The following is a 121704-nucleotide window of genomic DNA, read 5'->3' on the forward strand; positions in this document are numbered from 1 at the left end:
CGATTTCGACAGCACTGAATGCACCACTGAGAGACCTTAAAGGCCAAGTTGAAGACAGATCATCTTGGAGAGAATCTATCAATGAGGTTGCTAAGAGTTGGCATCAACTTGATGACACTTAATCAATCAATCAATTAGACTCTTTGGTGTGTAATGAATTCATACCAGCGTGGTGTAGTGGTTAGAGTGCTGGACTAGGATCGGGGAGACTCAAGTTCAAATCCCCATTCAGCCATGACACTAGCTGGGTGGCTCTGGGCCAGTCACTTCTCTCTCAGCCTAACCTACTTCACAGTGTTGTTGTGAAAGAGAAACTCAAGTATGTAGTACACCGCTCTGGGCTCCTTGGAGGAAGAGTGGGATATATATGTAATAATAATAATAATAATAATAATAATAATAATAATAATAATGGTGCCCTGGGTGCAGTTCCAAAAGACCTTGAAGAGCACCTCAACACCATAGGGGCCACAGAAATCACCATCAGCCAATTACAAAAAGCAACTTTATTGGGAACAGCCTATATTCTGCGATGATATCTATAACAACAGCAACAACACTGACAATAAAATTCAGCCATCCCAGGTCCTTGGGAAGGACCCGATGTCTGGATAAAACAAACCAGTCAATAACACTTGTCTGACTGTGTAAATAAATAATGGGACCATAAAACTGAAAAAGTTGTAGAACATGAAGATGCAAAACTATTATGGGACTTCTGACTACAAACAGACAAACATCTGCCACACAATACACCAGATATCACTGTAGTCGAGAAGAAAGAAAAACAAGTCAAAATAATCGACATAGCAATACCAGGGGATAGCAGAATAGAAGAAAAAGAAATAGAAAAAATCACCAAATACAAAGATCTACAAATTGAAATTGAAAGGCTGTGGCAGAAAAAGACCAAAATCATCCCAGTGGTCATTGGCGCCCTGGGTGCAGTTCCAAAAGACCTTGAAGAGCACCTCAACACCATAGGGGGCGGGGCCACAGAAATCACCATCGGCCAATTACAAAAAGCAGCTTTACTGGGAACAGCCTATATTCTGCGACAATATCTATAATAACAGCAACAACATTGACAATAAAATTCAGCCATCCCAGGTCCTTGGGAAGGACTCAATGTCTGGATAAAACAAACCAGTCAATAACACCTGTCTGACTGTGTAAATAAATAATGAATATATAATGAATTCATAGTTATAATGAATTCATTATAGGGATTCATTATGAGAAAAGTCATCACATACCAGAGTCTAAATACCCCCCAAATTTCTAAAATATAAACTGGCTTGTGGGTTGGGGGGCAGTTGGCACATGAAGTGCCATTAATTCCTTGTCCACCCACAAGGCAGTGGTGTACTCAGTTCATTTTTTAGGCATTTTTGAAGTTTTTAGACTATTCAGTGTGTAATGAATGCTCATAGGGATTCATTATGAGGAAAAGTAATTACACGCCAAAGAGTCTAAACACTTCAAAAATAGTGACCGCACATTTTGCTCTATAACTCCACTTCTACAAGGGCTAGAGCTTAGCTTTTAAAAAAAATTAATGAAAGCTGGGAATCGGGAATGAATAAGGGAAACTCAAATATCGAATTGAGAGCTTTTCTGATGGGTAAATGTTTTCTGATGGACATTTTCAGTACATATTCCAGTACCAAGGAAAGCTTTTCTGATGGCTAATGTTTTATGATGAACTAGGCTGAAATTTTTCCGCACCCATACACCCATGTACATACTAGGGTAAGCTTTTCTGATGGGTAATGTTTCTTGATGGACTGGATCATAATTTTTCATTACTCTGACAGATTTCAGTTTTTTCCAGTGCCCATTCACATTGCAATATTTGGGCATGCTTTTCTGATGGGAAATGCTTTATGATAGAAAAGACTGAAATTTTTCATTAAGCTGCCAGATTTCATTACTGAGTTAAGCTTTTCTGGTGGGCGGTGTTTTAGGATGGACTCTACCATAACTTTTCATTACCCTGTCAGATATCAGTACTGGGATAATCTTTTCTGATGGATAATGTGTTCTAACAGACTGGACCATAATTGTTCATTACTCTACCAGATTCCATTATTTTCCAGTAATGTTTTTCTGATCAGGCCATCTATATCTATAATTCTCTAAGGCATACCTGTGGCTAATCCCGTGTGTGGCAGCTCTCGTGAGAGTTCACGAGCAGAGGCACCTGATTGGTCAGTGGGGATTCCATATACAGATGGGGGGAAGAGCCTGTGGCACCATGGTGATTGGGCAGTGGGGATTCCATATGCAGTTAGGGAGGAGGAGCCTGTGATGCTTTAGGTCAGTTGGAATGCAACTGTTACTGATCAGAAGATGTTCTTGATTGTAGAGGAGAAGAACCTACTGTATACATGTATAAGGATAGTGGGCAGGGGTCTGCGAAGAGAGGGGTTGTGAGAGAGGAAAGGGCCCCTTCAGGAGAAGTAGGCTGCCGTTGTGTGAATTAGATGAGGAAATAAGATTTATTACCTCAGGAATGGGGGAGAGAGAGAGAGAGGCAGGGGGAGAGAGAAAGAGAGAAAAAGAAGAGAGAAAAAGAGAGAAAGAAGGGAGGGTGAGGGACAGACCCAAGCCTGTCAGCAGCCTGAGGGGAACGAGTGGCCATGGCGGCACCTATTGGCGGCAAGGAAGGGCCCAGTCAATCACTGCTGCTGTTTGGAGCTACCAAAGTTATTGACGGAGGGAGGGGACGACCTGTCAGCGACTAGAGGGGAACAAGCGGCCATGGTGGTGGCGGCAGCAAGGAAGGGCCTGGTCAACTGCTGCTGCTGCTGCTGCTCCTGTGGGGGAGTAGCAGGAGCAGGGCTCAGGTGAGGAGGTCTCTGGGGATAAGGGGCTGCAGCTTGGCCAATAGGCGCCAAGGACGCTAGGCTGAATCTGTTGGAAGTTAAAGGACTTTGCGCTGTCTCTTTGCCTCAGACAGTGGAGGACAGACTAGTAAGTCAGAGGGCTAGAGGGTCAAGACATTTGTCATCCCTTCTCCACTGCTCTGACACTATCCCTTTGAAATGTAGATTGCTACTCTTAGGGACTAACTTCCTTTCTCTCTCTCTCTCTCTTCCTACCTGCCCGCCTACCTTGCAACATGGCAAGTCTCTCTCCCTGCACCATATGTGCAGAGAGGATGCAGAATCCATCTGCATCCAGCTAGATAGATAGATTAGAGATCCTAACTCCTCACTTTCCTATCTAGAATGGAGTTCCTTAATAAATGCCTTTTATATTGATTTGAAACTATGAATTGGCTCCAAGTTACTTTACTCTCAGCATACACGCATGCTTAACTAATCTGCTGTGTTGTGCCTCTGTGCACTCTGCTATAATGAGAAAGGAATTCTCTCACCACAGAGAATTTCCAACAGAACCAAGGGGGGTGAGGGGGATGGAGTAAAGGGATGGAGGAGTGACCAAGAGGAGTGAGGAGGATGGAAGCAACTGGATGGAGGAGGAGGAGGAGCAGGACTGTGGCTCAGGTGAGGATGGAGAGATCTCTGAGGTGAGGGGGATTGTGGCAAGGGGGTAAGGGGAGCAATCATGTACTAGCTCGCAGATGCTCTGCGTGGGTTAAGTTAGTATGTTTTAATTGCTATGTCAGAGTAAGGGCATTGGCTAAAAATGGAGAGACTGAGCATGCTATTTTCTTGCCAGCTCTCTGGGCATTTCACAGCACTTCAAATTTTCTTTAAGAAACTCCACTGTAGTCTACCTCCCTCTGTATCTCTGAGTTATTTGGGTGACAAATAACACAAGCAACAAAATCTGATGCTTTTCTGTAGAATTTGGATTTGTTTGGTTCCCATTTTGAAGAAGGTAATAATCTGACAGGAATCGTGGGCAGAAAAAAGACAGTTGTTTCCTTTAATCATACTGAGCATGCTATACTGCAGTTGAGCATGCTCAGTTCCATAGGGTATGAAAATCTGACAGGCTAAGAAATCTTTTTGCTGTTCCGGCCTTGCATCAGCCACCTCCATGACCTCTTCCAGAAACGAAGTGCAGCAGTGGAGGCACCTGCACAGGGTCACCTAGCTCTCTGCTGCTTCTGCCTTCATAGGTGCTGTATGAATTGGAGACCTTTAAAACCATATGTAATTCTTCTTGGGGGCATATAATTGAGTTTAATATGAAAGGGAGGTTGTGGGTCCTGGCCCCAAATATTTTAAATACCTAATCCCATTCTGAGCTGCAACAATAACTCCTTTGGCAAAGTGATATCTGAAACATGTCAAAGGAAGGGTTCAGCTATTAAAAAACACACCCCTCATACAGGATTATATAGATGAGCAATTTCATTTCCTAGACACAATTGGTTCAGCTCAAAGAGTATCCCAAATGATTTTTGTTTAGGCTGTGCGCTTTTCACGCAGGGCTTTTAGCTCATCTCCTCCGGAATGGAGGGTGTGCATTCACATATTTTTAACCAAACAAGTTCTAAAAGTAGTTTACATTAGAGATGCACCTAGGTAATTTTGGAGCCTGGACCTAAAGGCCTTGGAGCCCTCCCCCCCACACTGCAAGTTAAACATTGTCATGCTCAGCCAGGTGACCATAGCACCTGGGACAGACTAAAGACAATTTGGGGGCCCCCAAGGGCTGTGGAGGCCCTGGACTTTGGCCCCAAAGTCCAGGGATAAGAGCGCCTCTAGTTCACACAGAGAAAGATAAAATATGGTTCTTTGAAAATGTCCATACATGTGTGTTTAATTAATTCTTTTAAACATCTGTTCTCCATGTAACTGATAAAATAAAGGTTGTAATGCAAGCAATCAACGAAACATCATCCTGGGTCTGCTTTTCTTTCTGCAAAGGAAGACAATGGGGAAGGGAGTCATATCATTCAAATCAATGATATGACTGCAGTTTTCTTCAGTGAGTAATAGTATCACACCGCCCACAGCATATTTGAGATGGTGATAATAAAGGGATAATTAAATGACCACTCCTCTTTATATAGTTCCATTGAAATCCACTGATTGACTTGTTAATGTTTACCTTGTTTTGCCAATTCATCACCAGTTGGGGGTAAGTTGCAGCCACTCTGCGTGAATCTAAAACCACAAAAGAACCTTGTGGTATCTTTAAAGACTAATAAATTCATTGTAGCTTTTGTGGACTACTCTCCACTTCATCAAGTGTTATTCCCAGTTGGTAGATACATTTTACACACACACACACACACACACACACACACACACACACACACACACACGATATTGTAGACATTGGGGCCAAATGCCCATCCTCTATAATAAAGTGGTAAGGTGTGCGCCCATGTCCTTTTGTGGCCCGTGTCTTTCACGGCCGCCCAGACATGGGCGGCCATGTTGAGGAGGGCAAAGGCGGCCGCAGCGGGGAGACTGGGCCTGCTGGCGGCAGTGGCCATGGGCGGGGGAACTGAGTCCGCTGGCGGCCTCCGGCGAGGAGACTGGGCCCGCTGGCGGCGGAGGCCGCGGCGGGCCAACTGGGGCCGATGGTGGCGGCAGCGAGAGGACTGGGCCCGGCCCGCTGGCGGCCATGTTGAGGAGGGCAAAGGCGGCCGTGGCGGGGAGACTGGGCCCGCTGGTGGCGGAGGCCGCGGGTGGGTAAACAGAGCCCACCGGCGGCTGGCGGCGAAGAGACTGGGCCCGCTGGCGGCAGAGGCCGCAGAGGCCCGACTGGGGCCGATGGCGGCAGTGGCCGCCACGGCGAGAGGACTGGGCCTGGCCCGCTGGCGGCCGCACTCGGCCCCGCCATGGACGGAGGAGGCCGGCTACCCTTCTCAGGGTCCCGGCCGCAGAGCAGGTGGCGGCCTTAGCAAGGGTGTTGGCGGCCGCCTCAACAGCTTCTCGGCGGCCTGGTAAGTAAAACTTTCAAAAAGGAGGGGGAGGGGGAAGAGCAAGAGGGAGTGGGGCAGGGGGGAGGGCTAGAGGGGCAGGGGGAGGGGGAAGGGCAAGAGGGAGTAGGGCAGGGGGGAGGGGCAAGAGGGAGTAGGGCAGGGGGAGGGGCAAGGGCAAGAGGGAGTAGGGCAGGGGGAGGGGCAAGGGCAAGAGGGAGTGGGGCAGGGGGAGGGGCAAGGGCAAGAGGGAGTGGGGCAGGGGGAGGGGCAAGGGCAAGAGGGAGTGGGGCAGGGGGAGGGGCAAGGGCAAGAGGCAGTGGGGCAGAGGGGAGGAGCAAGTGCAAGAGGGAATGGGGCAGGGGGGAGGGACAAGAGGGATTGGGGAGGGGGAAAGGCAAGTGGGAGTGGGGCAGGGGAAAGGGGCAAGAGGGACTGGGACAGGAGGGTGAGAGGGAGGGGAGAGAGAGGGGTGGGAGGGGGAGAGAGGGCAAGAGATTGGGGTGGGAGGGAGGAGAAGAGAGGCAAGAGTGTGGGGCCAGAGGTGGCGGTGGGCCCAGACGGGTGGAGGAGAGGGGGAAAACGTAACCCAACTAGCGCCCGTTATTTTAACTGGCTAAAAAATACTAGTGGAATATAAGAGGCAAAGTCTCTGCCAGTTATTTGTAAAGGTTACTCTACCAGAACTGCCCCAAATTCAAGAATGTGTATTGTTTTAATGTTTTTTTTTCACTAGCTGGATTACTACATTCATGGTAAGTTTTGGGGTTTCCCCACTTTTTAGCCAACTTTCCTGTAGGCTTATGAGATCACTTGGCATTCTGTGGACGGACCAATATGAACCAAGTTGGGTACGGTTGTAGGGACAAATAAGGACACTTCAACGAAATAGTTTGATTATGCCATCTACCCCAGCTCAAGATGGCGAATGCATAAACCTTTGAGGTGCAAGTGGGCTAACGTGAACCACCTAACCAATTTGAACAAAATTTGCTACAGCTGTAGGGACACATAGGGATGCCTCAATGGTGTAGTTTGTGATTATGTCATCCATGCTGATTCAAGATGGTGGACACGTGAATGCTTGAGGCAGAAATGGGCTAACGTATGGACTGCCTAACCAATTTAGATTAAACTTGGTGCAGCTGTAGGGATAGTGAAAGAAAAGTAGGCAGATTAGTTCTTACTAGAACAACTTAATTTTGTTTGGACTTTGTTTTATCTGCCACCATAGGCTAAGGTTTGTTACCTTGCCCTTAGTGAATATATCCTCTTAGGGTCATAGCCTTGTGAGCACAGGATAGGGACAAATGTTCAGTACATGTGAACAAACAAAGTATGAATTGTAAAACACCTAAGAACAAGTTTATTATTGGTTTCAAATGATAACAGAATCTCTGCTAAACAGGGCACATACACGACGTTACAATGTTGCTATTTTGTTCAGTTATGAAGCACAATGCTGAGTGTGCTCAGTATATTGTCACATATAATCCTTAAGTTTGCTAAATGGTCTCGGACACGTGTATAGGAACATAGGAAGCTGCCATATACTGAGTCAGACCACAGGTCCATCACACTCAGTATTGTCTACACAGACTGGCAGCGGCTTCTCCAAGGTTGTAGGCAGAAATCTTTCTCAGCCCTATCTTGGGGAAGCCAGAGAGGGAACTTGAAACCCTCTGCTCTTCCCAAAGTGGCTCCATCCCCTGAGGGGAATAACTTACAGTACTCACACTTCTAGTCTCCCTTTCATATGCAACCAGGGCAGACCCTGCTTAGCTAAGGGGACAAGTCCTGCTTGCTACCACAAGACCAGCTCTCATGCTGAACCCCAGACATTCCAAACCCAGAGTACTACCCCATTTAACCACTGGTCTCCTACAGTCCCTGATCAACAAATCCCCAAGATGCCCTACAAAACACCCTGAACAACTCCTTTGCTAAGTCTTCTACAGGAGCTTTCCCATTGAGCTCTTTCTTCTTTCCCTACCAGTCTCTGAGGCGATTCTCACGATCGCCCAAAAGTGGGCTAAGGGAGTGCGGCTCCTGGCAGCAAACTTTGCTAAATACCCCTCCCCTTAGATGAGGTTAACAAAGCAAGCGCTCCGTTAACCTCATTTTTTTTGCTCATGTATTGCTGCGGTGTGTGGTGACACACGAGTAGACCACCGACCGGGAGACTCCTCCCATGCTCAGGGGTCTCTCCAGGATGCCACTCATGCAGGCATCCGGAAACTTCCGAGGACCGCGTGGCCCCTGATCCCCACAGCCCCTGCCGGCTCCATGACGGAGCCAGCGGACATTTGGGCGGCCAATCCAGCTACCCAGGGCTGCCTTTGGATCATCCCCACAAATCCCCTTACGGCTCTTCACACTGATCGTGTGAAGAGCCTCTCTGTCTAGCCAACACTCCCTCTTCCCAACTGTCACCACTTGTCATTCATTTTTTAAAAGACAGTTCGGAACATTTCATACATTGTTTCTATGACAAACTTTGCTCTCCTACTCTCTAAAGCCCTCTGTTTGTGGACATCTTCTTACAAGGTTAAGTGTAAGATAAGCAGAGTGACAACAGCAATAACTGGTAATAACAAAATCCTCCCCTAGGGTAAGTTATTTAGACATGGCACTAGCTGACATTCAGAGCTGGAAGTGCCAGTGCAGTGAGAGAGCAGCCTAACAGAACTTCTCAAATTACTGCACCAGTGCAGCAGAGAAGCAGCAGTTTTTGACACCCAGGAAGCCCTCTCTGCCACCCAAGAATCTGTTTCGGAGGGCTGTGCCACCCCCATGTTTGGGTGGCTCAGAGGGCTTTCTGGGGAAGGTGCCGTTAGTTTGGAAGATCAGCGTTTTATAACTGCTTCCCTTGTAGTAAACATTAAGAAATCTTATGCTGATCTAGGTAACACATTATTCAGAAGCAATTCCATTTTTCTCCTCCTCCTTTCCCTCCTTTTCCTTCTGACTCCAACACCCACACTCTCTGTCTACAGGATCCCCTCTGGGACAAACTCCAAAGAACAAAACACAAAAGATTACTAGATAGAACACAACATTTCAGTTAGGCTGCTCTTTCTGAATGTCAATCATTGTCTCCAGTCAATTCTGAATTAGTAGGATTAAACATCTTGATAAATTCTACTGCTTGCTGAAGTCTCCCTTTGAAGTCATCTTAAAAGAATGGTGACCTTTGAGTCACCAACAAAGTGGATCTGGTTGATTATTTTCCTCTTTCGACTAGATCTCTTTTTCATTTGTGCTTTGTACAGTTTATTTTAGCCTCATTTTGTAAAAACAAGGTATATCATACTCAGTATGATGTGTGAGTTCCATGACTGGCACTCTTGTAGGGATGGGCCCGGACCGGTCCGGAGGCCATTGAAAAGGCCTCCGGACCGGTCGGACCTGGGTGGTTCAGTTCGGGGTGGGGGGTACCTTTAAGAGCGGTGGGAGGGTTTACTTACCCCTCCCGCCGCTTTCCTGCTTGGCGCTGTAAACTCACGAGTAATTGGGGCGGCAGGATACCTCCCTGCCGTCCCTTCCCCGACATTGCCTGCAAAACCTCCCAGGAGTGCTTTGTACACGTGCGCGCACATCACAGAGACGTGAAGCGCGCGCTCGTCTCTGTGACGTGTGCGCGCGCAAAGCACTCCTGGGAGGTTTTGCAGGCAACGTTGGGGAAGGGACGGCAGGGAGGTATCCTGCTGCCCCAATTACTCGTGAGTTTACGGCACCAAGCAGGAAAGCGGTGGGAGGGGTAAGTAAACCCTCCCACCGCTCTTAAAGGTACCCCCCACCCCAGTGCGGGACCGCATTTGGCGGTTCCGTGCACACCCCTACACTCTTGTGTCTTTTTCTGTTACAAAACAGAGAAACAGGGCTGATTTGGATCAGGGCTTCAGCAGTAGGGCCTCTAATCCTTTTCCTCTTGCACCATGGCCCCAATCCATAGCATCCCCCAGCTGTTAGGGATGTGCACAGAACCGGTGGGGTCTGCTTTGATGGCGGGTGGGGGAAGATGCACTCCCCCCCCACGTTTCCCCCACCGGTGCTCATTTCCCAAAAAGCCCGTTGGGGAGGCAGCGTACCATAAGCAGTGCCCCGTTGTCCAGATGTACCCAGAAGTAGCGGATGTGGCGTGTGCGCAGGTGCAGCAGCTACTTCCGGGTGCATCCAGACAATGGGGCAAACGGGGTGGCAGGGAGATACACTGCCACCCTGATAGGCTTTTTGGAAACCGAGCGCTGGCGGGGGAAACACGGCGGGGGTAAGTGCATCCTCCCCTGCCCTTAGGGCGAACACCCCACCCCCCCACACCCTGTTGGACTTTCGAGCCAGTCAGGGTTTGAACCTGTTCGGAGGCCCATAAAAGGGCCTCTGAACAGGTTAATGCACATGCTATTAGCCTACCAACTGCTATTAGCCATGGAGGAAATAAAATGTGGGTACAAAGAAACCCATGTCTGTAAATTCCCCCATCTCCAGTTTGTGAGGAGGGGTTAAGTTGGTGAATCCACAGAGGCAAAGGATTCATGCCATCATGCCATCCAAACAAGGGCAGCTCAGGGGTGGGGGGGGGGGGCTACAAGCGCCCCCTGGACAAGCAGTTTGCCCCTCCTCATGTGCAAACTCCATATGTGGGACACAGTTTGCCCACCCATGAATGCACTTTGCCCCTGGTGCCACCACTGCATCCATATTGCCCCTGCCTGCTTTTTGAAAAAGGAAACGATGTTGGGAGGTCCACTCACAGAATCTCGATGTCATGTCAAGTTTGATCTTGAGCTGACCATGTATCTAAAGGACTCTGGTCCCCCAAAGCTTAGGCCACAATAAATGTGTTAAACGGCGCCCTGGTTCAGTTTAAGTTCTGTTTCTCTGAGGTATCATGGTCCTACATCGTTTGGCTGTTGTGAGGAGGAAAAAGCTGAAGATTGAGAGCATACGGTATGTTAAAAGACGCAACGTTGGAGGGATACCTAGATGCAAATCCTGGCTCAGTTATGACTCTTACTGGACGACCTTGGGGCAGTTACTGCATAAGCTGTGGGGAGGATAAAAGAGCAATTCACGTGGAGGAAGGGCGGGATACATAAATCACCCAACTCTCCCGTGATAAATAAAAGTGTTACTCCATGATTCAGAACTGTACTAACAACACTAATCTTCTGAAGCCATTACGGCAGCCGTAAGACACACGGGGGCTGGGGGGGGGGGTCAATCCAGACGACCTCATGGCATAGCAGAGTCGGGCTGAAAGGAATTCGAGCCAAAACCCCGTTTCGAGGGAGCTTCCAAAGACCGCGGTCGCAAAACAATAACATCTGCGCCCGCTTTGTCCTGGGGCGCTGCTGGAGCCAAAGGAAGGCAGACGGAGTGCAGCAGATCCTCCCCCGACTGAACGCTGAGGAGCACCAGCCCGACCTTGCCCATGACGTGATGCAACAAAGGGAAGCCCCGCCCCCGCTCCCCGGCCCACGTGCGCGCTCCCCCCGCCCAGCCGCCGGTTCTCCGGGAGGGACTCCTCCGCCCTTCCTGGTCAGAATCCGGAGCCGGCTGGAGAGGGAGGCAGGTGGGAGTGGAAGCCTTCGCCGTCGGGCCCCCCTGGTCGCTATGGGAAGCCGGGCGCTCTTCCTCCCGCTGTGCCCAGCCCTGCTCCCTCGCCGCTTGGTTCCTGCCCGCCAGGAGCCAAAAGGCTGGACCCGGAGCCCCGGGCGGCGGCCAGGAACAGTCTCTCGCGCCCAGGCGGATCGTGCCTGCTGCTGAGCCTTCCTCCAGCCTTCCTTCCCTGCCCTCCGGCCGCCCGCCCGCGCGCTCCTCTGCCGCCCTCGCCTGCCCGGCCATGGGGCAGCGGGGCTGCTAGATGGGCAGCTCTTTCCGCGGCGGGCACGGCGCGCCCCTCTCCGCTCCCGGCTTCCATGGCTCTGTAGCCGCCACCATCTCCTTCTCCTCCCATGACCCCGCAGCCAGTCTGTGCCCCACGGCTCCCGGCACCAGCCATGGGGGCTTGTGCGGCCAACGGAGCTGCCGCCGCCGCCGCCGCCTTCTTCCCCAGGGCCACTCGGGGAGCCGCGTTCGTCTCTAGCCTTCTCATGGTGAGTTGCCGCCTTCTGGGTTGGCGGGGAGGGGAAAGGCGCGCTGCTGAACCGGAGGGCTCTGGGCCTCTCCTTTCCCCGCTCGGTGGGAGGGCTTGTCAGTGGGGATGCGAGTCCCTCCCGTGTGCGAAGGGCCTGGCGGGCGCGCTGCTTCGGTGGAAGGATCGGGGTGCGGTGGCTCCTCTCCAGACCGGAGCGACTCTGCTTGCTGTAGGCGGAGGAGGTCTGGAGATCGGGGCGAGCGGTGGGGTGGCCGGGGGACGGGCTCTGCAGTGCTGCTGGCTGCGAAGCGGCGCTTTGCCTTGCCAACCGCCTTTTAATTCAGTGGCGATGCTTGCCTGTTTAAAATGAAAAACATGTCCGTCCTCTGGGGTCTCTCGAAGCCCCCGCTGCCTTGCGCGGCGCCTGCCTTCCAGGGTTTGGCGCTTAGCTGCACACAAAGGCATGCTTCTTAATTAACGGATTTTAATTAATTGCTTCGCATACGTATGGGCAGAGCTGGTCTTCGGGCACAAGTTCTGGGGCCGCTGCCCCCAGGTGAGCCGTTGCTCAGTAGAGCTGCTCAAAGCAGTCCGTTGGCCGCACACGTCAGGCGGGAGCGAGGGGGCCGCGGCAGCAGAGGGCTGCCCCTTCTTCCAGCCCCCTAGGCTGGTGGGAGAAGATACTTCCGATGAGCGACCACCGCGTCTGGCGGAGACACGTTCTGCCACGTTGGTGAAATGGGTTTTTGTTCAAGATGCCAAGTCATGGACCGGTGCCTCTGCAGCAAATCGTGTGCATCGCTCGGTTCCCCATCTGCAGCAGATAGCACACCCACCTCTCTGATGAGGGTGCATCCTCTTACCTCTGCTTCAGAAGACCAGTCTGAGAGTAGAGTTCCCCCTTGTCTTGGAGTACAAGGATGTGTTTCGATTATGGCCCCTTCTTCAATTCAGTTCTGCTATGTGAATGTACTCTTGTGCATGGATGCCACCCATATTGTGGGGCAAAGGGACTTTTAGACTAGGGATAGGCAACTGGAGGATGAGGGGGAGGTTGAACCTGACCCTAAAAGGCTCCTCTAAGGAACCCAGAGCGTTGTACTACATACTTAAATTTCTCCTCACAACAACCCTGTGAAGTAGGTTAGGCTGGCCCAGAGTCACCCAGCAAGTATCATGGCTGAATGGAGATTTGAACTCAGGTCTCCCTGGTCTTAGTCCAGCACTCTAACCACTACACCACACTGGCCCATGTGTCCCTGACCACAGAGGTGCCCTTACTCCTGGACTCCGGGGCTGAAGTCCAGGGCCTCCACACACCCTGGGGGCCCCTTCAAATCACCTTTCATCTGTCCTGGGTGGTGTGGTTTGTGCCCTCAAGAACCAATGTGTTTTAAAAAAAAAGATGCTTAACTTGCAGTGGTGGAGCCATTTCTGTCAAGATGTGCTGGCTTCCTAATCTCCCCCCTAATATGAATAGGAACAGAGGTTCAGTTAATATTTCCCCCATTTGCACCTCAGCTGTTAACTTCTGTGCATAAGCTAACACTTGCAGGCAAATGGTACTGAGCAGCTGAGGTACCTAAAGGGAAGCCTCTGCCAAAGCTTTGTTGCTATTTACAGTGGGAGAAAGGAAGGGAGAATGTTTTTGCTTGTGTAGGAGGGAGTCTGTGGGCAGAGCCAGTGTTGTTCCTTTGGACCTTCATCAGTTCAATTAGGGTCTCTTAAAAATTGGCTGCTGCATAACATGAAATCTCTGTACCCTGAAAAGCCCCTGTTGTATCATGAAAAGCCCCCATATCAGGCACTTGGATTTTCAGAAAGATAGTTTTACTCCCTATGTGCTGAATTTAGTGTGGTGACTTTTTTTCAGGTGATAAAGGTATTTTGTGTGTGTGTGAGGTTTTATATACAAATAACATCATTTGTAATTGAATGCTGCATTCACTTTGTATGATCAGGGATATGCATTGATTGTATATATTTTAATGGTATACAAATGATAAAAGTCGAGCTAGAAGAACTAGTAACATTAGTGATGTATATTGCTACTGTGTGTCAATACAGTTAACTCTTCTTTGGGCAGGCTTCTTAGGCTCCTCCTGATCAGTGGCCAAAGCCAGCCTCAATCTCAGGTTTTTCTCTGCCTGATACTCCGCACTAAGACAGAATATCATGCAAACAATAGCAAGATATCCATTCCATATAGACCAGATCAGGCAATCATGTTCACTGTTTTTCAAGCAGGGGCCACTTTGGCAAAAACCTGCAATGTGAGAGCTATTTCCCACTGTGCTGAACTCCACATAGTGAACTGTGCTTTTCTCAGTGCTCAGAGATGGAGCCCTCTCTTAAAGGTGGATGCTGGTGGTGGTGGTGGTGGTGGGGGAGTGCTGGGAAGGGTTACACTTCCCAGCACTTGGTGCACACCTTCCAAGATGGTACAGGCTCCTGATCAATATTCAATATTCCCCAAAGGAGCCTTCCTGCCCCCCAACACTGGTGAACCCTCCCACCCCCCCAGTACATGGTGAGAATGGTCATCTCTGCATGGTGCCACAGGGACTATACAGAGTATTTAGCTTGGGCTGGGGCTCTGCACAGGCCCAATAAACGATTATTGTGGGGGCGAAGGAGTGCACTTCGGGTTTATGGCCACCACTGGCTTACAGAGAAAAATCCTGAAGGAATGGCTTTACTGTGAAGGATTGGGACACAGCAATGCTTCTGCTTCTCTTCCCCTTAAAACAAAACAAAAAGACTGCATAGGTGCTTCGATATGAAAGAAGCCCGTAAACATGGGAAACTAAAATGGAACAAGAGCAAACCCCTAAGAGTGTTTGCAAAAAGTACTGACGAGGAAGAGGCAAGAGTAGCCTATCTGCTCTTTGCCATTTGAAGAGCAAAATATTCCTGAATGCACCAGTATCAGAAGGTTGCTTGGGAAGGGCATGGCACAGCCTTTGAAGAATGAAATGTATACTTCATAAAGGAACAAATGGATGACATTTGATACTCATGCAGGCACATTTCAGATGGCAAGCACAATTTATGTTATTAAATTACATGTGTGTCCCTCACTAAATAACTCAAAGTGGTGTTCTCTATGAATTAATTAAGTTTAGTGTGTGTGTGGGGGGGTAGGGATGTGCACAGAACTCACAGGGTGGTTCAAAGGGGGAGGGGTCATACCTTTTAAGGGGGGGGGAGGATGCCCTTATCACTCCCACTGCACTTCCCCCGCTGGTGCTCTATTTAAAATGTCTCTGCTGGGGTGGCAGCGTACATCCCAGCACACTTAACTCTGGTCCTTGGCCAGAAGTAAAAGGAAGTTCCTGGCATACGTGCATGCACGCTGGGTACTTCCTTTTACTTATGCCCAAGGAGGACACTGGGGTGGCATAGAGGTATGCTGCTGCCCCGATGGAGACTTCTTAAATGGAGCATCGGCGGGGGAAACACAGTGGGAGGGGTAAGGGCACCCCTACCCTTAAAGGCGTGCCCCTGTCTTTGAACCAGCAGAACCGCTGGTCATTCAAACGGGTTTGGAGGCCCATAAAGGTTCCATGCACATCCCTAGTGGGCGGGTGGGCAAGTGATGACTGAGCAGGATTTTGAACGTGGGTCTTGCTTGTCCACGTGCAGCAATCATGTTGAGTCTCATACACTGTGGTGGCTAAGAGATACAGAGTCCCCTATTTATTTATTTATTTGCATTTTTCTATCCCGCTCTTCCTTTAAGGTTAGGCTGAGAGAGAAGTGACTGGCTCAGAGTCACCCAGCAAGTATCATGGCCAAATAGGGATTTGAAATCATGTCTCCCTGGTCCTAGTCCAGCACTCTAACCGCTACACCATGCTGGCTCTCTAATTCAAATCTCACATCTGCCATCATTATTACTGTGCAGAATACACACACACACACACACACACACACACAGAGAGCCTTTCAACAAAAAGTTGATAAAGTGGCATAAGTAGCAAAAGGAATGAGAAAATAGTTCTCTGTCTTAAAGAGGCTCACAATAATAATAATAATAATAAAACCACACCAGAGGGAACACACCAGCAACAGCCACTGTGAGAATCTCTGTGATAGTTGAACTGGGACAGTTGCTTTCCCCCTTGATAAATATGAGAACCTTTAAAAAGTGCCTCCATGCTAAGGTAGCACAGGTAATTCAGTAGAGCTGCAATCCTATGCATACTAGCCTGAGTGTTGGCTCCATGGAGTACAGTGGGACTGACTTCTGAATAAATGAGCGTAGGATTACACTGATGTATGGATTCCTCTCCTGTATGGATTTTCCCCTCTCACTTTCCTTGTCAGCATTAACTGTGGTGCAACATTACGTCTTCACCAGCATTAACTAAGGTTCATGTTGGCAAGGATGTGCGTGGGGCTAACTCTGAGAACCATGGTTAGAAGGAAGCAGAATCTCATCTAAATCAGGCTTCTGTGATAAAACACCCAAATGACGCTTCTCCTTTTGAGTTCATGTGGGAATTATACTATTGAATCTCCAGATACCCAGAGGTTGGTACGGTTGTGTAGCTGCTTGAATCTGAACTGTATGGTTGCTATGGTGCTGTGTATTCAGCATTTTGCAAGGAAAACTTGTTTGTTTCACTGCAGATCTAGTGAACTCGCCTAAATATGGCTGGTTGTGGCAATTCAGTGTAGTGTGCAGAGTTGGCTTCTGAAGTAATTTGTATGTTTAAGTGGTCCTTGCATATTGGCAACAGAAAACATAATGGTTTACTTTTCCAAGAAATCATAGTTTTGAGTGTGCACAAATCACCTGTTTGTGCAAGTAATTCATGAAAAAGGAACCACTTGCTTGTACAGACAAATTACAGGTTCCAACAGGAGCAGCCTCTGTGTAAACATGCAGGGCACAATCTTGAAGGTAGCTTAATTTCCAGTTAGAACTATGTAGTTTGTATTAACTAAAGAATATAAAGAGATGGTTTGGATGTAATGCTGTATCCTGTTTTGCAAGGCATGTGCAAACTACAGTTTGCCCATACAGACAAATATGTCAAACTATGGTCTTGGATCATGATTTGAGGAAAGGAATTGCTGCGCACAAGGGGAAGAGGGAGCACCTGGACCAGTGGTCCCTCTAATTTTTCTCATCTGTGTGCAGAATGAGTTTTGTTCTGGGTGGCAGTGTGTGTGCATGTGCATTCAGAGTGGGGCCTTCCTAATTCAATCTGAGAGAACATAAAAAAACTTTTGAGTGCACGCACATGTGCACACCTTAGAGGGAACACTGACATGGACTACAGATATGCAAACAGGTTTGACGTTGATGGAGACTTTGGGAGGCTATAAAAGGTGCAGAAGATTCTGGGTCCACCTGGCTATCTGCCCTGAGATAGGACAATTGTTAGGAATCCTGAAAGACCTCTGGGAGCTGAGGGAAACCAAGAATTGTTTGCTTTTATTCCCTGAGGCCATTATCCTCCTCTCTGCAGTTTCCAGGGGATTGGTTTGGGTTTAGACTGCTGCCATATCACTCATGGAGGGTAAGTAGGCAGTGACACCTGTAAGGCTCCTCCTGTTGTTCCTCAGCTCCTCCTTCCTTTACTGTGAAGTTGTGATCACATGTTTTCATGTGGCCAGTCGTCTGGCATTGTTACTGCCTGGATTTTTTTTGTTTGTTTGTTTGTTATGGTTGATGGCTTAAATCTTATTCTGATGTGAGAGGGCAGGGACACCTCATCTGAATAAACTATTGCAAAAATCCTGCTCCTGCCCTTCTGTTCCAGGAGAAGGTTCTGTCCTGAAGGGTCTAGAATATCTTCTGGGAATTGTAGGACAGGATGGCTTTTTTTAAAATGTGAAACTAAGATATTGTACAGAGTTGCCATGGGGAAATGTTCATTGTGTTACTGCAGGATCACAACTCCTACCTCCTTTCTACCTCGGGAGTAAACCTGCCTTGAGAACCTGGCTTTAATTGGGGTCCTCAGAATGAATGAGGCATTAGGGTTGGAGACATGGAACTAAACCTTTGTGATAGTAGAGGTTTGCAGATGGGTGCATGTACTGTAATCCTGGCACCTATTCCTGATTCCTAAACCCCTGTTGACTGACTGCCTACCACTATGTTAAATACAATGAACATTCCTTTATGCTAAGTAATCTGAATAGATAGTACATTGAGGGCTCTACTTTTCACTTAATTCACATATGGCCTTGTTGGATTATAATTAAGATGTGTTTCGTTAGGGATTAATCTACAGTCTAGTGTAGTGATCAGAACAGTCTTCATCCCCAACAGAAAAATAAGATGTCAGTTGTATCTTCATGCCTCTGGTTTTGACTAACAGACCTAATTATTGGTTCCACCCAGTCTTGTCCTTCGTGTTTTCTCCATACTAGCTAATATATTTCAACTCTCAACTTTTGGAGTCAACAACTCGTGCATCCTCTTGAAAATCCAATAATCCAATCTGAGCACATAAGAGGATATAGCAGCATTAAACTTTGATACCTATGCAGTTTACAAAGCTACCTAGCTGGACTGAAAAGATTTGTTTGATTATTTTTATTCAATTTATATACCACCCTTCCTGTTTGACCTTGGGGAGCAGTGCCAACCACCCATGGAACCTCACCTTGCTCCTCTGTAATGCCAGGTTACATCAGAAACCATCCATGATTTGATTCTGGATGAAGGTGCCAACCTGGTATGTATTACAGGAACCTGGTTGGGGGAGGCTGGGGGCCCAGTGTGGCCCCAGGTTCTTCCTCCAGGGTACTCTGTTGAGGAGCAGGTGAGGGACCGGGGGCGGGGAGGTGGAGTGGCTGTGGACTACAAGAATAATATCTCCCTTACCATGATCCCTGTTAGAGTGTCAGACCATATCGAATGTGTGTACTTAAGTTTGGGGACCAGGGATAGAATGGGACTTCTGTTGGTGTACCGATTGCCCTGCTGCTCAACAGAGTCCCTAACTGAGCTGGCGGATTCGGTCTCTGGTTTGGTGTTGGAGTCGCCTAGGCTTGTGGTGCTGGGCAACTTGAATGTTCATTTCGGGACCAATTTGTCCAGGGCGGCTCAGGAGTTCATAGTGGCCATGACGATGATGGGCCTATCTCAGGTGGTCTCGGGACCGATGCACATTGCAGGTCACGTGTTTGATTTGGTCTTTCACTCTGATCAGGGTGGTGTTCCGTTGGTGGGGAATCCTGTGATTTTCCCATTGTCATGGACGGACCACCATCTGGTTAAGGTTGGACTCACAGTCACACCCCACCTTCGCAGGGGCGAGGGACCTATTAGGATGGTCCGCCCGAGAAGGTTATTGGATCCAACAGGATTTCAAGAAGGCTTGGAGGGATTCAGTGTTGGCTCTGCCGGCGATCCTGTTGATATCCTGGTGGAGAACTAGAACAGCAAACTCACTGGGGCAGTAGACATGATCACTCCTAAGCGTCCTCTCTGACCCGCTTCAAAACTGGCCCCTTGGTTTACGGAAGAACTGCGGAGGCTGAAGCAGTGAGATAGATGACTAGAGCGCAGGTGGAGAAAGACTTGGCTTGAATCCTACAGATTGCAGTATAGAGCTCATTTGAAGACCTATGCTCAGGCGATACGTGGGGCAAAGAAGCGATTCTTTTCTGCCCGTATTGCATCTGCAAGTTTACATCCGACGGAGTTGTTCAGGGTTGTGAGAGGGCTAGTATGTGCCTCTCCTCCCTTTAATCAGAATCTGGAACCATTGATTACCCGCTGTGATGTGTTTAATGAATTTTTGTGGAAAAAATCTCTCATATTCAGGCCGACTTGGATTTCGTCTCCACACTTACTTCAGTATCAGATGTGGAGGTGTCCAGCGACTCCTCCTATGTGATTAGGTTGGATCAGTTACAGTTTGTGACTCCTGAGGATGTGGACAAGCTGATTGGAACGGTGCGGCCCACCACCTGTCCTCTTGACCCTTGCCAGTCATGGCTTATACTATCTGATGGGGGTTGTTGTAGAAGGCCTGGTAGAGATCATAAATGTGTCTCTGAGGGAAGTGTAGGATGCCTCCTAGTCTTAAGGAGGCAATTATTAGACGGCTTCTGAAGAAGCCTACCTTGGATCCCTCAGAGCTGAGTAACTATAGGCCTGTCTCCAACCTTCCGTGGCTGGGCAAGGTAATTTAGAGGGTGGTGGCCTCCCAGCTCCAGACAGTCTTGGAGGAAATGGATTATCTAGACCCATTTCAAACTGGCTTCCGGGCTGGTTATGGGGTAGAGACTGCTGGATGATCTCCAACTGGGAATTGACAGAGGAAGTGTGACTCTGTTGGTCCTTTTGGACCTCTCGGTGGCTTTCGATACTATTGAACATAGTATCCTTCTGGATTGTCTGAGGTGGTTGGGGGTGGGAGGCACTGTTTTACGGTGGTTCCGCTCCTACCTCTCTGGCAGGTTCCAGATGGTGTCCCTTGGAGACTGTTGTTCTTCAAAATCTGAACTTTTGTATGATGTCCCTCAGGGCTCCGTATTGTCTCCGATGTTGTTTAACACCTACACGAAACCGCTGGGAGAGATCATCAGGAGATTTGATGCAGGGTGCTATCAGTATGCTGATGACACCCAAATCTATTTCTCCATGTCAGCATCATCGGGAGAAGGCATAACCTCCCTAAATGCCTGCCTGGAGTTGGTAATGGGCTGGATGAGGGATAACAAACTGAGACTGAATCCAGATAAGAGGAAGGTACTCATTGTGCGGAGTCAGAACTAGGGAGACTATTTTGATCTGCCTGTTCTAGATGGGGTCACATTTCCCCAGAAGGAACAGGTATGCAGTCTAGGGGTGCTTCTGGATCCAAGTCTCTCCTTGGTGTCCCAGGTTGAGGTAGTGGCCAGAAGTGCCTTCTATCAGCTGTGGCTGATATGCCAGCTACGCCCGTTTTTTGCGAGAGATGACCTCAAAACAGTGGTACATCTGCTGGTAACCTCCAGACTAGGTTACTGCAATGCACTCTATGTGGGGCTGCCCTTGTACGTAGTCCGGAAACTACAGTTGGTCCAGAATGCGGTAGCCATGCTGGTCTCTGGGTCATCTAGGAGAGACCATATTACTCCTGTATTGAAGGAGTTACACTGGCTGCTGATATGTTTCCGGGCAAAATACAAGGTGTTGGTCATAACCTATAAAGCCCTAAACAGCTTGGGCCCTGGGTATTTAAGAGAACGTCTTCTTTGTCATGAACCCCACTGCCCATTGAGATCATCAGGAGAGGTCCTTCTGCATTTGTCACTGGCTCGTCTGGTGGCTACTCAATTCTCCGTTGCTGTCCCAAGGCTTTGGAATGCACTCCCTAGTGAAATAAGAGCCTCCCCATCTCTGACAACTTTAAAAAAGTCTTTAAAGATGCATCTCTTCACCCAGGCTTTTAATTAATATTGTTTTAATGGTTTTAATGTTGTTTTTAGAATATTGTTTTAAAAATTTAAATTGTCTTTTAAATTTTTTGTTTTTAATTAATGTTTTACTTTTTTAATCTTGTTGTAAAATGCCCAGAGACGTAAATTTGGGTGGTATAAAAATATTCTAAATAAATAAATAAATAAATAAAGTTGCTCAGGGTGGTTTACATTAAAATCAAAAACAGAATAAAACAAATAAAATCAAGATATATTTAAACCAGATTAAAACTCATTAAAATTCAAACTAGATATCATTAAAAGCCAAGCTAAAAACCTAGATCTTTAAGGTTCTTCTGAAGGCCTCCGATGAAGTTAATTCTCTCATATCCATGAGGAGTGTGTTCTACAACCTGGGGTGACAACTGAGCAGACCTGATCCCAGGTTGCCACCAGATGAGCTGGTGGCATCCAAAGACAGTTCCCTCTTAATGAGTGGCAGGGATCTTGTAGAGAAAGGCGCTCTCTCGGGTAATTGGACCTAATCCATTCAGGATGTTATAGGTAATAACTAGCACTTTGTATTTTGCCTGAAAACGTATTGGCAGCCAGTGCAGATGTTTAAGAACAGGCATGATGTGATGTCTCCTTCAAGATTGTGCCCGTGCTCCTGGCCACAGCCTCTGAGGCACCAGGGTGAAACCTGGGTCCAAGAGGACTCCCAAGTTACACTCCCCCAGAAATAATAGGGTTGTAATCTCGCCCAGGACAGGAAGTTGTATTCTGTCTTCCGGATTATCACTCCCAACAATTAGCAGCCTCAGTCTTTCTTGGATTCAGCTTCAATTTGTTATTCCCTCATCCAGCTCATTACTGCCTGTAGGTAGGCATTTAAGGGGATAATACCATTTCCTGATTGATGACCAGGAGAAATAGATTGTCTGCATATTGATAACACTCAGCATCAAATCCCCTGATGACCTCACCCTGCGGTTTCATGCAGATGTTAAAAAGCATTGATGACAGAATGGAGCTCTGAGGGACTCCATATAGTAACTCCTGTTTTTGTAGATCAACTGTTGCCAAGCGCTGATATCTGAAATCTACCCAAGACATAGGAGTGGAACCACTGTAAAACAGTGCCTCTTATCCCCAAATCCCTCAGGTGATCCAGAAGGATACCATGGTTGATGGTATCGAAAGCCACTGAGAGATCCAAAATAGAAGGGGTTTAATCACTGCCTTGTTCAAACAAGGTGGCATCCTGCCCTCCTTCAGTGAGGTATTAATGATATCAACTAGGCCAGCTCCAACAATCTCCCTGCAAGATGAAATCAGCCATGTTGGACAAGGTGGTAGGCCGTACCACTCCAAGCAGCTTGTTCAGATCCTCAGGAGTCACAAACTGAAATGGATCCAATCTAATCTCGCAAGAGGGATTGCTGGCCACTTTCCTAACTGGCCCTGCAGAAATGTTGGAGTCCAGATTAGCCCAAATGCAAGAGATTTTATCTGCAAAGAACTCATTGAATGCTGCACAGTGAGTCATTGTTCTCGGAAACAGATTTGAAAGAGAAGTGGCTTGAGTTCTAACAAGAAAAAGTGGCTCTGCTGGATAAGAACCTGCAGATGCAATACACACAGAATAAAATCACTTCTTTGCTGCATGTTTTGCCAAGAAATACGTGTTGGACTCTAGAGGCTGACTGAGCAGATGAGGGGAAGGGGGGGGGAGTGGAGGACTCATCTTGAATTTGGTAACATAGCATAGAGCCCTTTAGAAAGCCTATGCTGTGGCAATACTTGCAGCAAGGAAGCAATTTTATTCTGTGCCTATTATGTTCTCAAAGTTCCATACTTGGTTCCCTTTTGAAGCCCATTAGGAAAAACTGTTCTGTTGTGTCATTAAATTTAGTGGGCAGCATCCAGACTAGTTGGTCGTGGCTAAGCAGCTTTGAAATTGATTAGATGAGTCAAGACTAACATAAGTCCCATTAATTTCAGTGGGCTATTTCAACCACCACATGAAACCACTGTTGAATCTTGGTTCTGCATAACGTCCACAGGTCTTTAAGTGTGTGCTCGCCTCCCTGCCTGCTTGTGCCTTGGAAGAATTCTAATTCTGATTGTGGTTAAAAACTGAGATTGGTTGTGACATTCAAATTGACCAAGTGTGGTTTAGCCTAGCTAGGTTCCTGGTTAGGATAAACCAGGAAACCCTCGTCAAACCTTGTTTTCAGAGATGGGTGGGTTAGTTTAATGTCCATCCAATGCCTTAATGTCTATGGTCAGGCAGTCCTGCTGTCTTTTGTCCACCCCCACATTCTAAAGCACATGCTGGAAAGCCACCTACTCACTTTCAGCAAGATTTTTCTTGTCGGATGGATGGATGGCCATTGTGTGGGTTGTTTTGCCCTTGATACAGCTAGCTGCAAAATTTGCTGGTCTTTGTGAGTTAGGGTTGGAACTGGATTTGCTTCTCTCGCTCTGCCCCCGGCAACACAAATCATGACTTTGGAAAGGGAGATCATGTGAACTCTGGGTTGGTGCTTCAGAAATTGGTTATGCAGCAAAGTATGCTTTAAGGACCACTGAACTCTGTGGGTCTTCTTTATGAGTAAATATGAATAGGATCATACTGTCAATAACACTTGCCTGAATATATTTAGGTAAGGATGAAAGCTGGAGACAAAGACTGAGGGGAAAACCTCCAAAAGACATTAAACTGTGCTAGTCTGTTGTGGCAAAAACATCAAAGAGGTGCCACTTTGAAGATGAACACTTATTTAGCATAATTTTTTATGAACTAGAGATTTTTCCCCATCAGGGGCACCTGATAAAGCCCACTTTATCAGATGAGCTCTAGATAGAGAGAGGAGAGCTGGTCTTGTGGTAGCAAGCATGACCTGTCCCCCTAGGTAATCAGGGTCCACCATGGTTGCATTTGAATTGGAGACCACATGTGAGCACTGTAAGATATTCCCCTCAGGGGATGGAGCCACTCTGGAAAGAGCAGAAGGTTCCAAGTTCCCTCCCTGGCAGCATCTCCAAGATAGAGCTGAGAGAGATTCCTGCCTGCAACCTTGGAGAAGCCACTGCCAGTCCGTGAAGACGATACTGAGCTAGATAGACCAATCGTCTAACTCAGTATATAGCAGCTTCCTATATTCCTATCATGGAAGTTTCTGAATCAAATTTGTCATCAGGAAAATGGATGTATTGCTCAAATTATGTGAAGGTTTGGACTTCTGAAATTATCCTTTATACAGTGTATCTACAGAATTAGATTACTCCTTGTGTTGAAATGACAACTATGGCCCTCTTCCTTCTTTTTAGATTTTGAGCCCTTTGGGGACAGGGAGCCATTTTAGTTATCTATTTATGTCTATGCAAACTGCTTGGGAACTTCTTGTGAAAAGCAGTATGTAAATATTCATCGTATTCATATTCCCTATTGGCAGGAGTGTTTGTAAGTAGTCGTTACTATATATTGGCTTAAATAATGCACAAGGGGATGTGGGTGGCTTGAACACTGCCTGCTTCCATATGCACATGTAAATGGTGATAAGGGGGTTGTGCTGCAGGGCAGTGGTGCTTGTCGGTAAGGGCTCCATGCATATAGCTGCACCTTGCATTGTCCATTATTTCCAATGGGTGTCACACTGCGTAGTTCATAGGAAACGGCCTTGTACATATTCAGACCATTGGTCCATCTAGCTCAGTATTGTCTACCCAGGCTGGAAGTGGCTTCTCCAAGGTTGCAGGCAGGAATCTCTCCCAGCCCTATCATGAAGATGCCAGGAAGGGAACATGGAACCTTCTGCATGCAAGCATGCAGGTGCTCTTCCCAGAGCAGCCCCATCTCGAGGGAAATTTCTTACAGGGCTCACACATGTAGTCTCACTCAAATGCAAGTCAGGGTGGACCCTGCTTAGCAAAGGGGGCAATTCAAGCTTGCTAGTGCTACCACAGGACTAGCTCTCCTGACACAGAGCTCTTAAAGCTGAGCACTACTGTCCTTGGGCATAATAAAACCTCACAGCTGCACAAGGTCTTTAAAATATTTTGAATAAAGGTATCTGCTTAAAAGGGAGAAAGGAAATCTGCTGTATTTAAGTTAACACTTAATAACACTCATCTGTTCCTGACTACAAACTTGACTACTTATGGTGTTCTCCCAAGTTTGCAATTCTATACATGTTTCCAGGAGCTTCATGGACCTTACTTCTGAGTAAGCATAGATAGGATCAGGCTATAAAATGTAGCAGGGTGGATTTGATTTAAATCAAACTGATTTAAATCGTGATTTAAATCACGATTTAAATCACTAGCAGGGTGGATTAAAAAAAAAAATCTGATTTAAATAAAAAAAATCCGATTTAAATAAAAAAATCAGATTTTTTAAATTTAAATTGGATTTTTTATTTAAATCGGATTTTTTTTATTTTTATCCACCCTGCTAGTGATTTAAATCGTGATTTAAATCGTGATTTAAATCAGTTTGATTTAAATCAAATCTACCCTGAAATGTAGTGAGTACTTGCTAAACAAAGGCTCTTCTACAATGCAACTTTGCATTCTGAGAAGTTCAGTAATAGCTTGCTTGTTCTAACTGCGTCTGAGCTAAGGAGCTTTGACAGAGGAATTGCCCTGCCCTGTGTGATTCTTTCCTCCTCCCCTGGTTTGCAAGCTTTCAGACAACATGCTGCCTTCCTCTTGCTTCTTTATCTGGGCTTCTGGCTAGCTTTGGTTAACAAAGAACAAGAGTGGTTTCATCCTCCTCAAAACTCTCTGGAGTAACTTGTCAGCTTCCTGTATCATTAAAATTTGTACTAAGGATCCAAACAAACGATCAACTTGAAAGCCCTGCCTGAGCTGCTTCAGCAGTTCCTTCTCTTGGCTCTCCTGAGCTGGGAGGGGCAGTTGCCATGGCAAGTGTTTCTGTTGAATTCTGAAATTGGGCGCAGTGAACTGTCCATTGTACTGAGCTGCAAAGAATGCCATTCTTCAGGTTTCAGTCCCTCTCTCTCAGGTACCTGGAAGTAAAACCCCTCTGGGTAGATGGATGCATCCATCCATCTGTGCATAAATAGTTGCCTCAGAACTGGATTATGTAATACACTCTGTGTGGGGCTACCCTTGAAGATGCTCGGGGAAAATTCAGCTGGTACAAAATGGAGCTATTCAGGGCTTGGCAATCTCTGTGATCATGTTACACGAATATTGTTACAACTCACTGGTTGCCAGTGTGTTTGGGGGTCATTCAAGGTGTTGGTCATTGCCTTGAGGCTTGCCTCTTCCCACATGAATCTGCCCATGCCATAAGATCTACTAGAGGCCCTTCTGTGTGCCCCACTGCCCTGTGAGGTTTGGTTGGTGTTCATGCACAAGAGGGTATACTCAGTGGCTGCTCTCACTCTGTGGAATTTCCTGCTGTGTGTGGTTAATTTCTCTGTCAATCTTCTGGCATAAGCTGAAGACTGCCCTTTTTCAGCAGGCCTCCTCAGATGTGTTTAAAACTTTATTACTGTGCTTTTCAGGTTTTTACTCTCTCAGTTCGTGAATAAATGCAGGTTTGTATTTTATTGTTTTTATCGTTAGCCACTTGGATCCTTTAGAGCAGGCCTGCTCAACTTCAGCCCTCCTGCAACTTCAGTCGTCCTACAACTCGACCTCAGCTTCGGTCCTCCTACAGCTCGCATGAACTCTGGCTATTGGCCACTAAGGTTGGGCATTATGGGAGTTGTAGTCCAAAAACAGCTGGGTGGGCCAAAGTTGAGCAGGTCTGCTTTAGAGAAAAGTAGGATACAAACTGCTACATAAATATAAAATATGAAGACCTAAACCAGGGCATGGCCTGTCATTTTTGCTTTCTGTAGTTGGTAAGGTTCATTTTGAATGGTCAATGTCCTAGGACAATTATGGATTTTCAAAAAACAAAAACTTCAGGCTTTTGCTTTAAAAGGCTCCTTTTGCTTCAAAATCTGTGCAGGTCAGGCTGTTTCACACTAAATTATTTCAGCAGGTGTCAGTGTTCAAGTGGGGGCAAGGAATGTGGCACTTGAGCAGTGATGTCTTGGAAATTACTTTTATTGGAATACTTGCAAACTTTTTAAGCCATGACTGCTTAATGGCATCTACCCAAGGAAAAATGTGAAAGCACTGAAAACTAGTGATTGGTAAACTCCTGTAGCTGGCATATAGGAGCATCATGGAGAATGTTTGCAAGGGCTGGTGGTTCAGATAGTATCTCCCTGGCTCACAAAATTAAAAAGGGAATGTGCTGAGTATGTACCTACCCGTCAAGTGTCTTCAACAGATGTTCTGATGCATCTTTATCACATGCATGGGAGGAGGGGGAGGCGGCTGCTTATTTGAACCTCGGCTCCACATGCGCTCCAAATACTACTTTAAACCAGTCGTATGCATCAAGATTATGCCCTTGTGAATCTGGTAACGTTGAAACAACTGCTCATGTTCTTCTGTATTGTCATTATTACAGAGACATAAGACGCCAACTAATTGCCCCACTTTTGATTAATTTTCCGGGTTGTGGAGATGATTTTTATTTAAACTATTTGCTCACTAATCTTAATTCGGATGTTATTCATATTGTGGCCAAATATTGTTATATAATATGCCAAATGCGTATAAATGTGGCCTGATTTTATATGATTATCTTGTTATTATCATTACTATTTTCTTATTTGTTTTATATTGTTGTATTGCTGGTCTACGACCGAAATAACGTTTTACTTACTTACTAGTTTAAACCAGGCCTTGACAAATTTTCTTTCGATCATGTGGAGTCCAGACAATGGACACTTAACAAAATTGCTAGACTTCGTAAAGGGCATCGTGAGTGGGAGTGGAATGGGCTTCTGTTTCTCCTTTACATGCAACATACTTAGAATAGAAACAGGGTTCCCTGTGACAAAGATTTTATTAAGTAACTCTGCCTCTGAATATCTTAGTCAAGAGAACTAAAGTGGAAGAAAGAGGAAAGCTCACATTTCTCTGTCCCTTCTTCAAAATAATTGTGTTAAGCGAAAGTTAAACACTACCTTTAGTAAGGATTAGCCCCCGCCCCAAGGCACACTTGGATACCTGCCACTCCTGCCATTGTTGCTGCTGGCCTGGCTTCCCACATCCTGTAACCCATTGGGGATGGTTCTTGGGAGTGGTGGACAAATGGGAAAGTGCCCTGCTGGAGAGATGGTGATGGTAGTGAATGGACCAGTAGGTTTGTGGGCTGGTTGTTGCTGCTCAAGCAGCAGTGGTGCCAGTACCAGTGAGTCACAGATTGCGCAAAACTGGAACAGCCACAGTGGTGGATGTCTGAGTATGACCTGGAAGGAGTAGGCAGGAAGAAAGAAGGGGTGGCAGCCATTTCCTGGTGGGTTGAAGAGCAGCTCAAAACATCCTCCTCTTTGCACAGTAGCAAGCCCGATTTCCCCAAGTGGCTGCCTCCTTGCGCCTTCTTGGCCAGCAAGGGTGTGCTCTCCTCCTACTCCAGAGCCGTGGCAATCAAAACCTGCCCTGCCTACTGCCAACTTCTCCTTCCCTGCATCAAGCAGCAGCTGTCACTCTTGGAAACGGGCTGTTTTTTGCAATATTGCTTTATGTGGGAAGGATTTGCCTACGTGGTGAGGCTGGAGGAGGAGGGCATGCCCAGGAAGTTTCTGAGAAGCCTGGGAGGAGGCAGGGATGGAATTATGTTATGGAATTGCCAGTTATGGAATTGCCATGAAGTAGTATCGTCATTTTCATCCAGGTTCCACTTCTAGGTGCAATGGTGACCTGGTGCCTGTGGTCCGTTGAGCTTTGGTTTAAACGAGAGCTGCCATCTGCGTGAATCACACCCACACACATGCAACAGAGGGGAATTTGGGATGTCTGTGCAAGATGTCATGATGGGCACACACATAGCACATCCCCTTCTAAATTGCATTGGTTTGGAAGTGTTGTCTCATCTAGCCCCTTAAAAAGCGCTTCCCCCTGCAGAGTCGAGAATTTTTGCAACACTCCTTCTCAGACCTCCGTTCTGAGCTGTGGTAGCTGCTGTTCCAGTGAGGAAGGGAGGGCTGCCTGTGTCCGTCCTTCCCTTGAGGTGGGAGGGATGTTGCTGCTGCTTCTCCCCACCCACCACCCACCTCCTGCCCACTCCCAGAATGTGTCTTATTGCCCTGGGAAATCTAGTTGCAGTTGTGTGCTCTAGTACTGGCATCTGGAAAGGGCATCTCTCTGGGCTACTGGCATGCTGCTTAGTAATGTTCTAGCTCTGGAGAAGGGAAGAAGAGACTGATCTTCCTGCTACTGCTAAAAGTGGGTAGGAGGAAGAATAGGTTAGAGCCATAATGCTAGCCTCTTATTGAAAGTGAACAATATGGGTAGCTGAGATGCACATATATTCTGTGATTTATGAACTTCAGCACCATCACTACAGGGAACTATTAACATAAGAACCTTGGCATGCCCTGAGATGTGCATTACACATCTGACCAGACCAGTTTGGTCCAGCATCCTTTAGAACCACCCTGCCCGGTAGGGTTCAGTCCTGGGTGGGGTGCGCAAAGTTTTTTTGGGGGGGATTTTTATACCACTAGGCCGTCCAGGGGGTGTAGTCTGCGAAGGTTCCCCCTTCCCCCGATGACCTCATTCATCACTGCCGCAGACCGTTTTACCCCCTTTTTTGGCCCATTCGGGCCTCCGTATGTTGGTGTGGTGGCCATTTTTGTCGCCGTGCATGCGTAAATGGCCTCTGTGAGGCCTGGCATGACCTAGGGCCTTGCAGAGGCCATTTGCGCATGCCAACATATGGAGGCCTGAATGGGCTGGAAAAGGGGGTAAAATGGGCTGCGGCAGTGATTAACAAGGCTGGCGGGGGGGAGGGGGAACCTTCACGGACCCCCCGTGGCCTAGAGGAAGCCTCCTGAGGGGGCTAAAGGTTAATTTAAAAAAAAAAAACCCACAATTTTTTTAAAAAAAAAATGCAGGCCCCCCCCTTGAACAGTGTGTGTGGGGGGTTGTTTGTCCATGGTCAGTCTAAATGGGGGGGGGGTTTGGTTTGACCCTGGAACTGTCAACGGTTCAACGTAGAACTGAACCCCCCTCGAACATCCCTAGAGTGTAGAAGAATATCTCCCCACCCCCCACAGTGTCAAATCCTTGTGGTGCAGAAAAGCTTCAAGGCTCCTCAGATGAGGAAACGGATGGTATATTGTGGTAGGCTGGGGAACTTGATCGTTTGAGATTTTCTCAGCTGAGGATAGCTTCTGTGCAATGTCAACTTCTTGATATGTAGTAATGGCCATATTTCAACAGGAATCCTTCTTGTATAATTTTTTCTTTAATATATGCAATTTTTGCTCAAACCCCACAACGGGGTATCAAATTGTGCTAAAAGCATTTATCTGATAGCAGCCAAAACACTGCATCAGAAATGATGCAATGCTGTTCAGAGGAGGTGGGGTGGGCTTGGCTGTCTGTGTGGATTTTTCTTTTTTGTGGAGTCATGTTGTGGAGATACTTTATAAAATTAAATATAGAAAATCTTTGGCTGACTTCCCAGAAGAAGTAGCAGGTGACAAATAGAAGTGCACACAGTGCAATATAGCTGTGAATATGTGTTGCTCCTACTAACTATGAATCTGTCTGTGTCCAGGCATTCATCTTGACACTTTTATTTATGCTTTAATGTAATAATAATTGTACCTCTAAGTCTGACAGGTAAAATTTAATTCTCAGTGAGCAGTATAGCAAAAATATAGATATCTACTGTTGGTAGAAATTATTCTTTAAGAGGAAACTTGGTTCTTCTGCCCAGTTGAAATGTTTGCTAATTACAGATCTCTTTAATTCATTGGTTAGATAATGTCACTTCCTATAGGCCCTCTAAAAATCATTACAGCTTTTAAAGGGGGAATAGCCAGTAAAGTGGGTTTTATGGGAAAACTTCTAGAACACTTTCTGATGCCCTAAATTGATTGAGATTGGAATAAACTGTTTGGTACTTTTACTTTTAGTAAGTATGCCATGCTTAATTTAGATATATTTCTATATCTCGTAAGTGTTTCCAATAGCTAAAAGTAGTTGAGCTGAATTACTGTACCAGCAAACTCAAAATTCAGTCTTGTGTTTTATAAAACTAAATAAAAAATTGTGCATATGTGCACAGATGCGCGCGCACACACACACACACACACACACACACACACACCCTTTAGTTCATGCATCAGTGTGGACATTGCATATTAAGGTAGTCACCTTTAATTGTTTTTATGGAAGTGATAAAGTCTTTTGTACAGTCTCCTGTATTATGCTGGTCTTTCAGCTAGACAATCATGCTGGTCTTTCAGCTAGACATTGTGCTGGGGTGGGATATGTCTAGGCAGAAATTAGAGGCACAGCTTCCCAATCACTTGCTAGAGATGCACCTGATGAATTCGTCTAGTGCATCTCACAAGGCACCCTACTACAGACTTTGCAATACAACTCTCACCTTCTGCAAATTAGGGCTTGCTTCTTAGAGCTGTGCGTTGATTGGATACTGTGTTTCTTTCATGATTTATTCTTCTGGCTAACCTGGCTGGGATTGTTATACCTGTCTATAAATAATTGCACTGACTTCTTCTGGGCAAAATATAAACTACTGGTGATTACCTTTTTAAAACTCCGAAAAGCTTAGGTTCAGATTACTTGTAGGGATGTGCCTGGAACTGTTCCGGAGGTGGCGGGGGTGCTCCCTTAAGGGTGTGGTGGGGTGCACTCACCCCTCACGCTGCATTTCCCCCACCGGCCCTCTATTGTCGTAAAGCCCCTCGGCACAGCAGCATACCTCCCTGCCGCCCTGTTGCTTTCCTCTGCTGGAAGTACTGGGAGCACATGTGTGGCAGATGGGTGCGCTCATATGACAGGTGCAAGTGCGCCTGGTACTTCCAGCCACTTCTGGCCAAGGAGGGCAATGGGGCAGCAGGGAGGTATGCTGCCGCCCTGAGGGGCTTTACTACAACGGAGCTTCAGTGGGAGAAATGCAGCGGAAAGGTGTAAGTGCACCCTCCCCTGCCCTTAAGGGCACCCCTGCCGCCTCTGAAAGCCAAAACTGCCCCAGTGGCCGAAATGTTTTGGAGGCTTCTAAAATGGCCTCCGGAACATTTCGGGCCCATCCTTAATTACTTGAGGGAGCACCTTCCTCTACAAGATCTCCATCACTCATTTAAATAATCGGAAGAGGTCTGTCTCCAGGTGCAGCCAGTTTGTCTGGTGACAACTTGGGATCAGTCTTGCACAGTAGCTGCTCCTAGGTGGTGGAATGAGCTTACCATAGAAATAGAAGGCTTATGTTTAGATGCATTTCAAGTCAAGATTCATTTCTTTAGCTTGGCTTGTAACAGTATTTAAATGATTTGTTGTCAGTTCTGTGTTTAAATTTTAAACTTTTATTGTGTTAGTTGTGCTTATGATCCACCCTGAACCATCTTGGATTGGGAGGTATACAAATGAAAAGTCAAATATGGGACTATGAAGTGTAGTAAGAATTTGCAATTGGATGTTTGGGTAACTTCATGGAGGAGAGGTCAATCATCGACTACTAGTTGGAGGGCTGTGGGCCACCTCCAGCCTCAAAGGCAGGATGCCTCTGAGTTCCAGTTGTGGGGGAGTGACAGCAGGAGAGAGGGCATGCCCTCAACTCCTGCTGTAGGCTTCCAGTGGCATCTGGTGGGCCACTGTGTGAAACGGGATGCTGGACTAGATGGGCCTTGGGCCTGATCCAGCAGGGCTGTTCTTATGTGTGTTTCTTAAGAGCACAATAAATGTGCCCATTTTGAAGACTCTATTAACATTGCAAGTCAGGGTATAACCCCCATATGTTGTCAATAGGGCTGCGCTGTTGTCTTGGAGTCAGCATGCCCTTTGTTGTGTGCAGTTGGAGGGAATTTTGTAGTGATGGCAGGGCACCCTTAATAGTCAGAATTGTTGGGAAGATTCATGCTGTCGCTACACAATTCCAACATGTCTGTTAGATTCCCCCTACCCCTGCTCTCTTGTTTCCCCCCACCTTTACCTGGGACCCAGATGGGGGCAAGGGACAGGGTGCTTTGCTTCTTCTTGGCTCTGGAGGGAGCACAGAACTCGCTGCTTTGCCCACGGAAGAACTTTTAAAAAAAGGTGATTCCTCCCCCTTTAACGATCTCCCTAGGTGCCTGAGTGGCCCTGTTACTCGCAAAAGCAGCTGGGCTGCTTGGGCACCTAATAGGACAGCTTTTCTTCTAGGATTCTGAGTAGGACCTTTTGACCTGAATCTGACCATCTTGGGCCATGCTCAGGACTCGTCACATACTTCCCAATTTCTATTCCAAGCATCCTTCTAAACTGCTGTTTCTTCTGAACCTATTCCTATGAGTAAATAAGAAGAGATTGCATACCAGCTAGGATAACTCTTAGGCATGTTCCTTGTATGCCACTGCTTTTTAGTTCTTGCTGTGCAGTGGAGTAGAGATGGTGTGGCTTGCTCTGAGCTGCCTTATATTCTGTATCTGACTCATCTATGTTTGCATCTGTTTCAGGGATTGGTGTTCCTTGGCACCACTGGTGCTCCATCAAAGCTGACCTCTGAACAGAATGCCATAAGCCTCTCTTCTAGCAAATACAGCCACTTTGACCGTGCCACTAACAGAGAGGAGACTTGTGACAAGTGTCCTGCAGGAACCTATGTGTCGAAGCACTGTACAAATACAACTGTAAGAGAGTGTAGCAGCTGTGTCAGCGGGACCTTTACAAAGCACAAAAATGGTATAGAGAGATGCCATCCATGTAGAAAGCCTTGTGAGCTGCCGATGGTTGAGAGAACACGTTGCACTGCTTTGACTGACCGTGAATGCGCCTGTCCACCTGATAAGTTTCTAAGCAAAGACACTTGCGTCACCTACTCAGTGTGCCCTGTGGGATGGGGCGTAAGAAAGAAAGGAACTGATACCGAAGATGTCAGGTGCAAACAGTGCCCTTCTGGCACTTTCTCTGATGTGCCTTCTAGTGCTTTGAGATGCAAAATGTTCACAAACTGTTCACAAAAGAACATGGTGGTGATAAAGCCAGGGACAAAAGAGAGAGATAACACCTGTGGACTTCCATCAACTCCCCTGAATGCAGTTGGGCTTTTGTCCAGTCCAGAAGAGAATGAAAAACATTACCAAGTACCTTCTGCTACTCTTCTTCCCAAAGGTAAATAGAAAGCATTGACTGATGTCTGTATGAGGTCTCACTTGTGTTTGTCTTTTGAGGAATGAGTTCATAAGGTTACAGCTTTGGAATGTACTCTCCAGAGAAGCTTCCATTTGGTGTTGTATTCGACCCCTTTTACACAGGCCTTGAGCAGTGTGCTCATTTGGTGATGAAGTCCAGGTTAATTTATGCTCCTGTGGTTCATCTGGATGCTTGGTATATCATGCAATCAGTGCCTGATGTATCAAAGAATGAACCATGAGAAATAGAAGATCCCAACCGTGAGAAATAGAAGACATCCACACCACTCCATGACTTTGTAAAGGGGGGCAGGGTCTTTGCTAAAGATGTCTTTTCTGTTCTTCCAGATGTTCTAGACTAGTACAAGTCTGTTCATGAGTCTACTATTCTACACTAGATTTATAAGTGCAGACTCTCATTAACTTGAACGATGGCTTGTTCTAACTGGTATTTAAACCCAAATCAGTCTTTCTTGTGTACATTTATACCATGTCGGTACAACTAAAGATTTCTTAACTACATTTCTATTTTTTTAAAAACTCATGTAACCCATGCACTCTCGTTATACATATCCTGGTTTTAAGAATAGTGAGTTGGATAGTAACAAGAACTTCTGGCCATGTGAGGAGGGGTGCAGTTTTCACAGATCCCCTCTTCCCATTGTCTGCAAGGGTTGGGGCCCCCTCTGGAGCAAATTTTCAGGGGACAGCAGAGGGAAGGAGGATTGGTGAAAATCACTCCTCCCTTGCTTTGCTGAAACAGTTCTTCCATTTGCACTACTATTGGCTGTAGGAAAAATAACCCAGTGGCTGTAGAAATGATTTGGATCAAAGTCTGGCTATAAAATCTTCCAAGCTAATTAAAATACAAACAAGGAATGTTTTAAATAAAAAGAGCTGGAAAGTTCATCTGAAATGAAGGAGTAGGAACAACAGTGAGGACCAAATTGGCATTGAAGCTGCTGCTGCAAAACTGTGCCTAGAAGACAGAAACAGTGGGAGGAAGCCAGATTTGTCTAATGATAAAAAAGCACCCCACCGAGTAAGCTCAAGGCAATTGCTCTCTTGAGGCATGCTCAAACACACTCCGAGCCTCTAGGTAAACTTGTCCCAGTGTTGCTCATACTGTTGAAAAGCCTGTTAGGGCTAGCTTGAAGGTTTCTTCAGCTTTCACCAATCAAGACCAACATATACTCTTTGTTTTTGTTACCCATCTAGTGATCTCACAGCTTTTAGTGTTTTTAGCTTCTGCTTTTAAGTATCTTTTATGTTACTATTGGATGAATGTTTAATCAGCCACTTGAGAAAATTATGTATGAAGCAAAACATAATAAAATCCAAACATTTTAAGAGCAATTTTAAGTTTTGCGAGACCAGAACACCAACAAAGGTCAAAATCAACAGGTGGAACCCAGATTTTTGGCAGAGCTATGCTGATGGGAGCCAGGACATGCAAGGATCCTTTGTCTTCAGAAGGGGCCTTTTGTGAGCACAACTCTCCTTCTGCTTGTGGAAAGCACCACATTGGACAGCATGCTGCTCTGCCAGAGGTCTGGAAGCCACCCATGGCTTCTCCATTGTGTTGACAAGCAAAATATGGGATGGACACAGATAGAGAGTTCTCTGATTTTGTAGTCCAAAGAAGTTTTTAAATGCCTTGATAGTTAACTACAAGGAAACAGAAATGAATTAGTATTCTCGACAAGCTATGCTAGATCAGCAGAAGGTCTTTTCTCCAGTCCTGCCCCTGTCAGCCTGCTTAGTCTGCCCCAGACTTACTCTGCCAAGTGTGCAAGCAATGCCTTGCAGAATGCAACACATGAAGATGAACCAGAAACTCTCTTACTTGCCATCCAGTATTCTGAATACTCGAACTGCTTCATCCCTATTTGACACAGCTTCCAAATGCACATAACAGGCTCCTATGTAGATCCATCTGGATATATTTAAAGAGCTCCTGTTAGTGCCTTGTAAAAGGCAACTCATATAATGGCTTCTGGCTTCAAATATCACTGATTATGTTAAATAAGAGACATAACCCACTCATCTTGCAGACAACACTTAAAAAAAAAAAGATACATCCCAGCTTTCTCCATGAAGATTTAATACTTTAAAGCTTGGAGCTATTTGACAATACTAGAAATATCAGGTATACACATCCACATGTATTTTAATTCCTCCCAAAGTTGTGCTTCTATGGGCTTAAGTTGTAAAATTACCCTGCTTATGGATTTTTATAATATGCTTAACATGTTATTAAAAGTTCATACAGGAGAGCTGGTCTTGTAGTAATGATCTTGAATTGTCTCCTTTGCAAAGCAGGGTTTACCTTGGTTCGCATTTGAATGGGTGGCATGCGAGTGCTGTCTGCTACAAGATATCCCCCTTAAGGGATGGGGTTGCAGCTCAGTGGTAGAGCGTCTGCTTGTATGCAAAGGTTCCAGGTTCAATCCCTGGCATCTCCTGGCGGGACTGGGAAAGACTCCTGCCTGAAACCCTGGAGGGCCACTGCCAGTCAATGTAGGCGATAATGAGCTGGATGGAGCAATGGTCTGATTTGGTTTAAGGCAACTATCGATATTCCTGTTTGCAGTAATGATGTTCAGAACCACAAGAAGGGACACTTAGGGTGCACTCAGCTTTTTCTAAGGTGGCTTGCAGCAAATTATTCAAAAGCTACCTAGCAGCACCTTAGTTCTCTGGCCAATGGCAGAGACCAGAGTGTGCATCATTTGGCTTCTCCAGTCCCCAGACAACTGGCTATTTATCCAATTAAATGTTCATCTAGTGCCCTGTGTTTAAAACAAAACATAACAAAACAAAACACTATCTACTCATCAACCAAAATCTTTTGCAGGGACTTGAGGGAGGGGTGTTGATGGCAAAATGGAATTGGGATATCAGTCGGTGCGGTGAACCATCAATTTCTGCTGCAAACCTGCAGAGTCCTAGCTTGGGAGAAGAATGGGTGATCTGACCAGAAGGGGGTGATTGTGCTTTCAGAGTGCAGTGATTATTCTTGTATGTACCCTCTGTAGATACTTAATGCAGCATCACTTTAGGACAAGTCTAGAAGGGGACGAGAGCTGGTCTTGTGGTAAAGGTAAAGTGTGCCATCGAGTCAATGTCGACTCCGGGTGACCACAGAGCCCTGTGGTTGTCTTTGGTAGAATACAGGAGGGGTTTACCATTGCCATCTCCCACGCAGTATGAGATGATGCCTTTCAACATCATCTTATATTGCTGCTGCCCAATATAGGTGTTTCCCTATTTCCCATAGTCTGGGAAACATATCAGCGGGGGTTCGAACCGGCAACCTCTGACTTGCTAATCAAGTCATTTCCCTGCTGTGCCATTGTGGCTGGTCTTGTGGTAGCAAGCATGAATTGTCTTATTTGCTAAGCAGGCCTTGGTTTGTATTTGGATGGGTGACTACATCCCCTTAGGGAATGGGACCATAGCTTAGTAGAAGAGCACCTGTAGACTTGCATGCAGAAGGCCCCAGGTTCATTCCCTGGGATCTCCAGGTGCGGCTGAGAGAGAATCTTGCTTGAAAGCTGTCCTCAGTCCTGTGAGACAATACTGAGCTAGAGGGACTAAGTATCTGACTCTGTATAAGATAGCTTCCTATGTTCCTAATTGAGAAGCTTATTAGATTTAAAAGCCATCTTGGCCAGCATTATATCCCTAACCCACTCATAGGTTTCGTGTTTGCTGCTTCACCTCTGACACTGTTTATTCTGCAGGTGTGAATTCTTCAGCTTCCAACTTGGCTGCCACCTCTACCCAAAACACATCCATTGACAGGATGGGGCCAACAGATGTTTACAATGAAACTTCAAAAAATGAGACAGTAGCTGTTAATGTGACTGCTCTGGAGTATTCTAAGCCTTTGAATCACCAGCAAATCATTTACCACAAAGATGCCCCATCCATTCTGAAAATCCAGCCAGCAGTGGAAATGAGTGGTAGTATAAAATCCAGCATTCCTTACAACCCCCCCAAAAGAGGATCCGCACGACAGGCTGCCCACAGGCACTTTGATATCAATGAACATTTGCCCTGGATGATAGTCCTGCTGCTGCTGCTTGTTCTGGTGGTGATTGTTGTGTGCAGTGTCCGAAAGAGTTCAAGGACTCTGAAGAAAGGACCTAGACAAGATCCCAGTGCCATTGTGGAAAAATCCGTTATGAAAAAATCTCCCACTCCAACCCAGAATAGGGAGAAATGGATCTACTATTGCAATGGGCATGGTGAGTAATGATAAAATCCTGCAAGTGAGATCCAGAGAATTCTGTTTTATCACTGAAATGGGTCTCCGTCTAGCTTAAACAGCCCTGAACCACAATAAAATTCTTAGTCTTTATGGTGTCCCAAGACTCTTTGCTATACCAGACCTCTCTGGAATTCATTATCTTTTCTGTGTATGACAGCTTGAGCTCTTCTTTTATAGTGCTCTTAATATCTGGTTCTCTCTTTACTTTCTTGTAAAACTGCTGGGGATTTTTGTGTCATCTGCTAATCTACAAAAGGATATTAAAATGAATAGGGTCCAGGTATCTCGATTGCCAAGTCAGATTGGTTGGGAAAACTGGAAAATGTGCTGCATTGGTTCTTAAAATTGCTGCCTCATGATTACGAGTGCAGCTAACTCTGGGTTTGCATTCCAAGCATAAAGCAAGCCTTTCCAGAGTCTTGCTATCTGTTGTCAACGCAGCTGTCTCTGAGAGATGGTCTTTTGGCTTGTTCTGTATTTGCTGCTAAATTACTCAGTGCTGTTGTCTTTTTCCCCTCCTCCCTTGTTGAAAATGAATGTGATCTGCTCATACCACAAAATCCTGCCTCAAATTGGCCAAACTGCAAGAGAGTGTTGAAAGCATGAATATTCTACTCCAGATATTTTACAAAGTATAGACAGGTTTACTACTTCAGCTTGTGGAAATGTGCTACACAACATGCTCTAGGGTGGAGGCTTATCTTTGACTAATAGCTTTGTAGAATTACCCCAAATCAAATCCAAGGTGGGTGGGGAGGTCAGGAGCCCAGCCCAGCCCTATTTAAGCCATTGCAAGCATGGGACCATAGAGTTTGCTGTGCAGAGTAGCACATTCACAGCTAGCAGCCCATCAAGCTGCAGCACGCTCTCACAAACATGGCGGCTGGCTGCTGGAACCTGGAAGCACAGGAAAAAGCAGATACACAATCAACAGGGCCCAAATATTCTTCATAAAATGTTCTTAGTATTCATTAAGACTGATGGTTAAAAGCAGGGTTACCCAGATTCAGACGAACAGGGCTTGGGACATTTGCTCTGGTTCACACAAGCATGCAACCCTGGGATAGAGCCAGATAACCTAGGTTTAGACTCCTAAAAGGATCTGCATGATTGAGTGTATACTTATTACCACTACTCCTCACCTCAAACCACCACAGAGTATATTATATAGAATATTTTAATAGTCTGCTTGCCTGCTGTGAGAAAGCAAGAGAATGAACAGAAATTCCCAATCTGCTTTTTTGTTCAGCTAGTTACTAATTGAGGAATGGTCACAGCTGTGCAGTCTTTAAAAACAGCTAAAATGTTGTATGCTAAAGATTGAGTTCATGGTTTGAATTTTACTTTTAAACTTTATGTGAGTGCTACAAGAATTACCTGTTCTTTGATAGTCTCTAGTATTTCTTTAACCACAAATGAGCTGCTTTTTGGATAGTAGAACCATTGTCTGCAAAAGTCCCCTTCCTTCTGTGTTGCACTGATTAGCTGGCTGTGCAGCCTTTTGAGATACGGTACTGATGTATATACCATTGTAATTTAAGAGTATATTGACTCTAAACTGTGCTCAGTTTTAAGAGGTGAAGGTGGGACACGAATCAGACAGTATCTTAGTCCTCTTCAACTTGATGTAAGCATGTCATGCCTTCTGTTATGCAGACTTCATGAGCATAAAAATATCATTGCTCTTGGCTTATCTTTCTGGAGAGAAGTAGGCTTTGAAAGCACAGGCAGAAGACATAAAGCTTGAAGACTTCTATAACACCGAAGGAGTCATTCTGTGGGAGGTATAAGGGGCTTGAATCATAATATTAGCAGGTAGATTTAAATCCAAACAATTTTAAATTGCTGATTTAAGTAAATCTTCTGTTGTAATATCGCACCCTGAAATAGTATGCACACTAGTTAAATAACATTGACCTATTGGTTTGCAACTCAGCTGTGATAGAATCTGGCAGCGCTGTACTTGCAGACAGCATTCTTGAAAGTGTCCGTAAGCCCTGACCCTGCACTGATGTGTCCTGAAGCCCCACCCTCTGCTCTCCGTGGTCACAGCACATAGTAGAGAGGCAAGCTCTGTAACTGTGCACAGTGCGAGGGTAAGTTTCAGAGATGCTGTACCCAAGTGCATGCAGCTCCCCCAGGTTCCATAACTTTGTACTTTCTAGGAACAAATTCTAGAAATGCTTCCTCATGCAGCACATGTGCCTTTTGCACTCAAATATATTTGCTTAGAGAGAGAAGAGGGCAATTGACTTTTTGTTAATGCAAACAAGTTTTACTTGAAGACTGAGTGTGTAGAACTTTTCAGAAGGGACTGATAGTTCCTGGGTAGAACTATCTGGAGAAACTCTGAGTTTCTCCATGGGACCAAAAGTAAATATTATCCAGTTAGTAATCATAACCATTCAGAGCATGAAAACCAAATATTTATTTATATTTGTACACTGCCCCAAACCTGTGTCTCTGGGTGGCTTACAACAATATACAACAAATTAAAAACCAAAAATTTAGTATAAAAGCTTGGGTGAAAAAGTGTGTCTTTGGAGATTTTTAAATAGTTGCTAGAGATGGGGAGGTTTTTATTTCAGATTCTACCTGAGTGGGATCTAAAACTAACTGAGTGGACATTAAAAAACAAACAAAAAAACCCTTGTGTGCATCTGCACACCTTGGAGGGAACACTGGTTGCTGATATTTACCTTCGGTTTCTCTGAGGGTGTGTGCCCCTTTGAGGACTCAAATATGAGGGACTCTTATATGTAAACTGCTTTGAGAACTTTTTAAAAAGTGTGGTATGTATTATATATATTGTCTGTTGTGTTTGGCTGTAAGACTACAGAAAAGAACATCCCATACTGTTGCACCCAGCTGGAGGAGTTCTGAGTAACTGAGAAGGTTAAAAATATTGCTCTGGTTATTTTGGGTTTGTTTTTTTTAAAATGTAGTTTACTCCTACCCATGTTGCTCTTAGTCCTCAAGCTAGGATCTTGCATTATTTTGAAGGAGAAGAGACTCATTAAGATGTTTTCAGTAAACTCTATGAAAACTCATGCCAGAATAAGCCAGATACTGCTTTGGGGCTTTGTTTTAACATTCCTTTTATAAAGCCATAATGAATGCTAGCCCAACTGCTTTTTCTTTTTCTTTTATACACTATTGCTTTTCTGGAAGTAGCCATGCCACTTTGTTGCAACTATACAAAGATGCATCTTTTTCTTTCTTCCCCCCCCACCCCCCGGATCCTGCTTCATGGGAAATGAAGGGAAGCCTTTTCCTCCTGCCCCCCAGACAGGGCTTTATGAAGGGTAGGGCAGGTTGCTGACTAGAAGGGTGTTCATCCAGGGTGCCATGTCGTGACACGGCAGTAGAAACTCTTCTAGTTCCAGCAGGCGAAAACAATACTTATACATCATGACGAGGCCCACAAACAAGCTTGTGCAGGGCCCAGGGCAAAAATAGAGACAAGCTTGGTCTCGGGGACCCCCAGATGTGTTCAGCAGGGATGTGCTGTCATTTACTTTGCTTACTGCAACTGTGGTGCCTGCTCCAGCTCAGAGATCAGCCAATAGCTACCACAGACTTCGGCTGGCTCCCAAGGCTAGCCAAAAACTGTGGGGTCCTGCAAATTTCAATGGCTGCTTTTTTCTTCCATTGGAGTGAGTGGCAGAAGCTTACATAGTAGAAAGTGTAAATGCAGTTAAAGGCACCAAACCTGTTTCAAGTAACCCCAGCTCCTGAAGCATAAGCCTCATTCTCTGTCCATCAGCTTTTGTGGTCCACAGGCGTGATGTTGAAATGTTTGTCCAAAACTCCGGGAGCTGGTTTATATACAGTGGACTACAACTGTGTGGAAGGAAGTTCCTGCCTCACACTAGGTAGTGATGTCCACTTTTGATTCTGAGGAGAGCAGGAAGGGTGGGTCATTCACAATCTATAAAAAAAAATTAGATGGCCATATTGTCTAATACTCTGCTTAAAAAAAACTTATTGGAGCCTTTACTACAAATCTATTACTTTGAGATTACTTGAAATACTTTTGCTAGTTATTCCAAATGTTATTATTATGTTATTCCAAATGTTATTTTGTAAAGTTATTCCAAATGTTATTACCATAATTCCCAAAATACCGCTTGGTAATCTGATAAATATTCTGTGGCTTATTTAAAGAACTCATTGGAGTCATGTATTTCCTATCTCCCACCATGAACTATCTTTCACTTTCTGTGCTGCTGAACCTTTCCATTAGTAGAGCAATCAGACTCGTAGCATGTCCTTGTGTTCTTGCTGCTGTTGCCCAGTAGGCAGGATTTGTGTGTTGTCTGTCCTCCCCCCCCCTCCGAAATGATATACACTATGATGATCAGCACAGTCCTCACAGGACTATGGCTGCATAAAAAGTTTGTAGGTGGTCTTACCAGAACTTGGCTTCATCGTACCTTGGCTTCCCATAACTCTTGAAGAGACGGTAGCAAGGATGGAACTGGGAGAGGTAAGATGCCAGCAAAGGTGATGTACCAGCTGGACCTATTAGCTCATAAAGGGTGCTGCTGTCTCGGTGCACAGATCCAGGATGTGATGGACAGATTAGCCCTCTTTATACTGAGTGTGTGTGTGTGTGTGTACGTACATGTGCATGTATGCAGAATATGGGCTTTCTGGGAAACTTTATCATGCAACCCCCCATGGCATAAACTGCATTATTTCCCTCCAAAACAAATTACTATACAGATGTTCCCTAAACAGACTGTGATCTTATTTGGTATGTCATCTAACCTATTTATATAGTGTTAAAAATATATTCTCCATATTACATTCCCACATGACATCTCAAAAAATGTTCAAAAAGTTGAGCTGAAATGGGTTCGGGGAGAATCAATGAGGACACTGCATGTGCTTTTAGTTGTTCTGAAACACATTGAAAGCTTTTTGGAAATATTTTTTATATCAAAATACTCAAATCAATAAAGCATAGCCTCTCACAACTGTGCCCCTAAATGTTGCTCGATTCTTGAAGGAACATGCACTTTGGGCTTCAGAGGGAAGGGGAGATAAGTAAAAATTGTCCTTTCCCCACTCAAGCGACAGTGCAGTCATGGTAGTCTAGCATTGCGCCTGTGCAGCACTGCAAGTTAGGAACATAGGAATCTGCCATATACTGAGTCAGACCATTGGTCTATCTAGCCCAGTATTGTCTTCACAGACTGGCAGCGGCTTCTCCAAGGTTGCAGGCAAGAATCTCTCTCTCAGCCCTATCTTGGAGAAGCCAGGGAGGGAACTTGAAATCTTGCTTCTGCTTTTCCCAGAGTGGCTCTATCCCCTGAGGGGAATATCTTCCAGAGCTCACACTTCTAGTCTCCCATTCGTATGCAAGCAGGGCAGTCCCTGCTTAGCTATGGGAACAAGTCATGCTTGCTACCACAAGACCAGCTCTCCTCTCCAAGTTCTAGTCTACATTGTTCCATAAGATGTATTAATAATAACAAATTGATGCCAATGCAATATTAGGCAAGTTTGGCAACTTCAAAGTTGTACTGAATTTTTTCAGGCACTTCTCTTTAGAAAGTGTGTGAAAGGGTACATTTTTTTTAAATTGAGTATTCCAATAAAGATATCTTTTCACATGGAGCTTTGAATTTATTTATTTATTTAGTACATTTATATATCGCCCCATACAAAAAGGTCCCTGGGCGGTTCACCATATAAAACCATTAAAACACTAACAGAATTAAAACCATTTAAAATACAATAACTCTGAAATGGAAGCTATAAAACTATAAACTAAAAGCCTGACTAAACAAGTATGTTTTTAGGTCTGTCTTAAAATTTACTTGAGTGTAACATTTAAGCTGTGTTAAGTGGTTTTACACACCCACACCTCAGCAATCAAATCTTTCAACTACAAACCAACTACTTGACTACTTGAAAAACATTGGAGATACAGCATGTGACATAAATATGGTATGGTGTGTTTGACTACATTTATAGGTCAAATAACATGCCAAATCAGATCACAATTGTTGGTAAAATGGGTGGGAGATGCATGATACTGAGAGAGAAACATGAGAGGAAATAGTGTTTGCAGACAGTGACATATGGGAAGACCCCTGGCAGGCCGCTTTGGGATCTCCAGGAGAGCAGAATGATGAGGAATGGTTGGGAGTTGAGTGGAGAGAAAACTGGATGATTCTGCTTGGCAATTCAAAGATTGGTCACGAAGAATGGGTCATGAAAAGAGCAAAGATAAAAAAGAGGGGAGGGGAATTCCAAAGATGCTGAATGTTTACTGATCAATACTTTATTCAGTCATTTCCCAACATGTTTTGAGCATGAAAGTGTTTTTTCTCTAAGGCAATTGTGGACTCCATTATTTTTCTCCCCCACCTTTTCCCTGGTAATGGAAAGAGCCCCTTCAGGTTTTCTCAGAAGCAGATCACTGCCAAGTCTGGGACTGAGCCGTGTCAGTGAACTGGGTCAAGAGTTGGAGGACGCACGTGAAGTCATTTGCTGTGTGTGGAACTAAAATCCCATTAAGTACTAATCAAGGGGAGCCAGCAGATGAAAAGCCTGCAGCTGATGATCTAAGCAAGCCAAGTCCTTTATCCTTAATGAAAAGCAGTATAACCCAGTGTAACATTTATAAAACACACGCTTGCTCTCTCTCTGACTGTGTGGGTGGAAGCATGTGTGTGGTGGTCTGTGCTGTGCATTGCACCTTTGTTTTCAGATTATCTCATGAGTTGTATTGGATCTGATTTCTACTGTTAATCTCATGGAATTGTTTGAAGAATATTTAATGTTTATTTTGCCTTCTTGAGTGATGCAAGAACATTGCATAACCTTAGTAACGCTTGCTGCAATCCAGTAAGGCAGTTTGGAGTTCTCTGCATTGCAGGGGCTGGCTCAAAGAAAAGCAAGATTTCAGCTGTTGGAGATTCCCTGGCCATCATGTACTATGTGATAACCATCACTTCATTCTTCTGTTGTGGTTAGTGGGCAGTGTGATTATTTGAATAAAAATATTCTTCCTGCCTCCACCCCCACCCCCAAAAGCTTTGAAAGACTTTGCCAGGGTTCTGCCTCTGAAGATGAGCAGATCTGGCTGGCTAAGTGGTTTGGATGGGAGAATACTTGGGAAACGTTGTATGATCATAAGCAGCCATGTCGGTCCATTCAAAAACAAACAAACCCACAAGCCAAGGTAGGGCAACACTTTTATTGTGATTAACCAGAGAGTCCAAATAGTAAATGGCAAGCTTTTGAGTTCTCCAGAATTCATCATGAGGCTAGATGTTGAGCAAAAGACCTTGGAGCTGACATTTTAAAAGTGTCCCAACAACCTGCGGTTTGTAGACCCCAATAATGGCGCATAGGGGATTTTCTGCAGACTTGGGATCAGCCTCTGCGAAGTATGAAATAGGTTCATTACACGCCAAGGGCTTCTGGGACAAAGAAACTACAAATGGCTACACCCTTGTATTTTGGAAATACAAAATCCAGGATACCAGTCTGCAGTACTTAATCAGAACACACAGGTTCCTTCCACACAGAAAGCAGGGGGAAAGGCAAACTGTACCTAAGTTGTTCTGAGCTCTTTGGTAGATTCATGGGATATAACTAACTACTTTGGGACTGTATCTGTTTGGCACTGGTAAGGACTGTAGGAAACTAAATAAGACAAGACATCACTGCCCCATACATACTTAAACTGAGCAAGACAATGTTGTTGAATCTGTATACAAACCAATTGAGTGGGAGTACTTAATTAATTAATTAATTAATTAATTAATTAAAATATTTCTATACTGCCCAAAACGTGTGTCTGAGTTGTTTACAATTAAAATAATTTAAAACATTGAATCAATTAACAATTAAAATTATTTACAAGATTAAAAACATTTAAAACCCAGTATTAAAATTATTTAAAACTATCAATCTAATTAAAAACCTGGGTGAATAAATGTGCCTTCTTAAAAGTTGCCAGAGATGGGGAGGCTCTTATTTCAACTGGGAGCACATTCCAATGTCCAGGGGCTGCAACAGAGAAAGCTCATTCCCGAGTAGCCACCAGATGAGTTGGCGGCAGCTGCAGGTGAACTTCTCTAGATGATCTTAGCAGGCAGTGGGGTTCATGCCGAAGAAGACATTCTCTTCTAGGCCCTAGACCCAGGGCATAAGTTGTTTAGGGCTTTATAGGTAATTACCAGCACCTTGTATTTTGCCCAGAAACGTATCGGTAGCCAGTGCAATTCCTTCAAGACAGGAGTAATATGGTCTCTCCTAGATGTCCCAGGCACCAACCTGTATGCCGCGTTCTGAACCAACTGCAGTTTCCAGACTACATACAAAGCAGCCCCACGTAGAGCGTATTACAGTAATCCAGCCTAGAGGTTACCAGCAGATGTACCACCACCATTTTGAGGTCGCTCATCTCAAGAAACAGACACAGCTGCTGTAGCAGCCAAAGGTGATAAAAAGCACCTCTGGTCACCGCCTCAACCTGGGTCACCAGGGAGAGGTTTGGATCTAGAAGCACCCCCAGACTGCACACCCGTTACTTCCGGGAGAGCGTGACCCCATCCAGAACTGGCAGATCAAAATCATCTCCCGAGTTTTGACCCCACGCAATAAGTACCTCTGTCTTGTCTGGATTCAGTCTGTTTGTTATCCCTCATCCAGCATGCGTTTAGGGAGGTTATGCCTTCTCCTGATGATGTTGACATGGAGAAATAGATTTGGGTGTCATCAGCATACTGATAACACCCTGCACCAAATCTCCTGATGATCTCTCCCAGCGATTTCATGTAGATATTAAAGAGCATCGGAGACAATATGGAGCCCTGAGGGGCACCATAGGAAAGTTCAGATTTTGAAGAACAACAGTCTCCAAGAGACACCATCTGGAATCTGCCCATGAGGTAGGAGTGGAACCACTGCAAAGCAGTGCCTCCCACCCCCAATTCCCTCAGACGTTCCAGAAGGAAACTATGGTCAATAGTATCGAAAGCCGCTGAGAAATCCAAAAAGACCAACGGTCACACTCCCTCTGACAATTTCCAGTTGGAGATCATCCATCAGGCTGACCAAAGCAGTCTCCACCCCATAGCCCGCCCAAAAGCCAGTTTGAAATGCATCTATATAATAATACTTCTGGTTATTCCATTTCGTATCTAGTTTTTTCTCTCTTGGCAGTATGGGGTGGTGGTGGTGGAGGAGGAACATAATATCAAGCCAAGACCAATACATATTGGTTATTGGACTGAAGTATATCTGTGTGCGTGTGCATATTCCCATAGCCATAGAAGATGCATGATCTGGCTCATAACAAGATCTTTTTCTCTAAAATATCCTTGTATAATTTGAAATAGCAAATGATGAATATAATTGCCAATAAACTCTTACAGAGGAAGGTTGATGGCTTAAACTAGGTATCATCTGTTTGGCTGGATGACTGCACGGCTCAAGCTTAGATACAGCTGGAAATGTATAGGACTCCTTCCCTCAAATGAAAAGCCTGAGAATCATTAGGCCAAAACAGTGAAAATATTATAGAGATGTCCATAGGAGATTGTATATTTTGTTAAAACTCAAGCACAGTAATTGCCAATTAGTACTGCATTATTTAGTATAAAACAGCTTCTTGTCAGCGTGGTACAGTAAAGTATTGTGCTACTTACTCTGCAATATAAAGTTGAGTATTTTCTTTATGCAAATATGAAACAGAAATGCATGAAAACATGGTTAGCTTTCTCAGCACAGAAAGCCCATTGCTGGCCTCTTGGAGCAATGAAAGCTGTCTAATCTCTCCTACATAGTGGACATAAATAAATTTTGCATATTGATCCATGGTTGCTTAAACATATTGCACTATTTTTATATTTTCCTATCTTTACCCCATCCAGTCACCTAGTGTGTTTCAGGGTTGAGCAGGAATTTGAATAGAGTCATCTAGAACCTGATCCAACCCTACCCACTATACCTGGTATATTCCAGGAACTCAGTATTATTTCAGTTTTGTATATGCAGGAGAACTATGTGAAAAGCCCTTTCCCAGTCAGATGTCTTGATTAAAAACCATGGAAATTCTGCCTCTCAAAATCTTAACAGAAGTACAGGAATTTCAAAATGTGAAAGCACAATTAATGCTTTCCTTGAAAAAACTACTCCCAAGTTAGGGCATCTTTGGGCTACAGTAGATGAAATGGTTGTCAGTTTCTTAGCCAAAGTAGCCCATTCAAGAAGCATTTCCCCTATTGTATGAGGCAGTGGTATCATAGCACAGTGTGGGCAAGGCTACAGATAAGCTTCCTCCAACATAGCTTTTAGAGCAGAGAAGAGAAGACTACTGACAAATGTGCCACTTTCAGTATGCAAGCTTAGATTATTGGTATAAGCCCACTCAAAAACCTTTCCAGTTCAAAGAAATTGCATGGATAGAAAAGTTGCTTTTGAAGCATTCCTGTGGTAAATGAAAGGAAACATGTTTGGTGCAATACAGGGAAACCTCGTTATCTGCAGTCTGGAAAAAGACACCCAGCCTTTGCATATGCTGGCGGGGGGCGGGGGGGGCAGCTGGCTCGTCAACCTTGTGTTGCTGGTGGCTGGAAATGACCTTTGTGGAGGTCATTTCCAGCTGCCATTTTGTTTCTCAGAACCTCAAAATGGCTCCCTTCAAAAAACAAAAACAAAACCCCAGCTATTTTTGGCCAATTTGGGGGCACTCTGGGGCACAGCGCAACTTGGGGGATGGACACAAGGCATGGTGAGGAGCTTCCCCCTGCATCCCCCCAAAAACATTTGTCCAATTTCCCACAATTTTAGATTATTTTTCAGCCAACTGGGAACCTAACCCCTGTGATCTCATAGCCCCCAATGCCTCAATATTCATGGTTTCCATATCCACAGTCACAGCCGGGAATGGAACCGCCGTGAATATCGAGGTCCTCCTGTATACTTGGCAGGCATTCAGCTACTGGGAGCATGTAGAACTGTACCACAAATGCTTGCTTTATTAATCTATAGTTCTTCTCTCAAACAGGCATTGACATTTTGAAGCTGGTGGCAGCCCAAGTTGGAAGTCAGTGGAAGGATATCTATCAATTCCTGTGCAATGCAAGTGAGAGGGAGGTGGCAGCTTTCGCCAATGGCTATTCTGTTGACCATGAAAGAGCCTATGCTGCTTTACAGCATTGGACCATCAGGGGCTCTGAAGCCAGCCTTGCCCACCTGATCAGTGCTCTCCGCCAGCACAGGCGCACCGATGTGGTGGAGAAGATCAGAGGCTTGATGGACGATACGACACAGGTAATACCTAGTCATTGGTTTTTCATTTACTATCATTTTTTGCTGACTTTAAAGCCTGTATGCAAGAATAGCTTTTTGCAGTATATACATGCTGTTATGTCATTCAGTTCCTGGATAAATGTCATGAATCTCTTCATACAACTCCATACGGGATCTGCTCTACTCATTGGTCTTTACTATTATTATTCTCAGATCTTTCCCTCATTTAACCTTTGGATTTTTCCCTTTACTTTTTTGTGCACAATGAATTCATAAACTAGAAGTCACATTTCCTGTTTTGGGAGTTAATATGGATGCTCATCAGTGGTGGTTTGCACTTTGCCAACTCTTGAAACCAAGCTGTGTAGCCTGCATCCCTGCATTTATTGGAGATATCATTTTGGGGTCTTTCTACAAATTGATAAAGCTGGAAAGGGAGGAACAGGTGCTCTCAGTTTCTCCAGTGTTTGGACACTTGCAAAGAGAAGAATTCCTCTTTCCCATTTATTTTTGTTTCCCATCTTGGGCTCCACTCCATAAAGCTTGAAGAAATGGGAAAAGAGCTGAAATGACATATACGCAGTCCCCAATGAAACGTTAATACATAAGGCAGAGCAAGATTGCTTTATTTAAATGAGTGGCTGATGTCAGGTGGGGTTAAGGGGGAGACAGAACTTCAGAATCATCTCTAGCAATTTATATGTTGAGGGGGCATCGACAGCTACTTTTTGTAAATTGGGAGTTCCATGGATCAGTATTGCATGTACAACTCAAAGTCAGCAGCAAGTGTTTCCTGTCCACTTGACTAAATGAGTCTTGCCTCTATTTGCCATTATGCTTGTGCATACACCCTTCCATTACGTTGAATTTTACACACGGCATTCAAAGCTTGTTCGCTGAAAATCGACTGCTCTCTGGAGAAATGTTACTAATGCAGCAGGTAAGCTGTTAGTCTGAATTCCAGAAGCTTCCGTCTTTCTGGCAACATTGTGTGTTTCTGTAGTACGTGTACTTGGATGATATTGCACTTCATCAAATAAGTTTCTGGACAAGCATATGATGAATACTCACAATTTTCTGTGGGAAAGCCGCCTTCTGCAGACTTGGTGCATTAGTGAATTCTTCTCACAGCTGTAGTCTGGGGCTTGAAATGTTCTTTCTTAGAGCTGGTACTAGAGGGTACAGTTTTCAGTGTAACTTTAGCGCAGTCATTTGCACACCAAGCATGGTTTCTGGTTCCTTGTTTTAAATAATGAATAGCTTTGTCTTGCAGTCTTAGGCACAGTAGTTCCTGTTCTCATTTTAAAAAGTAGAAAACTAAGCATTTTCTCCAGCCTTCTCTTGCTCATACGACATACAGCTGGCCTTTTTGCTGACTATGCTTCTTGGATTCTTGCATAAGATGTCTGGGTCGAATGCAAAAGTTTCCTTCCTCCTTTAGAAGGAGCTTGATTTGACAGAAGGGGCTTCCTCAAACAGAGGAAGGTTTTTCCCCATCAAATACTCCTTCTGTTGGAACCAACTCACTTGTCAACAAGCTTCATGCCATATCACTATATCTAAAATTGGGTCTTGATCTGGGCTTTGATGATAAGAGATTCCATGGGAGCACAGAGAAGCCATTGAATGTGGTAGGGGCTTTCTGGAGGAGAAGCACATTTCTAGCTGTTTCAAGAAGTGCTTGAAAATGTACTAACAATGCCTAGTGAAATCTCAGAAGCAAAGGAGTTGCTGAATCAATGGTCAGAGGGTATCACTTCAGTGTCGGTGCTCTTCCTCCTGACTAGCAGAAGTGGGATAAATTATGCCAAACTAGAGTATATGAATTTGCATAGCTTATATTGGTTGCAGAATGTGAACTACCTAGGTCCAGAACTTCTGATTACAGAATGCAGAAACCTGGTTGTGAAGGACATCTGTGTGTGGGATGCTGCTGGTGATAATATGGTAGGAGTGATAACTTCTTTCACTTGAGTATGAGTACTCACTAATTATATGTTTGGGTTGAATATAGTGAACAGCTATCCAAAATGCCTCCAGCAGGGTATCCAAGACATTGGGGCTATTCTCACGATCAGCAAAAATCAGGCTAGGCTCTCCTAGCCCGATTTTTGCTGATCGTGTAAACCACCAGACTTACAAGCGGCTAGCCTGCTTTTGTAGCCCTCCCCAAAGCCCGGGTTTGTGAGTGCTCTGCAAACCCGGGCTTCCCGATCATGAGTAGCTGCGGTGTGGCTCCCTGCCGTGGCTACTCACAAGTAGACCCCCGGAGGGGAGGCGAAAAGCCGCCTCCTGGCTCCAGGCGTCTCCCCAGTATGCCCTGCACGCTCGCGCAGGGCATACTGGAGCTTCCAGGGGCCACGCGGCCCCTGAGCTCCCCAGCCCCTGCCGGCTCCATCACGGAGCCAGCAATCATGTGAGTGGCCGATCCTGCCACCCAGGGCTCCCTCCCTGCTTGTGTGCGGGGAGAGCGGGCTTAGCCCGCTCTCCCCGCGCACTCTCAAGAACCGGGTCTCACTGATCCTGAGGCTCATAGTCTTTTGTTTGGGTATTGTAGTGCTTTGATGACCTATCCAACAATTGTCAGAGAACCACACATTGCATTCAATGAGCACTCACAGCTTGGCATTGTTAAATACAAGCTGATCCCATACCTCATACTCAGTAGCTCCAGGAAGTTTTTACCTGTGGTCATTAAATTCATGTCTGCACTGCTTCTGGAGATTCTGGATCAACTCTTTACCCAAGTTCTAATATAGAACCTCCATTGTTTATTTTATTGCTTACTGGAAGGTGCTGCTGCTGCTACCACACCTTCACACCCACTTTTTTTTAGCCAAAAGAAGCGTTTAACTGGGGTGGGGTAGGGTGTCTCCAGAAAGGTGACCCAAGTTCAAATGGGATAATGAACTGGGCTTTTCATCACCATATCATAGCCTGGTTCTTTGATTATTTTAAAAAATCAATCGTGTTGCATGGGTCATATTTTCCCCCTTGTGTAAATTTCTAAAATAAGTTAGAATCACTATTGCTGTATGAATGCAACATCTGAAGAAAATCAGGCATGTCTTTCAGTGCACCTAGGTGGGTGGTATCAGTTCTTTTCAGGGAAATGTAGCTTAAAATAAAGGTTAATATTGCATCTCAACACTGACAGTGTGCATATCCAAACATTTCCCCCCTTAAATGTTAAAAATGGGGTTTTAACACCCTTTGTGAAAGCTCATAAAATAAGAATGGATTAAGAGCTTTCAAACCTGCTGCTTGTAAGGCAGGCACCACCACAGAAAACAGTGTTGCTGGTCACCAGAAGATTTGGGCACTCTGAGCAGGGCCTTCCTGGGACATTGTGGGAATAGATGATGAATAGATGTTCCTTGAAAACTCAAGCCTTAAAACATTAGGGTCCTTTGTAGTAAGATTCAACACTTTGAATTGTGCCAGGATACTAACTAGAAAATGAGAAAGAAACATTGGACTTACTGTGAAGGGTTCTTTCTCCTCTGAAGTAGGAGGTCACAGCTCACATAGGGTTAACTTCCTCCCCTTGGTTCCCAATAGACAGGAAATGTAGGAATTTCAGGTAGTCTCAGGTGCTGATATCTGCCCCCTTCTTCCAGAATGCTCTGACCTAGATCCCTAGTTCCTTCCTGTCTGTGCTTCTAGTAGGACAGATTCTCTGGGGCTCTAGCCCCATTTTTTACTTACTACTAATCCTAGGTGAGACTTTTTCCTTACTAACAGCATGGACTTGATACAGGCAGGGGTCACCTTAAGTGGTTCCCTTTCTGAGGGCCGCGGGGAAGAGCTCAAACGGTGGTGGTGTTGGTTGTTTAAAAACATACTTACACACCCTTGGGTGGGTCACCTGAGTGTCCAGAAACCACTACTTTATTTTTGGCTGGCCCCATTTCATATTCATTCATCTAAGTTGGGTATTAGAAGGGAGCAAGTGGGGACCAACTTGTGCAACTGAAATAATGGCACATTTTTCTCCTGTTGAGCCCTGCCTCCATTTCCCTTCCTTTGTCTCACTGGGACTGTAAGCCCCTTGAGGACGTGACCTGTCCGATAATTATTTGTAAAGCATCAAGTACATGAATGGTTCTGAACTGATAATCATAACATTGCTCCTCCAGCTGAAATCTTTCATTGAGGAATGCTTTAACTATTTTAGTCATTGTTAGCAAGCAGTGAAGGAGATGTGTTAGCAAAATATAAGTCTGTTCTCTACCAGGATGGTTTTGAAGATGAATGATCAAGGCTGCCTATAATTGACACATGTATCTGGTCTTGATCTTGGTTACTGCTTGGCACTTCTGAAATGGTACCCTAAAACTGTTTTGTAGATGGAGGTCCCAGCAAAGCTAATGGGACTCTTTGTGATCAAGCAAAGCATTTGTGTGGCAGACTAGTTTTGTCTGTAAGGCTTAGGGCAAGAGTGGGCAAACTTTGCTTCCAGCTGTTGTTGAACTACAACTCGCATCATCCCCAGCCACCCCCGGCTTAGAGCATAGTCCTGTTGATCTCAGTGACAGAGCTAACCATATTGCTTAAATCTTCCCCACTAAAATGAATAGAAATTCCATGTATTTAATTCTTGCTGGGTTATGACCTTTGTGCATCCTACATCAGTTTGTAAGGTAGTTAAAAAGGAGAAGGTCAACTTGCACGGCTGCATTATTCTAAGAAGTTGATTTCTCGAACAGCAGCAGATAACTAGATGTCCTCTAAACTTCAGTGCTTGCGTGCTTTTTCTCAGGCGTCTGTGACATTTGGAGAGTTGTAATTTTTTTCCAGTCGTACAGTCATCCCTTACCAGCAGAGCAAATTGAGGATTGTGCTAGAAAGTAATGGAATTAGGTCACTAATCTCTTCAAGCAAGCTGTCTTCTGTGCTCATCTTAATAGCTTCAGCCGAGGCTGGAGAGCTCTATCCTGTGGCTCCATTGTCTCCAGCTCAACAAAAAATTTAAACCTTGGAAGATGAGTGGACCTCCTTGCATTTCTCTTCCAGTGTTCAAGTAAAGATATTACTTGTCACAGCCTTGCACACTGCAGGGCTGCCAACCCATCTTTTCGCCCAAGCTTTCTCAGCTTTTAAAAATTGTCGGTTTTAATTTTATGGTTGTTATTAAACTGTTGATTTGTTTTAACTTTTATGTGTGTTAATTGTTTTATGTTAACCATCCAGAGATGAAAGTTTGGGTGGTATATAAGTTTGATGAATAAATAAATAAATACAAATAAACATGGAAAATGTTAGCATAGCTTTTGAGGCTGGTAAGCTGAAGCAGACGGGAATTTAGTGTTTTACTGACAGATTTTTTAAAAAAATCATGTGTGTTGAATTCAGGAGCAACTTTTAATGTGTGTTGCGTTCTGTGATGGTTGGTAGCAGCACTAGACTGTTGGATCATTTTTTGAAGCCCAAGGAACCATCCTCCAGGGGGGATTCCCAAGGGAGAGGCCTTAGATCTCTAGTGCGGGTCGGTGGGTTGGATTTTTGAAGGTGGGTAGTAAGTTGTACACATGAGTGAACACCTCCGGTTAGCAAGTGTGACTCTTATGTATGAATACTGGATATGTATGGTATATACGCCAATCTTCAACAAGGGTGGTGGTTTCCACTAAAAGGGAACACTTCTTGTATCCAGCACAGGCACCACCGTAACTTAAAAGTCTAGCCTCTGTTAAAGTACTAAGTTTGAACCATTGTTGTAGAAACCATTATGCATTTAAGGCCTTGCTTTGGCAGAAAGGAACCGTTAAGCTGCTTGAACACCAATAAACATGACTTGGTTTTATTTTAAAGTCCGCTCAGTCCTGTGAGTTATACTTCTTCCTAAGTGTCCTCAGCTACACTACTAAGGGGTTGTCAGGACACAAACCTAAGCCGGAAGAACTTGGTGGTGGCAGCAGAAACTTGATAAAGGGAGGAAAGATAAGAACATCATTCTCAGTAAAACTGGTCCACAAGTTTTATATAGTATAACCTCTAGTTTTAGGAATAGACACCCCGCCCCTCCAGCAGTGTCTCCGAATGGTGAGCAGTGTACGGCTCCCTTTCCAGTGGAAATTGCTTTGAATTGGCCTTTGGCTACCCAGATATAGGGACCAAGTTGACATTTTTGCAACACTTCTTATTGGTGAGGAGCTCTGGATTGATTCACACGGTATTTTACCTTCCAGTCTCCATCCAATTGGTCTTTTCCCTCAAGCATGTTGTGCTGTGATCACGTGGAGAAACAGAAGTATGGCCCGAGCTGAACAGCCAGCTGTAACTTCTGCAGCCACAACAGTACAACAGCGAGCCACTGTAATCATGGGAGTTACTGCAGTTGTATTGGTATAGAGCTTCATCCACACATTCCTATTAACGTGTAACAGAATGACATGCATTGTACAAAGGTAACATCTTTCCTCTTATTCACTTTTATTTCCCTCTCTTCCTCCCATCCCGGGCTCTGCTTTGTCATCTGGCTTAGAAACCGCTGTCTCCTAGTTCTTCGAAAGTCCTTTTAGAAAACGTGAGTAGACATTGAATATTCTGGTAAAATGTTAAATAGTTGACTGAGCAAGCATATTGGTACCAGGAAGAAAACATTGAAGTCCACCTTTAAATGCTACTAGGATGCAGACAATTTCTGTTTATAGCACACACACATTTAATCTTGCACATAGCAGAAAGTAAACATGTCTACATACAGCCGTGTCTGTGTGGCATGGTTGGGGAAGAAATATTGTCTTCAAGGGCAATGTGCTCTTCAGTTCATAATGATGATCCTTTTAACTTTACTGGTTTGAGCTATCCCTAATGAAATTTTGGTTAAATCAGGATTAGCCTTCTGGACCACTATAGTCTGTGCTCTGGATCACCACTTGCACTGTGAATTAGGAAATAGCAGCTGTGTGAAGTAGTTTAGGAGCAAGACTGTTCAGCTTGACACTCCCAGGGCAGATAAAGGATTTTCCATGGCATTCCCTACAGTGAGAGCAGGGATGTTGCACTCCTCATAGTTTCTTATGTCCTTTCCCATCCATCCAACCCACCCACTACTCCTAACTTTTCCACCTTATTTTACCTCTGCCAGTATATTTTGAATTATGTTACATTGAGTGGCCTACGTCTTCCACAGCATTACAAAGGCATAAGCAGGGTTCCACCCTCGCAGTGTGGCAGGAGCCCAGCTTTGTTGAAGCTGTGCAGTGCAGGCAGAGGAGGGGAAGCACTTTTTCACTTCCCTTGCCCTCCCTCCAAAAGCCTTTTTCTGCCAGGAATCCATCCCTACAGGCTGTTCTGTGAGAGGGGAGCCTTTCTTCCACCCTCATAGCACTATGAAAGATGTTGGCCAGTGTCATTGAGTCTCTTGTTACCAAAAACTTAATTTAAAATTATACTTCTTTTGCTGTCGAGCATCTCTGATTTTTAGTACATGGCTTGGAAGTGGAAATGGGGAATTTTAGACTATTCTTTTTTTTTGTGCCTCTCCTAACTATTGATCCAAAGATAGCTGCATTAATTACTTACTGTTGAAACCTGAAGAAGATTTGGAATGCTAGGAAACCCTAATCTTACTCAGGCTTCAGACTGCATCAACATCCCAAGTACAAAACCATTCTCCCTATCCCTGTTCCCCTGCTCTTTCTGAATCAATACTTGAGTGAAAATGTGTTCACTTCTTGAAATGGGATCATAAACATTCCTTAAGATTACCACTTAGTCTCTGCTTCTGAACTAGCTGCTGCACAGATGTTTCTGTGTGTGAGTGGTTAAAATGCAGAGCTAATTTAATGAGATTTGGCCATAAATGGGGATTTCCCCCCTCTGCATTTCAGAAATATAGTACTCTTTGGCCTCTTTGTAGAGAAGTAAGGTGAAAACGTAATTTAGATCCAGAGTAAAGGAGATCATTTGGACAAACTAACTAGGTCAGGCTAGGGCATAACAAAGTCTTGTTGACACACATGCAGCAGAATGAGTTGTAGTTCAGAGGTGGTAGAATGAACGTGATGGTGGTGTTCTGTATTAAGATAATAAATGCATTATTGTTGTCATTATAGTTGCATAGCAACAGGTGAGAGAAAACTGGGACAGGGAACTGAAGGGTTCACAATCTAAAACAAATGCAAGGTAGTCACCAGTGACAGCCACTGGAGGGATTCTGTGCTGGACTGGAGGGGTAGTTGTTCTTCCTCTGCTCAGTAGAAAAGAGCCACCACTATTAAAAGTGCTTCTTCCTTTGCACAGTTGGCAGGGGGAGGCCTATACTACCAACTTATGTGGAGATACTCTCAAAAAGAGAGCCAGCGTGGTGTAGTGGTTAGAGTGCTGGACTAGGACCGGGGAGACCTGAGTTCAAATCCCCATTCAGCCATGAAACTAGCTGGGTGACTCTGGGCCAGTCACTTCTCTCTCAGCCTAACCTACTTCACAGGGTTGTTGTGAAAGAGAAACTCAAGTATGTAGTACACCGCTCTGGGCTCCTTGGAGGAACAGCGGGATATAAATGTTTTTTTAAAAAAGTGATCACATTTTATTTCCTACTGCTATGCACACTCTAAATTCATAATACAAGGAAATGTTCATGAATAATTTAAAATGATTTTTAAAAAATTGCCCGAGGAGCTGGATTAAGATCTCCCTGATGTGTTAGACTGGCTTTTATTTGGAGACTTTCTATAATGTGAGGAAGCCTTCAAAACCAGCATTTTTATCCAAGTGCAATCTCTGAAGTGGTTCAGGCAACTGATGAGACTGCATAGCACTCTGGATTCTAGAGTTTCAGACTGCAGGTGGAAGGGGTCAAAGTTTTGAAAGCTCCCTGCATTTTGTAAACTAGCACATCAGGAAGAGGGCTGCCTTTCTCTCTCTCTCTCTCTCTCTCTCTCTCTCTGTGTGTGTGTGTGTGTGTTTTTTTTTTTGCTACACTTAGTGAGGCTTGTGCATGGGGCAACTTTCAAAAATGTGACACGCACACACGCGCACACCCCAGTATGAAGTGGTGCTGTCCAGAATTCTACCACTTCATTCTGTGCAATGTGTAAAGTAAAGTTGTGCCGTTGAGTTGGTGTTGACTGCTGGGGACCACAGAGCCATGTGGTTTTCTTCATAGAATACAGGAGTGGTTTACCATTGCCTTCTCCCATGCAGTATGAGATGATGCCTTTCAGTGCCTTCCCATATCGCTGCTGCCTGATATAGGTGTTTCCCATAGTTTGTGTTTCTCATAGTTTGGGAAACACACCAATGGGAATTTGAACCAACAGCCTCCTGCTCTCTAGGCAGGTTACTTCCCCACTGCTCTATTAGATGGCTGTGCAATGTATACATTTGCAGTAAGAGTCATCTGTCTCTCCTTTTTGCTCTCTTTGTGTTTATAAAAACATGCACACAAAAAGTAAAAGCTCCGAAGAGTGGTTTTGAAATGAGCCAGGCAGTCCTCTTATCTGAATTTATGGCTGGCTATGAGGATGGACAAACAATTGGGGACATGCACCCTTGTGTGATAATGGGTGTAGGTTCAGTGTCCTCTTTGTCCCAGGAGACACCCAGTCAGTATGGTTGCAGTGCAGATTGGCCATTGAGGTGGTGCATGGAGTGCAACACCTGCATTTAGCGCTTTTAAAGTACTTTTCCAGTAATCCTTACAGCCTTGTAATACAGACTAATGTTATTACCATGTTGTATTTGGGCTGAAGATAGTGGCTTGTTTAAGACTACCTAGTGAGTTTGTGATGTACTGTGGACTCTGACTCACGCTCTCAGGGGCCATGCTGTATTAACTCTGCAAGCGCTAGCCTGCCCTTTTGGCAATAGAACTCCAAGTGTGCCTATTCCAAACACATAGATTTCCAAACATTGTTTGCAGTAATGTTAGAAAGGAGCAAAAGATGTCTTGCCCCTTGTGCCTGGCACACGGTAGTTGAAGCATGCCAGATACCAGGTGGTGGAGGGGGCAGTGGCAAGAACAGTAAGTAGGGTGGGGAGCAACTTAAATTCCTCTCTGGTTCAGATTACAATCCAAGCTAGAGAAGAACTTTCAGATTCTAATACTTGTCTCCCATTTGGAGGTGAGTCAGAGTACATGTCCATGCTGTGCTTGGAGGAGACTTGGGCTTGTGGTAGCAAGCATGAATTATCCCCTTTGCTAAGCAGGGTCCACCTGTTTGCATTTGAGTGGGAGGTTACATGTGTGAGCACTGTAAGATATTCCCTTTAGGGGATGGGGCTGCTCTGAGAAGAGCCTCTGCATGCTTGCGTGCAGAAGGTTTCGAGTTCCCTCCATGGCATTTCCAAGATAGGGCTGAGGGAGACTCGTGCCTGCAACCTTGGAGAAGCTGCTGGCAGTCTGGGTTGACAATACTGACCTAGATGGACCAATGGTCTGACTCAGTATAAGGTAGCTTCCTGTGTTCCTATGTCCAGCACCAGCACCAGTTGGTTTTCCAAGCATCGTATCTCTTATATACATAGAGCATGCACTGTCCTGCTTTCCTAAGCTGCCACCATTCACTGTAGCTTCTGGGTTTTTTTATTTTAATCTTACTTCTGCATGTTTCAAGTAGGTAGTGTACCAACTAAAATGGAAGGTAATACTTTTGGAGTTGTGTGAATAATGACGACATGCTGTGACTTTGCTGTTTGACACAAACTGCTACAGATGGGATTGGCACAGGGAGCCTGTATTTACATTGCTGGCCATGTCCCTTGTTCTGGTTCCGACAGAAGCTGCCATTCATTTTGGTCCCAACCCGTTCAAAGAGCAGATGAAGCTGGCCTTGTACTAATGATCTGTCTTGCCCAGTACAATCTACTGGTCAAGAGACCTTGGGCAAGGGCCTTTTGAAGCCCTGCCAGCTGGACATCTTGTTGAGTGGAGGGGCTAGAGAATTGAGTTTGGGACCCTCCATATGCAAAGTATGTGCTTTGCCATTGAACCATGGACCCTTGAGTTCTTTTCTTATATATTTATATTATAGAGGGATAGAAAGTGCCCTTATAGAGAAATGTTTTGATTGAAAAAGCAGGTTTTGATTGGAGGCACTCTTTACTCTGGGCAGTGCTTAGCTTTCTGTTAATTGGAGTTCTAGCTAGGGATGTGCAAACAGGTTCGAAGTTGAACCAGTTTGACCGTTCAGGGTCAAACTGAACCATTCCCTGTTCGCAGACATTAAAAAAAATTTTTTTTAACCTACCCCCTCCGAGGGAGTTGTTTGAGGCAGTGTGTGTGTGTGTGGGGGGGTGTCTGCAGAGGTTCCCCTCCCCCTGCCAGCCTCCCTTGATGCCCATACCAGCCAGCTGGCGTGGTGGCCATTTTGGAGGCCACCACACCTGTGCAATTGGCCTCTGCATGGCCTGTTCATGAAGCCCCCCGAACTGAACGAGGGGGGAGGGGGAGGGGGTGCCGGACTGAAACTCAATCTGGACCAGCCAGTTCCGTGCACACCACTAGTTCTAGCAACTACCGGCAACTAGCCGGAGATCCTTGCATGCATGCGCACACGGGCATTGTGATTTCCATGTCAGCTCCTTATTCTTTATTGGAGACTGCTGCCAAGAGGTCCTTGATATCCAGAGGCAGCATTCTCCCCCTGCCACTCTGTTTGGGAGGTTAGAAGTATCCATGTGCACATAGGACCCATATGTGACACTTTAGCTCATGTCAAGGGTTAAGTTCCAGAGATGATAAGCTAGTATTTTTTGTTCATATAACAATCTGCTTCTGCTAAATTCAGATTCTTAATAGAGAGGGTTGTGTGATGGGCATTTGCTAGGTAGGCAAGAATCTGATTATTTTAGTATAAACCTGTCCAGAGGGTTTGATGAATGGTTTGGGGTTGGATTGCATTGGATGCATGGAAAGAGTTTCTTGGCATGAATGGGAGCTACATGCTTGGAATGACTGCTGCTAACACTGTCTGCTGCTCTTCCTATTCCTGCCTCCCCCCACCCCCGGTCCTCCTGTGACCTCATCTAGCTTTACTTTAAGATCACCCTCATCCACTGCCATCTTCTGCTGACACAGGTTTAGTGTGCATGTAGGGTACATCTTTCTTTGTAGGAGGAGCATGGGGCTGATGGCTCTTCTGCTTTGCTCAGTTAGGAGGGTATTGGCTTGCCTTGTATCCAAGCCCAGCACTATCCAGCCTTGACTCTTTTCCTTCATTTCTCCTGCCTCAAATGGGGTTGGGCTGGAAGAGAAGCCTGCAGTAAGGTCTTTAGGAGGAATTGCTCTCCTGCAGCACCTGACTCAACTTCGACATGCTATCTCCTCTTCCTCCCTTTCTTCTTGGAGGAGGAGTTGCCAACAGTATGACTCCTGCAGTATGGAGTCATTCTATTACCTTATTCTGCTGCATATGAGACCAAGCTTCCACCGGCTGTGTTCAAGAGTAATCGAGTGCCCTAGAGTCCACCTTCAAAAGGAGGAGGGGGCAAGACACGTGACAATGCGGCAAGTCCCAGTGCTTGTTTTGAAACATGGTTTCTTTCCCCTTTTTTTGCACATGGGGGCTGCATATGCACAGTTGAGTTCACTTGAGTTTTCAGACATTCTTACATGAATGCTGCTTTGTGCAGATTGTGAATTGAATTAGTTGGCTGAGCCCGGTGGGTGGGTTGGTGTTCTTTGTGCTTTCCAGAAGCCTGCCCCCAACTTTCTTTTTCTTGCATCAAGGCACTAAGTGAGTCAGCATCCAGCCCTGGCTGTAATAGAATTACCATTGATGGAAGAGCACTTGGCAGTTTTGCTGACACACACAGAAGACTCTTAAGAGGTTCTCTGCCTTAGTAGAACCGGCCAGTCTTCCCAGCCTCAGTGATGACAAAACAATTCATAGCTCTATCTTGTTGTTCTTGGCTACCCTGTATCTGTTTCTTTAAAAATACACTTAGGCTGCAATCCTAAATATTGACACTCCTGGGAGCAAGTCCAATTGAACTCGAGGCTTGCTTCTGAATAGACATGCATAAGAATTGTCCCCTTTGTTAAACAGGGTCCGCCCTTATACTGGGTCCGACTCGGTATAAGGCAGCTTCTGTTTCTCCCCACCCTCCCACCTTTCGTTTTTAAAAACAAGGGTGCAGAATATGACCAGTGTTCCCTGTAACAGGACATCTCAGATGTTACTGACTACAGCTCCCAGAATCCCTAGCTGCAGTGGGCTTTGGCGGAGAATGCTAGAAGTTGTAGTCAACAACATATGGGGTTTTCTGCTACAGGGAACACTGCAGCTGACACTCTTACCTGAAGTTTCCAAGGAACTGCAGTAAGCATTAGGCTTGTGCCCAAAACGTTTCGGAGGCCATTGTAAAGGCCTCCGAAACGTTTCGGGTGTAGGGGCTGTTTCGGTGTTTCGGCGCTGGCGGGGGTAGAGCTTTAAAGGCAGGGGAGAGTGTACTCACCCCCCCCACTGTGTTTCCCCCGCCGGCGCTCTCCAAATTTAAAGCCCCTCGGGGGGGCAGCATTCCTCCCTGCCGCCCCGTTCCCCCCGTCGGCCGGAAGTGGCCGGAAGTCGCGGGCGTTCCGTGCACATCCCTAGTAAGCATCCATCTCTGAAGGCAAATCTGAATTCCAGGTCTTCTGTAGACTGGTTCTTGGAAATGTGCATGTATGTACTCTGTCCACTTGTGTCCACATTTTTCTTCTTGGAGGCTTTAATGTATTGAGATACTATTTATTTATTTTTTTAAATCAACCGTAGAAATCCTAAGCTCATGTTGCCATTGCACAAGGACCCAATTGAGCATGATGTTAAATGCATCCTACCCTCGTTCTGGTTTCCTCCCCTTTTAAAAATGGCAGTTGGAGTGCGGGGGGGTGGGGTGGGATCCAGACTGGGACTGTGGTGTAGGAGTAGAGGGTGGTTAATAATGCTTCAATTCTGTGGCCTTTCCCCACAGAAGACCCCAAAGTCACTTTCTGCCCTTGAAGGTGCCATTTGCTGTTTGGTTACATGTTACATCATTCTGTCAAGGCACTGCATATTTTTTTAAAATGTCTTCCCATTTGCAGTATTAAAAACTTTGAAGATAAGCATGATTTAGGTTGGACAGCAGCAGGCTTTTGATGATTTCTGAACTTTTTGCGTGGGGACTACTTGTCAAGGATGGGCTCGTGGCTGTGCATCCTTGTTTGAAGGGAACCCTGTGAGGAAGGGAACTTTGGAGGGATGGAGGTAAGCTGCCAAGTGGCTTTCATGAACACTCAGGAAAGACAAAAAGCCCGTTAGTGACCCAGGTTTCAGTAAATTAGAAAGCAGGAAAACCATGTTGAATTATTTTTGCTGGGCTCGTGGGTTGATTGCATGAAGAGGCATTGCTTAGCCATTGAAAAGCCAGATAGAAGGGGTCTGCTGCTCCCACTGTTGTTCTTCAACCTTCAGTGCAGGTGGCAAGCGGCCAGCTTTCTCTTCTAGCCACCACACCACTTCATGCGGGTTCAAGCTTGAGGACTTCTCAAACTTCTGGGGTATCTCTTCGGCTATAGAGAGACTTGTTTTGGGTTGTTTTTTTTAAAAAAATCCTTTTTCTAACAAAACAAAAACAGAACACCCCATCTTTGCCCATATGTTTATTCGAGTCATAGGCTATTTTGCATACACGTGCCCTTAAAGTTACTACTTTCAGGGTACTTTTTCCTTAACATGCTACTGTGCTGCCTTTTCTGTACTGTTTGACTATTACCAGATCCTGTTTATTTCACCTAATGAACTAATAGGCCTCTGTTTTGATCTTTCCAAGCTCTAGAGATGTTCTCATAGCAAAAGCTACCTTCTGTGTTTGTGTTCTTAAATATGATCCCCTGGTGTAATACAACACTGGATTTCCCTTGTGGCTGAGTTCTCTCCTTGTGGGGTTCAGTGTTCTCTCTAAGGCGTGCACATGTGTGCGCGCTCACAAGTTTTTTAAATGTCAGCTCAGTTAATTTTAGATCCCATTCAGGTTGATTCAAGAAGGCCCCACTCTGAATGCAGGTGCGCGCACACTGCCTTGATACTCCCACCGAGAACAAAACTCATTCTGCACACAGATGAAAAAAATGAGAGAGAACACTGGTGTGGTTGCTTCTTTGCTCAGTCTCTTCATTTAGACCTATGCAAAATGTTCATCTTATTATGTATTCAAATTGGTGATGCAATTCTGATGAACTTACTAAACCAACAAAGGTGCTCGGAGATCAAAACAAGGATTTTTGGAACAGGATTTCTGTTTGAAGATGGACTGTGTGGTCGAATCCTAATGGCACCTCCCCAGTTTTCTTTTCTCCACCCACAACATAAATACATGTTGCCCCCTTCACTGCTCTTATCTTCTCAACAATCCGCATTCATGCTTCATTTGGTCAAACCACTTTTGCCAAGCAAACGGTTAACATAATTGGTGAATATGCCTACAACAGTGGCTTCAAATTTCCTTCCTTTCAGGGAATGATTTCCCAGTCAAGGAGCCCCCAAGTGTCTGTCATGGAACAGTGTGTTGCAATTCTGTAGTGTGTGGGCTTATAAAGGCACATAAAGTCTCAGTTACCACCTCAGGTGACCTGAGACTGTACCTCTGAACACATCCAGCGCTTCTCTGCAGGTGCATGTTCTGGGGAAGAATGGTAGTGGTAAACTAGCTGCCTTCTAGGGAACCTTGTCCATTCTTAAGAACCCTAGTGGGTTTCCAAGAAGCCCCTGTTTTCCTCAGAATACAATTTGAAAATTGCTGCTCTACAGTAGGGGAATTGGAGAGGAGAACATAGGAAGCTGCCTTATACTGGGTCAGACCCTTGGTCCATCTAACTCAGTATTGTCTACACAAACTAACAGTGGCTTCTCCGAGGCTGTAGGCAGCAGACTCTCTCAGCACAATCTTGGAGATGCCAGGGAGGGAACTTGGAACCTTCTGCCTGCAAGCATGCAGGTGCTCTTCCCAGAGCAGCCCCACCCCCTGAGAGGAATATATTAAGTGCTCACGCACATAGTTTCCCATTCAAATGCAAACCAGGGCAGACCTTGCTTAGCAAAGGGAACAAAGTTAATTGATTTATTTAGCATATTCATATACCACCTACTACCAAAGTCTCTAGGCGGTTTACAATAATGAAAAAAAAAATTCAACATATTTAAAACCTATATATAAAATTTAAAGCTAAAACAGTCAATAATATTCAACTAAAACATCAACAAACTGGTAAAGCTGTTACCAATAGCTGACATCCAGTTGTTCACCCCATTTTATAACACTGTAATTTTGTAGGATGCATATAAATGCTAATTAAAAGGTTTTGTGACACAATGTGTCTCTTGGGGTGCAAATTTCAGAATTTGCATTTTTGTGTTGGCAAATATCAGCATTGAATCTGGGCTCCTGTGATCTCCAGCAGTACTGACTGAGCTAGCAATTAATTCTCCAGTGGGATGGTGCGCTGTGAGCGTTCTTGTTTGCTGCTACTAATTCTCCTGTGGCTTTGCCTTCCATGTGAGGACAGTAAGAAAATGTGATTTCATTGTTCATTGTTGGTCGTGCAGTCTGTCATTGCACTGAGAGCCAAGTCGCCCCAGCATATGTCATGTGTAACATGCTGATTGAAACAGAACAATTCATACTCCTCGTGTTGACTGAAGGAGGCCCATTTTTTTCAAGGAGTTAGCCAAAATTGAATGTTTGTTTGAATGTACCAGAGGGAAAATGAGGCAGGCACCTCAGTGGACCCGTGAGTTGCAAGTTAGGCAAATGAAGACAGGCACTTGGGGAAAAGATCATTGTTGCCGTGTCACCAAATTTCTGCATTTTTAAATGGTATACATCTGATTGTATGCAGGGGCAGATTAAGCTTTTTGCTGCCTGTAGGCAACTCAAGATTTGCTGTCCCGGCTCGAGGTACTCGATGGCTATACTTGTAAAGGGGAATCTAGCAAGGATTTCCCTTTACAAGTAAAGGGCTGGGTGGGGGGTGGGGAGTTAAATCTTTTCCCCATGTGCAGAGAGCCCCGAAATGGGCTGGAAACAGCCCGACCTGTAATTTGGGAGGCAGGCAGGCCCGTGGGAGGAGCTCTCGCCGCTGTCCCCGCCACACCACCACCATCCTGCCGCTGTCCCAATCCACAGTGGTGGTTTTTAAAAGGCAGAGAAGGAAGATTTAATTTCCCCCCGACCCAAGCCCTTTACTTGCACATCACTCTCAGAATTTGCTGCCGTGGGCAAGTGCCTGTATTGCTTATGTGTTAATCCACTCCTGATTGTATGTGAGGAATTGCAGCTCTTTCGTTTTAAGTAATACATTTATTACTTTAGACCTACTTGGCATACAAGGCAACTCACAAATCAAAGAAAATGCCCTTGAGTTTGAATGCCCATTCAACCATGAAACTCACTCAGTGATTCTGGGCCAGTCATGTAGCTCTCAGCCTAACCTACCTCACAGGGTTGTTGTGAGGATAAAAATAATCATGTATTATTATTATTATTACATTTATATCCCGCTCTTCCTCCAAGGAGCCCAGAGCGGTGTACTACATACTTGAGTTTCTCTTTCACAACAACCCTGTGAAGTAGGTTAGCCTGAGAGAGAAGTGACTGGCCCAGTCACCCAGCTAGTTTTATGACTGAATGGGGATTTGAACTCGACTCTCCCCGGTCCTAGTCCAGCACTCTAACCACTACACTACGCTGGCTCTCTGTACACTCTCTGTACACTGCTCTGAGCTCCTCAGAGGAAGAGTGGGATACACATGTAAAAATAAATTTAAAAACAAACAAACAGTCGGCCAGGAGAAGCAAAACCAGGAAAATAAACAATTAAACAAGCAGTAGAGAAACCTCTTGGAACTGCACAAAAACTTCTCCACAGATAATCTCAGGGACCAAAAACTCTTTTTACGAAACTACCCCTTTGACCTGACATCTAAAAACCAAGTGTAGTGGGGTGGAATAAGCCTTTCTCTTTTTGTTCTGATGCAGCATTGAAGAGATGGAAAGATAGAAAGCTACCTTATACTGAGTCAGACCATTGCTCCATCTAGCTCAGTATCGTCTACAGTGACTGGCAGTGGCTTCTCCAAGGCTGCAGGCAGGAGTCTCCCTCAGCCCTTATCTTGGAGATGCCAGGGAGGGAACTTGGAACCTTCTGCATGCAAATACTTTCCCACTGAACTATGTCCCCAACTTATCTTGGTGTTTACATGTAGTCACCCATCCGAAAGCAAACCAAGGCAGACTCTGCTCAGCAAAGGGGACAATTCATGACGATGATGTGGAGCAAGGTTTGAATAACCTTTTTAAAAGCTCTTGAGACAAAATGGGCCACAAATACAAGTGAAATGGCTGGTTTGGAAGAGTCCTAAAGGCACTAGTTCATATTCCTCTCTTCCTACCCCTTTCCCAAAGACAGAACCCTCCGTTACCTGCAGAACCATTCCACAGTCCAGATCATTGTCAAGCAGAGAGCAGGTCCACTGCAAAAGGTGGCGGGAGAACAATAGTACTAAGTACGTTATTCAGAACATCAATCATTGAATTGTTAGAGTTGGAAGAGATCGTGGAAATCTTCTAGTTCAACCCTCTGCTCCATGCAGAAAACTGCTGCAGCATCCTAGACAGCCATCTTGCCTCTGTTTGAAAAACAGATCTGATCCTAAGCTCCCCTAAGCATGTTCTTTTCCAGGCTGAACACATCCAGCTCCCGTAGCCATTCCTCACATGACCCTTCACCATCTGTGCTGCCATCGTCTGAATCTGTCCAGTTTCTCAAAATTCCTCTGGGCCCCAAAATCAGCACAGTATTCCAAATGAGGTCTGACCAGTGCAGAATAGAGTGGAATGATTACTTCTCTTGGTCTCTCTTTCCATTAATGCAGCCCAAGATTGCACCTAGGTCCCTTTCAAATGCACTGCTGCCTTGTAGGATTCCCTCATTCTATACTTGTGCCTTTGATTTTTCTTACCCAGATGCAGGACATTTGTCTCTGAATTTCTTCTTGGTTTTAGCCCAATGTTTGTTCCCATCCAGATCATTTCTCCACTTGATCCTTCTAAAGTGTTCGCTTTTCTTTTGGCAAATTTTGCTGAACATCCCTTCTACTCCCTTCTCGAAGTCATTTATGAAAATGTTGAGTAGCTCAGGGCCCAGGACAGAGCTCTGTGGCACTCTACCCTATACCTTCCTCCAGGTTGACATGCAACCATTTTTGAGATCTCAGTGGATATGGTTGTTTAGCTGGCTGTGAATTCACCCAATGGTAACATAATCTAGCCCACATTTTACCAGTCTCATGGGAGACTGTCAGATGCTTTGTCGAAATCAAAATATGCTGCATCCACAGCCCTCTCATGAACTACTAAACTAGTAACGCTATCAAAAAATAAGATTAGTCTGGCATGACTTGTTCCTCATAAACTCATGGTAGCTGCTCCTTATCACCACATCCTTCTGAGTGCTCATTCTTTGATGTTTTCAAGGTGCCCATCCTTCCAAACTAGTTTTGCATTCATCTTTTATGAGGGAGAGGCCCTACCGTTGTACTCCATGTGAGTGGGAACCCTGGATGGCTCATGTGGAGAATGTGGGTAGGACTTTCATTCTCATGCAAGTTTAATGTACAGCCCTGGGGATGTGGCGAGCATACTTTGCATTCGGTGGTAGGGTAGAATTCTCCCCTTCTCTTGCATTTAGTAAATGCATGGGGATTACATAAGGAAGTTTGTGTGTGAGAAGTATACGGACTACAGTGGTTAGGGATTTGGAATATTCACTTTTAACCATTGTGCGTGTCCTGTTGTTGTCGTTGTTGTGCCATCAAGTTGGTGTTGACTCCTGTGAACCACAGAGCCATGTGGTTTTCTTTGGTAGAATACAAGCGGGGTTTACCACTGCCATCTGGTGCACAGTATGAGATGATGCCTTTCAGCATCTTCCTATATTGCAACTGCCCGATATAGGTGTTTCCCATATTCTGGGAAACATACCAGTGGGCAACCTCTTGCTCCCTAAGCAAGTTACTTCCGTGCTGCAGCATTAGGTGGCCTTTTGTAGAGCTGACCAATTCAGGGTGTTTGCTTGTGGTAAAAGAGATGTGTTGCCATGTTTTTCTTGTCTGGTCCAGGGGGAAAAATAGGACAACTGGCAGTCCTTGAGTGTCTCTCTGTCTTTGTTATGTACTTCAGAATTGTATATGGACAGAATAAGGAAATGGGGCAGGTCTGTACAACTTGAGCGGTCACAATGACCTGAATTATGGTCTGCTGGCTTGACAATCCTCTTCATTTTGCAATCCTAAAGAATGCTTAAATAAACAAACTCACTCATGATGGGTGCCCATCCTTGACTGATGGGCTGTGTTCAAATCAGTGGGTCATAAGTTGTGCAGTCCTGATATGGGCCATTATGTGAACCCATGCCATTTCTAAATCTTGGATCTTGCAATTAAAAGAAACGCTAAGCCAGTATTAATTGGCCCTGCTTTTAAATTTGAAGGAACAAAAGTAAATGACGACAAGCTGAGATGACTCACCTTTGTGTATACTTTCTCTGTTTAACCTTGTTCCTGTAATTGCTTTTATCATGAATACAAATCACTCTCTGTCCTCTTGTCCCCGAATGCACAAACAAGAGCAGCAAGATTGCCAGTGTCTCCCTGTTTCTTAGCTCCATGCTGTGCTGTGGAGATGGGAATTTCCTTGCCTTAACAAATTCTCCATACTAATACTTCATAATTTACACTTTAATGAATACTGCCCTGAGCCATTTTTTTTGGAAGGGCGGCATAGAAATTGAATGAATGAATGATCTGTCTCCATATCCAGAGAAATATCAGAATATCCCATCTCACTGAGTGTGTTGGCTGAACATTCTTAAAGTACTAAAATAGTATGGGTTTCACATTCTGCATCACAAATAAAGTTGACTATTTATCCCCAATGGTTTTGTCTTTTGTCTTTCAGTTTGAGGCTGATAAATTGACCCTTCCTGAAAGTCCTGGTCCTCTCAGCCCCATTCCCAGCCCAAATCCAACACCAGATGCAACCATTCTCCCTGTGGAACCATCGCCCTTGAAGAACAAGTGCTTCTTTGTGGATGAGTCAGAACCTCTTCTACGCTGTGATTCAACTTCCAGTGGTTCCTCTGCCCTTAGTCGAACAGGCTCCTTTATTACCAAAGGTACTGGTTTTTCCTGTCTGAATTCTCATCTGGGTGGAAAACCAGTAGGGTTTTCAGTTTTTATTGAAAGACTTAAATGTCAGTGTGACAGCAGGAACATGTTCAGGCATACAGACTTTCACTTACACTAAGAATAAATGTTGCATGTAAGGCAAGTTGTCTATAATATAGGAAAGGAAGTGAATGCTTTTCTCTTTCTCTCCCTCCTCCCCCCCCCACTTTCCCCCTCTTTCTCCTTTTTTCTCTTTCTTAGGGTGGAGTGGCAGAACAAACATCTATATTTTTATCCTGGAGCTCAGGAAAGCTTACATTATTTCTCCCACATATCTTTAAACAGCCATGTGAACTAGATTGAATTTATGAAGCTGCCTTATGCTTTCAGACAGATGGTCCTTCTAAGTTGGCATTGTCTATGCTGACTGGCAGTGTCTCTCCAAAGTTTCAGACTGGGGTCTTTCCAAGCCTTATTTGGAAATGCCAGGGATTGAATATGTTGTACCACTGAGTCATCTCCCACTTCCCAAAAGGGTTTGGTTGAGACATACTGACTAGTCCAAAGTCACTCAGTGAGTGAACATTCTGGCAGAATGAGAATTAGAATCCTGGTCTCCCTGCTCTAGCTTTTTTTCTGGCTTAGGCTATTTTTGTGAAAAGTAGAGAGGAAAAGATGCCATGTTCACACCTTTGTTCATGCACACAGGTACATATGTTTCACTGAGAACATTTGAGGCCAGATCACATGGCTCTTGGACACATGATTACCCACTGTGTTCTCTTTGGGCTAACCTTTTTCATGACCTGAGCAGTAGAATGGTAAATCATGTGTCTGACAGAAGGCTGGGGCAACCACAACTCTAGAACCAGAGTTGATGAGAGAACATCAGTCTGGATAGAAAATCAGTGACTGGTTACAAGGGTCTTATGACCGGGCCATCGGTTGGCAAGAAGTAGGATTAAGCGACCCAGACTCTTTCACTATAGTTTCTGTTGGAGGATCTCAGTGAACCGTCAGAATTCATTACCTGTTTCCTAATAGCTGGTGTCCAGACAGTGAACAAGTTCAGTCCTTGTATCCAGCAGATCATTTATGCCAGTAACTACTCCCAGAAGTGGTCTACTTCTGCAAGTTTGTATAGCATCAGCTAAGCATTCTTCTTGCAGTTTCTGAGGGTAGGATTCCTGAATATATAGAAGCTCCTGCTTACAGAAGCGGCCGCTGTACTGTCAGCTAAGATTCTGAACCTGACCGTGCCGTGCCCACTCAAGTAGGATGGCAAAGGGTTGTAGGCAGTGTGTTGGTGGCTAACAACAACTGGACTGGTTCTGAGAGCTACTTTCACAACGATTGGGATCCTTCGAGTGAATTTTTCACCCCTCCTACTAGCTGTATCATTTAAATCCTAACTGTTGTGTAGAGTTCCCTCCCTGTGATCCATGACGTGGGCAGCTGGGATGGAGGAACTTGCTAGGTAAGGAGTGGGATCCACAAGGTGAGTTATAGCCGAGGCGGCTGGACTTTCCACAGGGATGCAGGTTCCCCTGGTGAGTCGCCTGTCGTCTCTCACAGCTGGGATTCAGTTTGGAACTCTCGAAAGGCGACGAGGAGTAATTCAGCATTTGCTGGAAGCCTAACAGAAATATTTCCTCCTTTCATAGAAAAAAAAGACACAGTGCTGCGCCAGGTGCGTCTGGACCCCTGTGACTTGCAGCCCATCTTTGACGACATGCTTCACATTCTGAACCCAGAGGAGCTCCATGCTATAGACGAGATTCCACAGGCGGAGGACAAGCTGGATAGACTGTTCGAAATTGCTGGGGTCAAGAGCCAGGAAGCGAGCCAGACACTCCTGGATTCAGTCTATAGCCACCTGCCTGATCTGCTTTAGACCTCAGTCGCCATCTGCACGCCGCGCGCACACTCTGGCTGCTGCTTGTACTAGCTTGGCACTTGTTAAAGGCAATGGACAACACACAGGCAGGATATTGGGTAGAACTTGTGGCCAGTATTTTCTTCGAGCTTTTACTTTTTCTTCTCCTTGCCGGAATGGGGGCGGGGAGACAGTTTGCAAACCTTTGCACCCTTTCGTGTTTATTATCTGAATTAAAAGATCTTGGTTTCCCCTCTTCATTACAATTTTTTTAAAATTCCAATCTGTTGTTTTAAGCACTTTAAAAATAGAAAGCGCCCAACCCAAATCTTCTGTTTATACATTACCTATTCAATCTGGACTCGTGCTTAATCTGCTTCTAAACTCAGATCTATTTTCAGTGGGGTCTTTTACTCCCAACAGGAATCCCCTCCTCCACTTTTCTGGTCTTTTAAATCCTTTTTTGGTCCTATTTGCAAATGGAGACATGTGAAAAACATTGGTCAGTTTAATCAGCTTTTCCTCAAGATGACTTTAAAAAGAAAGAGAGAACACGGTACTGTTGTAGGATTCCTGTTCAATAACTAGCAGTTATTTATTATATGGTTTTCACCTGGACAAAGCAGAACATGCTTGGGGATGTGCTTCTCTAGAGCTATAAAGCAAAAATCTAACTTCTCCAGCCTTCAAGACCGTAAGACATTTTTAGTCCGCAGCTGAATGTAATTCTGTACACTCAACACAAGGAATATTTTTGCCTTGCCACTTTAGCATCTCAGCAGGCTTGGTCATTTTGGAGCAGCACCTGGAGCTGGACTCTGGAACGTAAATGAGAACCCTGGTGGTGGTGGTGCTGCATTTCTTGTTCTATAAGATTTACTGATTTGTGCTTCAAAAAGTGCATCTTTTTGTGTGTGTGGGTGAGTTTTTTATACAAATGTGACCAATAGGTATGTTTCAAAGATCTTGCTTGATCTTTGCATTCTCCCCCTCCAATCACACCTTCACTTTTTATTAAAAATGCTGCATTGTAAAAAAAAAGCAACCAACCTGTCTCTATTATATTTGCAACTACTATGCTCCAATACAATTCAGTCTACAGTAATGCTCATTTGGGACAATATCACAAAGGTCCTAGGCTACCCTGTTGCATTTAGTGGGGAGGAAGAGCCAGAAGAGAGAATGACTTTGGGAAAAACTTGCCTTCTCGTGTACTAATTTATTAATAAAAACTAGGTGTTTGCTACTTGATAATGCTTTTGTCTTAACCTCCACTTGTTAATTTTGCTTTGAAAACAGTGCTCTCATTTCAACAGCCTGGGGTTTGGATCAGGGCTGCCATGTCAAGTTATCCAACCCTAGGAGCTGGCTGTGAGTGAACAATGAGTGCCCACCTTCTTGGTGTGTGGGATGGGAGTAGTCTTAAAGCCAAGAATGATCATGGATTATCTGACTGATTTTCTACTCCATGAAGTTTTAGCCATGCATGAGTTAAGCCAGGGCTGCACAACTTTGACCTTCCAACTGTTGACTACAGCTGCCATCATCCTCAGCCACAATAGCCAATAGTCGGGGATGATGAGAGTTGTAGTCCAACATCTGTCGGTGGGCTGAAGTTGTGCAGCCCTGAGTTAAGCTATTGACTACATCTCAAATCTCCGACTGTCGTCATGAGCCTCCTTTATGTTGTATTCATTTTGTGGCTTTGGGGTGGAGGCAGAGATGGATCCAGTGCACAGTCAGCAAGTGCTGGCAACTGAAGGGTAAAACTATTACAGTTCTAAATGGCTGTTTTCGGCTACTGAAAAGTATATTGGGGTCTCATGATGCTAATGCCTTGCTAAAGACGATATACAAAGTAAGAGATGTAAACCAGCCACCAACACTGGTTGATTTATTCCTTAGTGCCGCCCTTCTCGTGAGGGAGGACACTGGCAAAGAGAAGCTAATGAACTATCAGGAAAATGAACATAGCTGTGAACATAATCTGCTCCTGTGTTATAAGAGCATTGATTTAGAGTGCAATGGAATCCTAGATCTGGTTCCTACTTTACCAAGCTGCCAAGTCCTCCAGAGTGGTTCTATAAAAGCATTTAAAAATAGATATCAACAAAATAAGCAACAGAAAAACAGCTTGGGAGTGTAAAAAATACCAATTGCACTTTAAAAAAAAAATCCCAGCTGCATAAGAAGGTCATCACCTGGTGCCAAAAAGATAGCTGAATTGGTGCCAAACAAGTTTCCCAGGAATACATTCTGAAGATGGGGTGCCATCACAGAAAAGACTCAATCACAGGTTAACACCTGCCTCACTTCAAATGGTTGGGGTGGGGTAACACTAAACCATGGTTTAGTGGTGTTAGCACAAATTTTGGGCTCACATACTTGCTCCTCCTTTCTGTATACAAAAAGGGAAAGAGCAGCTTCTATTAATGGTTTAGAACAAACCGTGATCTGTTGGTGCAGTCTAAGTTTGGCAGACAGTAGTTTGCTCCAACCAGAGTTTAACAAACCAGATTCTGATCTTCATTTGATATCCTAGCCTCTAAATAAATGCTGCTAGATTTGGATGCAATGACAAATTGTGGTTTGTTCTAAGCCAAAGTAGAGGTTGGTGTTAGAGTTTTGGGTTGCTAAACTGGCACCTTTCTTTGTAATCCAGCTGTCTTATGTGTTTCTTGCTCAAGTACCCTTACATCAATCAATCATTTTATTTACAGACATAAGCCAAACAAAATTAAAACTTTAGACTGTTACCATGCATAAATATACAGCATAAAATAACTAAAAGATACACAATCAACCTCATAAAACTCCATGACAAGAGGTCAGTTTCATAGCCCCATATAAAAATTTAGCAACCAGTTTAGTAATACCCACATTAACATCAGCAAGACATAAATTTAGATAAAATGAGTCAGGCCTGCCTGGAAACTGATCAAATAAAGGGGTCAATAATTCTTTCCTTGAGTTGTGGAACAGAGGGCAGTACAAAAGCACATGAGCAACTGTTTCTAAGCAGCCCTCTCCACAGGAACATAGCCTTGAAACAGGGGGATCCTTGCAAAACCTTCTGAGAAGCAAGGCAGAGGGTAAAACATTAAGCCTGGCTCTTGAAAGGCTGACCTCAATTTAACCAGATGGAGCGTGGAGAGATATTTAGCAGGATTATTTCGAGCAGGGAGGGAAATACCAAGATATATGGGAGAGCAGCATCTATTCGCTAAGGAGACAAGGCATTGGTACTCAATATCTCTAAGACATTGTATCATGATAGCCTTGGTGCTGGTAAAACACAAGGACAATAAACTGAGGGAGAAAGCCCCAAACTCAGCACTTTTTTGGTAACCACAGATAACCAAGAGTTAGGGAAGTTGTCCCTCCACATAAGTTGAATATACAATGATCCCTGAGACCCAAGGCAAAAATTAAGCCAGTGAGTTAGTGTAAGCTCCCAAGCCCGACAGGCAATGGAATAGGAACCCAACTCCAGACACAAAGCGCCATAGGAAACACATTTCGGCACTCTAAAAATAGCTCTGAGAAATCTGGACTGAAAAGAATCCATCTCCGACTGTATCCCCTGAATCCATAGTGGAGCCTGAAAGAGTATTTGAGCTACAATTTTGACTCTGAACACCCTGAGAGCCATAGGTATGTATTGGCCACCCCTAGTGAATTAAAAATGAAGAAAAGCATATAATGTGGAGTGTGCAGTATGGATTGCATGTAAACTCTGTGATTTCCAATTAAGGTTTGATTGGAAATAAATACCAAGATATTTAAACTTAAAAACCTGGTCAATCTTAATATGGTTGATACTCCAGCTGTAAACCTTCCTGGTGTTCGAGAACACTAACACCTTAGATTTAGCAAAGTTGATGGAAAGATGGTTGTCATTACAATATTGGGCAAATGCTCTCAAAAGTATGAGGAGACCAATTCGGGTCTGGGACAAAAGGATCTAATCATCAGCAAATAGGAGCCCAGAACCCGATGGTCTGCCAGCTTAGGGGAGTGACTGTCCACCTTATTCAACTCAGAGGCCAGGTCATTAATAAATAAATTAAAGAGGGCTGGGGCCAAAAGACAACCTTGCCTGACTCCTCTAGTCGCAACAATGGAGTCTGTCAGTGCCCCTTTCAGGTCAAACCTGACTTGAATAGAGGTGTCAGCATAGAGTTGTTTTATCAGAAAATAAAGTCTGTTATCAGACTGGTAACAGTCTAAAGTTTTAATTTTGTTTGCCTTATGGCCCTAAATAAAATGATTGATTGAAGTACCCTTACATAGCATCGGATCCAGCCATGCCACCTGAATAACGTTTTGAGATAAGCCCTTGTATCAAGCCTGGTACTAAAGTAGGGAAATGGTTTGATCTCCTTAAGACAGCACAGGCCAAAAAGGAATTTTATCTTCCTCAGCCATTTATTTGAATGCAGCAAATGGAGTTACAGGCAGCCCTAGACCAGAGAGCCTTAAAGGAGTTCAGTTTGAGTCCTACTCACACATTGAGGCTATTCGCATGACCAGGAGAAACTGGGCTTGACTCCCTTGGCCCGGTTTCTCCTGCTCATGTGCTGTAACAAGAGCCACGCGGCTCCCTGCAGCAAAGCTCCCCAAATACCCTCCCCTTAATCTTCTGATCGTGAGTTGCCATGGCAACTTGTGAGGAGAACCCCGACCGGGAGGCTGCAGTCTCCCCAGAATACCCCATGCACTTGTGTGGGGCATCCGGTGACTTCTGGGGGCCAGGCGGCCCCTGCTCCCCTCTGCCCCAACTGGCTCCATGACATTGCTGGTAATCACGTGCTCGTCTGCGGGGAGAGCGGGCTAAGCCTATATACAGATCGTGTGTAGAGCCTCATTGTGTTCAACTCACAATAGCAGATTTCCTCTCTAGCCTTTATGCAAGGTGCGGGGCTGTACTCAGGTTCATTTTTAAAATAAATGCATGTACAGTAATTAAAGCAAAAACATGCACATTTGTTTGTAGTGACTGGAGATGTATGGTTGTCTCATTCTGGTTAATATCATCTTCATCTGCTTCAGACAAATCTGGAGGGGTTGTGTTAAGGCCTGTCTGTCTATGGCATTGGCCACAAACTGAAACATTTCAACCATGTTTTTCTACTGCCACATCCTGATCCTTATCTCTTTGAGCAATTACACACAATATATTGTAGGAGAGTGTCTGGAGTGGGTGGTTTTAGCATTGGAATGGGCATAAGGCTGGTGGTTTCCAACCTCAAATTTCGGGGTGGGGTGTGTGTGTGTGTGCGGAAATGGAAAAGAAGGATGAACAAATTTCTGAATGTCATATGAATGCATCATATCTGGTTATGTGTGATTCCCTCATGTCAACATGCTGTTCCATAGTACCACAGTTAACACCATAGAAATATTCTCAACTATCACATGCATTATGACTAGCAGACATTCCCAGAATCCACCTACACACAATACACTTTCTCCCATTCCTCTTCCATGAGCAAGTCGTCCTGAAGTTTTCATTGTCTGCTGCACAAAACTTGCCTGTGCTCCTGATAGTGAAATATCCATTGTTGACAAGCGTCTTGTACTCCTGTGTTCATTTTTGCTTCAAGGTTTAACATGTCTTGCAAGTATAGTTGGCATGTTTTTGCATATGGGAAGTGGCCATTGGCATTAAAATATGGAAGCATGTCTTGCTCACAATGGATCTATAGGTTCCAATTGACCTTCCTTCTGTTTGGATGTACTGCTTCAAAACAGTAACCATATGAAAGTACTGAATCCACAGTTTTGCAGTGGCCCTTACTCTTTCCAGTTTTTGCAGTTGCTTTTTGAATTATTTCTGCAATTCTTCTAAGTGCAGGCTCATTATTTAATGATTCAAATGAATGGGGGCTGCCACTGAAATGAAGAATTTCCTGAATCGTCTCACAATCTTCTATGGCTGGATGTGCATTCTCCAACATAATGATCACAAGTACTGTGTGTACCAGAAAGCGACCTCTTATGCCCCTCACAAAAGCATAGCCTCTCAAGATTTTGTTGATGCGCATGGGTGCATAAATAGTGCTCAAGATATCCTTCAATCCTCTCCTTCCATGATGTAACCAACTGAGCCCATGAATGACATCAGAAGATCAAAACTACCAAGTCTAACCACAACTTTTGATAAGGATGAGTCTTCACTGCACATGGAAATAATGTCTTGAGCTTTCATATACAAAGGTTGATCAAATGTCATGAAGCAGATTTTCAGGAAAAGTGTGCTGTCAAGTTGGTGTCGACTTCAGGTGACCACAGAGCCCTGTGGTTGTCTTTGGTAGAAGACAGGAAGGGTTTACCATTGCCATCTCTTGTGCAGTATGAGATGATGATGCCTTTCAGCATCTTCCTATATCGCTGCTGCCCAATATAGGTGTTTCCCATAGTCTGGGGAACATACTAGTGGGGATTCGGACCAGCAGCCTCTGGCTTGCTAGTCAAATCATTTCCCTGCTGTGCTGGTACAACACTGAATTTTTTTCAGCTGCTAGATGTAATGCTGTATAAACAGCATCATAACTGCTTGATGGAAGGTCAACAAATAATAAGAAAAGTACATGAAGAATCTTCAGTCACTTGGAACTAAAAATGAAGTAAAGTCCAACATTGCCATTGACCTTCAGCATTCTGATTTAGATGATGATGTTCCTGAGCAAAGTTATTAATTGGATACTCCCAGTACAAACTAAGCTGTGAAGAAAATAAGATTTTTCTAAATTGTAGTGTGTGGATTAGGTCTGATGGTGATACCACATTAAAAAAAAAAAAAAGCTGGTACTCTTCCTCTTGGGTGGTGTGGAAATGAGTGTGTAGGAGGCATGTTTCATGAACTGCATGCACTCTGTCCTCCATGCATTCCTTGAATCACATTGCAAAAAAAGAAGGGGGAAACCTGACAGTAAATGTTATGTTCCTTAATTATATTTATGTCTGGTTTTGCAGGAAAAGTTTATATGAGTGAGCTATGGACAAAAAACAAGGATGGTGCTGTCGCCATGAAGCAGCATTCCATGGAAACCTTCACTTTACAGCAAAGCTGTTGGTTGAAATCTACATTGACCATCTCATTTTTAGAGAGAATTTGATGCTCTACAATTTCCATATTTACCGTTCTCTCATTAGAACAACAGTTTGTGAATATATATATGAAAAATGGGTTTTGGCAGTCATTTTTCCAAGATGGCAGCCAAAGCTCAAGTTGTATCAATCAGGACCTTTAGTATGTTACAACAGGATCCTCTGCATTTGTAAAATAAAGGTAAAGTTATGTTGTCAAGTTGGTGTCAACTCTTGGCTACCACAGAGTCCTGTGGTGTTCTTTGGTAGAATACAGGAGGAGGTTACCATTGCCATCTCCTGTGCAGTGTGAGATGATGCCTTTCAGCATCTTCCTATATTGCTGCTGCCCAATATAGGTGTTTCCCATAGTCTGGGGAACATACCAGCAGGGATTCCAACCGGCAACCTCTTGCTCCCTAGGTAAGTTACTTCCCTACTGCTCCATTAGGTGGCTTTCTTCATTTGTACCAGTTTTCAAAACTTTGGGGTTTTCCCTGTTGTTTGCTCAAAATTGTCCTGAAATGACTGGAGTAGCAGTTTGGCACCACTCTCTGCTTGGCCAACCACACCATTGCATGAGCTGGCCATTCTGCTGCTTTTGGTAGCAGGCCACCAGCTTCCTTTCAACACAGTATAACAACTTCTCCTTATACTTCCTTCTGTTTATATGAATAAACAGATGCTCCATTTGTCACACAAAGAGAAGAGTTTTGGCGTGTTCACCAGAACATAGGAAGCTGCCATATACTGAGTCAGACCATTGGTCTATCTAGCTCAGTATTGTCTTCACAGACTGGCAGTGGCTTTTCCAAGGCTGCAAGCAGGGATCTTTCTCAGCCCTATCTTGGAGATGCCAGGGAGGGAACTTGGAACCTTCTGCTCTTCCCAGAGCAGTTCCATCCCCTGAGAAGAATATCTTACAGTGCTCACACTTCTAGTCTCCCTTTCATATGCAACCAGGGCAGACCCTGCTTAGCTAAGGGCACAAGTCATGCTTGTGACCCACAAGACCAGCTCTTCTCTGGTGTTCATGTCAGTCAATGAAGGAGCAGACTCTGGGCAGACTCACATGCAACGCAGCACCTGAGGTTTGTATGGGTTCCCCGTTTTGTCCCCCTGTGGTAGGCATGGATGTGCTCCAGGTGCCAAGAAAGCTTGCACAAATCTCAGGTGCTGCATCACATGTGAACCCGCCCATAATTGTAAGTGAGTCTACTTTGTTGGAGAAGCATGGACTGAAACCTGGAACCAGCTGACAGACAAGGGATTTCAGGGTCCTGTTGCAGGAGATGGGGCTGAGAACTGAGGCAGGCCAGATACAAGCGTACCTGTTCAAGAGGGATAAGGTAGCCAGGATGGCTGTAATGGAGGCATATCCACGTTTGGAAGTAGCAGCTTTCTGGTAGATATTTGAACTGTATGAATGGCACAAACTGCAGGGCTTATACCTACTCCTTATACCTAGATAGCAAACGAGTGAGAATTCTCTCTTGGTGGTAAATTAGCATGCCTTAGTAATAGTATGTAATGACAGATTTATATTTTATTCAGCATGTTAACTGGCAAAGCACATCACTTTTCTCCTATGTTTGAAGTGCAGCAATCCTTGCAACAACCATGTCAGGCCTGTATTATCCACCTGCTATGAATAGGGGAACAAAGAAGATGTTCTAGATAATGTGTAATTCAGATTCACCTTTTCCATTCCCTTTTTAAATAGAGAGAGAAAATAAGGCTTCCGGTGGTTTAAAAAAATGGTTTTGAAACAAATTAATCATTTGCTTCTGTTCCTCCCACAGTAGGTGTTCTCTGTGGTAGCCCCATAAACAGGCATAGCAGCCTGTTGGGACAGTGCAAGACATTTATTTTGATTAGGTTAGATAACGATAAGAGGCAACTGCAGCTGAACTCTTACCATGAATACTGGGGTGCTTTGGTGGAAAGGGTCATCCGTAAGGATAGAAGGATTAGGGAACAGAACATTGGAAACTCAATATCCTCTCAATAGCATATTGGTAAGATTTTGAGACTGACTTCATATCATCAAGGTCCTCTGGCCAACTCTGGGTATTAAAAATGCATTAGCAGTTCAATAGTTCAGTCATTCTGCGGGAGGAGGAGACTGAGAGCCAGTGCAGGGTGCTGGACTAGGACCAGGGAGAAGCAGATTCGCATCCACACTCAGCCATGAAGTTCACTGCGTGAGCCATGATGGTCACTGCCTCTCAGCTTAGCCTAGCCTACCTCGCCGGCTTGTTGTGTGGATAACGGGGGAGCACAAGACCATAAGGGAGGGATGGGGGAAGGCAGGAGTATACCTATCCCCCCAATCTTCTGTGGTCTTGTGCCATTCAGTGCTGCACTGCGCTGCTGTGCACACAATTGCTGCGGCAAGCAAGCAGTGTGGCATTCTGATGGCCGGGGGGGGGGGGGCGCTTCCTGGCTCCAGAAATCCCACAATGTACATACATGGAGTGTGCTGCTTTGGGGGGGGGGTTCTCCCTCAAGGTGGCCGCTCTAGGCACTTGGCTCTGTGTTTGCTCGGGCTGCAGACCCAACCTTACTGGGATCCTCGATAGACAGGCACGCTCACACCCTTCTACATGGGTAATAGCCCAGGGGAAATTCCTGGGCTACCCAGCGGAGGGGAGGGGGGGACAGTGCCGGGATTAGCCACGATTCCAGCACTTCATACAAGCAGCCCTAACCTGGTGCTTGTGAACAGCCTTCATGTATGCTGCCCTGAACTCCTTGGAGGAAACCCATTTAAAAAACAAAACATGGGATGACATTTTGCCTGGGATGCTATAGGATCAGTTCCTGCCTGTACCACAGATCTCTCTCAGTATTGGCAGGTCTTGACTATCCGTCACCCAAAAAAGAAAAATGGGGGAGGGAACCACTCATACTCTTGCATGGCTTTATACTTTCCTTCCATTTCCAGCCAAAAATCCAGGACAAGGTCCTTAAAAACACTACACTGAAAATACAACAAAACCATAATAAAGCCACCCCCACCCAAGTATAAGCACCAGAAAGGTGTTCTAAAAAGTGTGCAACTATGGAATACCCTCTGGTACCCACCTGCATGGCTGTGTTATACAAAGTTCAGCACAACAAGAAGGTATTTCTTAAAATTCATGTTGGGGGAGGTATTAGAGTAAGCAGGCGGGGGGGAGGGGAGCTGGGAAATTGCAAGCTGGGAAACAAAACTTTGTTTCTGCTTATACTTCGAGACAATGGGCTAGAAACCCAGTTTTAAAAACTGAAATATTCTACTACTATAGTTATAAATGCTGGACCTTTTGTGTTTCCTATGGTGCCTGGGTCAATGGAAACCAAGTATGTCTTCAGTCATGTTGCAAAGCATATATCAGGCTGATACTAGAAACCACATAATGGCGCAGTGGGGAAATGGCTTGACTAGCAAGCCAGAGGTTGTTGGTTCGAATTCCTGCTGTTATGTTTCCCAGACTATGGGAAACTCCTATATTGGGCAGCAGTGATATAGGAAGATGCTGAAAGGCATCATCTCATACTGTGCACAAGATGGCAATGGTAAATGGGCTCTGTGTTCACCCGGAGTCGACATTGACTCCATGGCACACTTTACCTTTACAAATCTCATTCTGTTAATGATTTCTCCAGTAGCAGCAGATGCCAGAGGAAGGACCTTAGTACCTGGCATAAGCAAACACCTGTAAACTGGCTGGTTTCCAGCGCATTGTGTTGTCTCTCTCCCTGGTGTTTGTGAAGCTGAAAACTCTATGAACTGGAATTTTCATCTGCATATTTTTGTTTGACGTAGTTTATAATGTCATTTGCACCATCATTAAAGCTTGTAGACTGGAAGTTAACCTTTCCCTTTCCCCCCTTCCAGCTTAGATTTCTGTGCTTCACACCCATAGCTACTAAACAAAGAAGAGATGATCTAAAAAGGGGGGCAGAAAGGGGCAGTCAGAACGATTAGGGCTGCAGCACTCTTTGTAAAAGGCTAGGCTACAGTGTTTGGGGATTTTTAGTTGTGGGGTGTGTGTGTGAGAGAGAGGTGACTAAGAAGGGACATGAAGGGGTTTTCTAAAGTTAGGCATGCTGTGGAGAAAGTGGGTAGAGAGTTTTTTTTCCTCCCTCTCGCACAACACTAGAACCAGGAGTAGTCCAATGAAATGAATTGCCAAGAAATTCAGGATAGAGAAGACGGAAAACTTCTTCACACAGTGCATAATTCATTGAATTTGCTGCCACAAGATGCAGTATTGGCCACTAGCTAAGATTAATCCCCCTTTAAAAGGAGATTAGACAAATTCATGAAAGTCAGATCTTGATGGCTGTATGTTACTGGTAGATGTCCAATATGTGTTATTTCCAGGCGATTATTTTTGATGGTTATATGCTACCTCCAGGTTCAGGTATAGTATGCCTCTGAACACCAGTTGCAAGGGAACATTGAAGTGGAGCAGGGTCATCTCCCTTTCCTGCATGTGAGCTTTCTAGAGGCAGCTGGTGGGCCAACATGGGAAACAGGATGCTGGACAGATAGGCCTTGAGCCTGATCCAGCAGGGCTCTTCTTACGTTAGATGGAACAAGAAGGGATCCTCTCTAGGTGTAATCTAGTGCTCAGGGGCAGATCCACCACTGTTCCAATGTGCCTCGTGAACACGGGATGTTAGGATGTCAGCCACAGGGCCAAACTGCATTCAGTGTAACATGAGTTGGTCTGCCATACTAACAACAAATATTTATAGACTGCCTTTCAACAAAAGGTTCCAATGTGGTTTACATAGAGAAATAATAAATCAGTAAGATGGCTTCCTGTCCCCAAAGGGATCACAATCTGAAAAGAAACATGATAGACACCAGCAACAGTCACTGGAGGTGCATAGGGCCAATTATTCTCCTGCTGCTAAATAACGAGAATCACCACGTTAAAAAGGTGCCTCCTTGCCCAGTTAGCAGGGGTTACCCGATGCAAAAAGAAAGAGACACAACAGATATGGCATCTGATGAAAATGGCCTGATCTCATTTTCGTGAACATGTGGGATCCGGTAATGAAACAAAAGGGTGCTTGCAAAACTTAGATATCTGAACATCTTGATTCTGTCATGGAAGTTGGCAGAGGGCTTTAAAAATATATATCCTTAATATATTTCACTTAAGAATGGTTATGCGGCCTTTTTAAAAGTGTCGTTTCAGTAGCACTATTGGTGGGACTTTCCTACCAGCGGTTTGGTATTCACAGAATGAAGAAGCTATTCTGGTATCCAGCATGGATGGGAAATGCTGAGCTCATCTTTTCAGCCAAGACCAAGACAGCAGTAATTAGGTCTAACCTTCAAAGAATGTTGGCCCTGGCTCTGGAACGGTCTCCCAACTTGTGACACACATACCACTAACTCTTCTTGAGTTCCTCACTGTGATGCAGCTGGCAGAGCAGCCTTCCCTCAGATCCCCTTCTGCCCTCACTCACTCCTGTGCCCTTAACTTGGCTTCTGGTCTTTCATGGTGAAGTCTAAGACACTGATGAAAGGAGCAGTAATTAGACACGGAAGCTATTTCTGAGAAGCACTTAGTTCAAAGGGTTGCATGTGAAGAAAATACTCTCATTAGTTCTGCTGATGACTCAGCAGTCAATGCTGGGAATCTCATGGGTGCTTCTAAATGGCACTAGGAGAGGTTGTTTCTCTCCAGTGGCTGAAGGGAAGGAATATTGTCTCTCTAGCTGTATGCATAAGAGGGAAAGTGTTGTGTGAATCTGTACAGGTTATTCAGAATCAACTGTCTTATTTCTGTACCGTACAAATTACTTTTTACTCAAGTGAAATCCTATCAAAAAGCACAAAATTCTGTTCTGCTTTCGGTTCTTCTCTCTATGGCTGTCACCACAAGTATTTATTTATTTATTTGTTCAATTTCTATACTGCCCTTCCAAAAATGGCTCAGGAGAAATAATAAATAAGATAAGATGGCTCTCTGTCCCCTAAGGGCTCACAATCTAAAAAGAAACATAAGGGAGACACCAGCAACAGTCACTGGAGGTACTGTGCTGTGGGTGGATGGAACCAGTTACTCTCCTCCTGCTAAATAAAGAGAATCACCAAGAGAATCACCAAGTAAGAGTTCCATACTTTTAGTTCCCTCATGAATACATGGTTCAGGAATCTGGGTATGCACCCCTTACTCAGATGTTCCCCTGACTTTTTCTCACCACTGCACTTTGAAGACCAGTTCAATGGATGGCTCTCTGCATGGATGCAGTATGGAAGTTTACATTTGTAAACTACCTGAGGTTGGACTGATGACATGAAACCATGTCTCCTCCCATGGCAATCCCACCCCTCTTAAGTGCAGTATTGGTGTGGATATCTTTCACCTTCAATCGTAATAAACAACCTTTTAACCACATATTTTATTATACAGCTGTACCTGATGTGTAAGAAAATTCTCCTTCCCACTGGATAAGCCAGGTTTGACATGATGCTAAGAGATGACCAAGCAAACCCCAGGTGAGAGAATTCATCCCAGAATAGTCTGGTCCTCTGTACAGGTTGGTCAACATCCCACTCCACATAATCAGATGTTAGCAAACATTACAGCTTAAGTGTACAGTACTGATGCCACGTGCAAGTGTTTCACTACAGCACTGAGAGGAGCTAGAGCATTTGACCCAACTATTGCAGATAGTCATTTAAATCAGGGTGCAGACAGAGGGAAAACTTGAGGAGCAACTCTTCACTTCCATTTGAGTGGGGAGAGGAAAGGCACTTTGGTGGAGGTATGCAGAGGTGCACAGAGGTAATTTGGGAGCCTGGACCTAAAGGCCTTTGGAGGCACCACCACCCCGGCCTGCTGGAGGCCCACCACCACCACTGCACATTAAGCATCATCCCCCTACACACACACACACCCTGTGACACATGTGTGTCCCCACTGCTCCTCCTGTCTCTAAAGCACCCAGCACAGGTCATAATCACAATTGGCCGCATGATGCGGTGTAGGCCAGCAGCAACCACACCACCCAGGACAGACTAAAGAGGATTTGGGGGCCTCCAGGGGTTGTGGTGGCCCTGGACCTTGGCTCCAAAGCCCAGGGATAAGAGTGCCACTGGAGGGATGAGTTATTGGAGTGATCTTCACTGATTTTCAAGCAAGGGCTACTTTAGCAAAAAGCTTTCAATGTGAGAGCCATTTCCAACTGGGCTAACTTTTGCACAGTACTGCACTTTTCTCAGGGCTGGGAGAACCCTTTAACACAGACAGAGCCCTCTCTCAAAAGCTCTAGGAGGGAAGCACCGGGAAGAGTTACACTTCCCAGCACCCCATGTGTGCTTTCCAAGATGGGGCAGGGGCTCCAGAGGGCTCTGTTTCCCTTAAAATGCTTGATGCCAGGGGAGCTGTGCAGAGTATTCAGCTTTGTCTTAAACTTCACGCAAACAGCTTCACACAGTAAACAATTAGTGAGGGAGACACACTTGAGGGTTGATGAGGACTGGACTGCCTCTACCCCCTGGGCCTTACAATAAAGAACACTTAGTTATCAGATTTGGTGGGGAAATTCAGTAAAATTTGTGTGGCGGGGGGGGGGACTCCTCAAATGCTAAAGGGGGATCTGAATCCCTGATTTAGGTCAATACATATGGGCCGCCTAATGGCACAGCAGGGAAGTAACCTGCCTAGAGATCAGAAGGCCATTGGTTCGAATCCCCGTTGGTGTGTATCCCAGACTATGAGAAACTCTTATATTGGGCAGCAGTGATAGAGGAAGATGCTGAAAGGCATTACCTCATTCTGCGCAGGGGGAGGCAATGGTAAGCCCCTCCTGTATTCTACCAAGAAAACAACATGACTCTGTGGTCCCCAGGAGTCCACACCGGTTCGATGGCACAACCTTTCTTCCCTCCCACCGCCCATATTTTGAATGACCGATTTCACCTAGCACCAGTTAAGCCCTGAATAGCTAAGGGGTAATACTGACAGCTTTCTTTGATTCAATGTCTGTTATATATTTATTTATAAATGTTATTGTGAGCCACCTTGCGATTTTCTTAATGAAAGGCTGGGTATAAATCTAACAATAAAAAATATTTGATTTTGTCCGAAAGTCCTGCATTCAAAATCTATTTTTGAATAGATTCCCATTCTTGTAGACTGGTCTCAAGTCATTGGGCAGAATCCAAGTTATATCATTCATGTCTAAGCAATATTGAGACATGACTAATTACAGTCCCATTCATTTTAATGGGACATAGTCATGACTAACAGTATGGGTCTTGCACATTACCCCTCAGCCCTGTTCTCATTTGTAACATGGAGCAATAGCAGGTTGTCTAAAAAAGAGGAGGATAAAATACATTCCATTGTGTGTATGAGGGAGTAGTACAACTGTTGGTTTGTCTGCCCCCAGGTCATTAACTAGGGGTGTTTAAACAGGTTCGACCTCAAACCTGTTTAGTTCAATGGTCCAGCACTGGACCGAACACCCCCCGGTTCGGTTTAATTGAACACCCCCAGCCATTCAGGGATGTTTGCTAATAAAAATAGTTACTTATCCCCTCGAGGGGGTCATGTGGCTGTGGGGGGCCTCCAGAGGTACCTCTTCCCCCCACTGGCTTCTAAAATTGCCCCCTTGCCCATTTCGGGCACTCTTTGGCCCATTTCGGGTACTCTTTATGGGACTCACCGGTCGTGGTGGCCATTTTGGAGGCTGCCGTGCATGCCTAATGGGCTTCTGTATGGCCTGGTCATGACCCAGACTATGGAGAGGCCCATTAAGCAGGTGCAGCAGCCTCCAAAATGGCTGCTGCAATGGGGTGAGGCCCAGAACAGGCCGAAGAGTGTCCAGAATGGGCCAAAGAGCGCCCGAACCAAGAGGGGGGGCAATTTCAGAGGCTGGCAGGGGGGAGGAGATGAATACACACCTCCAACCCCCGCAGCAGCACTGACAACCCCCAGAGGGAGTAAGTAACTAAACAAAAAATAAAATTTTTATTTGTGAACCCCCCCAAATCGAACCAAATGATGGGGTTCGAGGGGGTGCCAGACCAAACTGGCCTGGTCCAGTATGGGTCCAGTTTGGACTCAAACTAAACCGAGCCAGCCAGTTTTGTACAAACCCCTACCATTAACCTGAAATTAAATAAGGATCTCCAAAGCACATATTTCTAAAAAATTGCAAGAAATTTTATGTGATGACTATACTAGATTCAAAGTTCTTGTAGTCTGTAATGTACTTGGTTATTTGAATAATGCAATTAGAATCAATATAGGACGCTTGGATTAGGTGTACACACATATATTCCATAAAGTTGAGGTGGGGGAGAATTAAATGTGTGAATTGCCACAATGTATCATCAAAAAACAAAACCTAATCAAACGATATTCAACAGCTTATTCAGTTTTATAACCTTTTATTGATATGCATTGTGCGGCCTTCCTAGGTTGTTAGTTTTCATTCACATACATCAAAGGAAAGAATAATAACAATGACAATAATAATAATTAATAAAATTCATTTGTTAGCCTCCCCATAACAATTATTCTTTGGGCAGCTCACAACAACAATTACCCAGGGAATTGTGGGTAATTGTGATGAGAGTTTGAATTTATTTAGCCTCATGCATCAATAGCTGGGTAGACATCTAACACATCTGGAAAATCTAAAAGTTTAAACAAGTAAGAGCAGAGGATCACATGAACAGGCACACAATGAATTGGGATAACTGAGGTTCAAGGGTGGTTCCAGAGGCAGGGCAAGGGGGCAGTACCCCATCAGACATTTAATTTGTCCCCCACCTACCCCAAATTTCTGTTTAAGAAACTTCACATGTGGGACACAGCTTGCCCACCCAGAAATGTGCTCTGCCCCTTCTATGCCCCTCTCATTTTTTCCCCGTGGTGCTACCACTGCTGAGGTTCTGCTGTCTCTTTAGTACAGGATGGCATACACTTCTGACCTGTGTGCCCTGTATGATGTGACTTTTCCTTTTACTACTTCTTATGCAGTTTTAACTAATTTGCCCACAGTCAGAGGCATGTATTCATTTTTATCATATTCATTTCCTACCTTTCCTCCAAGGAACAGGGCATTGGAACCTGTGGCTACCTTACTATAATCTCGCAACCATGATATGAGGTACAAGAGGCTGAGGAATGATGACTTGTCCATGGCCCTAGTGTGCTTTATGGGTAAGCTGAAGTCTCCTGACTCCACATCCAGCATGCTAGACATTGCTTCATACTGGCTGTCACGTGTATAGAATCAACCTTTCTTCAGCCCGCGGCTCACCCAGAAAATATTCCACACTGTCTCCACTGTGAACAATGATCTAATTTGCAAAAATGAGCCTGTTAAAATATTGGCCCTTGGTTGTACATGGTGTTTGAATGAGTTGGCTCAAGATTCCTGATTTTCCTGGGTGGGTCCAGGAGGCAAACGAATGGAAATTGCATTCCTGTTGCTCTGGCAGCTCCAAACCCTTATACCACACAGGCTAAGCTAGCTAAAGCATGATATATGCCAGGATTTATGATCTAATGGCACCTGCTATACATATATGTCAGCACCAAGTAGCAGAGTCCCTACAGTGGACAGTATTGGATCTCTATGTGTGTGCCTGCCCACACAAACCCTAATCTGGGAGTACTTGGCAGGCCAGGGTGTTCCCAGACACATCATCCTTAGCCCTGGCAGGGATTTCAAAGGGCAAACTTATCTGTTACAATGTGGGCTTTAAAACAACTTTAGCAAGGCAGGAATCCATTTGCCAACACCAAGGCAAATGGATTCCACTTCCAGTAGCACACAGGATCCTGTAGCAGACAGCCCATTTTTGTAATGAGAAAGCTGAGGCTGATGGAGAATGGTGGTTGGTGGCCTTCAGAACTGGTATAAGGGTGGGAACCTGTCAGGGGTGGTGGTGGTAAAATATTTGTGCACATGCACAACCCACATAGGCATACGTCTAGTCTAGTCAGGACAATGAGTCATGGCACTTAGATTGTGCCCACAGTTAGCAATCACATGAATGCAGTCCCCCAACATATTTAATTCTATGGGAGGCAAATGCCCTTTCCAACGTTAGAACATGTTTGTTGGGCAGCAAGTCATCATACAAGCGTCCCTTGAGGCTGCATGTATTCAGTTTATAGGGAATATGAGTCTGCAGAAAGTGGCAGGCCTCAGTAAGGAGTGCAGGATTCTTGGCCCAAGGTTTTCATTCAAGCCTTGGATAGAGGACAGGAGGCTAAGCAGCACTTGGCGGACCTTCACCTCCTCCCTGGCACAGCTTCCAGGCAGTGGCACCTGAGGTTTTTCTGAGGAATCCTGCCTGGCTTGGCTGTCTCCATACCTGCCAACATGACCCTATTTTCCCATTCAGGTGAATGGGGAAATAGGAACATGTTGGCAGCCATGTGTCTCTGGGCCTTAAATGCTTTGTTCTCAGTTATTGTTCATGTTGTTTCCTTGCCAGTTAATATTCTGACTGTTGTATCTTAACATTACGGGGAATGTGTCTCCATCCCCTGGCAACTGGGTCAGTAGGCCTTCTGATATAATCCTCTTAAAAGGGAGAGTCACAAGTCTGTTGTCATGGTGATGACAGAATCAGCTCCTGTCACGTATCCTGCCCTGTTCAATCTTGAATTGTGGCCCTCTTTCACCCTCAGCTCTGGGATTCATGGAAATTTTGGATTTTCCAGAAACCAGAGATTTTGCCTCTCCAACAAAAACCTTCAGCGGACTTTACACTTTACATAATGGGGTGTATTAAGGGGAGTCATGGTGGTAGTTGTGGTTGATGTGATGGTGGTGGTATCATCAATGCACTTGGAACATTACAGAGTATGAGAAAACAGGCTGCTACCTACCCTGAGGTCTAATAACAGAAAATTCTACACAGGGGAAACAACAGAGGGAGGGGAGGGAAAGGGGAAAGGAAGAATATATGATTACTTCTTGATAGGCAGTGAGTCCTATCAGCCTTAATTAGGGATGTGCACGGAACCAGTCTGGAGGCCCTTTATGGGCCTCCAAACCAGTTCGAAGAACTGGTAGTTCTGTCAGTCCATCGCCACAGGGGGTGGCTCTTTAAGGGCAGGGGAGGGTGCACTTACTCCTCCTGCCGCTTTCCCCCCGCTGGCGCTCTGTTATTTTCCAGAATCCATGGGGCGGTAGCGTACCTCCTTGCCGCCCCTTCCCCCGTTGTTGGCCGGAAATGCAGAAATATAGTCTGCGCATGCTCTTGCTGTCGCGCATGCGCGTCTGTCACATACACAGCATGCGTGCATGACGTGCGTGGTGGGTGCGCGTGCACACACACAGACTATACTTCTGCATTTCTGGCCAACAATGGGGAAGGCAGGGAGATACGCTGCCGCCCCATGAATTTTGGAAAATAACAGAGCATCAGCAGGGGGAAAGTGGCAGGAGGGGTAAGTGCATCCTCCCCCGCCCTTAAAGAGCCCCCGCCCCCCCAGTGGCATCGGACTGCTGCTTCCCGGTTCAGTGTACATTCCTAGCCTTAATCTGACTCTTGGTGACTCTGGGCAGGCCCTGCAATAGTTCACGTGCCTCCCTTTTTACTGTTCCTTATAACCTTTAATCTGGCTGTTTTCCAGTTTTATTACTCAGGCTTTTATATAGTTCTGTCTTCTCATGTATTTTAACTTTATTGCATCCATTTTTATGCCCCTCCCACCCTTGTTATGCCTTTCATGCATTTTTGTGACTTTTACTATTTCTCAGGCTTTTAGGCCCTCGTGCTTTCGGTGTATTATCTACTATTTTTTTTAGTATTTTTAGTCCTTTTAGTATTAATATACTAAATATGTACCATTTTGCATGTATACTGATATGTACCATTTTATATTTAATCACTTTTTATCTACTCTCACTTTTAACATGTAATTACCCTTATACTTTATGCTGGTCTGTGACCGTAATATGGATGGATGGATGGATTGATTACTTCAATTTTCTGTGCAGTTACAGTAAGTTAATGGGAGTATAGGGTTGCATCAGTAGGCTTCTTGGAAAAATGATTATGAGGAAGGATTTAAAAGAACGGACTGAGGAAACCTCATGCAGTTCCCAGCATAAGGGGCTGCTGCCAGCAAAGAAGAAAGGGTGGAGTTGTTTGAGGGAGGAGGAGACAACTGAGGCTGGTGGAGGTCAAATAGGAAGGGGCTACTGGGACGTAAGAGCAGAGAGATCTTGGAGCGTATTGGTTTGGTTTCTCTATTCTTCCACCTCTGCTTTTCTACCTGGAAGTGCTTTTTAAAAGCCTTTCCTCTCCCTGGTGTTGATTCCCATCACACAGCCCCACAGGGGAAAATGGCTAAAAAATGGCCTTTACATCTCCATTCCGTTAATGTAAATTATTTTGCTATTCTTTGGCATTTAAAAAATGTGAGCACACGTCCATTCAGCATTTGCCTTGTGCCTCCTATCTGGCTTATCTGCAGCTGCTCTGAATCAAGAGGAATCCTCTTCAGGAAGCTGTGCTACTGTAAGATGGCAGACTGATTAACTAAAACTTAGATAGGCACAGCAGCGGAAGACCTGGGTCAGCCGAAGAAAGTCGCCATAATGCTACTAAATCCAATTGGAACAGTGCTGGTTTCTTTACCTTCTAAGTAGTTGGCCCTGCTCTCAGAGGAGCTCTTACCCCTGGACTTCGGCCCCGAAGTCCAGGGCCACCACAGTCCCTGAGGCCCCCCAAATCCTCTTTAGTCTGCCCTGGGTGATGTGGTTGCCTGGAGGAGCATGATGATGCTTACTTTGCAGGGGAGGCGGGGGCCTCCAAAGGGCTTTAGGTCCAGGCTCCAAAATTACCTAGGTGCACCCCTGCCTGCTCTTCATATAGCAGCAGTTTCTGAAGGGATGGTCCTCCTATTAGTACTATTACTGTGTTAACACTAATAGAGGGGCAGGGCACTGCTTCAGAGGCAGCTGCCACACGAGTACACCAGACAAGAAAGCTGAAGGACACTTGAGAGCTAAAGCAAAACAAGAAGATTAGAAGTTATGAAATGTATGAGTCAATGATTGCTTCTGGGAATAACATACTGGCGCTGAATATGGAAGAGGGTGCATAATGATTTCCAGAAGTGTAAGAGAGAAATATTTTACTTTTACTGGAAAAAGAAAGGAAACATTTGGCCACTCAGAGATCTCTCCATTGACCTGATTACTAGGCACCAGAATGAATTCACATGGACATTTTTCCCATGACAAGGTGACTTTTTGTTGGAGGTGCAGCCAGGGGCGTAGCAAGGTTGGAGGGGGCCCAGAGACAAGATTTTAAAATGGGCCCCTCGCTGATATACACACACAAACACACTTCACAATATATAGTGCACTCACACTCACATCCCCATTATGAATACGGTGAATATCCAGTTCACATTGAATCTAGTTTCTTTTACTCTCTGCTACTGCCGATCTCCAAGAGACTCAACATAATTCATAGGGGGTGCAACATGGGCGGGTGGGGAGTCATGTGATGTGCCTCTGGGGGGCCCCTCAAGGCAGTGGGGCCCCAAGACGACTGCCTCCCCTTGCCTATTGGTAGTTACGCCCCTGGGTGCAGCTCCTGATGGCATCAACTCTTAGCACTAGCAGCCCTTTTAACCATTAGGGGTAGAGACAGCCAGTAAGGGCATTCCCTCCCTGACCATGATGTCTCTGATTCTCCTTTGTTAGTCCCAGGTTTCATTCTCTCGCTTAGAGAGACAGACTTCCTTTCCCTCCTTCTCTTTCTGATGTAGCAAGCAGCTAAGCATGTAGACCTTCCCTATCTCTCTGATGTATTTCCTAAGTAAACTACTTAGAGTTTTAACTCCATGTCTCCAGGCACTATTAATTAGCAGTGCTCTCCTTACTCGTGCACTTCTGCTGCGGGTGGGGTAGATGAATGATCTCCCATCCAAATCTAACACTTTTTACCGTCTTCATAGAGTTGCAATCCCTCCTGCAATGGATCAAGAAAGGGCTAGGGATACACTGGGACTGTGGGGCAACACAAGGCTGGGAAACCTTAATAATGGGTTTTGCTGAATTTCTACTGGGTATGAGTCCCAAAACCTCCACCCTGATAGACTCTCATGGGAATCCTCACATTAATATAAGGTTAATCTTAAAAGTCACCTAAGCATTAGGAAGTGGAACTTTTGTTATGTTAATTTGTCCTAGCATGGTCTCTTTGGAATATAGGCAAACCTCATTATTTGCGGAACTGCTATTTGCGGTTTCACGTATCCATGGGGTGGCAAAAAAAAAACCCCAACCTCTATATCTGTGGATACGAAAGGGTTAACACCTGCATGTCTGCAGTTCCTAGAAGGCCAGAAATGACCGCAGAAGTCATTACTGGCTGCCATTTTAAGAAACAGAGCCATCTTGTGACTCTTCTGCTTAAAAAAAGTTTTTTCCCCTGTGATTTTTCACAGTTGGGGGGGGGCACTTCACAGTTTTGAGGGGCATTCCTGGGCAGATGGAGACCCCAGGGAGCACAGCACAGTAAATACTTTCAGTTGTTTTTACTTTTTTTCACTGTGTTGTTTTTTTAACCCCCTCCCCATTTTTCATAGGCACAATGCCTCATTACTCGCAGTTTTGTTACTCACAGTAATAGGTGAGGAATAGAAACCCCGTGAGTAATGAGGCTTGCCTATACTCTCTGTGCTCATACATAGTTGAATTTGAGGGCAAATATATATGTTGTTCGTGCCAAACTCCTGGATCTAGATTGGGATCCCTATCCAACTGTGTTGCACCTCTGACATACCTTGCAAGTTGTACAGTGCAACCATTCACAGTATGGGTAGAATCATTGCAGCCTACGTTCTCCAAATTGCCTTGAGAATGTTTTTACCCCTTTGGTCCAGAGGGACCACCTCTAGGAATAGGGCTGTACTTCTCTCTCTTAGCCTAGGCCATTCAGACTTTGACCCAATTATGGAGTCTGCCAGTAATGCTAATATTTGCTAGGGCAACTGGAGTTTTTCCACTGCACATGTGGAGTCTTATAACTTATTTACTTTTTATATAGTAAAAAGCAGCCTGAAGGAATCAAAAATAGCACTGTCTGATTGAGGAAGTGACTGTGCTGCTCTCCGTAAACAAGGCAGTGCTTGAAAAGTGAAAACTCCTGTTTGCAAGCCCCAGCAGGTGCCAAGTAATAAGGTTGCTTTCATTTGCCAGCAAGATCTTTCCATGGTTGTGCCCCACAAAGAACAGTCTGTTTGCCTCTGCTTGAGAGAACCTGACTGCAAGAGATCCAAAATAAATGAGTGCATGTTGACAGACACATGGGTGAGAGCTTGAAGATGGTTACATGGTAAGGTAGTCATTGCAGACATAGTGGTGGTCCATTATGGGAGGGGGCCATGGTTCTGTTGCCCAGAAACTGATGCTTGCCAAACTGGTCTACATATTATGAAATATGACCCCATGGAGTACATGAAGTGAGAGGTAAACGGCTTGGATGGGGCCTGTGCCTCTTGATCATTAAAATGAACTGGGTATGGTGGGTTAGCATCTGGAAACTGTAAGGAGTGTAGACAGAGAAAGCTGTTGGAAGTGAAGGACTTTGTGCTGTCTCATGTCTCAATGACAGAGGGGGACAGACTAGTGAGTCCGAGGGCTAGAGAGGTCAAGACATTGGTCATCCCTTCTCTACTACTCTGACACACTATCCCTTTGATATGTAGATTGCTACTCTCAGGGACTGACTTCCTCCCTGCCACTTTCTCTTCCTCTCTTCTTTTTCCTTTCTTCTCCCATCCCTTGCAACATGCAGGCTCCTCTCTCCCTGCACCATGTGTGCAGAGATGCATCCATGTGCATCCAGGTAGCTAGACAGATTAGAGATCCTATCTCTCCACTTTACTATCTAGAATGGAGTTCACTAATAAATACTCCTTATATTGATTTGAAACTATGAACTGGCTCCAAGTTATTTTACTCTTAGCATACACACATGCCTGGGCAGACTCTGCTGTGTTGTGCCTCTGTGCACTGTGCTATATTAGAAGGGTATCTCTTACCAGAGAGAATTCCCAACAAAAGCATCGTATTATCCCCACCCGCCCCCGAAAACACGCCCTTCAATGTACCTGCCTTCAGGATCCACTATGGAGTCAATAATAGTATACCAAAAAATCCTTGGGGAGAAGTAATGCTACTCCCTCGCTTCTGGAGTGCACTGGGTCAACAGCTGATGTGTATACCAGTAGTTGGTTTTGAGAATGCTTTTGGTGTGTTTGTTGAAGCAGCTGGCCTTTCCTTCAACAGTGCTCTAGTGACTCTGCTTCTTTTAATGGGATTATTTCTTGCAATTGTACTTGGCTATATCCCTATTCTGATGAGACAGTAAAAAATTCAGACGTTAATCTAGCCATAGTAAAAATTTAGAAAAAAAATACCCCCCCCACCTCCCCAACACGTCAGTCAGTCTCCCTCACTCCCACACCCATTCATCTGCAAAGGCAGTGGTTGTAAGTATGATGGCAGGTGCTTCCATGACGGGCAGCCTGGGATCTGTGCAAGGACTGTGTCATTTGGTATTCACATTTTGAATTGTGTGACATACTCACGTTTGACTAAAGCACTGACACTTATAAAGGACTACTTATCCAAAATAGAGCACAGAGAAAGAAGATTTTCTCCCCGTAGTCAAGTGTACTTTTTATCATGGAATCTTGGGAGACTTTTGCCTTTAGGAATGCAATGTGGGTCATCCTGACCTGTACTGCAACCTGACCCTAAAACACCCGAGAGATATTTTTATGCCAGACTTCTGCAATATCTGAGTTTGACCCCCAGTGGTTTTGGCTAAGGCCACTGGTCAAGCTATTAATGTCCATGGGGCAGGCATAAGTGTACAAGCATCTGGCACATCATTCAGGGCTCTAAGGGTTCTGTTTCATGTGTTCATGTGTACCAGCAGCTACTGCAGCATGTGGTCTGGGCTTTACTGCAGGAAGTGCTTCTGCTTTGGGTGTGGTTGCATTATAAACAATAATGCAATAGTCTGAAGCACTGACTAGTATGTGGCAATGGCAAGACACAGGCAAATCACTTCCTCTGTTGAATTCTGTGGCAAATTATGTTCAGAAAGGTGGCAATACTGGCATGGGTGTTGTCTCTCATACAGCCGCTGCCTTCTGCTTGGCCTCTAGCAGAGCTCAGCATGGATATCTTTGCACTGTAGAAAGAACTGTTGTAATCTGTGATAGTTTAGCAAAACACCAAGAGGAAGCTGCTCTCTCCAGTTACGAAGCAGTGCAGAGCCTTATTGTAGCAGTTAGTCAAGAACAAGCATGGAGATCGTAGTGCAGTATAAAATAAATAAGATGTATTAGGTTAAGTACAGGTGAAACTCGGAAAATTAGAATATCGTGCAAAAGTCCATTAATTTCAGTAATGCAAATTAAAAGGTGAAACTGATATATGAGACAGACGCATTACATGCAAAGCGAGATAAGTCAAGCCTTAATTTGTTATAATTGTGATGATCATGGCGTACAGCTCATGAAAACCCCAAATCCACAATCCCAGAAAATTAGAATATTACATGGAACCAAGACGACAAGGATTGTAGAATAGAACAATATCGGACCTCTGAAAAGTATACAGTGTACTGTGCTTGATTGGCCAGCAAACTCGCCTGACCTGACCCCATAGAGAATCTATGGGACATTGCCAAGAGAAGGATGAGAGACATGAGACCAAACAATGCAGAAGAGCTGAAGGCCGCTAATGAAGCATCCTGGTCTTCCATAACACCTCATCAGTGCCACAGGCTGATAGCATCCATGCCACGCCGCATTGAGGCAGTAATTGCTGCAAAAGGGGCCCAAACCAAGTACTGAATACATATGCATGCGTATACTTTTCAGAGGTCCGATATTGTTCTATTCTACAATCCTTGTCTTCTTGGTTTCATGTAATATTCTAATTTTCTGGGATTGTGGATTTGGGGTTTTCATGAGCTGTACGCCATGATCATCACAATTATAACAAATTAAGGCTTGACTTATCTCACTTTGCATGTAATGCGTCTGTCTCATATATCAGTTTCACCTTTTAATTTGCATTACTGAAATTAATGGACTTTTGCACGATATTCTAATTTTCCGAGTTTCACCTGTACATTTGAGATAGAAAGACCTATCCTAACAATGAACTACATAATGAATAGGGTGGGGGAGAGATGCTCCCATCTGCTCTGCAAGAGGAAAGGAAGTAGGACTGACTCACTACAGGAAATACCTGAGGAGTCAAGGCAGGGGTCATAGAGTAGAGGCAAAGCAGGGACAGTTAGGGAGACCCTTACTCGCTGTCTCTACTCCCAATACCCCTAGTGGTCATTAGGACAGTTGGTGTGAAAGGGTGATGCACTGGAACGCCATCTCCAACATGTGCCTGGTGTGCGCACATGCGCCAGCTACTTCCAGCCAGGGAGCAGACGCTGCCACCCCATAGGACTTTGCAAAGTGCTGGGGGGGGGGAGTGGAGGGAGAGGTAACTGCACCCTCCCCCACCCTTAAAGTGCAACCCCTCACCTTCGAACGTCGAATCTCCCAGTGTTTGAACCTGTTTGGAGGCCCATAAAAAGGCCTCCAAACAGGTTTGTGCACATCCCTAGCCACGAGGCCAGGTGTTCACCAGGTATTTGCCTCCCTCTCAAACCCACCCACCCCCATAAGGTGGTGTGGTGGCATCTGCCTGGATCAGACCTCCTGCACTGGATGAGAAGATGCAGGGCCAGCCTAAGATATGCCCTTGCCCAAGTGTCTCCCAGCTCGGTGCCAGGAAACGCTCTTGCCCACTGCTTGTCTCTCCTCCAAATGTTCTCCTCCGCCCTGTTCTCCTCTCCCATTTTGAATCCTGGGAGAAGGAGCAGCAGCAGACAGCAGAGCCCAGCTGTGGTAGCAGCCCCACTTATCATCTGTCTGAGGTGACTGCCTGATGCATGGGCTGGCCTTGAGGAGAAGGCAGCCAGGACAAGCAGTGGGGGTGGGGGACCTCCCTTGCCTGCCGAGAGGAGCCAGTCAGCTGCCGGTTTCCAATAACCAAGATTAATGACAGAAGTAATGAGTTCCTGGACATGTCCCAGCCAGGAGAACACTGGCAGTAGCAGGAAGTGGTGGGATGAGTGGGAGCTGGGGTTCTCATCCTGTATCCTTCCTCCCCTGCAGATGCAGATTATACCCAGAATGTGAACAGTCTAACCATAACTGAGGCAGAATCCAGACAAGACAGAGGTGCTGTTTGGTCAGTAGGGAAGCCGGTTGGGATAGGGTGATTCAACCAGCTCTAGATGGGGTTGTATTCCCCTTGAAAGAGTAAGTGTGCCGCTTGAGGGTGTTGCTGGACCTGGCTCTGCTTTTGGATGCTCAGGTAGAGGTGGTGGCCAGGGATGCCTTTGCAAAACTTGGCTAGTGTGTCAGCTGCAGCTCTTTCTTGAGAAGGCAGATCTGTTCACGGTTACCCATCCCTTAGTAATGTCACAGCTGGCCTTTGCTCCGTGTGCCAATGTTGAGAGAGGCTAGATTGTCGTGCACACAGGACAGGGCCTTCTCTGTTGTTGCCCCCAGACTATGGAATGCTCTCCCAGTGAATGTTCGCTCTGTCACAGCTGTGGCTGCTTTTAAAAAACAACTAAAGACCTTTTTATTTACCCAGGCTTTTACCTCCTAGAGGCTGCGCCAGGTTTCTCAGCTTTCTTGTGTTTGTTTCTTTTTAATTCTTTCTTGGCATTTTATGGCTTTAAGGTTTAATTGGTTTTAAGGTTTTAAATGCAACTTTTATGGAATGTTATTGTATTTTAACTGGCCTTGAGATGCATTGAAAGGCAGCATACAAAATGAACAATCAATCAATCAATCAATCACTGTGGCAGCACACTACTTCTGGAGCCTTTCCATGAATAAATGCAACCGCTGACAATGGAAAGGACACGATGCTTACCACATCAGCTGAACAAGCCATCTACATGAACTGATTGAAACTGCTTTGCACCATTGAAATGAACTGCCGGAATCCGCACAGCTCAATAGAAATTGCTTCAAGGGTCCAGTAGCCAGTCTGTGAAGACAATACTGAGCTAGATAGACCAATAGTCTGACTCAGTATATGGCAGCTTCCTATGTTCCTAAGAAGAAAACCACTGGACTTGGTGATCCCAGAAATGCGAAATGGGCCTTCTGCCCCAGTCCTAAACACTTGGCTCACAGGATGTGCAGCGTATTGTTGCCGTAACGCTCCACCCCAGGGCTGTGGCACTGGCAGGCTCGTAAGCAACCCCGATGCTGTTCAGAACTACAGTAGGTAGCACAAGGCATTCACCACAAAGGCAACAACTGCAGTAGCACTGCTTGCCAATCACTCATTCGTAGCAGCATCAGGGCTGCTTATGAGTCCACAGCAGCCCTGGGGTGGAGCGTTATGGTGCCTTCGTATCAACCATTTAGTCTGAAACAAACCCCATGTTAGATACTTAATCGAACGTTCAGCACCCTTAAACTCCCTCTACCCCTCCACCACCACAGTCCCAATGCAAGAAGGGGTCTCAATCTGGCTAGCTTTGAAAAACAAGTACAGTGGTCCCTCGACTTACGAACTACTCGACATAAGTATTTTTCGAGTTACAAACGGCAGTTTTAGATCCGGTTTTAGATGCGGTTTTTTCGACTTACAAATTTTTAGATGGGGTTTCCTCGACTTACGAATTTTACATGCGGTTTCCTTGACTTGCCTGCCTGTTTACTGCCTGTTTATTCTTGAAAAGAAATGTTCCTGTGCAGTTTGCAAGCCTTACTGGGGGTCTGGGTCTTTTTTCTAGGCTCTGGAACGCATTAATCAGTTCCCAATGCATTCCTATGGGAAACTGCTTTTCGACTTACGAACTTTTCGACTTACAAATGTGCATTCGGAATGGATTAATTTCGTAAGTAGAGGGACCACTGTATGTGTTTCCAGAAGTTTGACCCTCAGGGAAGATGCCTTGTCTTTTGCAATATTATTACCACTTGGAGCTTTTCCAAACGGAGATTGAATGCAGCTTCACAACACTTCAGCTGCGGGGGGGGGGGGGGAGTTCATATGAGGGCACCATTTACAGCAACATCAGGACAGCAACAGAAGGTGCCGTTCATTCAGCTTTGCTCCTGATGATTTGCAGTTACTGTGCATTCTATGCATCCTAAACAAGTAGCACTCTAGGGCAGTGCTCAGAACAGCTTAACGTTTGGCCACACAAAGAAAACAATGTTCACTGTTGCCAGCAGATGTACTGGTCTTAAAGTTACCACATGCCCAGGATTGGCCTGGACAGTCCAGGAATCTGGAGCTCTGTCCAGGATGTAGGAAAAGAGTTGTCCTGGATTTGAAATATCCAGGAATTTGAGTAGGACGATTGTTTTAATTAATACATTTTACTCATTTTTTGGTGCTTCTCTCCAGGCATTGTAGCTACATGATGTCAATGTTTTAAAAAGCCCCAAACTCTTATTCTTTGTCTGGCACCAGGAGGCTTTACAGACAGGGCTTCTACACTGGATCTTCTTCAGAAGAGAGTGTGTGCATTCACACTCCAGCCAAACTTACCCCGAAGTCCCTTTGAGATCCTTGCACCCACTCCACACACAAATCGGGCTTTGTCTCGATGTATTTCTGGGTTTTTGAAATGCTGGTTTTAAGCTACTTTTTCTGAAAATGCCGGAGCAAATGGGGAGAGGCACTGATATAGAGCATGATAAGAAGGACACTCTCTTTACAAATGCAGATGTGGCTCTTTAGTAATCTCTCCCCCCTACCCCCGCTCCATTGGCTAGAAGTAAAACACAGAGGCCTGCCATGTGAACGTGCAAAAACAAAAACCCGAGAGCAGAGGGGAGGGGCTGCTTCCCTCAGTGCCGCCAGTGTGATTCGAAGTGGCTTCGCTCAACATTTACCCTGCAGCATGAAGCCATGTAAGAATAACATCCAGGGCTGCTGACTGACTAGCTTGACTCTCTCCATATGGCTCAGTAAACCTCTTCCCCTCCTTTCTGGGGTTTCCTTGTGTCCAGGAATTCTTTCCAGTGGATGTGACAACTCTAAGTGGCACACACCTATAGGATCAAGCTCTGAAACACTCAATTCTATCAGTGTTAGATACGCTAACAGGAAGAAACTGGCAACGTTCATCAAGGGTACCTAGGGAAGTGAAGGTACATCCGCTTTGAACTGACCAAACACCTTTCATTTTCTCCTTTAGCTACTGACTGGCCACGTGCTCCAAGTTACATGAGATGTAAGGTAAAAATCAAGAATAAATGAACCCTACATATAAACAGACAAAACCAGACAATTTATAGCTGGAAACCGCATGGTAAACAACAGCTTCCTTTTATGTCTTATCAGCTTTGATTCCCCTCTAGTGGTTTGGCCTGGAATAGCAAAAACAAGGAACAAAAGGTGGGTCAGCTCTATTTACTTACTGTACCTTGCATGCAATCATATATACAGTATAATGATATTAATAGTAAATACTATCTATCTATCTATCTATCTATCTATCTATCTATCTATCTATCTATCTTTTCAGGGATGTGAGTCATATTTAGCTACTTTTACACACCAGCAAAGATATTTATTACAAAGAAAGGTATCAAATCCTTTTTAAACAAAAGAAATTTATTATTCACCATTTTTTGCACATTAAAAGTGAAACATAATGATTTTGCAAACTTTATTTCATTAGTGCAGAATTCCTCCCTAAAAAGTGTGGCTAACATTCTGTTCAGTGCTGCACCGATCTAACAGCAGGGCACACGTGCTGGTTCTGTGCTATTCCAAAGCCCATCCACCCTGCTAGCAAGTGCGGAGAGGCTCCGTGGCTACTAAGAACTGTGTCTTCACTGTGCCTTCTTCTTCCACTAGAAATGATGGGCAAATCATTATTACAGCAATGAAGCAATTTCTAGTAGCCATGGAGCCTTTCCACACTTACTAACAGTGTGGATGGGGTTTAGAGTAGCATGCACCAGCGTTGGCACCCTGCTCTTGAATCAGCCGGGTAGCTGCCCATAATGTCAGCCACTGTCCACCAGTCCAGTTTTCAAAAGAACATGTCTGAAGAATGGCATTACAAGTGCACATTCACATTGCAGAGCTGCTAACCAAATCTTTTTAGATAATCTATGTTTTTAGTTGGCTTTTGGGTTTAGCTACAACTGTTTAGTAGGGATGTGCATGAACCTGTTCAGAGGCCCTTTTACAGCAGACACTGGGGTGGGTGGGCTCAAAGTTCAAAGTCAGGTGTGTGTGTGTGTGTGTGACTTTAAGGGTGGGGGAGAGTGTGCATGTGCACCCGGTACTTCCAGCCGCTTCCAGCCAAAGAGGGGAAAGGGGCAGCATGGAGGTACACTGCCACCCCAAAGGCTTTTATGGAAACCGAGCACTGGTGGGGGGAAAGTGGGGGGAGGGGTACATGCACCATCCATTGCCCATAAAGTGATACTTCCCACCCCCTCGAGCCACCCCTGTCCAGTTCCGTGCACATCCCTACCATTTAGTGCATACAGGGGAGCACCTAGGTAATTTTGGTGCCTGGACCTGAATGGCTTTGTGTTGGAGATGGAGTTCCAGTGCATCAACCTTTTGCACCAGCTTTACTAATGACCACTAGGGGCACTGGGAGTAGAGACAGCGAGTGAGGTTCTCCCTAACTGTTCTACCTGTCCCTACTCTATGACCCCTGAACTGACTCTTCTGCACTTCCTGTGCTGAGTCAGAATCCTTCCTTTCCTCCTAGAGAGAAGTTGGAAACATCTCTCTCCCTCCTTGCCTATTCATTATGTAGTCCTTTAGATTAGGATTAGATCTTTCCTATCCAAGTGTACTTAACCAATAAATATTGAGTAATTAGTTCTACAAGAATCTCCATGTGTTTTCTCTAAATAGCTGCAACAACTAAACTGTCCTCTGCAACCTACTCTGTAACTGGAGTGTGTGCTCTCTTCCTTAGTGCTCTGCTGATTTACCTACTGGGGGTAAAAAATTAACAACCCCCAACACATGCATGTAAAATGGATGGATGGACGAAAGGTTACAAAATGGAAATGAAGGTCAGGGAGTCTTGCTGCTCTTCATCACTTAAAAATTAATTGTGTGTTGCAGCAGCGGGGTTTTACAGTCATGAAAGAACTTTTTAAAAAACCTAAAAACGTAAGATTAAACTTTTTAAAGGAGGAAGTTCACAGGACGCACAGCAGTAAAAGATCAGCTGGGCGGCTAGGGAGGGGGAAGTGTTGCATAATGTCCCTTGGATGCTTGGGAAATGTTACAGCCGCATAACTGAATTCAACTTCAAAGAGGGATGTGTGGACCATGTGCAACAAAATTTTTAATTCGTTAAAATGGCTCATGGGGAATGACCCAAAAATTACTTAGTGTGCCTTTCTGATAATAATGTAAGAACATAATGTACCCAGTCTAATTGTACATTACACAGAGAGCAGCAGCAGCAGGACTATCCAGCTTTGACATAACAATGTAACCCTCGGAAATAAGAGGTAGTCATGACATCATTTACCAGAAATGAATGCTTCACACCAGAAGAGGGCAGGCAAGTAATGGGTGTGGAGCTTTAACATATCCATGTTGTCTCATACTTGACCAGCTCTGGCTTCTTCAAAACAGATGGAGGAGGTCTCTTTTCAACTACAGCTATGCTTGCCCATCAGGTTGCTATGCACCTAGTGTATTCTGGAATAGAGGTTATCTGTTATGCTTGATAGATAACATATTCCTCAAAATATTTTTTTTTCTTGAAATAAGAGCCACAATCATTAGTCTTTTCAATGCCCGCCCCCACCCCCCCCACCCCCGCACCACATATATGTTCAGGAAATGCACGAGAGGGGAAAAGGGAACACACTAGCTAGCCTTCCCTGGAAGCCACATCTAGCCCAATGTTCTAGTCCAATGTGAAAATTGAAATAATGCACTAGCCTTTGCAGATGGGTTCTGAATACACAGACACCTGGGAGATGTGGCTAGCTGGTGTGTTCCCATTTGCCCCCTTCTGCCTAGGGAGCAAGAGGTTGCTGCTTTGAATCCCTGCTGGTATGTTCCCCAGACTATTGATTGATTGATTAAATGCCACCAAGTCGGTCTCTACTCTTAGCGACCACATTGATAGATTCTCTCCAGGATGATCTGTCTTCAGCTTGGCCTTTAAGGTCTCACAGTGGTGCATTCATTGATGTCGTTATTATTTCTTGTTTACACAGTCAGGCAGGTGTTATTGACTGGTTTGTTTTATCCAGACATCAAGTCCTTTCCAAGGACCTGGGATGGTTGAATTTTATTATCAATGTTGTTGCTGTCATTATAGATATCATAACAGAATATAGGCTGTTCCCAGTAAAGTTGCTTTTTGTAATTGGCTAGAGGTGATTTCTGTGGCCCCTATGGTGTTGAGGTGCTCTTCAAGTTGTTTTCGAATTGCACCTAGGGCACCAATTACCAGTGGGATTATTTTGGTCTTTTTCTGCCACAGCCTTTCAATTTCCATTTGTAGATCTTTGTATTTGGTGATTTTTTTCTATTTCTTTTTCTTCTATTCTGCTATCCCCTGGTATTGCTATGTCACTTATTTTGACTTGTTTTTCTTTCTGCTCAACTACAGTTATATCTGGTGTATTGTGTGGCAGATGTTTGTCTGTTTGTAGTCGGAAGTCCCATAATATTTTTACATCTTCATTTTCTACCACTTTTTAAATTTTATGGTCCCACCAATGTTTGGCTACAAGTAGCTTGTATTTTTTGCAGATGTTCCAGTGTATCATCCCTGCTACTTTGTCATGCCTTTCTTTGTAGTCAGTCTGTGCAATCTTTTTACAACAGCTGATTAGGTAGTCCACGGTCTCATCTGCTTCTTTACAAAGGCGGCACTTGCTGTTTGTGGTTGATTTCTCAACTTTTGCTCTTATTGCATTTGTTCTTAGTGCCTGTTCTTGTGCAGCCAGTATTAAACCCTCTGTTTCTTTCTTCAAGTTGCCATTCTTAAGCCATTGCCAGGTCTTGGTGATGTCTGATTTTCCACTTTTATTGTGCAAATATTGACCATGCAGGGGCTTATTTCTCCATTTTTCTGCTCGGTTCTTGACTTGTTCTTTCTTGTAGGCCTGCTTTGTTTCATTGGTGTTGAATAGTTTCTCATTATTGACCATTTGAAGTGCATCTTCTTCACTGTCCTTGATATATTCTTCAAGGCCTCTTTTCTCCTCCTCTACTGTTTGATGGACTTGCAGCATTCCTCTTCCACCTGAGCTGTGAGGGAGGTAGAGCCTATCGACATCACTGCGGGGGTGCAGAGCATGATTGATGGTCATAATTTTCCTGGTCTTACGATCTAGCGTCTCTAGCTCTGCCTGGGTCCAGTCTATTATTCCTGCCGTGTATCTAATAACAGGTATAGCCCAGGTGTTTCTGGCTTGTATGGTGTTCCTGCCATTGAGTTTGGACTTGAGGATTTTTCTAACTCTCCTGATGTATTCACTTCCAATTTTTCTTTTAACTTCAGCGTGTGCAATGTTATCAGCCTGGAGAATGCCCAAGTATTTGTAAGGTTCTTTCTCTTCCAGGTTCTTGATCTTGCTTCCGTTGGGCAGTTCTATTCCTTCTGGTTTTGTTATTTTCCCTCTGCTCATTATTAATGCAGCACACTTGTCTAGTCCAAACTCCATTGCTATATCGCTACTGAATATACGGACAGTGTTTAGCAGTGATTCAATTTCTGACTGGGACATTCCATACAACTTCAGATCGTCCATGTACAGCAGATGGTTGATTTGACTTGATGTTGTAGATGTTTGGTATCCGAGGCCTGTTTTGTTTAGTATTTGTGAAAGTGGGGTCATGGCGATTACAAACAACAGAGGGGATAGTGAGTCCCCTTGGAAAATGCCTCTTCTAATGCTAACCTGTCCAAGTGTCTCGCCATTGATTGTTAACTGTGTACTCCACATGCTCATTGCTTTTAAAATAAATATCTGAATGTTTTTGCTGACACCAGTTGTTTCTAAATATTTTAGTATCCACATGTGAGGCAATGAATCAAAGGCTTTCTTGTAGTCAATCCATGCAACACTTAGATTGGTTTTTCTTCTCTTGCAATTTTCTAAAATCATTTTGTCAATCAGCACCTGGTCTTTTGTGCCTCTGGTGTTCGGGCAATTTCCTTTCTGTTCAACTGGAAACTGTTTGTTAGTTAATAAGTGTTGCATCACTTCATCTGCTATTATTCCAGTTAATAATTTGAACATGGTTGGCAGACAGGTTATCGGTCTATAATTACTTGGAACTGCACCTTTTGCTGGGTCTTTTAAGATGAGATGAGTTTTCCCAGTTGTTAGCCATTGTTCAATATCACCTCCTTGCAAAATGTGATTGAACTGTTTTGATAGTTGTTTATAAAGGCTTGTTAGGTGTTTAAGCCAAAGGCCATGCAGTTCATCGTCGCCTGGAGCAGTCCAATTTTTAATTTTCTTTGCTCTTTCACTTATTAATTCTGGTGTTATTATTAGATCTTGCATTTGTTGGTTACATTTTTTGACCTCTTTCATCCAGCCTGCTTTTTTATTATAATCTATTGGATTGTCCCATAGTTTCCCCCAGAATTGCACTGTTTCTTCTTTATTTGGTGTTTCTACGTTTCTTGCAGTTTCTCCTTCTATGCTTTGGTAGAAACGTCTCTGATTCGACTGGAATTGGATATTCTGCCTGTGTTGTGTAGTTCTGGCTTCATATCTGCTAATCTTCTTTGACACTGCTGTTATTTGCTGCTTTATTATTTCCAGGACTTCTCTAATTTTCCTTGAATCTAGGTGGTATTTTTGGATCAGATACTGTTTGGTGTTTTCATTCTTCAGCTCCTTGTCTTTCATATCTTTCAATTTACAAGCATCTGATCTAAGCCTGGAGATTTTATTTTCTAATCTAATCTTCCATTTAGGTGATGTACTGCTTTCTTTTTTTACAGGTCCATTGATCTTATATCCGAGCTCTTGTGTTGTTATTGTTGCTGCACTGTACATTAGTTGGTTTGTTTCTTGCAAATTATTGGTTGTTATTTCTGCAAATGCAGCATTGACATCTTTTAATACCTGAGCAAGTTGTTTTTTGGCAACTGTTTTTAGAGCTGGAAGTCGAACCCTGGTGGTTGTTTGGTTCATGTGCTCAGTTATTTTTTCCTTTAGTTCTTGTTGCTTTTCTGTTAAACGGCATTTGGGTTTTTGAGGTGAAGGCAAAGGGGAGGTTGCCTGGTTTTGATTTTGAAACAGTTCAGCTACAGTGGCATCCTCTATTTCCAACACCTCCTCCACCTGCGCCTGAGCAACTGCTTCAGTTGGTGGTAATTCTTCTTCCATGTCTTGAGCCTGTGTTGCTCTTTGCAGTTCTTCTAGCTCAACTCCTGTGAATACTTTATTTCTTATTAGGTATCTTCTCTGGTCTGCTAGCCTTTGTTCTGTTATTTCTGTATCTGGATGCTTCTCTTTCCAAATTTAAATAACCTTTTCTAGTTGGACTAGACTTGTAATAGCAGATCATTATTTCCTTGTTGGCATTTTTCATATATATTTTTCGGTTAAGTGACGTTTCTTCCAGTAACTTTGCTGTCTTCAGCCCTGGTTGCTCAACTGAAGATCCTGAGTCCTGTTGCCCACTTGCCTCCAGATGTCCAGGGACTATAGCACCTGGCGCGTTTCTTGTTGACCCGGGTGACGACCGATCCAGTATAGATTTATTAAAGTTACGTCTCACCATATTGTTGATGGGAGAGGCACTCTTTGTCTGGCTCCTCTGGTGAGACCTGTCCAGTATGGTTGGACCTCTGGCATAGCTCTCACCTTCCTCAGAGCATGCAAGCCCCACAACCACGCCAAGGTAGTGCCTCACTGGGGGGCTGTTGTTGTTGTTGTTGTTGTTATTTATTCGATTTATTATCATCATCATCATCATCATCATCATCATCATCATTTATTCGATTTCTATACCGCCCTTCGAAAAATGGCTCAGGGTGGTTTACACAGAGAAATAATAAATAAATAAGATAGATCCCTGTCCCAAAAGGGCTCACAATATAAAAAGAAACATCAGATAGACACCAGCAACAGTCACTGGAGGTACTGTGCTGGGGATGGATAGGGCCAGTTACTCTCCCCGTGCTAAATAAAGAGAATCACCACATTAAAAGGTGCCTCTTTACCAAGTTAGCAGGTAATCCAGTCCATCCACCTTGCTGCTGGTCATCCTCTTCTCTTGCCTTCAACTTTCCCCAGCATTATGGACTTCTCAAGGGAGCCGGGTCTTCGCATAATGTTTCCGAAGTATGGTAGTTTGAGCCTGGTCATTTGCGCTCAAGTGAAAATTCTAGATTGATCTGTTCTATGATCCATTTGTTTGTTTTTCTGGCTGTCCATGGTATCCTCAAAAGTCTTCTCCAGCACCAAAGTTCAAAAGCGTCAATGCTTTTTTTATCTTGCTTCATCAAAGTCCAGCTTTCACTTCCTTAGAGTGTCATGGGAAAAACCAGTCAGGCATATTTCCTGACTGCTGGATGGGAAATACCTATATTGGGCAGCATCGATATAGAAAGATGCTTAAAGGCATCATCTCATACTGTACGGGAGATGGCAATGTCAAACCCCTCCTGTATCCTACCAAAGGAAATCACATGGCTCTGTGGTCGCCAGGAGTCAACACCTCCCCTGCCCTTAAAGCTATCCCACCCCTGCCATCAAACTTTCGAACTGGTCAGTGTTTGAACCTGTTCGGAGGCCTGTAAAAGGGCCTCCAAACAGGTTTGTGCACATCTCTAATTTCTCCTTCCCTTTGCACCTGTCTGTGCCTCCTGAAAATGTGACTGTGAGGGTCTCCTAACTGCCAGATACATATTTTGGAATGCATGAGTATCAGCAGAGGGAAAGGGAGTGTGGTGTTTTTGGTTAATCCATTCCTTGATCCAGGCCTAGACCACTACAAGTTGGGTATAAGCAGATTCACTCAAATGTTTCTATTTTATTTTTAAAGAACAGTATATTCAGTTCCATAGATTACCTTTGAGGCCTCTTTCACAGATTCTCTGTTTTTGTGTGTGTTTTAAAGGCATTTTCCAACTAAAGGAAATGGGTTTGGTTCCATAACAATAGAGAGTATATTCTGCACACATACAGGAAAGGAATGCTTTGCAGGACAAACACCTGCCAAAGGGAGATTAAATTACCACTTCTTTGTTAAATATCAGATCATCTACTATACACAAAACTGAACTAAAAGTGACAGAATGAGCTTCCTCCTTATATGGTAGACTTCCTCGTCCTAAGCACTGTAACAACAACCCCTTTCAGAAGTCCATGAAGTGTGCACATGAGCACATGAAGGGAGGAACTGGAATCACACCTGTTGGTCCCACCCCTGACTGACACTTACACATTTGCACAAGGGCCCATGTGCCCTAACTGCCCATAGCTTCTCGACATGTGGCACTACTTCTGCAGGTACAGGCTGTGATTGTTCAGGGTGCTGAGTACCTCAGAGGCTCCTGTGCAAGCAGGACTTTGTCTGCATGAAGGTTGGAAGCTGGACCAGTGGAGGGTATTATCCTGATCTGCCCCTGCATGTTTATTTCTACACTTTTGTGAATCTCTGTACAGGGAAGTGAATGCACTTATGTTTTTGTATTTTATTTAGTCCAAGTTTTAGAAGCCATGGAATTCTAAGGGTGGCTTACAGAATCATAAAACTATGTGATGGTGTGTTAGCTCACTTTAATTGTGCTGTAATTGCTTGCACCTGGGAGGGCTGGCCTGATAGGTAGTAGGTGAGAGCTACACCGATCAGGCTTTTGAACTCCTAGCCCTTATAAGGGTGAGCGGCACGGAGGCACAACCACCAGCCCATGCCACCTGCAGGTGGGCGCCAAAGGAGGCCAGCCTTTGGTGGAGGCCTTCATGGGTGGGACTGAGGGCTGGAGCTAACCTATTACCTTGGACAGCTGGAAGGAAGCAGTCACTTCATTGTTGCCTGGTACTTAGGCCTGGTACAGGTACTGTATGTGTCTTGGGTTGAGCAGAGATGGGGAGGCGGGAAGATGTGGCATTAGTAGGCCAGCAATTCCCCTGTTACAGGGGAAGGGAATTCAGAAATTTAATTGCTGTTGCCCCTTCCAGCAGGCTTACCACCTCTTTGACCTTGGAGAGCAATGCCAACCAACCACAGAACCTCACCTTATGACTCTGTAATGTCAGGCTGGTTCAAAATAAATCTGAGGTAGTCCATGACTTGATTATGGATGAAGGAGATGACTTGGTATGTATTACGGAGACCTGGTCAGGAGAGGCCAGTGGTCTGGTTTGGACCCAGCTTTTCCCAGAGAGTTACTCTATGGTGGCGCAGGTGAGACGTTGTGGGTGGGGAGGTGGGGTGACTGTCATCTATGAGAATACCATCTTCCTTACCAGGATCCCTGTCAGCGATTTGGCCTATATTGAATGTGTGTACCTAAGTCTAAGGACCAGGGATAGACTGGGACTTCTGCTGGTGTACCGATCATCCCGCTACCTGAATCAAGACTTGGCTGTTAATCATTCATTACTGGCTGAAACTTCATCTCCAGCCAGCAGGGCTCATACCCAATTTTTTATCGGCTATGCCTCAGCCCCCTTGGTGTCTAAAGATAGTCAACAAACTCCTTCTCCTCGGATTAGCCCCAGATTCCTTACCTGAAATGGGCTTTGTGAGAGCAAAAAACACAGCGTGACAGCGATTGGAGGACACTGAGCTGCAGAATGAGGTGGCTTGTCTGCTGCATTCTATAGATCATTAAAGACTGGGTTGGATTTTTCTCCTGCACCATACCTGGCATCTATTACTTTTTCCAAGTTTCACTGGGCCTTTTCGAGAGCCTGTTGTAATGCTTTTCCATCAGCTCTGCTTACTGGGAGATTTCAACACATACTCATGGAGACTCGGCTTTGCCCCTGAAGTTCTGGTGAAATCGAAACCATTGCTCTTCTTTTATTGTACTGTAGATTTTATCGGGATCTTAGGCACTGTCTGATTTTACCCTTATTGACCAGATTCCCTGGACATTCTGACAATTTTTAAGTTAATTTTTCACTTGCGGATAATGACTCCTCTATCTCTTATATCGTGGTGAAATTTTGTTGTATAGTCATTAGGGTGCGTAGCTCCTTGATTGATTCAAAGGGGAGCTCGGACTGTTTATGAGACTGCTGAGATGATGACTAATTGCTATTGTGTTATTTGTACATTCGCTTGACATCTGTTTCTTGCTATTGCAATTGTAATTTCTGGTCTATTCTGGTCAATGATCGTAAATAGAACTGAACTGAACACCCAGTGGAGTCCCTAATTGAGCTGATGGACCTGGTTGTTGAGTTGGCATTGGAGTGGCCCATGTTGATGGTGGTGGGGTACTTCAGTGTTCATTTTCGGACCAGGTTGTTGGGAATTCATAGAGACCATGACGACTGTTGGCCTATCCCATTTGGTCTCTGGACTAACACATGATGCTGGCCACATGCTCAATTTTGTCTTTTGCTCTGATCAGGGTGGTGTTGAGTGGGTGGGGACTCCTGTCATCTCCCCATTGTCATGGATGGATCACCATCTGGATAGGGTAGAACTTACAGCCACAACGCAGCTCTGCAGGGGTGAAGGACCTATTAGACTGGTCAGCCCGAGGAGGTTATTGGATCCAATAGGATTCCAAGAAGCCTTGGAAGGGTTCAGGGTTGGCTCTGCTAGTGATTCTGTCGATGCTCTGGTGCAAACATGAAATAATGAACTCACTAGAGCGGCAGATGCAATAGCTTCTAAGCGACCTCTCTGACATGCTTTAAGGAAAGCGCTGTGGTATTTGGATGAACTACGGGAACTGAAGCGGTGAGGTAGACAACTACAGCGCAAGTGGGGGAAGACTCAGCACAAGTCTGATCAGGCACAACACAGAGCACACTTGAAGACTTATGCTCTGGCAGTGTGGGCAGCAAAGAAGCAGTTCTTTTCTGCCTGTATTGCTTCCGCAAAGTCAAATCCAGCTGAGTTGTCTAGAGTTGTGAGGGGGCTAGTATGTACCCCCTCTTTCTTGAATTTAAACTTGGAACCATCGGTCACTCGCTGTGATCTTTTAAATGACTTTTTTGTGGATAAAATCTCTTAGATTTGGGTCAAGTTACTCTATGGTGGAGCAGGTGAGACGTTGTGGGTGGGGAGGTGGGGTGACTGTGGTCTATGAGAATACCATCTTCCTTACCAAGATCCCTGGTTCCACAGCTACTGCAGAGTGTACTGTGGAGGTTTCCAGCAACTCCTCTTATGGGATTAGATTGGATCATTTTCAATTTGTGACTCCTAGGGATGTGGAAAAACTGCTTCAGAATGTGCATCCTACAACATGTTTTCTTGACCCACTTTCAGCTTGGCTTATCTCATCTGGTAATTATATTATCAGAGAGGGTCTGGTAAATATTCTAAATGCTTCTCTGAGGGAAGGCAGGAGGCCTCCTTGTCTTAAGGAGGCTATGATTAGACCACTTTTGAAGAAACCCACATTGGATCCCTCAGAGTTAGCTAATTACAGACCCGTTTCCAATCTTCCATGGTTGGGCAAGGTGACTGAGTGGGTGGTGGCCTCTCAGCTCCCTTCCAAATGAGAGGGGGAGAGCTCGCTTGGGCTATCCCAAGCCCAGGCCACACCCCCGTGTGAGTGAGATCACACCTGGGCTTCGGATAGCCTGAGCGAGCTCTCCCCCTCTCATTTCAGTCACTGTTTGCTGCCTGACAGCATTTATTTCCCTTCTTCTCCCTCGCTGGAGGGAGAAAAAGGAAAATAAACACTATCAGGCAGCAAGCGCAGCCTGGGTATGAGATGGGGAGGACTGGGGTGGGCCTTCTGGCAATCAGGCCACCCCCCCCTTTTTGCATGACATCATGTGCAATGGGGACTCCACCGGTCGTTCAACGGTGGCTCCGACCCTGACTAAACTCCGAGTCCTAGGCTCCCTTTTTTGGTGCCCTGAAGGGCTTGGCTCCCAAAAGGCTGCTGCAGAACAATCTGTACTGCAACCCTGCAATGTAGAGGTTAGGGCACAAGTCCAGGGTGGGGTGATAATCCTTGAACATAATGGAAAATTCACACTAAGCCACAACCTTGAGTTTAGCTGACCTTGAGTTTAGCTGGCCAGACACCTCCCTCTTATTATCTTATCCTCCCTCTTATTTATCTATTAATTTATCTTATCCAGTATGTCTTTTTCTATGTAAACTGCTTTGAGAATTTTTATTGATAAGGAGGCCCCTGTAGCAAGGGAAGGCCTCCTGTAAAGCCGTCTTGCTCCTGACTGAGCAAGAGGGAGTCAGTACAATTCAGCATTTGCTGTTTGTTTATGTCTCTAACAGTGGAGCACTTAAATTGCTAACTCAATGAGGCATGTGCAGCACTAAGTTTATTCATCCAAGCTGGGAAACCGTGTTATATTTACGTACTAGCTCTCCCAGGGGAGGGATTAAAAGATCCAGTCTCATCTAAAACTGACAACAATAAAATCCCTGGAAGCCAAGGAAGCAGAGTCCCCCACATGTTCAGCTACAGGAAGTGCTCTCAGAAAAAGAAAAAGGAAAACAAAAAATGGTTTCTGGCATTTATGTAAGTTTGCATGTCTGGAATGTAGAATGACAAGGACCAAAGTCTTGTCCTTATATAAAGCTCAAGTTGATGCATCCCTTCCTGTAAGCATTTGTGATGACTGTACTGGCTTAACTTTTAATAGTGTCCAGGCAATAATGTTTTTGTCACCAACCATAACTGGAAGCCAGAGAGTTTCTGCCAGGACTGCTAAAGCTGTGATACTTTTAGAATAAACTCCCCAACCTCTTTATGCCCAACATGGAGAGTCCTTCTGTAGCTTTGATGAGTATTTAGGAATCAAAACACTAGACAGTGGAGGCATCAAAAATATAGTCAGGGCAAGAAAAGCCAGGATAGAACCTGGTGGGTCAGAGGCAGAGACCAGCTGAATCATCAGTTTATTGGCTTTTGAGACATGAATTATGGTTTCCTGGCAGAACACTGTTTTTATCAGTTGGACCAATACAATATTGGCTGGTTGACATTGACAAATCTAGCTGGAATCAGTTCGCATACACATGTGCATGTGCATGCACATGCATGAATGCACACACATTGCCAGAAGGAGGAAACTATCTGCTTCTGTTCAAAACTGCAAGTTTTGAACAGTCACCAAAAGCATGTCCACACAAGTTCTTTGTTGGAGCTTGAGTGCGTTGACCCCAGCATATCTCACACGCCCTGAGCTGAGCTGAGCTGTCAGCAGAAAGAAAGTCTTGGGAGAAGAAAAACATAGCCAGAGGCCTGATATGAGCATAGGAGTCTCCAGTGCCATGCTGTACTGAATCTGCAGGAATCATCTTCTAAATTCCTAATTTGGTGCTAAAGTACCAGCCCAACATTAGGAGTAATTCCTCTTTGGGCATGCCGCAAAACTATGTCTGTACCTTCTGCTGCCATTGCTTAAATATGGCAGGAAGTGGGAGGGAAGTGCTATGTGATGTGGAAATACAGTAACAGTGGCGCACCGGGCTAGAGACGGGCTGAATTCTTCCTTTGTTGTTCAGAAATCAATTGGGCCCAATTGATTTTTTTATTTTGCTGCAAATAAACCTGTAGGTCTAAACTGGGGACCAGGTCTAGGTCTTGAATGCATATTCAGATCAACGTGATTGATCTGTGTCGCTGTGCAGAGCCTCACTGCCCCCCTGTCTGACCCTGAGAAGGAGAGGGCAGTCTTTTCATGGGGAATGACTGCAGAAGTAACTGCATATTGGACGTTGCCAGATTGAGACTCAGTTGTGGGGTTGTTGGTTTTTGTGGTGGTGGTGGTGGTGGGCTTTCTCAAGAGTCTTGTTCTGGACTTGTTCCCTAGAATCCAGAAAATATCCATGGATTCCAGAGTCAAGGATTTAACCATAAAATCTGGATTTCAGCAGCATCCCTCCATAAGATCACCTAGCATTCTGGACACCATATGCCCACAGACATGGTGTCAGCAGCCTGTGTCTTGCATCCTGCAACTCAGTTGTGCATCAGTGTGGTGGTCAATGTACAACATATCTCTGGAGTAGTACATGTTGCACAGGTCAGTTGCATATTGGCACACAGCCCGTGACCTGCAGTTGGCCATGGCTGAAGTCATCCTGCCTCTGCTCCTCCAGGAGCAAGAATCTGTAGGACAGAAAGGGGGTGTGTGTACCATGGGAGGACAGTGAGCTCAAGGAAACTCATCAGGTGAAGGGGAGTGGAAGAGCAGAGACAAGGACATAAATGTGCACAAGACACGTCAAGAACTGTAGGCTTGGAGTCTACCAGTGCGAATGTTCTACAACTTTATGCAAAAGTGCTCAAGAATCCCTTTCATAGAAAGAGTATGATTGCCAAGTTATCAACCAGCCTCTGCAACTGTACCTCTAAGAGCAGTTTCATATGCAGTAAATAGCAGGTGCTAATATTTACGTGTATGTCATGAAAATCTTTTCTGCTAAGCAATTTACAGGGCAGGCGAGGGGAGGAAGGAAATGTTGGTAACTACTCAGGCAGTGTCCCTGCTCTCAGATTTCTGAGTTTTTAGGTACACGCCTGTCTTTAGTACTCTCCAGTGTGTCTGGTAAAAATCTTACGGGTTTTTTGTATCAAGCGGGAGCTTGAAATTCTATTATTCACATCAGTGTCTGTTTGTTGAATGAGATCCTATTTCAAAGAGGGAGACCTGTGCATAGATTGGATGAAATGAGAACCACATGGCTTGCCCCTTTCTCTCTTTCTCTTTTATCCAGGCATCAACATGAGCAATAAGCATCAGATTCAAAGAGGCAAGACCCTTGGGCAAGGCAGGTTTCAACAAGGTCACTTTGGAAAATAACTGCCAAATCCACCGAGCACACAACTTTGTCCTGTCTGTCTGTCTGTCTATCAAATTTGTAAGTGGCACACCGGGGAAAATGCTTGACTAACAAGCAGAAGGTTGTCGGTTCGAATCCCCGCAGGTACTACATTGGGTAGCTGCAATATAGGAAGATGCTGAAAGGTATAATCTCATACTGTGCGGGAGGAGGCAATGGTAAACCCCGCCTGTTTTCTACCAAAGACAACCACAGGGCTCCATGGTCACCAGGAGTTGAAATCGACTCAATGGCACAATTTAACTTTTACCTTTAGACTGCCTCAAACATCCGTCTCTGGGCGTTTTACATCATAAAACTGATGCTGGTGGCAACTGCAGACAAACCTCTCTGGATCTTCTGAGTGGGTGATGGGGTTCATGGTGAAGGAGACATTCTCTTCAATACCCCAGGTCTATGCTGTTTAAGGCTTTATAGGTCATAACCAGGAGTTTGTATTTTGCCCAGAAACTTATTGGCTGCCAGTGTAGATCTTTTAAGGTAGGAGTAATATGGTTTCTCCAAGATGAGCCAGAGATCAACCTGGTTGCCACATTCTGTACCAACTGCAGTTTCTGGACTATGTACAAAGGCAGCCCCATGTAGAGCACATTACAGTATTAAAGTCTGGAGGATACCAGCAACTGTACCACTGTTCTGAGATTGTTTATCTCAAGAAATGGACGCAGCTGGTGTATCAGCCAAAGCACCTCTGGATAGAAAGCACCTCTGGTCACTGCCTCAACCCGGGACACCAGAGAGAAGTTTGGATGCAGAAGCACCCTCAGACTGCATACGTGTTCCCTTTTGGGGGGGGGGTAATGAACCGGCAGATCAAAATTGTCTCCCAGATTCCAATGCCACCCATAAGTATCTCCATCTTATTTGGATTCAGATTTTGTTATCCCTCATCCAGCCCATCCAGGCAGACATTTAGGGAAGTTATGCCTTCTCCTGATGATGTTGACATGGAGAAATAGATTTGGGTGTCATCAGCATACTGATAACACCCTGCACCAAATCCCCTGATTATCATTCTAAGCGGTTTCATGTAGATCTTAAAAAGCATTGGAGACAGTATGGAGCCCTGGGGGGACATCATATACACATTTTGAAGAGCAACAGTCTCTAAAGGACACCATCTGGAATCTGCCCAAAAGGTAGGAGTGGAATCACTGCCAAGCAGTGCCTCCCATCTCCAACTCCCTCAGATGCTCCAGAAGGACACTGTGGTTAATAGTAACAAAAGAGACCCAAAAAGGACCAAGAGCGTCACATTCCCTCTGTCAATTCCTAATTGGAGATAATTCATCAGGTTGACCAAGGCAGTCTCCACCCCATAGCCCACCTGAAAACCAGTTTGAAATGGGTCTAGATATTCAGTTTCCTCCAAGATTGTCTGGAGTTGGGAGGCCACCACCCTCTCAGTTATCTTGCCCAGTCATGTTGGAGATAGGCCTATAGTTGCTTAACTCTGAGAGATCCAATGCAGACTTCTTCAGAAGAGGTCTAAAGATTGCCTCCTTAAGACAGGAAGGCATCCTGCCCTCCCTCAAAGAAGCATTTATAATATCTACCAGGCCTTCTAGAACAATCCTCATTCTAAATAGTATAAGCCAGGTTGGACAAGAGTCAAGAGAACAGGTGGTAGGCCACACCATTCCGAGCAGCTTATCCTCATCCTTAGGAGTCACAGACTGAAACTAATCCAGCTTAACCACATACGAGGAGTTGGTGCACACCTCCACATCAGACACTGCAGTAATTGTGGGGTCTCAATCTAAATTGGCCTGAATATGATATAATTTATCTACAAAGAACTCTTTTAAAATGTCACCGTGCCAAAAAAGCTCTGAACTACTATCCATAGTACCCTAGACAGCAGGGGAACTTCAAAGAGGTCCTCTAAGGATGATTCTAGAGTGCACATGTGTTCATATGGGAGAAGGCAGTCCTCAAGGAATCAAAGACCAAGCCATTTGAGGCTTTAAATGTCAAAACTAGCATTTTAAATTATGACCAGGACCCAACTAAAAACCAGTGAAGTTGTCTTAAGATTGGCAATATATGATCCTTGCAGGTTACTTAGTTCCTGATAGGGATGTGCAAAATGTTTCAATGTTTTGACTCAAAACAGGCCATTTCAAGTGTTTTGAGTTTGCAACAAAATGCCCTTTAAATAAAAGGCCTGTTTTGAGCTCAGAACGAAACCCAGTTTCGATTTGAAACGTTTTGACGTCTTGAGTGCCATTTTGGAGGCCTGTTTTTCCGTTGCTGATTCGTTTTCTGGCACTGACTTCTGATAGGTTTGCGATATTCTTGCTTCATGGTTGGCTTGTTATCATAGAAATAAAGTGTTGTCATGGGTAACTGTACCCCCACTGGCTGCAGGGAGGGAGAAGGGAGGGGGAACCCCGGAGGAGGGAGGGGGAACCCCAAAGGAGATTTTAAAATGTATAAGGACTGGGGTGGGGGGTGGGCAGAGAGCCCTTATAGTGTGTCTCTCTTGAAGAAAGATGACACATCAGGAGAGGAGGAAGGAATCAAGACAGGTTTGATTTTGTGCTTTTCTCAGCACTGAGTATAATATTCTGTACTATTGCTGCTTTAACTATCTGGTTTTGCTGGATCTCAGATTGATAAAGGCAGAACCTGGGTGCCTGCCTGCCTTGAGTTGTGGATTGTTTTGTTTGTGAGATAGTGTTGTGATGAGAAATGGACAGTGGCAGAAAAAGACAATCTGTGTGTGTGTGTGTGTGTAATATATTTTGGTGATTGCTGTGATGAGCTCCATGTCTGGCCTTGAGACTAACTTGTGCTTCACTCACTGCTGTGGTCTGCTCTGCAATCTGCATTGCAAGGTGTACTCAGTCAAAATGTGGCTGAAGTTGCTCTAGTTGAGCTTATGACTATGCTTGCTGCTAAAAGTGCTGCTGTGGCAGCTGTTAAAATGCTAGGAAGTAAGGAGTCATAATTCTGTGTGAGACAGCAACTTGTGCTAATGATGTTACTGCACAGTTGTGCTAATGATGTTACTGCACAGTTACAGTTAATGATGTTACTGCACAGTGGCTGGCAATGGAATATGGATAAGTGATCCTTTTTTGGCCATTTTTGGACTGTGTTCGAAATGTGTTTTGGGAGAGACAGATCAGCTTTTACTTGTGCTTCTGCAGCTTTTCAAGGCAGGGTTTCAAAATGCAATTAAAAACGTTTGTGCACCCTGTGAGTACAGCTTGTTCCGGCCATAGGGAACATTGGGGAAACTTCAAACACCCCATTGTTCACGATGGGTAGCTCCTAGGGGCACCAAAGTGGATTGTCTGGTAGGGCTTGATGGGTGCTACCTACCACCCAACCCACCAAAGAAAAGGGCAAGCGGGTGATTTTAAACACATTTTTAACCCTTTTCATGCACACCCCTATTCCTGACAGCCTCATCATGAACTATTTGTTG

General features: G+C 44.8%; 1 protein-coding gene across 2 annotated transcripts; it reads left to right on the forward strand.

Annotated features, from left to right (window-relative positions):
- The first annotated feature begins 11808 nt into the window (after positions 1–11808).
- TNFRSF21 (TNF receptor superfamily member 21) lies at positions 11809–74383 on the forward strand. 2 transcript variants are annotated; one of them, XM_053284878.1, is made up of 7 exons: positions 11809–11949; positions 33872–34526; positions 38293–38799; positions 49858–50123; positions 56590–56631; positions 71031–71247; positions 72904–74383. In XM_053284878.1, exons 1-7 carry the CDS (start codon positions 11809–11811, stop codon positions 73131–73133), a joined length of 2058 nt encoding a protein of 685 aa, XP_053140853.1. In that variant the 3' UTR covers positions 73134–74383. The 2 variants fall into 2 exon arrangements, with proteins under 2 accessions (XP_053140853.1, XP_053140854.1); XM_053284879.1 differs by lacking the exon at positions 56590–56631.
- Positions 74384–121704: the final 47321 nt, after the last annotated feature.

The sequence above is a fragment of the Hemicordylus capensis genome, chromosome 1 (genome assembly GCF_027244095.1).
Source record: "Hemicordylus capensis ecotype Gifberg chromosome 1, rHemCap1.1.pri, whole genome shotgun sequence".
Lineage (NCBI taxonomy): Eukaryota > Metazoa > Chordata > Lepidosauria > Squamata > Cordylidae > Hemicordylus > Hemicordylus capensis.

Bases quoted from the DNA above. Each gene is read 5' to 3' on its own strand.
- TNFRSF21 (XM_053284878.1), top strand. From the start codon at position 11,809: ATGACCCCGCAGCCAGTCTGTGCCCCACGGCTCCCGGCACCAGCCATG. The intron at 11,950-33,871 runs GTGAGTTGCCGC...CATCTGTTTCAG, and splicing joins TCGTCTCTAGCCTTCTCATG to GGATTGGTGTTCCTTGGCAC. The intron at 56,632-71,030 runs GTGAGTAGACAT...TTTGTCTTTCAG, and splicing joins CGAAAGTCCTTTTAGAAAAC to TTTGAGGCTGATAAATTGAC.